The sequence below is a fragment of the Chiloscyllium punctatum genome, chromosome 44, assembly GCF_047496795.1.
Source record: "Chiloscyllium punctatum isolate Juve2018m chromosome 44, sChiPun1.3, whole genome shotgun sequence".
NCBI lineage: Eukaryota > Metazoa > Chordata > Chondrichthyes > Orectolobiformes > Hemiscylliidae > Chiloscyllium > Chiloscyllium punctatum.
The window spans coordinates 1609415-1743928 of record NC_092782.1 but is presented as its reverse complement, the minus strand read 5'-3'; positions in this window follow the sequence as shown (position 1 = coordinate 1743928).

Here is a 134514-nt window from a genome sequence, read left to right as displayed (position 1 = left end):
TCATTTCTCTTTTCTCATTTCTCTTCATTTATCTTTTGTTTTCTCTTCTTTTCTCTTTTCACTTCTATTCTCTTTTCTCTTCTTTTCTCTTTTCACTGCTTTTCTCTTATCTCTTCTTTTCTCTTTTCTCTTCTTTTCTCAATTCTCTTTCCTCTTCTTTTCTCTTTTCACATTTGTCATTTCTCTGTTCTCTTTTGTCTTGTTTTCTCACTTCTCATTTCTCTTCTTTTATCTTTTCTGTTTTTTCTTCTTTTCTCTTTTCTTTTCTTCTTCTTTTCTCTTTTCTCTTCTTTTCTCTTTCCTCTTTTCTCTTGTATTCTGTTTTCTCTTTTTTTCTCTTTCTCTTATATTCTACTTTCTCTTTTCTCTTTTCTCTTCTTTTCTCTTTTCTCTCGTTTTCTCTCTTCTAATCTTTTTCTCTTGTCTCATTTCTCATTTTCTCTTTTCTCTTCACTTTTCTCTTTTTTCTTTCTTCTTTTCTCTTGTTTTCTCTTTCTCTTCTTTGTTTTTTTCCCTTCTTTGCTCTTTTTTCTAATTTGCTCTTCATTTCTCTTTTCTCTTTTCTCTTCTTTTCTCTTTTCTCTTCTTTTCTCAATGCTCCTTCCTCTTCTTTTCTCATTTCACTTTTGTCATTACTCTTTTCTCTTTTGTTTGTTTTCTCATTTCTCTTTTCTCTTTTCTCTTCTTTTCTCTTTTATTTCTTTCTTCTTTTCCCTTTTCTCTCCATTTCGCTTTCCTCTTTTCTCTTCTATTCTGTTTTCTCTTTTCTCTTTCTCTTATATTCTACTTTCTCTTTTCTCTTCTTTTCTCTTTTCTCTTCTTTTTTCTCTTGTAATCTTTTACTCTTATTTCATTTCTCGTTTGCTCTTTTCTCTTCTCTTTTCTCTTTTCTCTTTCCTCTTTTCTCTTGTTTTCTCTTTTCTCTTTTCTCTTCTTTGCTCCTTTCCCTTCTTTGCTCTTTTTTCTAATTTGCTCTTCATTTCTCTTTTCTGTTTTCTCTTCTTTTCTCCTTTCTCTTCTTTTATCTTTTCTCTCCTTTTATCTTTTCTCCTCCTTTCTCTTTCCCTCTTCTCTTTTCTCTTCTTTTCTCTTCTCTCTTCATTTCTCTTTCCTCTTTTCTCATCTTTTCTCATTCCTCTTTTCTCTTCTTTCTCTTTTCTCTTCTTTTCTCTTTACTCTTCTTTTCTCAATTCTCTTTCCTCTTCTTTTCTCTTTTCACTTTTGTCATTGTTATTTCTCTTTTCTCTTTTGTCTTGTTTTCTCATTTCTCATTTCTCTTCTTTTATCTTTTCTCATTTCTCTTCTCTTATCTTTTCTCTTATTGTTTCTTTTCTCTTTTCTCTTCCTTCTCTTTTCTTTTTTCTTCTTTTCTCTTTTCTCTTCTTTTCTCTTTCCTCTTTTCTCTTCTATTCTGTTTTCTCTTCTTTTCTCTTTCTCTTATATTCTACTTTCTCTTTTCTCTTCTTTTCTCCTTTCTCTTCTTTTATCTTTTCTCTCCTTTTATCTTTTCTCCTGCTATCTCTTTCCCTCTTCTCTTTTCTCTTCTTTTCTCTTCTCTCTTCATTTCTCTTTTCCCTTTTCTCATCTTTTCTCATTCCTCTTTTCTCTTCTTTCTCTTTTCTCTTCTTTTCGCTTTTCTCTACATTTCTCTTTTATCTTTTCTCGGCTTTTCCCCCTTCTCTTCCTTTCTCCATTGCATTTTCCCTTCTTTGCACTTTTCGCTTCTTTTCTCTGTTCTCCTATTTGCTCTTTTCTCTTCTTTTCTCTTTTCTCTTCTTTTCTCAATTCTCTTTCCTCTTCTTTTCTCTTTTCAATTTTGTCATTGTCATTTCTCTTTTCTCTTTTGTCTTGTTTTCTCATTTCTCATTTCTCTTCTTTTATCTTTTCTCATTTCTCTTCTCTTATCTTTTCTCTTATTGTTTCTTTTCTCTTTTCTCTTCCTTCTCTTTTCTTTTTTCTTCTTTTCTCTTTTCTCTTCTTTTCTCTTTCCTCTTTTCTCTTCAATTCTGTTTTCTCTTCTTTTCTCTTTCTCTTCTATTCTAATTTCTCTTTTCTCTTCTTTTCTCCTTTCTCTTCTTTTATCTTTTCTCTCCTTTTATCTTTTCTCCTGCTATCTCTTTCCCTCTTCTCTTTTCTCTTCTCTCTTCATTTCTCTTTTCCCTTTTCTCATCTTTTCTCATTCCTCTTTTCTCTTCTTTCTCTTTTCTCTTCTTTTCGCTTTTCTCTTCATTTCTCTTTTCTCTTTTCTCTGCTTTTCCCCCTTCTCTTCCTTTCTCCATTGCATTTTCCCTTCTTTGCTCTTTTCGCTTCTTTTCTCTGTTCTCCTATTTGCTCTTTTCTCTTCTTTTCTCTTTTCTCTTCTTATCTCTTTTCCCTTCTTATCTCTTTTCACTTCTTTTCTCTTCTTTTTTCTTTTCTCTTTTCTCTTCTTTACTCTTTTTTGTTTTCTCCTTTCTCTTCTTTTATCTTTTCTCTCCTTTTATCTTTTCTCCTCCTTTCTCTTTCCCTCTTCTCTTTTCTCTTCTTTTCTCTTCTCTCTTCATTTCTCTTTCCTCTTTTCTCATCTTTTCTCATTCCTCTTTTCTCTTCTTTCTCTTTTCTCTTCTTTTCTCTTTTCTCTTCTTTTCTCAATTCTCTTTCCTCTTCTTTTCTCTTTTCACTTTTGTCATTTCTCTTTTCTCTTTTGTCTTGTTTTCTCATTTCTCATTTCTCTTCTTTTATCTTTTCTCATTTCTCTTCTCTTATCTTTTCTTTTATTGTTTCTTTTCTCTTTTCTCTTCCTTCTCTTTTCTTTTTTCTTCTTTTCTCTTTTCTCTTCTTTTCTCTTTCCTCTTTTCTCTTCTATTCTGTTTTCTCTTCTTTTCTCTTTCTCTTATATTCTACTTTCTCTTTTCTCTTCTTTTCTCCTTTCTCTTCTTTTATCTTTTCTCTCCTTTTATCTTTTCTCCTGCTATCTCTTTCCCTCTTCTCTTTTCTCTTCTTTTCTCTTCTCTCTTCATTTCTCTTTTCCCTTTTCTCATCTTTTCTCATTCCTCTTTTCTCTTCTTTCTCTTTTCTCTTCTTTTCGCTTTTCTCTTCATTTCTCTTTTCTCTTTTCTCTGCTTTCCCCCCTTCTCTTCCTTTCTCCATTGCATTTTCCCTTCTTTGCTCTTTTCGCTTCTTTTCTCTGTTCTCCTATTTGCTCTTTTCTCTACTTTTCTCTTTTCTCTTCTTATCTCTTTTCCCTTCTTATCTCTTTTCACTTCTTTTCTCTACTTTTTTCTTTTCTCTTTTCTCTTCTTTACTCTTTTTCTTTTCTCTTGTTTTTTCTTTTGTCTTGTTTTCTCTATTCTCTTTCCTCTTCTTTTCTCTTTTCAATTTGTCATTTCTCTTTTCTCATTTCTCTTCATTTATCTTTTGTTTTCTCTTCTTTTCTCTTTTCACTTCTATTCTCTTTTCTCTTCTTTTCACTTTTCACTGCTTTTCTCTTATCTCTTCTTTTCTCTTTTCTCTTCTTTTCTCAATTCTCTTTCCTCTTCTTTTCTCTTTTTACATTTGTCATTTCTCTGTTCTCTTTTGTCTTGTTTTCTCACTTCTCATTTCTCTTCTTTTATCTTTTCTGTTTTCTCTTCTTTTCTCTTTTCTTTTCTTCTTCTTTTCTCTTTTCTCTTCTTTTCTCTTTCCTCTTTTCTCTTGTATTCTGTTTTCTCTTTTTTTCTCTTTCTCTTATATTCTACTTTCTCTTTTCTCTTTTCTCTTCTTTTCTCTTTCTCTTATATAATACTTTCTCTTTTCTCTTCTTTTCTCTTTTCTCTCGTTTTCTCTCTTCTAATCTTTTTCTCTTGTCTCATTTCTCATTTTCTCTTTTCTCTTCACTTTTCTCTTTTTTCTTTCCTCTTTTCTCTTGTTTTCTCTTTCTCTTCTTTGTTTTTTTCCCTTCTTTGCTCTTTTTTCTAATTTGCTCTTCATTTCTCTTTTCTCTTTTCTCTTCTTTTCTCTTTTCTCTTCTTTTCTCAATGCTCCTTCCTCTTCTTTTCTCATTTCACTTTTGTCATTACTCTTTTCTCTTTTGTTTGTTTTCTCATTTCTCTTTTCTCTTTTCTCTTCTTTTCTCTTTTATTTCTTTCTTCTTTTCCCTTTTCTCTCCATTTCGCTTTCCTCTTTTCTCTTCTATTCTGTTTTCTCTTTTCTCTTTCTCTTATATTCTACTTTCTCTTTTCTCTTCTTTTCTCTTTTCTCTTCTTTTTTCTCTTGTAATCTTTTACTCTTATTTCATTTCTCGTTTGCTCTTTTCTCTTCTCTTTTCTCTTTTCTCTTTCCTCTTTTCTCTTGTTTTCTCTTTTCTCTTTTCTCTTCTTTGCTCCTTTCCCTTCTTTGCTCTTTTTTCTAATTTGCTCTTCATTTCTCTTTTCTGTTTTCTCTTCTTTTCTCCTTTCTCTTCTTTTATCTTTTCTCTCCTTTTATCTTTTCTCCTCCTTTCTCTTTCCCTCTTCTCTTTTCTCTTCTTTTCTCTTCTCTCTTCATTTCTCTTTCCTCTTTTCTCATCTTTTCTCATTCCTCTTTTCTCTTCTTTCTCTTTTCTCTTCTTTTCTCTTTTCTCTTCTTTTCTCAATTCTCTTTCCTCTTCTTTTCTCTTTTCACTTTTGTCATTGTCATTTCTCTTTTCTCTTTTGTCTTGTTTTCTCATTTCTCATTTCTCTTCTTTTATCTTTTCTCATTTCTCTTCTCTTATCTTTTCTCTTATTGTTTCTTTTCTCTTTTCTCTTCCTTCTCTTTTCTTTTTTCTTCTTTTCTCTTTTCTCTTCTTTTCTCTTTCCTCTTTTCTCTTCTATTCTGTTTTCTCTTCTTTTCTCTTTCTCTTCTATTCTACTTTCTCTTTTCTCTTCTTTTCTCCTTTCTCTTCTTTTATCTTTTCTCTCCTTTTATCTTTTCTCCTGCTATCTCTTTCCCTCTTCTCTTTTCTCTTCTCTCTTCATTTCTCTTTTCCCATTTCTCATCTTTTCTCATTCCTCTTTTCTCTTCTTTCTCTTTTCTCTTCTTTTCGCTTTTCTCTTCATTTCTCTTTTATCTTTTCTCTGCTTTTCCCCCTTCTCTTCCTTTCTCCATTGCATTTTCCCTTCTTTGCTCTTTTCGCTTCTTTTCTCTGTTCTCCTATTTGCTCTTTTCTCTTCTTTTCTCTTTTCTCTTCTTATCTCTTTTCCCTTCTTATCTCTTTTCACTTCTTTTCTCTTCTTTTTTCTTTTCTCTTTTCTCTTCTTTACTCTTTTTCTTTTCTCTTGTTTTTTCTTTTGTCTTGTTTTCTCTATTCTCTTTCCTCTTCTTTTCTCTTTTCAATTTGTCATTTCTCTTTTCTCATTTCTCTTCATTTATCTTTTGTTTTCTCTTCTTTTCTCTTTTCTCTTCTATTCTCTTTTCTCTTCTTTTCTCTTTTCACTGCTTTTCTCTTATCTCTTCTTTTCTCTTTTCTCTTCTTTTCTCAATTCTCTTTCCTCTTCTTTTCTCTTTTCACATTTGTCATTTCTCTGTTCTCTTTTGTCTTGTTTTCTCACTTCTCATTTCTCTTCTTTTATCTTTTCTGTTTTTTCTTCTTTTCTCTTTTCTTTTCTTCTTCTTTTCTCTTTTCTCTTCTTTTCTCTTTCCTCTTTTCTCTTGTATTCTGTTTTCTCTTTTTTTCTCTTTCTCTTATATTCTACTTTCTCTTTTCTCTTTTCTCTTCTTTTCTCTTTTCTCTCGTTTTCTCTCTTCTAATCTTTTTCTCTTGTCTCATTTCTCATTTTCTCTTTTCTCTTCACTTTTCTCTTTTTTCTTTCTTCTTTTCTCTTGTTTTCTCTTTCTCTTCTTTGTTTTTTCCCCTTCTTTGCTCTTTTTTCTAATTTGCTCTTCATTTCTCTTTTCTCTTTTCTCTTCTTTTCTCTTTTCTCTTCTTTTCTCAATGCTCCTTCCTCTTCTTTTCTCATTTCACTTTTGTCATTACTCTTTTCTCTTTTGTTTGTTTTCTCATTTCTCTTTTCTCTTTTCTCTTCTTTTCTCTTTTATTTCTTTCTTCTTTTCCCTTTTCTCTCCATTTCGCTTTCCTCTTTTCTCTTCTATTCTGTTTTCTCTTTTCTCTTTCTCTTATATTCTACTTTCTCTTTTCTCTTCTTTTCTCTTTTCTCTTCTTTTTTCTCTTGTAATCTTTTACTCTTATTTCATTTCTCGTTTGCTCTTTTCTCTTCTCTTTTCTCTTTTCTCTTTCCTCTTTTCTCTTGTTTTCTCTTTTCTCTTTTCTCTTCTTTGCTCCTTTCCCTTCTTTGCTCTTTTTTCTAATTTGCTCTTCATTTCTCTTTTCTGTTTTCTCTTCTTTTCTCCTTTCTCTTCTTTTATCTTTTCTCTCCTTTTATCTTTTCTCCTCCTTTCTCTTTCCCTCTTCTCTTTTCTCTTCTTTTCTCTTCTCTCTTCATTTCTCTTTCCTCTTTTCTCATCTTTTCTCATTCCTCTTTTCTCTTCTTTCTCTTTTCTCTTCTTTTCTCTTTACTCTTCTTTTCTCAATTCTCTTTCCTCTTCTTTTCTCTTTTCACTTTTGTCATTGTTATTTCTCTTTTCTCTTTTGTCTTGTTTTCTCATTTCTCATTTCTCTTCTTTTATCTTTTCTCATTTCTCTTCTCTTATCTTTTCTCTTATTGTTTCTTTTCTCTTTTCTCTTCCTTCTCTTTTCTTTTTTCTTCTTTTCTCTTTTCTCTTCTTTTCTCTTTCCTCTTTTCTCTTCTATTCTGTTTTCTCTTCTTTTCTCTTTCTCTTATATTCTACTTTCTCTTTTCTCTTCTTTTCTCCTTTCTCTTCTTTTATCTTTTCTCTCCTTTTATCTTTTCTCCTGCTATCTCTTTCCCTCTTCTCTTTTCTCTTCTTTTCTCTTCTCTCTTCATTTCTCTTTTCCCTTTTCTCATCTTTTCTCATTCCTCTTTTCTCTTCTTTCTCTTTTCTCTTCTTTTCGCTTTTCTCTACATTTCTCTTTTATCTTTTCTCGGCTTTTCCCCCTTCTCTTCCTTTCTCCATTGCATTTTCCCTTCTTTGCACTTTTCGCTTCTTTTCTCTGTTCTCCTATTTGCTCTTTTCTCTTCTTTTCTCTTTTCTCTTCTTTTCTCAATTCTCTTTCCTCTTCTTTTCTCTTTTCAATTTTGTCATTGTCATTTCTCTTTTCTCTTTTGTCTTGTTTTCTCATTTCTCATTTCTCTTCTTTTATCTTTTCTCATTTCTCTTCTCTTATCTTTTCTCTTATTGTTTCTTTTCTCTTTTCTCTTCCTTCTCTTTTCTTTTTTCTTCTTTTCTCTTTTCTCTTCTTTTCTCTTTCCTCTTTTCTCTTCTATTCTGTTTTCTCTTCTTTTCTCTTTCTCTTCTATTCTAATTTCTCTTTTCTCTTCTTTTCTCCTTTCTCTTCTTTTATCTTTTCTCTCCTTTTATCTTTTCTCCTGCTATCTCTTTCCCTCTTCTCTTTTCTCTTCTCTCTTCATTTCTCTTTTCCCTTTTCTCATCTTTTCTCATTCCTCTTTTCTCTTCTTTCTCTTTTCTCTTCTTTTCGCTTTTCTCTTCATTTCTCTTTTCTCTTTTCTCTGCTTTTCCCCCTTCTCTTCCTTTCTCCATTGCATTTTCCCTTCTTTGCTCTTTTCGCTTCTTTTCTCTGTTCTCCTATTTGCTCTTTTCTCTTCTTTTCTCTTTTCTCTTCTTATCTCTTTTCCCTTCTTATCTCTTTTCACTTCTTTTCTCTTCTTTTTTCTTTTCTCTTTTCTCTTCTTTACTCTTTTTTGTTTTCTCCTTTCTCTTCTTTTATCTTTTCTCTCCTTTTATCTTTTCTCCTCCTTTCTCTTTCCCTCTTCTCTTTTCTCTTCTTTTCTCTTCTCTCTTCATTTCTCTTTCCTCTTTTCTCATCTTTTCTCATTCCTCTTTTCTCTTCTTTCTCTTTTCTCTTCTTTTCTCTTTTCTCTTCTTTTCTCAATTCTCTTTCCTCTTCTTTTCTCTTTTCACTTTTGTCATTTCTCTTTTCTCTTTTGTCTTGTTTTCTCATTTCTCATTTCTCTTCTTTTATCTTTTCTCATTTCTCTTCTCTTATCTTTTCTTTTATTGTTTCTTTTCTCTTTTCTCTTCCTTCTCTTTTCTTTTTTCTTCTTTTCTCTTTTCTCTTCTTTTCTCTTTCCTCTTTTCTCTTCTATTCTGTTTTCTCTTCTTTTCTCTTTCTCTTATATTCTACTTTCTCTTTTCTCTTCTTTTCTCCTTTCTCTTCTTTTATCTTTTCTCTCCTTTTATCTTTTCTCCTGCTATCTCTTTCCCTCTTCTCTTTTCTCTTCTTTTCTCTTCTCTCTTCATTTCTCTTTTCCCTTTTCTCATCTTTTCTCATTCCTCTTTTCTCTTCTTTCTCTTTTCTCTTCTTTTCGCTTTTCTCTTCATTTCTCTTTTCTCTTTTCTCTGCTTTCCCCCCTTCTCTTCCTTTCTCCATTGCATTTTCCCTTCTTTGCTCTTTTCGCTTCTTTTCTCTGTTCTCCTATTTGCTCTTTTCTCTACTTTTCTCTTTTCTCTTCTTATCTCTTTTCCCTTCTTATCTCTTTTCACTTCTTTTCTCTTCTTTTTTCTTTTCTCTTTTCTCTTCTTTACTCTTTTTCTTTTCTCTTGTTTTTTCTTTTGTCTTGTTTTCTCTATTCTCTTTCCTCTTCTTTTCTCTTTTCAATTTGTCATTTCTCTTTTCTCATTTCTCTTCATTTATCTTTTGTTTTCTCTTCTTTTCTCTTTTCACTTCTATTCTCTTTTCTCTTCTTTTCTCTTTTCACTGCTTTTCTCTTATCTCTTCTTTTCTCTTTTCTCTTCTTTTCTCAATTCTCTTTCCTCTTCTTTTCTCTTTTTACATTTGTCATTTCTCTGTTCTCTTTTGTCTTGTTTTCTCACTTCTCATTTCTCTTCTTTTATCTTTTCTGTTTTCTCTTCTTTTCTCTTTTCTTTTCTTCTTCTTTTCTCTTTTCTCTTCTTTTCTCTTTCCTCTTTTCTCTTGTATTCTGTTTTCTCTTTTTTTCTCTTTCTCTTATATTCTACTTTCTCTTTTCTCTTTTCTCTTCTTTTCTCTTTCTCTTATATAATACTTTCTCTTTTCTCTTCTTTTCTCTTTTCTCTCGTTTTCTCTCTTCTAATCTTTTTCTCTTGTCTCATTTCTCATTTTCTCTTTTCTCTTCACTTTTCTCTTTTTTCTTTCCTCTTTTCTCTTGTTTTCTCTTTCTCTTCTTTGTTTTTTTCCCTTCTTTGCTCTTTTTTCTAATTTGCTCTTCATTTCTCTTTTCTCTTTTCTCTTCTTTTCTCTTTTCTCTTCTTTTCTCAATGCTCCTTCCTCTTCTTTTCTCATTTCACTTTTGTCATTACTCTTTTCTCTTTTGTTTGTTTTCTCATTTCTCTTTTCTCTTTTCTCTTCTTTTCTCTTTTATTTCTTTCTTCTTTTCCCTTTTCTCTCCATTTCGCTTTCCTCTTTTCTCTTCTATTCTGTTTTCTCTTTTCTCTTTCTCTTATATTCTACTTTCTCTTTTCTCTTCTTTTCTCTTTTCTCTTCTTTTTTCTCTTGTAATCTTTTACTCTTATTTCATTTCTCGTTTGCTCTTTTCTCTTCTCTTTTCTCTTTTCTCTTTCCTCTTTTCTCTTGTTTTCTCTTTTCTCTTTTCTCTTCTTTGCTCCTTTCCCTTCTTTGCTCTTTTTTCTAATTTGCTCTTCATTTCTCTTTTCTGTTTTCTCTTCTTTTCTCCTTTCTCTTCTTTTATCTTTTCTCTCCTTTTATCTTTTCTCCTCCTTTCTCTTTCCCTCTTCTCTTTTCTCTTCTTTTCTCTTCTCTCTTCATTTCTCTTTCCTCTTTTCTCATCTTTTCTCATTCCTCTTTTCTCTTCTTTCTCTTTTCTCTTCTTTTCTCTTTTCTCTTCTTTTCTCAATTCTCTTTCCTCTTCTTTTCTCTTTTCACTTTTGTCATTGTCATTTCTCTTTTCTCTTTTGTCTTGTTTTCTCATTTCTCATTTCTCTTCTTTTATCTTTTCTCATTTCTCTTCTCTTATCTTTTCTCTTATTGTTTCTTTTCTCTTTTCTCTTCCTTCTCTTTTCTTTTTTCTTCTTTTCTCTTTTCTCTTCTTTTCTCTTTCCTCTTTTCTCTTCTATTCTGTTTTCTCTTCTTTTCTCTTTCTCTTCTATTCTACTTTCTCTTTTCTCTTCTTTTCTCCTTTCTCTTCTTTTATCTTTTCTCTCCTTTTATCTTTTCTCCTGCTATCTCTTTCCCTCTTCTCTTTTCTCTTCTCTCTTCATTTCTCTTTTCCCATTTCTCATCTTTTCTCATTCCTCTTTTCTCTTCTTTCTCTTTTCTCTTCTTTTCGCTTTTCTCTTCATTTCTCTTTTATCTTTTCTCTGCTTTTCCCCCTTCTCTTCCTTTCTCCATTGCATTTTCCCTTCTTTGCTCTTTTCGCTTCTTTTCTCTGTTCTCCTATTTGCTCTTTTCTCTTCTTTTCTCTTTTCTCTTCTTATCTCTTTTCCCTTCTTATCTCTTTTCACTTCTTTTCTCTTCTTTTTTCTTTTCTCTTTTCTCTTCTTTACTCTTTTTCTTTTCTCTTGTTTTTTCTTTTGTCTTGTTTTCTCTATTCTCTTTCCTCTTCTTTTCTCTTTTCAATTTGTCATTTCTCTTTTCTCATTTCTCTTCATTTATCTTTTGTTTTCTCTTCTTTTCTCTTTTCTCTTCTATTCTCTTTTCTCTTCTTTTCTCTTTTCACTGCTTTTCTCTTATCTCTTCTTTTCTCTTTTCTCTTCTTTTCTCAATTCTCTTTCCTCTTCTTTTCTCTTTTCACATTTGTCATTTCTCTGTTCTCTTTTGTCTTGTTTTCTCACTTCTCATTTCTCTTCTTTTATCTTTTCTGTTTTTTCTTCTTTTCTCTTTTCTTTTCTTCTTCTTTTCTCTTTTCTCTTCTTTTCTCTTTCCTCTTTTCTCTTGTATTCTGTTTTCTCTTTTTTTCTCTTTCTCTTATATTCTACTTTCTCTTTTCTCTTTTCTCTTCTTTTCTCTTTTCTCTCGTTTTCTCTCTTCTAATCTTTTTCTCTTGTCTCATTTCTCATTTTCTCTTTTCTCTTCACTTTTCTCTTTTTTCTTTCTTCTTTTCTCTTGTTTTCTCTTTCTCTTCTTTGTTTTTTCCCCTTCTTTGCTCTTTTTTCTAATTTGCTCTTCATTTCTCTTTTCTCTTTTCTCTTCTTTTCTCTTTTCTCTTCTTTTCTCAATGCTCCTTCCTCTTCTTTTCTCATTTCACTTTTGTCATTACTCTTTTCTCTTTTGTTTGTTTTCTCATTTCTCTTTTCTCTTTTCTCTTCTTTTCTCTTTTATTTCTTTCTTCTTTTCCCTTTTCTCTCCATTTCGCTTTCCTCTTTTCTCTTCTATTCTGTTTTCTCTTTTCTCTTTCTCTTATATTCTACTTTCTCTTTTCTCTTCTTTTCTCTTTTCTCTTCTTTTTTCTCTTGTAATCTTTTACTCTTATTTCATTTCTCGTTTGCTCTTTTCTCTTCTCTTTTCTCTTTTCTCTTTCCTCTTTTCTCTTGTTTTCTCTTTTCTCTTTTCTCTTCTTTGCTCCTTTCCCTTCTTTGCTCTTTTTTCTAATTTGCTCTTCATTTCTCTTTTCTGTTTTCTCTTCTTTTCTCCTTTCTCTTCTTTTATCTTTTCTCTCCTTTTATCTTTTCTCCTCCTTTCTCTTTCCCTCTTCTCTTTTCTCTTCTTTTCTCTTCTCTCTTCATTTCTCTTTCCTCTTTTCTCATCTTTTCTCATTCCTCTTTTCTCTTCTTTCTCTTTTCTCTTCTTTTCTCTTTACTCTTCTTTTCTCAATTCTCTTTCCTCTTCTTTTCTCTTTTCACTTTTGTCATTGTTATTTCTCTTTTCTCTTTTGTCTTGTTTTCTCATTTCTCATTTCTCTTCTTTTATCTTTTCTCATTTCTCTTCTCTTATCTTTTCTCTTATTGTTTCTTTTCTCTTTTCTCTTCCTTCTCTTTTCTTTTTTCTTCTTTTCTCTTTTCTCTTCTTTTCTCTTTCCTCTTTTCTCTTCTATTCTGTTTTCTCTTCTTTTCTCTTTCTCTTATATTCTACTTTCTCTTTTCTCTTCTTTTCTCCTTTCTCTTCTTTTATCTTTTCTCTCCTTTTATCTTTTCTCCTGCTATCTCTTTCCCTCTTCTCTTTTCTCTTCTTTTCTCTTCTCTCTTCATTTCTCTTTTCCCTTTTCTCATCTTTTCTCATTCCTCTTTTCTCTTCTTTCTCTTTTCTCTTCTTTTCGCTTTTCTCTACATTTCTCTTTTATCTTTTCTCGGCTTTTCCCCCTTCTCTTCCTTTCTCCATTGCATTTTCCCTTCTTTGCACTTTTCGCTTCTTTTCTCTGTTCTCCTATTTGCTCTTTTCTCTTCTTTTCTCTTTTCTCTTCTTTTCTCAATTCTCTTTCCTCTTCTTTTCTCTTTTCAATTTTGTCATTGTCATTTCTCTTTTCTCTTTTGTCTTGTTTTCTCATTTCTCATTTCTCTTCTTTTATCTTTTCTCATTTCTCTTCTCTTATCTTTTCTCTTATTGTTTCTTTTCTCTTTTCTCTTCCTTCTCTTTTCTTTTTTCTTCTTTTCTCTTTTCTCTTCTTTTCTCTTTCCTCTTTTCTCTTCTATTCTGTTTTCTCTTCTTTTCTCTTTCTCTTCTATTCTAATTTCTCTTTTCTCTTCTTTTCTCCTTTCTCTTCTTTTATCTTTTCTCTCCTTTTATCTTTTCTCCTGCTATCTCTTTCCCTCTTCTCTTTTCTCTTCTCTCTTCATTTCTCTTTTCCCTTTTCTCATCTTTTCTCATTCCTCTTTTCTCTTCTTTCTCTTTTCTCTTCTTTTCGCTTTTCTCTTCATTTCTCTTTTCTCTTTTCTCTGCTTTTCCCCCTTCTCTTCCTTTCTCCATTGCATTTTCCCTTCTTTGCTCTTTTCGCTTCTTTTCTCTGTTCTCCTATTTGCTCTTTTCTCTTCTTTTCTCTTTTCTCTTCTTATCTCTTTTCCCTTCTTATCTCTTTTCACTTCTTTTCTCTTCTTTTTTCTTTTCTCTTTTCTCTTCTTTACTCTTTTTTGTTTTCTCCTTTCTCTTCTTTTATCTTTTCTCTCCTTTTATCTTTTCTCCTCCTTTCTCTTTCCCTCTTCTCTTTTCTCTTCTTTTCTCTTCTCTCTTCATTTCTCTTTCCTCTTTTCTCATCTTTTCTCATTCCTCTTTTCTCTTCTTTCTCTTTTCTCTTCTTTTCTCTTTTCTCTTCTTTTCTCAATTCTCTTTCCTCTTCTTTTCTCTTTTCACTTTTGTCATTTCTCTTTTCTCTTTTGTCTTGTTTTCTCATTTCTCATTTCTCTTCTTTTATCTTTTCTCATTTCTCTTCTCTTATCTTTTCTTTTATTGTTTCTTTTCTCTTTTCTCTTCCTTCTCTTTTCTTTTTTCTTCTTTTCTCTTTTCTCTTCTTTTCTCTTTCCTCTTTTCTCTTCTATTCTGTTTTCTCTTCTTTTCTCTTTCTCTTATATTCTACTTTCTCTTTTCTCTTCTTTTCTCCTTTCTCTTCTTTTATCTTTTCTCTCCTTTTATCTTTTCTCCTGCTATCTCTTTCCCTCTTCTCTTTTCTCTTCTTTTCTCTTCTCTCTTCATTTCTCTTTTCCCTTTTCTCATCTTTTCTCATTCCTCTTTTCTCTTCTTTCTCTTTTCTCTTCTTTTCGCTTTTCTCTTCATTTCTCTTTTCTCTTTTCTCTGCTTTCCCCCCTTCTCTTCCTTTCTCCATTGCATTTTCCCTTCTTTGCTCTTTTCGCTTCTTTTCTCTGTTCTCCTATTTGCTCTTTTCTCTACTTTTCTCTTTTCTCTTCTTATCTCTTTTCCCTTCTTATCTCTTTTCACTTCTTTTCTCTTCTTTTTTCTTTTCTCTTTTCTCTTCTTTACTCTTTTTCTTTTCTCTTGTTTTTTCTTTTGTCTTGTTTTCTCTATTCTCTTTCCTCTTCTTTTCTCTTTTCAATTTGTCATTTCTCTTTTCTCATTTCTCTTCATTTATCTTTTGTTTTCTCTTCTTTTCTCTTTTCACTTCTATTCTCTTTTCTCTTCTTTTCTCTTTTCACTGCTTTTCTCTTATCTCTTCTTTTCTCTTTTCTCTTCTTTTCTCAATTCTCTTTCCTCTTCTTTTCTCTTTTTACATTTGTCATTTCTCTGTTCTCTTTTGTCTTGTTTTCTCACTTCTCATTTCTCTTCTTTTATCTTTTCTGTTTTCTCTTCTTTTCTCTTTTCTTTTCTTCTTCTTTTCTCTTTTCTCTTCTTTTCTCTTTCCTCTTTTCTCTTGTATTCTGTTTTCTCTTTTTTTCTCTTTCTCTTATATTCTACTTTCTCTTTTCTCTTTTCTCTTCTTTTCTCTTTCTCTTATATAATACTTTCTCTTTTCTCTTCTTTTCTCTTTTCTCTCGTTTTCTCTCTTCTAATCTTTTTCTCTTGTCTCATTTCTCATTTTCTCTTTTCTCTTCACTTTTCTCTTTTTTCTTTCCTCTTTTCTCTTGTTTTCTCTTTCTCTTCTTTGTTTTTTTCCCTTCTTTGCTCTTTTTTCTAATTTGCTCTTCATTTCTCTTTTCTCTTTTCTCTTCTTTTCTCTTTTCTCTTCTTTTCTCAATGCTCCTTCCTCTTCTTTTCTCATTTCACTTTTGTCATTACTCTTTTCTCTTTTGTTTGTTTTCTCATTTCTCTTTTCTCTTTTCTCTTCTTTTCTCTTTTATTTCTTTCTTCTTTTCCCTTTTCTCTCCATTTCGCTTTCCTCTTTTCTCTTCTATTCTGTTTTCTCTTTTCTCTTTCTCTTATATTCTACTTTCTCTTTTCTCTTCTTTTCTCTTTTCTCTTCTTTTTTCTCTTGTAATCTTTTACTCTTATTTCATTTCTCGTTTGCTCTTTTCTCTTCTCTTTTCTCTTTTCTCTTTCCTCTTTTCTCTTGTTTTCTCTTTTCTCTTTTCTCTTCTTTGCTCCTTTCCCTTCTTTGCTCTTTTTTCTAATTTGCTCTTCATTTCTCTTTTCTGTTTTCTCTTCTTTTCTCCTTTCTCTTCTTTTATCTTTTCTCTCCTTTTATCTTTTCTCCTCCTTTCTCTTTCCCTCTTCTCTTTTCTCTTCTTTTCTCTTCTCTCTTCATTTCTCTTTCCTCTTTTCTCATCTTTTCTCATTCCTCTTTTCTCTTCTTTCTCTTTTCTCTTCTTTTCTCTTTTCTCTTCTTTTCTCAATTCTCTTTCCTCTTCTTTTCTCTTTTCACTTTTGTCATTGTCATTTCTCTTTTCTCTTTTGTCTTGTTTTCTCATTTCTCATTTCTCTTCTTTTATCTTTTCTCATTTCTCTTCTCTTATCTTTTCTCTTATTGTTTCTTTTCTCTTTTCTCTTCCTTCTCTTTTCTTTTTTCTTCTTTTCTCTTTTCTCTTCTTTTCTCTTTCCTCTTTTCTCTTCTATTCTGTTTTCTCTTCTTTTCTCTTTCTCTTCTATTCTACTTTCTCTTTTCTCTTCTTTTCTCCTTTCTCTTCTTTTATCTTTTCTCTCCTTTTATCTTTTCTCCTGCTATCTCTTTCCCTCTTCTCTTTTCTCTTCTCTCTTCATTTCTCTTTTCCCATTTCTCATCTTTTCTCATTCCTCTTTTCTCTTCTTTCTCTTTTCTCTTCTTTTCGCTTTTCTCTTCATTTCTCTTTTATCTTTTCTCTGCTTTTCCCCCTTCTCTTCCTTTCTCCATTGCATTTTCCCTTCTTTGCTCTTTTCGCTTCTTTTCTCTGTTCTCCTATTTGCTCTTTTCTCTTCTTTTCTCTTTTCTCTTCTTATCTCTTTTCCCTTCTTATCTCTTTTCACTTCTTTTCTCTTCTTTTTTCTTTTCTCTTTTCTCTTCTTTACTCTTTTTTCTTTTCTCCTTTCTCTTCTTTTATCTTTTCTCTCCTTTTATCTTTTCTCCTCCTTTCTCTTTCCCTCTTCTCTTTTCTCTTCTTTTCTCTTCTCTCTTCATTTCTCTTTCCTCTTTTCTCATCTTTTCTCATTCCTCTTTTCTCTTCTTTCTCTTTTCTCTTCTTTTCTCTTTTCTCTTCTTTTCTCAATTCTCTTTCCTCTTCTTTTCTCTTTTCACTTTTGTCATTTCTCTTTTCTCTTTTGTCTTGTTTTCTCATTTCTCATTTCTCTTCTTTTATCTTTTCTCATTTCTCTTCTCTTATCTTTTCTCTTATTGTTTCTTTTCTCTTTTCTCTTCCTTCTCTTTTCTTTTTTCTTCTTTTCTCTTTTCTCTTCTTTTCTCTTTCCTCTTTTCTCTTCTATTCTGTTTTCTCTTCTTTTCTCTTTCTCTTATATTCTACTTTCTCTTTTCTCTTCTTTTCTCCTTTCTCTTCTTTTATCTTTTCTCTCCTTTTATCTTTTCTCCTGCTATCTCTTTCCCTCTTCTCTTTTCTCTTCTCTCTTCATTTCACTTTTCCCTTTTCTCATCTTTTCTCATTCCTCTTTTCTCTTCTTTCTCTTTTCTCTTCTTTTCGCTTTTCTCTTCATTTCTCTTTTCTCTTTTCTCTGCTTTTCCCCCTTCTCTTCCTTTCTCCATTGCATTTTCCCTTCTTTGCTCTTTTCGCTTCTTTTCTCTGTTCTCCTATTTGCTCTTTTCTCTACTTTTCTCTTTTCTCTTCTTATCTCTTTTCCCTTCTTATCTCTTTTCACTTCTTTTCTCTTCTTTTTTCTTTTCTCTTTTCTCTTCTTTACTCTTTTTCTTTTCTCTTGTTTTTTCTTTTGTCTTGTTTTCTCTATTCTCTTTCCTCTTCTTTTCTCTTTTCAATTAGTCATTTCTCTTTTCTCATTTCTCTTCATTTATCTTTTGTTTTCTCTTCTTTTCTCTTTTCTCTTCTATTCTCTTTTCTCTTCTTTTCTCTTTTCACTGCTTTTCTCTTATCTCTTCTTTTCTCTTTTCTCTTCTTTTCTCAATTCTCTTTCCTCTTCTTTTCTCTTTTCACATTTGTCATTTCTCTGTTCTCTTTTGTCTTGTTTTCTCACTTCTCATTTCTCTTCTTTTATCTTTTCTGTTTTTTCTTCTTTTCTCTTTTCTTTTCTTCTTCTTTTCTCTTTTCTCTTCTTTTCTCTTTCCTCTTTTCTCTTGTATTCTGTTTTCTCTTTTTTTCTCTTTCTCTTGTATTCTACTTTCTCTTTTCTCTTTTCTCTTCTTTTCTCTTTTCTCTCGTTTTCTCTCTTCTAATCTTTTTCTCTTGTCTCATTTCTCATTTTCTCTTTTCTCTTCACTTTTCTCTTTTTTCTTTCTTCTTTTCTCTTGTTTTCTCTTTCTCTTCTTTGTTTTTTTCCCTTCTTTGCTCTTTTTTCTAATTTGCTCTTCATTTCTCTTTTCTCTTTTCTCTTCTTTTCTCTTTTCTCTTCTTTTCTCAATGCTCCTTCCTCTTCTTTTCTCATTTCACTTTTGTCATTACTCTTTTCTCTTTTGTTTGTTTTCTCATTTCTCTTTTCTCTTTTCTCTTCTTTTCTCTTTTATTTCTTTCTTCTTTTCCCTTTTCTCTCCATTTCGCTTTCCTCTTTTCTCTTCTATTCTGTTTTCTCTTTTCTCTTTCTCTTATATTCTACTTTCTCTTTTCTCTTCTTTTCTCTTTTCTCTTCTTTTTTCTCTTGTAATCTTTTACACTTATTTCATTTCTCGTTTGCTCTTTTCTCTTCTCTTTTCTCTTTTCTCTTTCCTCTTTTCTCTTGTTTTCTCTTTTCTCTTTTCTCTTCTTTGCTCCTTTCCCTTCTTTGCTCTTTTTTCTAATTTGCTCTTCATTTCTCTTTTCTGTTTTCTCTTCTTTTCTCCTTTCTCTTCTTTTATCTTTTCTCTCCTTTTATCTTTTCTCCTCCTTTCTCTTTCCCTCTTCTCTTTTCTCTTCTTTTCTCTTCTCTCTTCATTTCTCTTTCCTCTTTTCTCATCTTTTCTCATTCCTCTTTTCTCTTCTTTCTCTTTTCTCTTCTTTTCTCTTTACTCTTCTTTTCTCAATTCTCTTTCCTCTTCTTTTCTCTTTTCACTTTTGTCATTGTTATTTCTCTTTTCTCTTTTGTCTTGTTTTCTCATTTCTCATTTCTCTTCTTTTATCTTTTCTCATTTCTCTTCTCTTATCTTTTCTCTTATTGTTTCTTTTCTCTTTTCTCTTCCTTCTCTTTTCTTTTTTCTTCTTTTCTCTTTTCTCTTCTTTTCTCTTTCCTCTTTTCTCTTCTATTCTGTTTTCTCTTCTTTTCTCTTTCTCTTATATTCTACTTTCTCTTTTCTCTTCTTTTCTCCTTTCTCTTCTTTTATCTTTTCTCTCCTTTTATCTTTTCTCCTGCTATCTCTTTCCCTCTTCTCTTTTCTCTTCTTTTCTCTTCTCTCTTCATTTCTCTTTTCCCTTTTCTCATCTTTTCTCATTCCTCTTTTCTCTTCTTTCTCTTTTCTCTTCTTTTCGCTTTTCTCTACATTTCTCTTTTATCTTTTCTCGGCTTTTCCCCCTTCTCTTCCTTTCTCCATTGCATTTTCCCTTCTTTGCACTTTTCGCTTCTTTTCTCTGTTCTCCTATTTGCTCTTTTCTCTTCTTTTCTCTTTTCTCTTCTTTTCTCAATTCTCTTTCCTCTTCTTTTCTCTTTTCAATTTTGTCATTGTCATTTCTCTTTTCTCTTTTGTCTTGTTTTCTCATTTCTCATTTCTCTTCTTTTATCTTTTCTCATTTCTCTTCTCTTATCTTTTCTCTTATTGTTTCTTTTCTCTTTTCTCTTCCTTCTCTTTTCTTTTTTCTTCTTTTCTCTTTTCTCTTCTTTTCTCTTTCCTCTTTTCTCTTCTATTCTGTTTTCTCTTCTTTTCTCTTTCTCTTCTATTCTAATTTCTCTTTTCTCTTCTTTTCTCCTTTCTCTTCTTTTATCTTTTCTCTCCTTTTATCTTTTCTCCTGCTATCTCTTTCCCTCTTCTCTTTTCTCTTCTCTCTTCATTTCTCTTTTCCCTTTTCTCATCTTTTCTCATTCCTCTTTTCTCTTCTTTCTCTTTTCTCTTCTTTTCGCTTTTCTCTTCATTTCTCTTTTCTCTTTTCTCTGCTTTTCCCCCTTCTCTTCCTTTCTCCATTGCATTTTCCCTTCTTTGCTCTTTTCGCTTCTTTTCTCTGTTCTCCTATTTGCTCTTTTCTCTTCTTTTCTCTTTTCTCTTCTTATCTCTTTTCCCTTCTTATCTCTTTTCACTTCTTTTCTCTTCTTTTTTCTTTTCTCTTTTCTCTTCTTTACTCTTTTTTGTTTTCTCCTTTCTCTTCTTTTATCTTTTCTCTCCTTTTATCTTTTCTCCTCCTTTCTCTTTCCCTCTTCTCTTTTCTCTTCTTTTCTCTTCTCTCTTCATTTCTCTTTCCTCTTTTCTCATCTTTTCTCATTCCTCTTTTCTCTTCTTTCTCTTTTCTCTTCTTTTCTCTTTTCTCTTCTTTTCTCAATTGTCTTTCCTCTTCTTTTCTCTTTTCACTTTTGTCATTTCTCTTTTCTCTTTTGTCTTGTTTTCTCATTTCTCATTTCTCTTCTTTTATCTTTTCTCATTTCTCTTCTCTTATCTTTTCTTTTATTGTTTCTTTTCTCTTTTCTCTTCCTTCTCTTTTCTTTTTTCTTCTTTTCTCTTTTCTCTTCTTTTCTCTTTCCTCTTTTCTCTTCTATTCTGTTTTCTCTTCTTTTCTCTTTCTCTTATATTCTACTTTCTCTTTTCTCTTCTTTTCTCCTTTCTCTTCTTTTATCTTTTCTCTCCTTTTATCTTTTCTCCTGCTATCTCTTTCCCTCTTCTCTTTTCTCTTCTTTTCTCTTCTCTCTTCATTTCTCTTTTCCCTTTTCTCATCTTTTCTCATTCCTCTTTTCTCTTCTTTCTCTTTTCTCTTCTTTTCGCTTTTCTCTTCATTTCTCTTTTCTCTTTTCTCTGCTTTCCCCCCTTCTCTTCCTTTCTCCATTGCATTTTCCCTTCTTTGCTCTTTTCGCTTCTTTTCTCTGTTCTCCTATTTGCTCTTTTCTCTACTTTTCTCTTTTCTCTTCTTATCTCTTTTCCCTTCTTATCTCTTTTCACTTCTTTTCTCTTCTTTTTTCTTTTCTCTTTTCTCTTCTTTACTCTTTTTCTTTTCTCTTGTTTTTTCTTTTGTCTTGTTTTCTCTATTCTCTTTCCTCTTCTTTTCTCTTTTCAATTTGTCATTTCTCTTTTCTCATTTCTCTTCATTTATCTTTTGTTTTCTCTTCTTTTCTCTTTTCACTTCTATTCTCTTTTCTCTTCTTTTCTCTTTTCACTGCTTTTCTCTTATCTCTTCTTTTCTCTTTTCTCTTCTTTTCTCAATTCTCTTTCCTCTTCTTTTCTCTTTTTACATTTGTCATTTCTCTGTTCTCTTTTGTCTTGTTTTCTCACTTCTCATTTCTCTTCTTTTATCTTTTCTGTTTTCTCTTCTTTTCTCTTTTCTTTTCTTCTTCTTTTCTCTTTTCTCTTCTTTTCTCTTTCCTCTTTTCTCTTGTATTCTGTTTTCTCTTTTTTTCTCTTTCTCTTATATTCTACTTTCTCTTTTCTCTTTTCTCTTCTTTTCTCTTTCTCTTATATACTACTTTCTCTTTTCTCTTCTTTTCTGTTTTCTCTCGTTTTCTCTCTTCTAATCTTTTTCTCTTGTCTCATTTCTCATTTTCTCTTTTCTCTTCACTTTTCTCTTTTTTCTTTCCTCTTTTCTCTTGTTTTCTCTTTCTCTTCTTTGTTTTTTTCCCTTCTTTGCTCTTTTTTCTAATTTGCTCTTCATTTCTCTTTTCTCTTTTCTCTTCTTTTCTCTTTTCTCTTCTTTTCTCAATGCTCCTTCCTCTTCTTTTCTCATTTCACTTTTGTCATTACTCTTTTCTCTTTTGTTTGTTTTCTCATTTCTCTTTTCTCTTTTCTCTTCTTTTCTCTTTTATTTCTTTCTTCTTTTCTCTCCATTTCGCTTTCCTCTTTTCTCTTCTATTCTGTTTTCTCTTTTCTCTTTCTCTTATATTCTACTTTCTCTTTTCTCTTCTTTTCTCTTTTCTCTTCTTTTTTCTCTTGTAATCTTTTACTCTTATTTCATTTCTCGTTTGCTCTTTTCTCTTCTCTTTTCTCTTTTCTCTTTCCTCTTTTCTCTTGTTTTCTCTTTTCTCTTTTCTCTTCTTTGCTCCTTTCCCTTCTTTGCTCTTTTTTCTAATTTGCTCTTCATTTCTCTTTTCTGTTTTCTCTTCTTTTCTCCTTTCTCTTCTTTTATCTTTTCTCTCCTTTTATCTTTTCTCCTCCTTTCTCTTTCCCTCTTCTCTTTTCTCTTCTTTTCTCTTCTCTCTTCATTTCTCTTTCCTCTTTTCTCATCTTTTCTCATTCCTCTTTTCTCTTCTTTCTCTTTTCTCTTCTTTTCTCTTTTCTCTTCTTTTCTCAATTCTCTTTCCTCTTCTTTTCTCTTTTCACTTTTGTCATTGTCATTTGTCTTTTCTCTTTTGTCTTGTTTTCTCATTTCTCATTTCTCTTCTTTTATCTTTTCTCATTTCTCTTCTCTTATCTTTTCTCTTATTGTTTCTTTTCTCTTTTCTCTTCCTTCTCTTTTCTTTTTTCTTCTTTTCTCTTTTCTCTTCTTTTCTCTTTCCTCTTTTCTCTTCTATTCTGTTTTCTCTTCTTTTCTCTTTCTCTTCTATTCTAATTTCTCTTTTCTCTTCTTTTCTCCTTTCTCTTCTTTTATCTTTTCTCTCCTTTTATCTTTTCTCCTGCTATCTCTTTCCCTCTTCTCTTTTCTCTTCTCTCTTCATTTCTCTTTTCCCTTTTCTCATCTTTTCTCATTCCTCTTTTCTCTTCTTTCTCTTTTCTCTTCTTTTCGCTTTTCTCTTCATTTCTCTTTTATCTTTTCTCTGCTTTTCCCCCTTCTCTTCCTTTCTCCATTGCATTTTCCCTTCTTTGCTCTTTTCGCTTCTTTTCTCTGTTCTCCTATTTGCTCTTTTCTCTTCTTTTCTCTTTTCTCTTCTTATCTCTTTTCCCTTCTTATCTCTTTTCACTTCTTTTCTCTTCTTTTTTCTTTTCTCTTTTCTCTTCTTTACTCTTTTTTGTTTTCTCCTTTCTCTTCTTTTATCTTTTCTCTCCTTTTATCTTTTCTCCTCCTCTCTTTTCGTTTCTTCTTCGTTTCTCTTTCCTCTCCTTTTCTCTTTCCCCTTTTCTCTTCTATTCTGTTTTCTCTTCTTTTCTCTTTCTCTTATATTCTACTTTCTCTTTTCTCTTCTTTTCTCTTTTCTCTTCTTTTCTCTTTCTCTTATCTACTACTTTCTCTTTTCTCTTCTTTTCTCTTTTCTCTCCTTTTCTCTCTTCTAATCTTTTTCTCTTGTCTCATTTCTCATTTTCTCTTTTCTCTTCACTTTTCTCTTTTTTCTTTCCTCTTTTCTCTTGTTTTCTCTTTCTCTTCTTTGCTCTTTTCCCTTCTTTGCTCTTTTTTCTAATTTGCTCTTCATTTCTCTTTCCTCTTTTCTCTTCTATTCTGTTTTCTCTTCTTTTCTCTCTCTCTTATATTCTACTTTCTCTTTTCTCTTCTTTTCTCCTTTCTCTTTTTTTCCCTTTTCTGTCCTTTTATCTTTTCTCCTGCTTTCTCTTTCCCTCTTCTCTTTTCTCTTCCTTTCTCTTCTCTCTTCATTTCTCTTTTCCCTTTTCTCATCTTTCTCAATCCTCTTTTCTCTTCTCTCTCTTTTCTCTTCTTTTCTCTTTTCTCTTCATTTCTCTTTTATCTTTTCTCCTCCTTTCTCTTTCCCTCTTCTCTTTTCTCTTCTTTTCTCTTCTCTCTTCTTTTCTCATTTCTCTTCAATTCTCTTTTCTCTTCCATTCTCTTTGCTCTTCTTTGCTCGTTTCTCTTTTCTCTTCTTTTCTCTTTTCACTGCTTTTCTCTTTTCTCTTTTCTCTTCTTTTCTCAATTCTCTTTCCTCTTCTTTTCTCTTTTCACTTTTGTCATTTCTCTTTTGTCTTGTTTTCTCACTTTTCATTTCTCTTCTTTTATCTTTTCTCTTTTCTCTTCTTATCTCTTTTCGTTTCTTCTTCGTTTCTCTTTTCTCTCCTTTTCTCTTTCCTCTTTTCTCTTCTATTCTGTTTTCTCTTCTTTTCTCTTTCTCTTATATACTAAATTCTCTTTTTTCTTCTTTTCTCTTTTCTCTCCTTTTCTCTCTTCTAATCTTTTTCTCTTGTCTCATTTCTCATTTTCTCTTTTCTCTTCACTTTTCTCTTTTTTCTTTCCTCTTTTCTCTTCTTTTCTCAATGCTCTTTCCTCTTCTTTTCTCATTTCACTTTTGTCATTACTCTTTTCTCTTTTGTTTGCTTTCTCATTTCTCTTCTTTTTTCTTTTATTTCTTTCTTCTTTTCCCTTTTCTCTCCATTTCGCTTTCCTCTTTTCTCTTCTATTCTGTTTTCTCCTCTCTCTTTCTCTTATATTCTACTTTCTCTTTTCTCTTCTTTTCTCTTTTCTCTTCTTTTCTCTCTTGTAATCTTTTTCTCTTATTTCATTTCTCGTTTGCTCTTTTCTCTTCTCTTTTCTCTTTCCTCTTTTCTCTTGTTTTCTCTTTTCTCTTTTCTCATCTTTTCTCTTTTCTCTTCTTTTCTCATTTCTCTTCACTTCTCTTTTCTCTTCTATTCTCTTTGCTCTTCTTTTCTCTTTTCTCTTTTCTCTTCTTTTCTCTTTTCACTGCTTTTCTCTTATCTCTTCTTTTCTCTTTTCTCTTCTTTTCTCAATTCTCTATCCTCTTCTTTTCTCTTTTCATTTTTGTCATTTCTCTTTTCTCTTTTGTCTTGTTTTCTCATTTCTCATTTCTCTTCTTTTATCTTTTCTCTTTTCTCTTCTTTTCTCTTTTCTCTCCTTTACTCTTTTCTCTACGTTTCCCTTTTCTGTTGTATTCTGTTTTCTCTTCTTTTCTCTTTCTCTTATATTCTACTTTCTCTTTTCTCTTCTTTTCTCTTTTCTCTTCTTTTCTCTTTCTCTTATATTCTACTTTCTCTTTTCTCTTCTTTTCTCTCTTGTAATCATTTTCTCTTGTCTCATTTCTCGTTATCTCTTTTCTCTTCACTTTTCTCTTTTCTCTTTCCTCTTTTCTCTTCTTTTCTCTTCTCTTTTCATTTCTCTTTTCCCTTTTCTCATCTTTTCTCATTCCTATTTTCTCTTCTTTCTCTTTTCTCTTATTTTCTCTTTTCTCTTCATTTCTCTTTTATCTTTTCACCTCCTTTCTCTTTCCCTCTTCTCTTTTCTCTTCTTTTCTCTTTTCTCTTCATTTCTCTTTTCTCTTTTCTCATCTTTTCTCATTCCTCTTTTCTTTTCTTTCTCTTTTCTCTTCTTTTCTCTTTTCTCTTCATTTCTCTTTTCTGTTTCTCTTCTTTTCCCGCTTCTCTTCCTTTCTCGATTGCATTTTCTCTTCTTTGCTCTTTTCGCTTCTTTTCTCTTTTCTCTTCTTTTCTCTTTTGACTTCTTTTCTCTTTTCTCTCCTTTACTCTTTTCTCTTCGTTTCTCTTTTCACTTCTTTTCTCGTTTCTCTTCTTTTCTCTTTTTTCTTTTCTCTTGTTTTCTCGTTTGTTTTGTTTTCTCTATTCTCTTTCCTCTTCTTTTCTCGTTCCTCTTCTTTTCTCTTTTCACTTCTTTTCTCTTTTCTCTTCTTTTCTCTTTTCACTTCTTTTCTCTTTTCTCTTCTTGTTTTCTTTTATCTTTTCGCTTCTTTACTCTTTTCTCTACGTTTCTCTTTTCTCTTCTATTCCCTATTCTCTTCTTTTCTCTTTGTTCTTTTCTCTTGTTTTCTCTTTTCTCTTGTTTTCTCTAGTCGCTTTCCTCTTCTTTTCTCTTTTTACTTTTGTCATTTCTCTTTTCTCGTCTTTCATCTTTTCTCTTATCTCTTCTTTTCTCCTTTCTCTTCTTTTATCTTTTCTCTCCTTTTATCTTATCTCCTCCTTTCTCTTCTCTCTTCATTTCTCTTTTCTCTTTTCTCATCTTTTCTCATTCCTCTTTTCTCTTCTTTCTCTTATCTCTTTTCTCTTTTCTCTTCATTTCTCTTTTCTCTTTTCTCTTCTTTTCTCTATTCACTTCATATCTCTTTTCCCTTCTTTTCTCATTTCACTTCTTTTCTCTTCTTTTTTCTTTTCTCTTTTATCTTGTTTACTCTTTTCTCTACGTTTCTCTTTTCACATCTTTTCTCTTCTTTTTCCTTTTCTTTTTTCTGTTCTTTACTCTTTTCTCTACGTTTCTCTTTTCACTTCTTTTCTCTTTTCTCTCCTTTTCTCTTTTTTCTTTTCTCTTGTTTTCTCTTTTGTCTTGTTTTTCTATTCTCTTTCCTCTTCTTTTCTCTTTTCACTTTTGTCATTTCTCTTTTCTCTTCATTTATCGTTTCTCTTTTCTCTTCTTTTCCCTTTTCACTTCTTTTCTCTTTTCTCTTCTTTTCTCTTTTCTCTTCTTGTTTTCTTTTCTCTTTTCTCTTCTTTACTCTTTTCTCTACTTTTCTCTTTTCTCTTCTTTTCACTTTTCTCTTCTTTTTCCTTTATTCTTTTCTCTTGTTTTCTCTTTTGTCTTGTTTTCTCTATTCTCTTTCCTCTTCATTTCTCTTTTCACTGCTTTTCTCTTATCTCTTCTTTTCTCTTTTCTCTTCTTTTCTCAATTCTCTTTCCTCTTCTTTTCTCTTTTCACTTTTGTCATTTCTCTTTTCTCTTTTGTCTTGTTTTCTCATTTCTCATTTCCTTCTTTTATCTTTTCTCCTTTCTCTTCTTTTCTCTTTTCTATTTTTCTTCTTTTCTCTTTTCTCTGCTTTTCTCTTTCCTCTTTTCTCTTCTATTCTGTTTTCTCTTCTTTTCTCTTTCTCTTATATTCTACTTTCTCTTTTCTCTTCTTTTCTCTTTTGACTTCTTTTCTCTTTCTCTTATATTCTACTTTCTCTTTTCTCTTCTTTTCTCTTTTCTCTTCTTTTCTCTCTTCTAATCTTTTTCTCTTGTCTCATTTCTCGTTATCTCTTTTCTCTTCACTTTTCTCTTTCCTCTTTTCTCTTCTTTTATCTTCTCTCTTCATTTCTCTTTTCCCTTTTCTGATCTTTTCTCATTCCTCTTTTCTCTTCTTTCTCTTTTCTCTTCTTTTCTCTTTTCTCTTCATTTCTCTTTTATCTTTTCTCCTCCTTTCTCTTTCCCTCTTCTCTTTTCTCTTCTTTTCTCTTCTCTCTTCATTTCTCTTTTCTCTTTTCTCATCTTTTCTCATTCCTCTTTTCTTTTCTCTCTCTTTTCTCTTTTCTCTTCATTTCTCTTTTCTGTTTTCTCTTTTTCCCCCTTCTCTTCCTTTCCTCTTCTTTGCTCTTTTCGCTTCTTTTCTCTTTTCTCTTCTTTTCTCTTTTGACTTCTTTTCTCTTTTCTCTCCTTTACTCTTTTCTCTACGTTTCTCTTTTCACTTATTTTCTCTTTTCTCTTCTTTTCTCTTTTTTCTTTTCTCTTGTTTACTCTTTTCTCTTGTTTTCTCTATTCTCTTTCCTCTTCTTTTCTCTTTCCTCTTCTTTTCTCTTTCTCTTATATTCTACTTTCTCTTTTCTCTTATTTTCTCTTTTCTCTTCTTTTCTCTCTTGTTATCTTTTTCTCTTGTCTCATTTCTCGTTATCTCTTTTCTCTTCACTTTTCTCTTTTCTCTTTCCTCTTTTCTCTTCTTTTCTCTTCTCTCTTCATTTCTCTTTTCCCTTTTCTCATCTTTTCTCATTCCTCTTTTCTCTTCTTTCTCTTTTCTCTTCATTTATCGTTTCTCTTTTCTCTTCTTTTCTCTTTTCACTTCTTTTCTCTTTTCTCTTCTTTTCTCTTTTCTCTTCTTGTTTTCTTTTCTCTTTTCTCTTCTTTACTCTTTTCTCTACTTTTCTCTTTTCTCTTCTTTTCACTTTTCTCTTCTTTTTCCTTTATTCTTTTCTCTTGTTTTCTCTTTTGTCTTGTTTTCTCTATTCTCTTTCCTCTTCATTTCTCTTTTCACTGCTTTTCTCTTATCTCTTCTTTTCTCTTTTCTCATCTTTTCTCAATTCTCTTTCCTCTTCTTTTCTCTTTTCACTTTTGTCATTTCTCTTTTCTCTTTTGTCTTGTTTTCTCATTTCTCATTTTCTTCTTTTATCTTTTCTCCTTCTCTTCTTTTCTCTTTTCTATTTTTCTTCTTTTCTGTTTTCTCTTCTTTTCTCTTTCTCTTATATTCTACTTTCTCTTTTCTCTTCTTTACTCTTTTCTCTTCTTTTCTCTCTTGTAATCTTTTTCTCTTGTCTCATTTCTCGTTATCTTTTTTCTCTTCACTTTTCTCTTTTCTCTTTCCTCTTTTCTCTTCTTTTCTCTTCTCTCTTCATTTCTCTTTTCCCTTTTCTCTTCTTTTCTCATTCCTCTTTTCTCTTCTTTCTCTTTTCTCTTCTTTTCTCTTTTCTCTTCATTTCTCTTTTATCTTTTCTCCTCCTTTCTCTTTCCCTCTTCTCTTTTCTCTTCTTTTCTCTTTTCTCTTCATTTCTCTTTTATCTTTTCTCCTCCTTTCTCTTTCCCTCTTCTCTTTTCTCTTCTTTTCTCTTTTCACTTCTTTTCTCTTTTCTCTTCATTTCTCTTTTCTGTTTTCTCTTCTTTTCCGCCTTCTCTTCCTTTCTCGATTGCATTTTCTCTTCTTTGCTCTTTTCGCTTCTTTTCTCTTTTCTCTTCTTTTCTCTTTTGACTTCTTTTCTGTTTTCTCTTCTTTTCTCTTTCTCTTATATTCTACTTTCTCTTTTCTCTTCTTTACTCTTTTCTCTTCTTTTCTCTCTTGAATTCTTTTTCTCTTGTCTCATTTCTCGTTATCTCTTTTCTCTTCACTTTTCTCTTTTCTCTTTCCTCTTTTCTCTTCTTTTCTCTTCTCTCTTCATTTCTCTTTTCCCTTTTCTCATCTTTTCTCATTCCTCTTTTCTCTTCTTTCTCTTTTCTCTTCTTTTCTCTTTTCTCTTCATTTCTGTTTTATCTTTTCTCCTCCTTTCTCTTTCCCTCTTCTCTTTTCTCTTCTTTTCTCTTCTCTCTTCATTTCTCTTTTCTCTTTTCTCATCTTTTCTCATTCCTCTTTTCTCTTCTTTCTCTTTTCTCTTCTTTTCTCTTTTCTCTTCATTTCTCTTTCATCTTTTCTCTTCTTTTCCCCCTTCTCTTCCTTTCACGATTGCATTTTCTCTTCTTTGCTCTTTTCCCTTCTTTTCTCTTCTTTTCTCTTTTCTCTTCTTTTCTCTTTTGACCTCTTTTCTCTTTTCTCTCCTTTACTCTTTTCTCTACATTTCTCTTTTCACTTCTTTTATCTTTTCTCTTCTTTTCTCTTTTTTCTTTTCTCTTGTTTTCTCTTTTGTCTTGTTTTCTGTATTCTCTTTCCTCTTCTTTTCTCTTTTCACTTTTGTCATTTTTCTTTTCTCTTCATTTATCGTTTCTCTTTTCTCTTCTTTTCTCTTTTCTCTTCTTTTCTCTTTTCACTCCTTTTCTCTTTTCTCTCCTTTACTCTTTTCTCTACGTTTCTCTTTTCACTTCTTTTCTCTTTTCTCTTCTTTTCTCTACTGTCTTGTTTTCTCTATTCTCTTTCCTTTTGACATTTGTCGTTTCTCTTTTCTCTTCATTTATCATTTCTCTTTTCTCTTCTTTTCTCTTTTCTCTTTTTTCTCCTTTTCTCTTTTCTCTTCTTTTCTCTTTCCTCTTTTCGCTTCAATTCTCTTTTTTCTTTTCACTTTTCTCTTCTTTTTTCTTTTCTCTCCTTTTCTCTTTCCTCTTCTCTTCTATTCTCTTTTCTCTTCTTTTACCTTTTTTTCTTTTCTCTTGTTTTCTCTTTTCTCTTGTTTTCTGTATTCTCTTTCCTCTTCTTTTCTCTTTTCAATTTGTCATTTCTCTTTTCTCATTTCTCTTCATTTATCTTTTCTGTTTTCTCTTCTTTTCTCTTTTCTCTTCTTTTCTCTTTCATCTTCTTTTCTCATTTCTCTTCACTTCTCTTTTCTCATCTATTCTATTTGCACTTCTTTTCTCTTTTCTGTTTTCTCTTCTTTTCTCTTTTCTCTTTTCTCTTCTTTTCTCATTTCTCTTCACTTCTCGTTTCTCTTCTATTCACTTTGCTCTCCTTTTCTCTTTTCTCTTTTCTCTTCTTTTCTCTTTTTCAATTTGTCATTTCTCTTTTCTCATTTCTCTTCATTTATCTTTTCTGTTTTCTCTTCTTTTCTCTTTTCTCTTCTTTTCTCATTTCTCTTCATTTCTCTTTTCTCTTCTATTCTCTTTGCTCTCCTTTTCTCTTTTCTCTTCTTTTCTCTTTTTCAATTTGTCATTTCTCTTTTCTCATTTCTCTTCACTTCTCTTTTCTCTTCTATTCTCTTTGCTCTTCTTTTCTCTTTCCTCTTCTTTTCTCAATTCTCTATCCTCTTCTTCTCTCTTTTCATTTTTGTCATTTCTATTTTCTCTTTCGTCTTGTTTTCTCATTTCTCATTTCTCTTCTTTTATCTTTTCTCTTTTCTCTTCGTTTCTCTTTTCTCTCCTTTACTCTTTTCTCTACGTTTCTCTTTTCTCTTCTTTTCTCTTTTATCCTTTCTCTTCTTTTCTCTTTTGTCTTGTTTTCTCTATTCTCTTTCCTCTTCTTTTCTCTTTTCACTTTTGTCATTTCTCTTTTCTCTTCATTTATCATTTCTCTTTTCTCTTCTTTTCTATTTTCTCTTTTTTCTCCTTTTCTCTTTTCTCTTCTTTTCTCTTTCCTCTTTTCGCTTCATTTCTTTTTTCTTTTCTCTTTTCTCTTCTTTTTTCTTTTCTATCCTTTTCTCTTTCCTCTTCTCTTCTATTCTCTTTTCTCTTCTTTTACCTTTTTTTCTTTTCTCTTGTTTTCTCTTTTCTCTTGTTTTCTCTATTCTCTTTCCTCTTCTTTTCTCTTTTCAATTTGTCATTTCTCTTTTCTCATTTCTCTTCATTTATCTTTTCTGTTTTCTCTTCTTTTCTGTTTTCTCTTCTTTTCTCTTTTCTCTTCTTTTCTCATTTCTCTTCACTTCTCTTTTCTCTTCTATTCTCTTTGCTCTTCTTATCTCTTTTCTCTTTTCTCTTCTTTTCTCTTTTCACTGCTTTTCTCTTATCTCTTCTTTTCTCTTTTCTCTTCTTTTCTCAATTGTCTTTCCTCTTCTTTTCTCTTTTCACTTTTGTTATTTCTCTTTTGTCTTTTGTCTTGTTTTCTCATTTCTCATTTCTCTTCTTTTATCTTTTCTCTTTTCTCTTCTTTTCTCTTTTCTATTTTTCTTCTTTTCTCTCCTTTTCTCTTTCCTCTTTTCTCTTCTATTCTGTTTTCTCTTCTTTTCTCTTTCTCTTATATTCTACTTTCTCTTCTCTCTTCTTTTCTCTTCTTTTCTCTCTTGTAATCTTTTTCTCTTGTCTCATTTCTCGTTATCTCTTTTCTCTTCACTTTTCTCTTTTCTCTTTCCTCTTTTCTCTTCTTTTCTCTTCTCTCTTCATTTCTCTTTTCCCTTTTCTCATCTTTTCTCATTCCTCTTTTCTCTTCTTTCTCTTTTCTCTTCTTTTCTCTTTTCTCTTCATTTCTCTTTTATCTTTTCTCCTCCTTTCTCTTTCCCTCTTCTCTTTTCTCTTCTTTTCTCTTCTCTCTTCATTTCTCTTTTCTCTTTTCTCATCTTTTCTCATTCCTCTTTTCTCTTCTTTCTCTTTTCTCTTCTTTTCTCTTTTCTCTTCATTTCTCTTTCATCTTTTCTCTTCTTTTCCCCCTTCTCTTCCTTTCATGATTGCATTTTCTCTTCTTTGCTCTTTTCGCTTCTTTTCTCTTCTTTTCTCTTTTCTCTTCTTTTATCTTTTGACCTCTTTTCTCTTTTCTCTCCTTTACTCTTTTCTCTACGTTTATGTTTTCGCTTATTTTCATTTTTCTCTTCTTTTCTCTTTTTTCTTTTCTCTTGTTTTCTCTTTTGTCTTGTTTTCTCTATTCTCTTTCCTCTTCTTTTCTCTTTTCACTATTGTCATTTTTCTTTTCTCTTCATTTATCGTTTCTCTTTTCTCTTCTTTTCTCTTTTGTCTTCTTTTCTCTTTTCACTCCTTTTCTCTTTTCTCTCCTTTACTCTTTTCTCTACGTTTCTCTTTTCACTTCTTTTCTCTTTTCTCTTCTTTTCTCTATGGTCTTGTTTTCTCTATTCTCTTTCCTATTGACATTTGTCATTTCTCTTTTCTCTTCATTTATCATTTCTCTTTCCTCTTCTTTTCTCTTTTCTCTTTTTTCTCCTTTTCTCTTTTCTCTTCTTTTCTGTTTCCTCTTTTCGCTTCAATTCTCTTTTTTTCTTTTCGCTTTTCTCTTCTTTTTTCTTTTCTCGCCTTTTCTCTTTCCTCTTCTCTTCTATTCTCTTTTCTCTTCCTTTACCTTTTTTTCTTTTCTCTTGTATTCTCTTTTCTCTTGTTTTCTCTATTCTCTTTCCTCTTCTTTTCTCTTTTCAATTTGTCATTTCTCTTTTCTCATTTCTCTTCATTTATCTTTTCTGTTTTCTCTTCTTTCCTCTTTTCTCTTCTTTTCTAATTTCTCTTCACTTCTCTTTTCTCTTCTATTCACTTTGCTCTCCTTTTCTCTTTTCTCTTCTTTTCTCTTTTCACTGCTTTTCTCTTATCTCTTCTTGTCTCTTCTTTTCTCAATTCTCTTTCCTCTTCTTTTCTCTTTTCACTTTTGACATTTCTCTTTTCTCTTTTGTCTTGTTTTCTCATTTCTCATTTCTCTTCTTTTATCTTTTCGCTTTTCTCTTCTTTTCTCTTTTCACTGCTTTTCTCTTATCTCTTCTTTTCTCTTTTCTCTTCTTTTCTCAATTCTCTTTCCTCTTCTTCTCTCTTTTCATTTTTGTCATTTCTCTTTTCTCTTTTGTCTTGTTTTCTCATTTCTCATTTCTCTTCTTTTATCTTTTCCCTTTTCTTTTCTTTTCTCTTTTCTCTCCTTTACTCATTTCTCTACGTTTCTCTTTTCACTTCATTTCTCTTTTCTCTTCTTTCCTCTTTTTTCCTTTCTCTTCTTTTCTCTTTTCTCTTCTTTTCTCAATTCTCTTTCCTCTTCTTTTCTCTTTTCACTTTTGTCATTTCTCTTTTCTCTTTTGTCTTGTTTTCTCTATTCTCTTTCCTCTTCTTTTCTCTTTTCACTTTTGTCATTTCTCTTTTCTCTTCTTTTACCGTTCCCCTTTTCTCTTCAGTTCTCTTTTCTCTTCTTTTCTCTTTTCACTTCTTTTCTCTTTTCTCTTCTTGTTTTCTTTTATCTTTTCTCTTCTTTACTCTTTTCTCTACGTTTCTCTTTTCTCTTCTATTCTCATTTCTCTTCACTTCTCTTTTTTCTTTTCTCTTGTTTTCTCTTTTCTCTTGTATTCTCTAGTCACTTTCCTCTTCATTTCTCTTTTTACTTTTGTCATTTCTCTTTTTTCTTCTGTCATGCTTTCTCATTTCTCTTTTCTTGTCTTTGGTCTTTTCTCTTTTCTCTTCTTTTGTCTTTTCTCCTCATTTCTGTTTTCTCTTCTTTTCCCCCTTCTCTTCTTTGCTCTTTTCGCTTCTTTTCTTTTTTCTCTTCTTTTCTCATTTCTGTTCACTTCTCTTTTCTCTTCTATTCTCTTTGCTCTTCTTTTCTCTTTTCTCTTTTCTCTTCTTTTCTTTTATCACTGCTTTTCTCTTATCTCTTCTTTTCTCTTTTCTCTTCTTTTCTCAATTCTCTTTCCTCTTCTTCTCTCTTTTCATTTTTGTCATTTCTCTTTTCTCTTTTGTCTTGTTTTCTCATTTCTCATTTCTCTTCTTTTATCTTTTCCCTTTCCTCTTCTTTTCTCTTTTCTCTCCTTTACTCATTTCTCTACGTTTCCCTTTTGACTTCATTTCTCTTTTCTCTTCTTTTACCTTTTTTTCTTTTCTCTTGTTTTCTCTTTTCTCTTGTTTTCTCTATTCTCTTTCCTCTTCTTTTCTCTTTTCAATTTGTCATTTCTCTTTTCTCATTTCTCTTCATTTATCTTTTCTGTTTTCTCGTCTTTTCTCTTTTCTCTTCTTTTCTCTTTTCTCTTCTTTTCTCATTCCTCTTCACTTCTCTTTTCTCTTCTATTCTCTTTGCTCTTGTTTTCTCTTTTCTCTTTTCACTGCTTTTCTCTTATCTCTTCTTTTCTCTTTTCTCTTCTTTTCTCAATTCTCTTCTTCTCTCTTTTCACTTTTGTCATTTCTCTTTTCTCTTTTGTCTTGTTTTCTCATTTCTCATTTCTCTTCTTTTATCTTTTCTCTTTTCTCTTCTTTTCTCTTTTCTATTTTTCTTCTTTTCTCTTTTCTCTCCTTTTCTCTTTCCTCTTTTCTCTTCTATTCTGTTTTCTCTTCTTTTCTCTTTCTCTTATATTCTACTTTCTCTTTTCTCTTCTTTTCTCTTTTCTCTTCTTTTCTCTTTCTCTTATATTCTACTTTCTCTTTTCACTTCTTTCCTCTTTTCTCTTCTTTTCTCTCTTGTGTTCTTTTTCTCTTGTCTCATTTCTCGTTATCTATTTTCTCTTCACTTTTCTCTTTTCTCTTTCCTCTTTTCTCTTCTTTACTCTCCTCTCTTCATTTCTCTTTTCCCTTTTCTCATCTTTTCTCATTCCTCTTTTCTCTTCTTTCTCTTTTCTCTTCTTTTCTCTTTTCTCTTCATTTCTCTTTTATCTTTTCTCCTCCTTTCTCTTTCCCTCTTCTCTTGTCTCTTCTTTTCTCTTCTCTCTTCATTTCTCTTTTCTCATCTTTTCTCATTCCTCTTTTCCTTTCTTTCTCTTTTCTCTTCTTTTCTCTTTTCTCTTCATTTCTGTTTTCTGTTTTCTCTTCTTTTCCCCCTTCTCTTCCTTTCTCGATTGCATTTTCTCTTCTTTGCTCTTTTCGCTTCTTTTCTCTTTTCTCTTCTTTTCTCATTTGACTTCTTTTCTCTTTTCTCTCCTTTACTCTTTTCTCTACGTTTCTCTTTTCACTTCCTTTCCCGTTTCTCTTCTTTTCTCTTTTTTCTTTTCTCTTGTTTTCTCTTTTGTCTTGTTTTCTCTATTCTCTTTCCTCTTCTTTTCTCTTTTCACTTTTGTCATTTCTCTTTTCTCTTCTTTTACCGTTTCCCTTTTCTCTTCTTTTCTCTTTTCTCTTCTTTTCTCTTTTCACTTCTTTTCTCTTTTCTCTTCTTGTTTTCTTTTATCTTTTCTCTTCTTTACTCTTTTCTCTACGTTTCTCTTTTCTCTTCTATTCTCTATTCTCATCTTTTCTCTTTTTTCTTTTCTCTTGTTTTCTCTTTTCTCTTGTTTTCTCTAGTCACTTTTCTCTTCATTTCTCTTTTTACTTTTGTCATTTGTCTTTTTTCTTCTGTCTTGTTTTCTCATTTCTCTTTTCTTGTCTTTGATCTTTTCTCTTTTCTCTACTTTTCTCTTTTCTCTTTTTTCTCCTTTTCTCTTATCTCTTCTTTTGTCTTTTCTCCTCATTTGTTTTCTCTTCTTTTCCCCCTTCTCTTCCTTTCTCGATTGCATTTTCTCTTCTTTGCTCTTTTCGCTTCTTTTCTTTTTTCTCTTCTTTTCTCATTTCTGTTCACTTCTCTTTTCTCTTCTATTCTCTTTGCTCTTCTTTTCTCTTTTGTCTTTTCTCTTCTTTTCTCTTATCACTGCTTTTCTCTTATATCTTCTTTTCCCTTTTCTCTTCTTTTCTCAATTCTCTTTCCTCTTCTTCTCTCTTTTCATTTTTGTCATTTCTCTTTTCTCTTTTGTCTTGTTTTCTCATTTCTCATTTCTCTTCTTTTATCTTTTCCCTTTCCTCTTCTTTTCTCTTTTCTCTCCTTTACTCATTTCTCTACGTTTCCCTTTTGACTTCATTTCTCTTTTCTCTTCTTTTACCTTTTTTTCTTTTCTCTTGTTTTCTCTTTTCTCTTGTTTTCTCTATTCTCTTTCCTCTTCTTTTCTCTTTTCAATTTGTCATTTCTCTTTTCTCATTTCTCTTCATTTATCTTTTCTGTTTTCTCGTCTTTTCTCTTTTCTCTTCTTTTCTCTTTTCTCTTCTTTTCTCATTTCTCTTCACTTCTCTTTTCTCTTCTCTTCTCTTTGCTCTTCTTTTCTCTTTTCTCTTTTCTCTTCTATTCTCTTTTCAATGCTTTTCTCTTATCTCTTCTTTTCTCTTTTCACTTTTGTCATTTCTCTTTTCTCTTTTGTCTTGTTTTCTCATTTCTCATTTCTCTTCTTTTATCTTTTCTCTTTTCTCTTCTTTTCCCTTTTCTATTTTTCTTCTTTTCTCTTTTCTCTCCTTTTCTCTTTCCTCTTTTCTCTTCTATTCTGTTTTCTCTTCTTTTCTCTTTCTCTTATATTCTACTTTCTCTTTTCTCTTCTTTTCTCTTTTCTCTTCTTTTCTCTTTCTCTTATATTCTACTTTCTCTTTTCACTTCTTTTCTCTTTTCTCTTCTTGTTTTCTTTTATCTTTTCTCTTCTTTACTCTTTTCTCTACGTTTCTCTTTTCTCTTCTATTCTCATTTCTCTTCACTTCTCTTTTCTCTTCTATTCTCTTTGCTCTTCTTTTCTCTTTTCACTTCTTTTCTCTTTTCACTGTTTTTCTCTTATCTCTTCTTTTCTCTTTTCTCTTCTTTTCTCTTATCACTGCTTTTCTCTTATCTCTTCTTTTCTCTTTTCTCTTCTTTTCTCAATTCTCTTTCCTCTTCTTCTCTCTTTTCATTTTTGTCATTTCTCTTTTCTCTTTTGTCTTGTTTTCTCATTTCTCATTTCTCTTCTTTTATCTTTTCCCTTTCCTCTTCTTTTCTCTTTTCTCTCCTTTACTCATTTCTCTACGTTTCCCTTTTGACTTCATTTCTCTTTTCTCTTCTTTTACCTTTTTTTCTTTTCTCTTGTTTTCTCTTTTCTCTTGTTTTCTCTATTCTCTTTCCTCTTCTTTTCTCTTTTCAATTTGTCATTTCTCTTTTCTCATTTCTCTTCATTTATCTTGTCTCTTTTCTCTTCTTTTCTCATTTCTCTTCACTTCTCTTTTCTCTTCTCTTCTCTTTGCTCTTCTTTTCTCTTTTCTCTTTTCTCTTCTATTCTCTTTTTACTGCTTTTCTCTTATCTCTTCTTTTCTCTTTTCACTTTTGTCATTTCTCTTTTCTCTTTTGTCTTGTTTTCTCATTTCTCATTTCTCTTCATTTATCTTTTCTCTTTTCTCTTCTTTTCTCATTTCTCTTCACTTCTCTTTTCTCTTCTCTTCTCTTTGCTCTTCTTTTCTCTTTTCTCTTTTCTCTTCTATTCTCTTTTTACTGCTTTTCTCTTATCTCTTCTTTTCTCTTTTCACTTTTGTCATTTCTCTTTTCTCTTTTGTCTTGTTTTCTCATTTCTCATTTCTCTTCTTTTATCTTTTCTCTTTTCTCTTCTTTTCCCTTTTCTATTTTTCTTCTTTTCTCTTTTCTCTCCTTTTCTCTTTCCTCTTTTCTCTTCTATTCTGTTTTCTCTTCTTTTCTCTTTCTCTTATATTCTACTTTCTCTTTTCTCTTCTTTTCTCTTTTCTCTTCTTTTCTCTTTCTCTTATATTCTACTTTCTCTTTTCACTTCTTTTCTCTTTTCTCTTCTTGTTTTCTTTTATCTTTTCTCTTCTTTACTCTTTTCTCTACGTTTCTCTTTTCTCTTCTATTCTCATTTCTCTTCACTTCTCTTTTCTCTTCTATTCTCTTTGCTCTTCTTTTCTCTTTTCACTTCTTTTCTCTTTTCACTGTTTTTCTCTTATCTCTTCTTTTCTCTTTTCTCTTCTTTTCTCTTATCACTGCTTTTCTCTTATCTCTTCTTTTCTCTTTTCTCTTCTTTTCTCAATTCTCTTTCCTCTTCTTCTCTCTTTTCATTTTTGTCATTTCTCTTTTCTCTTTTGTCTTGTTTTCTCATTTCTCATTTCTCTTCTTTTATCTTTTCCCTTTCCTCTTCTTTTCTCTTTTCTCTCCTTTACTCATTTCTCTACGTTTCCCTTTTGACTTCATTTCTCTTTTCTCTTCTTTTACCTTTTTTTCTTTTCTCTTGTTTTCTCTTTTCTCTTGTTTTCTCTATTCTCTTTCCTCTTCTTTTCTCTTTTCAATTTGTCATTTCTCTTTTCTCATTTCTCTTCATTTATCTTTTCTCTTTTCTCTTCTTTTCTCATTTCTCTTCACTTCTCTTTTCTCTTCTCTTCTCTTTGCTCTTCTTTTCTCTTTTCTCTTTTCTCTTCTATTCTCTTTTTACTGCTTTTCTCTTATCTCTTCTTTTCTCTTTTCACTTTTGTCATTTCTCTTTTCTCTTTTGTCTTGTTTTCTCATTTCTCATTTCTCTTCATTTATCTTTTCTCTTTTCTCTTCTTTTCTCATTTCTCTTCACTTCTCTTTTCTCTTCTCTTCTCTTTGCTCTTCTTTTCTCTTTTCTCTTTTCTCTTCTATTCTCTTTTTACTGCTTTTCTCTTATCTCTTCTTTTCTCTTTTCACTTTTGTCATTTCTCTTTTCTCTTTTGTCTTGTTTTCTCATTTCTCATTTCTCTTCTTTTATCTTTTCTCTTTTCTCTTCTTTTCCCTTTTCTATTTTTCTTCTTTTCTCTTTTCTCTCCTTTTCTCTTTCCTCTTTTCTCTTCTATTCTGTTTTCTCTTCTTTTCTCTTTCTCTTATATTCTACTTTCTCTTTTCTCTTCTTTTCTCTTTTCTCTTCTTTTCTCTTTCTCTTATATTCTACTTTCTCTTTTCTCTTCTTTTCTCTTTTCTCTTCTTTTCTCTCTTGTAATTTTTTTCTCTTGTCTCATTTCTCGTTATCTATTTTCTCTTCACTTTTCTCTTTTCTCTTCCCTCATTTCTCTTCTTTTCTCTCCTCTCTTCATTTCTCTTTTCCCTTTTCTCATCTTTTCTCATTCCTCTTTTCTCTTCTTTCTCTTTTCTCTTCTTTTCTCTTTTCTCTTCATTTATCTTTTATCTTTTCTCCTCCTTTCTCTTTCCCTCTTCTCTTTTCTCTTCTTTTCTCTTCTCTCTTCATTTCTCTTTTCTCTTTTCTCATCTTTTCTCATTCCTCTTTTCTTTTCTTTCTCTTTTCTCTTCTTTTCTCTTTTCTCTTCATTTCTCTTTTCTGTTTTCTCTTCTTTTCCCCCTTCTCTTCCTTTCTCGATTGCATTTTCTCTTCTTTGCTCTTTTCGCTTCTTTTCTCTTTTCTCTTCTTTTCTCATTTGACTTCTTTTCTCTTTTCTCTCCTTTACTCTTTTCTCTACGTTTCTCTTTTCACTTCTTTTCTCATTTCTCTTCTTTTCTCTTTTTTTTCCTCTTGTTTTCTCTTTTGTCTTGTTTTCTCTATTCTCTTTCCTCTTCTTTTCTCTTTTCACTTTTGTCATTTCTCTTTTCTCTTCTTTTACCGTTTCCCTTTTCTCTTCTTTTCTCTTTTCTCTTCTTGTTTTCTTTTATCTTTTCTCTTCTTTACTCTTACTCTACGTTTCTCTTTTCTCTTCTATTCTCATTTCTCTTCACTTCTCTTTTCTCTTCTATTCTCTTTGCTCTTCTTTTCTCTTTTCACTTCTTTTCTCAATTCTCTTTCCTCTTCTTCTCTCTTTACATTTTTGTCATTTCTCTTTTCTCTTTTGTCTTGTTTTCTCATTTCTCATTTCTCTTCTTTTATCTTTTCTCTTTTCTCTCCTTTTCTCTTTTTTCCTTTCTCTTCTTTTCTCTTTTGTCTAGTTTTCTCTATTCTCTTTCCTCTTCTATTCTCTTTTCACTTTTGTCATTTTTCTTTTCTCTTCATTTATCGTTTCTCTTTTCTCTTCTTTTCTCTTTTCTCTTCTTTTCTCTTTTCACTTCTTTTCTCTTTTCTCTCCTTTACTCTTTTCTCTACGTTTCTCTTTTCACTTCTTTTCTCGTTTCTCTTCTTTTCTCTTTTTTCTTTTCTCTTGTTTTCTCTTTTGTCTTGTTTTCTCTATTCTCTTTCCTCTTCTTTTCTCTTTTCACTTTTGCCATTTCTCTTTTCTCTTCTTTTACCGTTTCCCTTTTCTCTTCTTTTCTCTTTTCTCTTCTTTTCTCTTTTCACTTCTTTTCTCTTTTCTCTTCTTGTTTTCTTTTATCTTTTCTCTTCTTTACTCTTTTCTCTACGTTTCTCTTTTCTCTTCTATTCTCTATTCTCATCTTTTCTCTTTTTTCTTTTCTCTTGTTTTCTCTTTTCTCTTGTTTTCTCGAGTCACTTTCCTCTTCATTTCTCTTTTTTACTTTTGTCATTTCTCTTTTTTCTTCTGTCTTGTTTTCTCATTTCTCTTTTCTTGTCTTTGATCTTTTCTCTTTTCTCTACTTTTCTCTTTTCTCTTTTTTCTCCTTTTCTCTTTTCTCTTCTTTTCTCTTTCGTCTTTTCGCTTCTTATCTCTTTTCTCTTTTCACTTTTCTCTTTTTTTTTCTTTTCTCTCCTTTTCTCTTTCCTCTTCTCTTCTATTCTCTTTTCTCTTCTTTTACCTTTTTTTCTTTTCTCTTGTTTTCTTTTTTCTCTTGTTTTCTCTTTTCAATTTGTCATTTCTCTTTTCGCATTTCTCTTCATTTATCTTTTCTGTTCTCTCTTCTTTTCTCTTTTCTCTTCTATTCTCTTTGCTCTTCTTTTCTCTTTTCTCTTTTCTCTTCTTTTCTCTTCTCACTGCTTTTCTCTTATCTCTTCTTTTCTCTTTTCTCTTCTTTTCTCAATTCTCTTTCCTCTTCTTCTCTCTTTTCACTTTTGTCATTTCTCTTTTCTCTTTTGTCTTGTTTTCTCATTTCTCATTTCTCTTCTTTTATCTTTTCTCTTCTTTTCTCTTTTCTATTTTTCTTCTTTTCACTTTTCTCTCCTTTTCTCTTTCCTCTTTTCTCTTCTATTCTGTTTTCTCTTCTTTTCTCTTTCTCTTATATTCTACTTTCTCTTTTCTCTTTCATTCTGTTTTCTCTTCTTTTCTCTTTCTCTTATATTCTACTTTCTCTATTCTCTTCTTTTCTCTTTCCTCTTCTTTTCTCTTTCTCTTATATTCTACTTTCTCTTTTCTCTTCTTTTCTCTTTTCTCTTCATTTCTCTTTTCCCTTTTCTGATCTTTTCTCATTCCTCTTTTCTGTTCTTTCTCTTTTCTCTTCTTCTCTCTTTTCTCTTTATTTCTCGTTTATCTTTTCTCCTCCTTTCTCTTTCCCCCTTCTCTTTTCTCTTCTTTTCTCTTCTCTCTTCATTTCTCTTTTCTCTTTTCTCATTCCTCTTTTCTTTTCTTTCTCTTTTCTCTTCTTTTCTCTTTTCTCTTCATTTCTCTTTTCTGTTTTCTCTTCTTTTCCCCTTCTCTTCCTTTCTCGATTGCATTTTCTCTTCTTTCCTCTTTTCGCTTCTTTTCTCTTTTCTCTTCTTTTCTCATTTGACTTCTTTTCTCTTTTCTCTCCTTTACTCTTTTTTTATCTACGTTTCTCTTTTCACTTCTTTTCTCATTTCTCTTCTTTTCTCTTTTTTCTTTTCTCTTGTTTTCTCTTTTGTCTTGTTTTCTCTATTCTCTTTCCTCTTCTTTTCTCTTTTCACTTTTGTCATTTCTCTTTTCTCTTCTTTTACCGCTTCCCTTTTCTCTTCTTTTCTCTTTTCTCTTCTTTTCTCTTTTCACTTCTTTTCTCTTTTCTCTTCTTGTTTTCTTTTATCTTTTCTCTTCTTTACTCTTTTCTCTACGTTTCTCTTTTCTCTTCTATTCTCTATTCTCATCTTTTCTCTGTTTTCTTTTCTCTTGTTTTCTCTTTTCTCTTGTTTTCTCTAGTCACTTTCCTCTTCATTTCTCTTTTTACTTTTGTCATTTCTCTTTTTTCTTCTGTCTTGTTTTCTCATTTCTCTTTTCTTGTCTTTGATCTTTTCTCTTTTCTCTACTTTTCTCTTTTCTCTTTTTTCTCCTTTTCTCTTTTCTCTTCTTTTCTCTTTCCTCTTTTCGCTTCTTATCTCTTTTCTCTTTTCACTTTTCTCTTCTTTTTTCTTTTCTCTCCTTTTCTCTTTCCTCTTCTCTTCTATTCTCTTTTCTCTTCTTTTACCTTTTTTTCTTTTCTCTTGTTTTCTTTTTTCTCTTGTTTTCTCTATTCTCTTTCCTCTTCTTTTCTCTTTTCAATTTGTCATTTCTCTTTTCTCATTTCTCTTCAATTATCTTTTCTGTTTTCTCTTCTTTTCTCTTTTCTCTTCTTTTCTCTTTTCTCTTCACTTCTCTTTTCTCTTCTCTTCTCTTTGCTCTTCTTTTCTCTATTCTTTTCTTTTCTCTTTTCACTGCTTTTCTCTTATCTCTTCTTTTCTCTTCTTTTCTCTTTTCACTTTTGTCATTTCTCTTTTCTCTTTTGTCTTGTTTTCTCATTTCTCATTTCTCTTCTTTTATCTTTTCTCTTTTCTCTTCTTTTCTCTTTTCTATTTTTCTTCTTTTCTCTTTTCTCTTCTTTTCTGTTTCCTCTTTTCGCTTCAATTCTCTTTTTTTCTTTTCGCTTTTCTCTTCTTTTTTCTTTTCTCGCCTTTTCTCTTTCCTCTTCTCTTCTATTCTCTTTTCTCTTCCTTTACCTTTTTTTCTTTTCTCTTGTATTCTCTTTTCTCTTGTTTTCTCTATTCTCTTTCCTCTTCTTTTCTCTTTTCAATTTGTCATTTCTCTTTTCTCATTTCTCTTCATTTATCTTTTCTGTTTTCTCTTCTTTTCTCTTTTCTCTTCTTTTCTAATTTCTCTTCACTTCTCTTTTCTCTTCTATTCACTTTGCTCTCCTTTTCTCTTTTCTCTTCTTTTCTCTTTTCACTGCTTTTCTCTTATCTCTTCTTGACTCTTCTTTTCTCAATTCTCTTTCCTCTTCTTTTCTCTTTTCACTTTTGACATTTCTGTTTTCTCTTTTGTCTTGTTTTCTCATTTCTCATTTCTCTTCTTTTATCTTTTCGCTTTTCTCTTCTTTTCTCTTTTCACTGCTTTTCTCTTATCTCTTCTTTTCTCTTTTCTCTTCTTTTCTCAATTCTCTTTCCTCTTCTTCTCTCTTTTCATTTTTGTCATTTCTCTTTTCTCTTTTGTCTTGTTTTCTCATTTCTCATTTCTCTTCTTTTATCTTTTCCCTTTTCTCTTCTTTTCTCTTTTCTCTCCTTTACTCATTTCTCTACGTTTCTCTTTTCACTTCATTTCTCTTTTCTCTTCTTTCCTCTTTTTTCCTTTCTCTTCTTTTCTCTTTTCTCTTCTTTTCTCAATTCTCTTTCCTCTTCTTTTCTCTTTTCACTTTTGTCATTTCTCTTTTCTCTTTTGTCTTGTTTTCTCTATTCTCTTTCCTCTTCTTTTCTCTTTTCACTTTTGTCATTTCTCTTTTCTCTTCTTTTACCGTTCCCCTTTTCTCTTCAGTTCTCTTTTCTCTTCTTTTCTCTTTTCACTTCTTTTCTCTTTTCTCTTCTTGTTTTCTTTTATCTTTTCTCTTCTTTACTCTTTTCTCTACGTTTCTCTTTTCTCTTCTATTCTCATTTCTCTTCACTTCTCTTTTTTCTTTTCTCTTGTTTTCTCTTTTCTCTTGTTTTCTCTAGTCACTTTCCTCTTCATTTCTCTTTTTACTTTTGTCATTTCTCTTTTTTCTTCTGTCTTGCTTTCTCATTTCTCTTTTCTTGTCTTTGGTCTTTTCTCTTTTCTCTTCTTTTGTCTTTTCTCCTCATTTCTGTTTTCTCTTCTTTTCCCCCTTCTCTTCTTTGCTCTTTTCGCTTCTTTTCTTTTTTCTCTTCTTTTCTCATTTCTGTTCACTTCTCTTTTCTCTTCTATTCTCTTTGCTCTTCTTTTCTCTTTTCTCTTTTCTCTTCTTTTCTTTTATCACTGCTTTTCTCTTATCTCTTCTTTTCTCTTTTCTCTTCTTTTCTCAATTCTCTTTCCTCTTCTTCTCTCTTTTCATTTTTGTCATTTCTCTTTTCTCTTTTGTCTTGTTTTCTCATTTCTCATTTCTCTTCTTTTATCTTTTCCCTTTCCTCTTCTTTTCTCTTTTCTCTCCTTTACTCATTTCTCTACGTTTCCCTTTTGACTTCATTTCTCTTTTCTCTTCTTTTACCTTTTTTTCTTTTCTCTTGTTTTCTCTTTTCTCTTGTTTTCTCTATTCTCTTTCCTCTTCTTTTCTCTTTTCAATTTGTCATTTCTCTTTTCTCATTTCTCTTCATTTATCTTTTCTGTTTTCTCGTCTTTTCTCTTTTCTCTACTTTTCTCTTTTCTCTTTTTTCTCCTTTTCTCTTATCTCTTCTTTTGTCTTTTCTCCTCATTTGTTTTCTCTTCTTTTCCCCCTTCTCTTCCTTTCTCGATTGCATTTTCTCTTCTTTGCTCTTTTCGCTTCTTTTCTTTTTTCTCTTCTTTTCTCATTTCTGTTCACTTCTCTTTTCTCTTCTATTCTCTTTGCTCTTCTTTTCTCTTTTGTCTTTTCTCTTCTTTTCTCTTATCACTGCTTTTCTCTTATCTCTTCTTTTCTCTTTTCTCTTCTTTTCTCAATTCTCTTTCCTCTTCTTCTCTCTTTTCATTTTTGTCATTTCTCTTTTCTCTTTTGTCTTGTTTTCTCATTTCTCATTTCTCTTCTTTTATCTTTTCCCTTTCCTCTTCTTTTCTCTTTTCTCTCCTTTACTCATTTCTCTACGTTTCCCTTTTGACTTCATTTCTCTTTTCTCTTCTTTTACCTTTTTTTCTTTTCTCTTGTTTTCTCTTTTCTCTTGTTTTCTCTATTCTCTTTCCTCTTCTTTTCTCTTTTCAATTTGTCATTTCTCTTTTCTCATTTCTCTTCATTTATCTTTTCTGTTTTCTCGTCTTTTCTCTTTTCTCTTCTTTTCTCTTTTCTCTTCTTTTCTCATTTCTCTTCACTTCTCTTTTCTCTTCTCTTCTCTTTGCTCTTCTTTTCTCTTTTCTCTTTTCTCTTCTATTCTCTTTTCAATGCTTTTCTCTTATCTCTTCTTTTCTCTTTTCACTTTTGTCATTTCTCTTTTCTCTTTTGTCTTGTTTTCTCATTTCTCATTTCTCTTCTTTTATCTTTTCTCTTTTCTCTTCTTTTCCCTTTTCTATTTTTCTTCTTTTCTCTTTTCTCTCCTTTTCTCTTTCCTCTTTTCTCTTCTATTCTGTTTTCTCTTCTTTTCTCTTTCTCTTATATTCTACTTTCTCTTTTCTCTTCTTTTCTCTTTTCTCTTCTTTTCTCTTTCTCTTATATTCTACTTTCTCTTTTCTCTTCTTTTCTCTTTTCTCTTCTTTTCTCTCTTGTAATCTTTTTCTCTTGTCTCATTTCTCGTTATCTATTTTCTCTTCACTTTTCTCTTTTCTCTTCCCTCTTTTCTCTTCTTTTCTCTCCTCTCTTCATTTCTCTTTTCCCTTTTCTCATCTTTTCTCATTCCTCTTTTCTCTTCTTTCTCTTTTCTCTTCTTTTCTCTTTTCTCTTCATTTTTCTTTTATCTTTTCTCCTCCTTTCTCTTTCCCTCTTCTCTTTTCTCTTCTTTTCTCTTCTCTCTTCATTTCTCTTTTCTCTTTTCTCATCTTTTCTCATTCGTCTTTTCTTTTCTTTCTCTTTTCTCTTCTTTTCTCTTTCTCTTCATTTCTCTTTTCTGTTTTCTCTTCTTTTCCCCCTTCTCTTCCTTTCTCGATTGCATTTTCTCTTCTTTGCTCCTTTCGCTTCTTTTCTCTTTTCACTTCTTTTCTCATTTCTCTTCTTTTCTCTTTTTTTTTCTCTTGTTTTCTCTTTTGTCTTGTTTTCTCTATTCTCTTTCCTCTTCTTTTCTCTTTTCACTTTTGTCATTTCTCTTTTCTCTTCTTTTACCGTTTCCCTTTTCTCTTCTTTTGTCTTTTCTCTTCTTTTCTCTTTTCACTTCTTTTCTCTTTTCTCTTCTTGTTTTCTTTTATCTTTTCTCTTCTTTACTCTTTTCTCTACGTTTCTTTTTTCTCTTCTATTCTCATTTCTCTTCACTTCTCTTTTCTCTTCTATTCTCTTTGCTCTTCTTTTCTCTTTTCACTTCTTTTCTCTTTTCACTGTTTTTCTCTTATCTCTTATTTTCTCTTTTCTCTTCTTTTCTCTTATCACTGCTTTTCTCTTATCTCTTCTTTTCTCTTTTCTCTTCTTTTCTCAATTCTCTTTCCTCTTCTTCTCTCTTTTCATTTTTGTCATTTCTCTTTTCTCTTTTGTCTTGTTTTCTCATTTCTCATTTCTCTTCTTTTATCTTTTCCCTTTCCTCTTCTTTTCTCTTTTCTCTCCTTTACTCATTTCTCTACGTTTCCCTTTTGACTTCATTTCTCTTTTCTCTTCTTTTACCTTTTTTTCTTTTCTCTTGTTTTCTCTTTTCTCTTGTTTTCTCTATTCTCTTTCCTCTTCTTTTCTCTTTTCAATTTGTCATTTCTCTTTTCTCATTTCTCTTCATTTATCTTTTCTGTTTTCTCGTCTTTTCTCTTTGCTCTTCTTTTCTCTTTTCTCTTTTCTCTTCTATTCTCTTTTTACTGCTTTTCTCTTATCTCTTCTTTTCTCTTTTCACTTTTGTCATTTCTCTTTTCTCTTTTGCCTTGTTTTCTCATTTCTCATTTCTCTTCTTTTATCTTTTCTCTTTTCTCTTCTTTTCCCTTTTCTATTTTTCTTCTTTTCTCTTTTCTCTCCTTTTCTCTTTCCTCTTTTCTCTTCTATTCTGTTTTCTCTTCTTTTCTCTTTCTCTTATATTCTACTTTCTCTTTTCTCTTCTTTTCTCTTTTCTCTTCTTTTCTCTTTCTCTTATATTCTACTTTCTCTTTTCTCTTCTTTTCTCTTTTCTCTTCTTTTCTCTCTTGTAATTTTTTTCTCTTGTCTCATTTCTCGTTATCTATTTTCTCTTCGCTTTTCTCTTTTCTCTTCCCTCATTTCTCTTCCTTTCTCTCCTTTCTTCATTTCTCTTTTCCCTTTTCTCATCTTTTCTCATTCCTCTTTTCTCTTCTTTCTCTTTTCTCTCCTTTTCTCTTTTCTCTTCATTTATCTTTTATCTTTTCTCCTCCTTTCTCTTTCCCTCTTCTCTTGTCTCTTCTTTTCTCTTCTCTCTTCATTTCTCTTTTCTCTTTTCTCATCTTTTCTCATTCGTCTTTTCTTTTCTTTCTCTTTTCTCTTCTTTTCTCTTTTCTCTTCATTTCTCTTTTCTGTTTTCTCTTCTTTTCCCCCTTCTCTTCCTTTCTCGATTGCATTTTCTCTTCTTTGCTCTTTTCGCTTCTTTTCTCTTTTCTCTTCTTTTCTCATTTGACTTCTTTTCTCTTTTCTCTCCTTTACTCTTTTCTCTACGTTTCTCTTTTCACTTCTTTTCTCATTTCTCTTCTTTTCTCTTTTTTTTCTCTTGTTTTCTCTTTTGTCTTGTTTTCTCTATTCTCTTTCCTCTTCTTTTCTCTTTTCACTTTTGTCATTTCTCTTTTCTCTTATTTTACCGTTTCCCTTTTCTCTTCTTTTCTCTTTTCTCTTCTTTTCTCTTTTCACTTCTTTTCTCTTTTCTCTTCTTGTTTTCTTTTATCTTTTCTCTTCTTTACTCTTTTCTCTACGTTTCTCTTTTCTCTTCTATTCTCATTTCTCTTCACTTCTCTTTTCTCTTCTATTCTCTTTGCTCTTCTTTTCTCTTTTCACTTCTTTTCTCTTTTCACTGTTTTTCTCTTATCTCTTCTTTTCTCTTTTCTCTTCTTTTCTCAATTCTCTTTCCTCTTCTTCTCTCTTTACATTTTTGTCATTTCTCTTTTCTCTTTTGTCTTGTTTTCTCATTTCTCATTTCTCTTCTTTTATCTTTTCTCTTTTCTCTCCTTTTCTCTTTTTTCCTTTCTCTTCTTTTCTCTTTTGTCTAGTTTTCTCTATTCTCTTTCCTCTTCTATTCTCTTTTCACTTTTGTCATTTTTCTTTTCTCTTCATTTATCGTTTCTCTTTTCTCTTCTTTTCTCTTTTCTCTTCTTTTCTCTTTTCACTTCTTTTCTCTTTTCTCTCCTTTACTCTTTTCTCTACGTTTCTCTTTTCACTTCTTTTCTCTTTTATCTTCTTTTCTCTTTTTTCCTTTCTCTTCTTTTCTCTTTTGTCTTGTTTTCTGTATTCTCTTTCCTTTTGACATTTATCATTTCTCTTTTCTCTTCATTTATCATTTCTCTTTTCTCTTCTTTTCTCTTTTCTCTTTTCGCTTCAATTCTCTTTTTTCTTTTCACTTTTCTCTTCTTTTTTCTTTTCTCTTCTTTTTTCTTTTCTCTCCTTTTCTCTTTCCTCTTCTCTTCTAGTCTCTTTTCTCTTTCTCTTATGTTCTAGTTACTCTTTTCACTGCTTTTCTCTTCTTTTCTCTTTTCTCTCCTTTACTCATTTCTCTACGTTTCCCTTTTGACTTCATTTCTCTTTTCTCTTCTTTTACCTTTTTTTCTTTTCTCTTGTTTTCTCTTTTCTCTTGTTTTCTCTATTCTCTTTCCTCTTCTTTTCTCTTTTCAATTTGTCATTTCTCTTTTCTCATTTCTCTTCATTTATCTTTTCTGTTTTCTCGTCTTTTCTCTTTTCTCTTCTTTTCTCTTTTCTCTTCTTTTCTCATTTCTCTTCACTTCTCTTTTCTCTTCTCTTCTCTTTGCTCTTCTTTTCTCTTTTCTCTTTTCTCTTCTATTCTCTTTTCACTGCTTTTCTCTTATCTCTTCTTTTCTCTTTTCACTTTTGTCATTTCTCTTTTCTCTTTTGTCTTGTTTTCTCATTTCTCATTTCTCTTCTTTTATCTTTTCTCTTTTCTCTTCTTTTCCCTTTTCTATTTTTCTTCTTTTCTCTTTTCTCTCCTTTTCTCTTTCCTCTTTTCTCTTCTATTCTGTTTTCTCTTCTTTTCTCTTTCTCTTATATTCTACTTTCTCTTTTCTCTTCTTTTCTCTTTTCTCTTCATTTCTCTTTCTCTTATATTCTACTTTCTCTTTTCTCTTCTTTTCTCTTTTCTCTTCTTTTCTCTCTTGTAATCATTTTCTCTTGTCTCATTTCTCGTTATCTATTTTCTCTTCACTTTTCTCTTTTCTCTTTCCTCTTTTCTCTTCTTTTCTCTCCTCTCTTCATTTCTCTTTTCCCTTTTCTCATCTTTTCTCATTCCTCTTTTCTCTTCTTTCTCTTTTCTCTTCTTTTCTCTTTTCTCTTCATTTCTCTTTTATCTTTTCTCCTCCTTTCTCTTTCCCTCTTCTCTTGTCTCTTCTTTTCTCTTCTCTCTTCATTTCTCTTTTCTCATCTTTTCTCATTCCTCTTTTCCTTTCTTTCTCTTTTCTCTTCTTTTCTCTTTTCTCTTCATTTCTCTTTTCTGTTTTCTCTTCTTTTCCCCCTTCTCTTCCTTTCTCGATTGCATTTTCTCTTCTTTGCTCTTTTCGCTTCTTTTCTCTTTTCTCTTCTTTTCTCATTTGACTTCTTTTCTCTTTTCTCTCCTTTACTCTTTTCTTTACGTTTCTCTTTTCACTTCTTTTCCCGTTTCTCTTCTTTTCTCTTTTTTCTTTTCTCTTGTTTTCTCTTTTGTCTTGTTTTCTCTATTCTCTTTCCTCTTCTTTTCTCTTTTCACTTTTGTCATTTCTCTTTTCTCTTCTTTTACCGTTTCCCTTTTCTCTTCTTTTCTCTTTTCTCTTCTTTTCTCTTTTCACTTCTTTTCTCTTTTCTCTTCTTGTTTTCTTTTATCTTTTCTCTTCTTTACTCTTTTCTCTACGTTTCTCTTTTCTCTTCTATTCTCTATTCTCATCTTTTCTCTTTTTTCTTTTCTCTTGTTTTCTCTTTTCTCTTGTTTTCTCTAGTCACTTTTCTCTTCATTTCTCTTTTTACTTTTGTCATTTGTCTTTTTTCTTCTGTCTTGTTTTCTCATTTCTCTTTTCTTGTCTTTGATCTTTTCTCTTTTCTCTACTTTTCTCTTTTCTCTTTTTTCTCCTTTTCTCTTATCTCTTCTTTTGTCTTTTCTCCTCATTTGTTTTCTCTTCTTTTCCCCCTTCTCTTCCTTTCTCGATTGCATTTTCTCTTCTTTGCTCTTTTCGCTTCTTTTCTTTTTTCTCTTCTTTTCTCATTTCTGTTCACTTCTCTTTTCTCTTCTATTCTCTTTGCTCTTCTTTTCTCTTTTGTCTTTTCTCTTCTTTTCTCTTATCACTGCTTTTCTCTTATCTCTTCTTTTCTCTTTTCTCTTCTTTTCTCAATTCTCTTTCCTCTTCTTCTCTCTTTTCATTTTTGTCATTTCTCTTTTCTCTTTTGTCTTGTTTTCTCATTTCTCATTTCTCTTCTTTTATCTTTTCCCTTTCCTCTTCTTTTCTCTTTTCTCTCCTTTACTCATTTCTCTACGTTTCCCTTTTGACTTCATTTCTCTTTTCTCTTCTTTTACCTTTTTTTCTTTTCTCTTGTTTTCTCTTTTCTCTTGTTTTCTCTATTCTCTTTCCTCTTCTTTTCTCTTTTCAATTTGTCATTTCTCTTTTCTCATTTCTCTTCATTTATCTTTTCTGTTTTCTCGTCTTTTCTCTTTTCTCTTCTTTTCTCTTTTCTCTTCTTTTCTCATTTCTCTTCACTTCTCTTTTCTCTTCTCTTCTCTTTGCTCTTCTTTTCTCTTTTCTCTTCTATTCTCTTTTTACTGCTTTTCTCTTATCTCTTCTTTTCTCTTTTCACTTTTGTCATTTCTCTTTTCTCTTTTGTCTTGTTTTCTCATTTCTCATTTCTCTTCTTTTATCTTTTCTCTTTTCTCTTCTTTTCCCTTTTCTATTTTTCTTCTTTTCTCTTTTCTCTCCTTTTCTCTTTCCTCTTTTCTCTTCTATTCTGTTTTCTCTTCTTTTCTCTTTCTCTTATATTCTACTATCTCTTTTCTCTTCTTTTCTCTTTTCTCTTCTTTTCTCTTTCTCTTATATTCTACTTTCTCTTTTCTCTTCTTTTCTCTTTTCTCTTCTTTTCTCTCTTGTAATTTTTTTCTCTTGTCTCATTTCTCGTTATCTATTTTCTCTTCACTTTTCTCTTTTCTCTTCCCTCATTTCTCTTCTTTTCTCTCCTCTCTTCATTTCTCTTTTCTCTTTTCTCATCTTTTCTCATTCCTCTTTTCTCTTCTTTCTCTTTTCTCTTCTTTTCTCTTTTCTCTTCATTTATCTTTTATCTTTTCTCCTCCTTTCTCTTTCCCTCTTCTCTTGTCTCTTCTTTTCTCTTCTCTCTTCATTTCTCTTTTCTCTTTTCTCATCTTTTCTCATTCGTCTTTTCTTTTCTTTCTCTTTTCTCTTCTTTTCTCTTTTCTCTTCATTTCTCTTTTCTGTTTTCTCTTCTTTTCCCCCTTCTCTTCCTTTCTCGATTGCATTTTCTCTTCTTTGCTCTTTTCGCTTCTTTTCTCTTTTCTCTTCTTTTCTCATTTGACTTCTTTTCTCTTTTCTCTCCTTTACTCTTTTCTCTACGTTTCTCTTTTCACTTCTTTTCTCATTTCTCTTCTTTTCTCTTTTTTTTTCTCTTGTTTTCTCTTTTGTCTTGTTTTCTCTATTCTCTTTCCTCTTCTTTTCTCTTTTCACTTTTGTCATTTCTCTTTTCTCTTCTTTTACCGTTTCCCTTTTCTCTTCTTTTCTCTTTTCTCTTCTTTTCTCTTTTCACTTCTTTTCTCTTTTCTCTTCTTGTTTTCTTTTATCTTTTCTCTTCTTTACTCTTTTCTCTACGTTTCTCTTTTCTCTTCTATTCTCATTTCTCTTCACTTCTCTTTTCTCTTCTATTCTCTTTACTTTTCTTTTCTCTTTTCACTTCTTTTCTCTTTTCACTGTTTTTCTCTTATCTCTTCTTTTCTCTTTTCTCTTCTTTTCTCAATTCTCTTTCCTCTTCTTCTCTCTTTACATTTTTGTCATTTCTCTTTTCTCTTTTGTCTTGTTTTCTCATTTCTCATTTCTCTTCTTTTATCTTTTCTCTTTTCTCTCCTTTTCTCTTTTTTTCCTTTCTCTTCTTTTCTCTTTTGTCTAGTTTTCTCTATTCTCTTTCCTCTTCTATTCTCTTTTCACTTTTGTCATTTTTCTTTTCTCTTCATTTATCGTTTCTCTTTTCTCTTCTTTTCTCTTTTCTCTTCTTTTCTCTTTTCACTTCTTTTCTCTTTTCTCTCCTTTACTCTTTTCTCTACGTTTCTCTTTTCACTTCTTTTCTCTTTTCTCTTCTTTTCTCTTTTTTCCTTTCTCTTCTTTTCTCTTTTGTCTTGTTTTCTGTATTCTCTTTCCTTTTGACATTTATCATTTCTTCTTTTCTCTTCATTTATCATTTCTCTTTTCTCTTCTTTTCTCTTTTCTCTTTTCGCTTCAATTCTCTTTTTTCTTTTCACTTTTCTCTTCTTTTTTCTTTTCTCTTCTTTTTTCTTTTCTCTCCTTTTCTCTTTCCTCTTCTCTTCTATTCTCTTTTCTCTTTCTCTTATATTCTAGTTACTCTTTTCACTGCTTTTCTCTTCTTTTCTCTTTTCTCTCCTTTACTCATTTCTCTACGTTTCCCTTTTGACTTCATTTCTCTTTTCTCTTCTTTTACCTTTTTTTCTTTTCTCTTGTTTTCTCTTTTCTCTTGTTTTCTCTATTCTCTTTCCTCTTCTTTTCTCTTTTCAATTTGTCATTTCTCTTTTCTCATTTCTCTTCATTTATCTTTTCTGTTTTCTCGTCTTTTCTCTTTTCTCTTCTTTTCTCTTTTCTCTTCTTTTCTCATTTCTCTTCACTTCTCTTTTCTCTTCTCTTCTCTTTGCTCTTCTTTTCTCTTTTCTCTTTTCTCTTCTATTCTCTTTTCACTGCTTTTCTCTTATCTCTTCTTTTCTCTTTTCACTTTTGTCATTTCTCTTTTCTCTTTTGTCTTGTTTTCTCATTTCTCATTTCTCTTCTTTTATCTTTTCTCTTTTCTCTTCTTTTCCCTTTTCTATTTTTCTTCTTTTCTCTTTTCTCTCCTTTTCTCTTTCCTCTTTTCTCTTCTATTCTGTTTTCTCTTCTTTTCTCTTTCTCTTATATTCTACTTTCTCTTTTCTCTTCTTTTCTCTTTTCTCTTCATTTCTCTTTCTCTTATATTCTACTTTCTCTTTTCTCTTCTTTTCTCTTTTCTCTTCTTTTCTCTCTTGTAATCATTTTCTCTTGTCTCATTTCTCGTTATCTATTTTCTCTTCACTTTTCTCTTTTCTCTTTCCTCTTTTCTCTTCTTTTCTCTCCTCTCTTCATTTCTCTTTTCCCTTTTCTCATCTTTTCTCATTCCTCTTTTCTCTTCTTTCTCTTTTCTCTTCTTTTCTCTTTTCTCTTCATTTCTCTTTTATCTTTTCTGCTCCTTTCTCTTTCCCTCTTCTCTTTTCTCTTCTTTTCTCTTCTCTCTTCATTTCTCTTTTCTCTTTTCTCATCTTTTCTCATTCCTCTTTTCTTTTCTTTCTCTTTTCTCTTCTTTTCTCTTTTCTCTTCATTTCTCTTTTCTGTTTTCTCTTCTTTTCCCCCTTCTCTTCCTTTCTCGATTGCATTTTCTCTTCTTTGCTCTTTTCGCTTCTTTTCTCTTTTCTCTTCTTTTCTGATTTGACTTCTTTTCTCTTTTCTCTCCTTTACTCTTTTCTCTACGTTTCTCTTTTCACTTCTTTTCTCATTTCTTTTCTTTTCTCTTTTTTTTCTCTTGTTTTCTCTTTTGTCTTGTTTTCTCTATTCTCTTTCCTCTTCTTTTCTCTTTTCACTTTTGTCATTTCTCTTTTCTCTTCTTTTACCGTTTCCCTTTTCTCTTCTTTTCTCTTTTCTCTTCTTTTCTCTTTTCACTTCTTTTCTCTTTTCTCTTCTTGTTTTCTTTTATCTTTTCTCTTCTTTACTCTTTTCTCTACGTTTCTCTTTTCTCTTCTATTCTCATTTCTCTTCACTTCTCTTTTCTCTTCTATTCTCTTTGCTTTTCTTTTCTCTTTTCACTTCTTTTCTCTTTTCACTGTTTTTCTCTTATCTCTTCTTTTCTCTTTTCTCTTCTTTTCTCAATTCTCTTTCCTCTTCTTCTCTCTTTACATTTTTGTCATTTCTCTTTTCTCTTTTGTCTTGTTTTCTCATTTCTCATTTCTCTTCTTTTATCTTTTCTCTTTTCTCTCCTTTTCTCTTTTTTCCTTTCTCTTCTTTTCTCTTTTGTCTAGTTTTCTCTATTCTCTTTCCTCTTCTATTCTCTTTTCACTTTTGTCATTTTTCTTTTCTCTTCATTTATCGTTTCTCTTTTCTCTTCTTTTCTCTTTTCTCTTCTTTTCTCTTTTCACTTCTTTTCTCTTTTCTCTCCTTTACTCTTTTCTCTACGTTTCTCTTTTCACTTCTTTTCTCATTTCTCTTCTTTTCTCTTTTTTCCTTTCTCTTCTTTTCTCTTTTGTCTTGTTTTCTGTATTCTCTTTCCTTTTGACATTAATCATTTCTCTTTTCTCTTCATTTATCATTTCTCTTTTCTCTTCTTTTCTCTTTTCTCTTCTTTTCTCTTTTCACTTCTTTTCTCTTTCCACTTTTCGCTTCAATTCTCTTTTTTCTTTTCACTTTTCGCTTCTTTTTTCTTTTCTCTCCTTTTCTCTTTCCTCTTCTCTTCTATTCTCTTTTCTCTTTCTCTTATATTCTACTTTCTCTTTTCACTGCTTTTCTCTTATCTCTTCTTTTCTCTTTTCTCTTCTTTTCTCAATTCTCTTTCCTCTTCTTTTCTCTTTTCACTTTTGTCATTTCTCTTTTCTCTTTTGTCTTGTTTTCTCATTTCTCATTTCACTTCTTTTATCTTTTCTCTTTTCTCTTCTTTTCTCTTTTCTATTTTTCTTCTTTTCTCTTTTCTCTTCTTTTCTCTTTCCTCTTTTCTCTTCTTTTCTCTTTTCTCTTCATTTCTCTTTCTCTTATATTCTACTTTCTCTTTTCTCTTCTTTTCTCTTTTCTCTTCTTTTCTCTCTTGTAATCTTTTTCTCTTGACTCATTTCTCGTTATCTCTTTTCTCTTCACTTTTCTCTTTTCTCTTTCCACTTTTCTCTTCTTTTCTCTTCTCTCTTCATTTCTCTTTTCCCTTTTCTCATCTTTTCTCATTCCTCTTTTCTCTTCTTTCTCTTTTCTCTTCTTTTCTCTTTTCTCTTCATTTCTCTTTTATCTTTTCTCCTCCTTTCTCTTTCCCTCTTCTCTTTTCTCTTCTTTTCTCTTCTCTCTCCTTTCCTCTTTTCTCTACGTTTCTCTTTTCACTTCTTTTCTCGTTTCTCTTCTTTTCTCTTTTTTCTTTTCTCTTGTTTTCTCTTTTGTCTTGTTTTCTCTATTCTCTTTCCTCTTCTTTTCTCTTTTCACTTTTGCCATTTCTCTTTTCTCTTCTTTTACCGTTTCCCTTTTCTCTTCTTTTCTCTTTTCTCTTCTTTTCTCTTTTCACTTCTTTTCTCTTTTCTCTTCTTGTTTTCTTTTATCTTTTCTCTTCTTTACTCTTTTCTCTACGTTTCTCTTTTCTCTTCTATTCTCTATTCTCATCTTTTCTCTTTTTTTTTTCTCTTGTTTTCTCTTTTCTCTTGTTTTCTCGAGTCACTTTCCTCTTCATTTCTCTTTTTTACTTTTGTCATTTCTCTTTTTTCTTCTGTCTTGTTTTCTCATTTCTCTTTTCTTGTCTTTGATCTTTTCTCTTTTCTCTACTTTTCTCTTTTCTCTTTTTTCTCCTTTTCTCTGTTCTCTTCTTTTCTCTTTCCTCTTTTCGCTTCTTATCTCTTTTCTCTTTTCACTTTTCTCTTTTTTTTTCTTTTCTCTCCTTTTCTCTTTCCTCTTCTCTTCTATTCTCTTTTCTCTTCTTTTACCCTTTTTTCTTTTCTCTTGTTTTCTTTTTTCTCTTGTTTTCTCTTTTCAATTTGTCATTTCTCTTTTCGCATTTCTCTTCATTTATCTTTTCTGTTCTCTCTTCTTTTCTCTTTTCTCTTCTATTCTCTTTGCTCTTCTTTTCTCTTTTCTCTTTTCTCTTCTTTTCTCTTCTCACTGCTTTTCTCTTATCTCTTCTTTTCTCTTTTCTCTTCTTTTCTCAATTCTCTTTCCTCTTCTTCTCTCTTTTCACTTTTGTCATTTCTCTTTTCTCTTTTGTCTTGTTTTCTCATTTCTCATTTCTCTTCTTTTATCTTTTCTCTTCTTTTCTCTTTTCTATTTTTCTTCTTTTCACTTTTCTCTCCTTTTCTCTTTCCTCTTTTCTCTTCTATTCTGTTTTCTCTTCTTTTCTCTTTCTCTTATATTCTACTTTCTCTTTTCTCTTTCATTCTGTTTTCTCTTCTTTTCTCTTTCTCTTACATTCTACTTTCTCTATTCTCTTCTTTTCTCTTTCCTCTTCTTTTCTCTTTCTCTTATATTCTACTTTCTCTTTTCTCTTCTTTTCTCTTTTCTCTTCATTTCTCTTTTCCCTTTTCTGATCTTTTCTCATTCCTCTTTTCTGTTCTTTCTCTTTTCTCTTCTTCTCTCTTTTCTCTTTATTTCTCGTTTATCTTTTCTCCTCCTTTCTCTTTCCCCCTTCTCTTTTCTCTTCTTTTCTCTTCTCTCTTCATTTCTCTTTTCTCTTTTCTCATCTTTTCTCATTCCTCTTTTCTTTTCTTTCTCTTTTCTCTTCTTTTCTCTTTTCTCTTCATTTCTCTTTTCTGTTTTCTCTTCTTTTCCCCTTCTCTTCCTTTCACGATTGCATTTTCTCTTCTTTCCTCTTTTCGCTTCTTTTCTCTTTTCTCTTCTTTTCTCATTTGACTTCTTTTCTCTTTTCTCTCCTTTATTCTTTTTTTATCTACGTTTCTCTTTTCACTTCTTTTCTCATTTCTCTTCTTTTCTCTTTTTTCTTTTCTCTTGTTTTCTCTTTTGTCTTGTTTTCTCTATTCTCTTTCCTCTTCTTTTCTCTTTTCCCTTTTGTCATTTCTCTTTTCTCTTCTTTTACCGCTTCCCTTTTCTCTTCTTTTCTCTTTTCTCTTCTTTTCTCTTTTCACTTCTTTTCTCTTTTCTCTTCTTGTTTTCTTTTATCTTTTCTCTTCTTTACTCTTTTCTCTACGTTTCTCTTTTCTCTTCTATTCTCTATTCTCATCTTTTCTCTGTTTTCTTTTCTCTTGTTTTCTCTTTTCTCTTGTTTTCTCTAGTCACTTTCCTCTTCATTTCTCTTTTTACTTTTGTCATTTCTCTTTTTTCTTCTGTCTTGTTTTCTCATTTCTCTTTTCTTGTCTTTGATCTTTTCTCTTTTCTCTACTTTTCTCTTTTCTCTTTTTTCTCCTTTTCTCTTTTCTCTTCTTTTCTCTTTCCTCTTTTCGCTTCTTATCTCTTTTCTCTTTTCACTTTTCTCTTCTTTTTTCTTTTCTCTCCTTTTCTCTTTCCTCTTCTCTTCTATTCTCTTTTCTCTTCTTTTACCTTTTTTTCTTTTCTCTTGTTTTCTTTTTTCTCTTGTTTTCTGTATTCTCTTTCCTCTTCTTTTCTCTTTTCAATTTGTCATTTCTCTTTTCTCATTTCTCTTCATTTATCTTTTCTGTTTTCTCTTCTTTTCTCTTTTCTCTTCTTTTCTCTTTTCTCTTCACTTCTCTTTTCTCTTCTCTTCTCTTTGCTCTTCTTTTCTCTTTTCTTTTCTTTTCTCTTTTCACTGCTTTTCTCTTATCTCTTCTTTTCTCTTCTTTTCTCTTTTCACTTTTGTCATTTCTCTTTTCTCTTTTGTCTTGTTTTCTCATTTCTCATTTCTCTTCTTTTATCTTTTCTCTTTTCTCTTCTTTTCTCTTTTCTATTTTTCTTCTTTTCTCTTTTCTCTCCTTTTCTCTTTCCTCTTTTCTCTTCTATTCTGTATTCTCTTCTTTTCTCTTTCTTTATATTCTACTTTCTCTTTTCTCTTCCTTTCTCTTTTCTCTTCTTTTCTCTTTCTCTTATATTCTACTTTCTCTTTTCTCTTCTTTTCTCTTTTCTCTTCTTTTCTCTCTTGTAATCTTTTTCTCTTGTCTCATTTCTCGTTATCTATTTTCTCTTCACTTTTCTCTTTTCTCTTTCCTCTTTTCTCTTCTTTTCTCTCCTCTCTTCATTTCTCTTTTCCCTTTTCTCATCTTTTCTCATTCGTCTTTTCTCTTCTTTCTCTTTTCTCTTCTTTTCTCTTTTCTCTTCATTTATCTTTTATCTTTTCTCCTCCTTTCTCTTTCCCTCTTCTCTTTTCTCTTCTTTTCTCTTCTCTCTTCATTTCTCTTTTCTCATCTTTTCTCATTCATCTTTTCTTTTCTTTCTCTTTTCTCTTCTTTTCTCTTTTCTCTTCATTTCTCTTTTCTGTTTTCTCTTCTTTTCCCCCTTCTCTTCCTTTCTCGATTGCATTTTCTCTTCTTTGCTCTTTTCGCTTCTTTTCTCTTTTCTCTTCTTTTCTCATTTGACTTCTTTTCTCTTTTCTCTCCTTTACTCTTTTCTCTACATTTCTCTTTTCACTTCTTTTCTCGTTTCTCTTCTTTTCTCTTTTTTCTTTTCTCTTGTTTTCTCTTTCGTCTTGTTTTCTCTATTCTCTTTCCTCTTCTTTTCTCTTTTCACTTTTGTCATTTCTCTTTTCTCTTCTTTTACCGCTTCCCTTTTCTCTTCTTTTCTCTTTTCTCTTCTTTTCTCTTTTCACTTCTTTTCTCTTTTCTCTTCTTGTTTTCTTTTATCTTTTCTCTTCTTTACTCTTTTCTCTACGTTTCTCTTTTCTCTTCTATTCTCTATTCTCATCTTTTCTCTTTTTTCTTTTCTCTTGTTTTCTCTTTTCTCTTGTTTTCTCTAGTCACTTTCCTCTTCATTTCTCTTTTTACTTTTGTCATTTCTCTTTTTTCTTCTGTCTTGTTTTCTCATTTCTCTTTTCTTGTCGTGGATCTTTTCTCTTTTCTCTACTTTTCTCTTTTCTCTTTTTTCTCCTTTTCTCTTTTCTCTTCTTTTCTCTTTCCTCTTTTCGCTTCTTATCTCTTTTCTCTTTTCACTTTTCTCTTCTTTTTTCTTTTCTCTCCTTTTCTCTTTCCTCTTCTCTTCTATTCTCTTTTACCTTTTTTTCTTTTCTCTTGTTTTCTTTTTTCTCTTGTTTTCTCTATTCTCTTTCCTCTTCTTTTCTCTTTTCAATTTGTCATTTCTCTTTTCTCATTACTCTTCATTTATCTTTTCTGTTTTCTCTTCTTTTCTCTTTTCTCTTCTTTTCTCATTTCTCTTCACTTCTCTTTTCTCTTCTATTCTCTTTGCTCTTCTTTTCTCTTTTCTCTTTTCTCTTCTTTTCTCTTTTCACTGCTTTTCTCTTATCTCTTCTTTTCTCTTTTCTCTTCTTTTCTCAATTCTCTTTCCTCTTCTTCTCTCTTTTCACTTTTGTCATTTCTCTTTTCTCTTTTGTCTTGTTTTCTCATTTCTCATTTCTCTTCTTTTATCTTTTCTCTTTTCTCTTCTTTTCTCTTTTCTATTTTTCTTCTTTTCTCTTTTCTCTCCTTTTCTCTTTCCACTTTTCTCTTCTATTCTGTTTTCTCTTCTTTTCTCTTTCTCTTATATTCTACTTTCTCTTTTCTCTTCTTTTCTCTTTTCTCTTCTTTTCTGTTTCTCTTATATTCTACTTTCTCTTTTCTCTTCTTTCCTCTTTTCTCTTCTTTTCTCTCTTGTAATCTTTTTCTCTTGTCTCATTTCTCGTTATCTATTTTCTCTTCACTTTTCTCTTTTCTCTTTCCTCTTTTCTCTTCTTTTCTGTCCTCTCTTCATTTCTCTTTTCACTTTACTCATCTTTTCTCATTCCTCTTTTCTCTTCTTTCTCTTTTCTCTTCTTTTCTCTTTTCTCTACATTTCTCTTTTATCTTTTCTCCTCCTTTCTCTTTCCCTCTTCTCTTTTCTCTTCTTTTCTCTTCTCTCTTCATTTCTCTTTTCTCTTTTCTCATCTTTTTCATTCCTCTTTTCTCTTCTTTCTCTTTTCTCTTCATTTCTCTTTCCTCTTTTCGCTTCATTTCTTTTTTCTTTTCACTTTTCTCTTCTTTTTTCTTTTCTATCCTTTTCTCTTTCCTCTTCTCTTCTATTCTCTATTCTCTTCTTTTACCTTTTTTCTTTTCTCTTGTTTTCTCTTTTCTCTTGTTTTCTCTAATCTCTTTCCTCTTCTTTCCTCTTTTCAATTTGTCATTTCTCTTTTCTCATTTCTCTTCATTTATCTTTTCAGTTTTCTCTTCTTTTCTCTTTTCTCTTCTTTTCTCTTTTCTCTTCATTTCTCATTTCTCTTCACTTCTCTTTTCTCTTCTATTCTCTTTGCTCTTCATTTCTCTTTTCTGTCCTTTGCTCTTTTCACTGCTTTTCTCTTATCTCTTCTTTTCTCAATTCTCTTTCCTCTTCTTTTCTCTTTTCACTTTTGTCATTTCTCTTTTCTCTTTTGTCTTGTTTTCTCATTTCTCATTTCTCTTCTTTTATCTTTTCTCTTTTCTCTTCTTTTCTCTTTTCACTTCTTTTCTCTTTTTCTTACATTCTACTTTCTCTTTTCTCTTCTTTTCTCTTTCTCTTATATTCTACTTTCTCTTTTCTCTTCTTTTCTCTTTTCTCTTCTTTTCTCTTTGTCTTATATTCTACTTTCTCTTTTCTGTTCTTTTCTCTTTTCTCTTCTTTTCTCTTTCTCTTATATTCTACTTTCTCTTTTCTCTTCACTTTTCTCTTTTCTCTCCTTTTCTCTTTCCTCTGTTCTCTTCTATTCTGTTTTCTCTTCTTTTCTCTTTCTCTTACATTCTACTTTCTCTTTTCTCTTCTTTTCTCTTTTCTCTTCTTTTCTCTTTCTCTTATATTCTACTTTCTGTTTTCTCTTCTTTTCTCTTTTCTCTTCTTTTCTCTACTCTCTTTATTTCTCTTTCACCCTATTCTCATCTTTTCTCATTCCTCTTTTCTCTTTTTTCTCTTCTCTCTTCTTTTCTCTTTTCTCTTCATTTCTCTTTTATCTTTTCTCCTCCTTTCTCTTTCCCTCTTCTATTTTCTCTTTTTTCTTCTTTTCTCTTTCCTCTTTTCGCTTCATTTCTTTTTTCTTTTCACTTTTCTCTTCTTTTTTCTTTTCTATCCTTTTCTCTTTCCTCTTCTCTTCTATTCTCTATTCTCTTGTTTTACCTTTTTTCTTTTCTCTTGTTTTCTCTTTTCTCTTGTTTTCTCTAATCTCTTTCCTCTTCTTTCCTCTTTTCAATTTGTCATTTCTCTTCATTTATCTTTTCAGTTTTCTCGTCTGTTCTCTTTTCTCTTCATTTCTCATTTCACTTCACTTCTCTTTTCTCTTCTATTCTCTTTGCTCTTCTTTTCTCAATTCTCTTTCCTCTTCTTTTCTCTTTTCACTTTTGTCATTTCTCTTTTCTCTTTTGTCTTCTTTTCTCATTTCTCATTTCTCTTCTTTTATCGTTTCTCTTTTCTCTTCTTTTCTCTTTTCTATCCTTTTCTCTTTCCTCTTCTCTTCTATTCTCTATTCTCTTCTTTTACCTTTTTTCTTTTCTCTTGTTTTCTCTTTTCTCTTGTTTTCTCTTTCCTCTTCTTTTCTCTTTTCAATTTGTCATTTCTCTTTTCTCATTTCTCTTCATTTATCTTTTGTGTTATCTCTTCTTTTCTCTTTTATCTTCTTGTCTCTTCTTTTCTCATTTCTCTTCACTTCTCTTTTCTCTTCTATTCTCTTTGCTCTTCTTTTCTCTTCTTTTCTCTTTTCACTGCTTTTCTCTTATCTCTTCTTTTCTCTTTTCTCTTCTTTTCTCAATTCTCTTTCCTCTTCTTTTCTCTTTTCACTTTTGTCATTTCTATTTTCTCTTCATTTATCAGTTCTCTTTTCTCTTCTTTTCTCTTTTCTCTTCTTTTCTCTTTTCGCTTCTTTTCTCTTTTCTCTTCTTGTTTTCTTTTCCCTTTTCTCTTCTTTACTCTTTTCTCTACGTTTCTCTTTTCTCTTCTCTTTTCTCTTCTTTTCTCTTTGTTCTTTTCTCGTGTTTTCTCTTTTCTCTTGTTTTCTCTAGTCTCATTCCTCTTCTTTTGTCTTTTTACTTTTGTCATATCTCTTTTTTCTTCTGTCTTCTTTTCACATTTCTCTTTTCACGTCTTTTATCTTTTCACTTTTCTCTTCTTTTCTCAATTCTCTTCCTCTTCGTTTCTCTTTTCACTTCTTTTCTCTGTCCTCTTTTCGCTTCTTTTCTCTTTTCTCTTTTCGCTTCTTTTCTCTTTTCTCTTTTCACTTTTCTCTTCTTTTTTCTTTTCTCTCCTTTTCTCTTTCCTCTTCTCTTCTATTCTCTTTTCTCTTCTTTTTCCTTTTTTCTTTTCTCTTGTTTTCTCTTTTCTCTTGTTTTCTCTATTCTTTTTCCTCTTCTTTTCTCTTTTCAATTTGTCATTTCTCTTTTCTCATTTCTCTTCATTTATCTTTTCTCTTTTCTCTTCTTTTCTCTTTTCAATTTGTCATTTCTCTTTTCTCATTTCTCTTCATTTATCTTTTCTCTTTTCTCTTCTTTTCTCAATTCTCTTTTCTCTTCAATTATCTTTTCTCTTTTCTCTTATTTTCCCCCTTCTCTGCGTTTCTCCACTTCATTTTCTCTTCTTTTCTCTTTTCTCATCTTTCCCTTTCTCTTATATTCTACTTTCTCTTTTCTCTTCATTTCTTTTTCTCTTATTTTCTCTCTTGTAATCTTTTTCTCTTGTCTCATTTCTCCTTTTCTCTCTTCTCTTCACTTTTCTCTTTTCTCTTTCCTCTTTTCTCTTGATTTCTCTTTTCTCTTCTTTGCTCTTTTCTCTTCTTTTCTCAATGCTCTTTCCTCTTCTTTTCTCTTTTCACTTTTGTCATTCCTCTTTTCTCTCTTGTTTGTTTTCTCATTTCACTTTTCTCTTCTTTTCTCTTTTCTCTTCTTTTCTCTTTTGATTTTTTCTTCTTTTCTCTTTTCTCTCCTTTTCTCTTTCCTCTTTTCTCTTCTATTCTGCTTTCTCTCCTTTTCTCTTTCCTCTTTTCTCTTGTATTCTGCTTTCTCTTATTTTCTCTTTCTCTTATATTCTACTTTCTCTTTTCTCTTCTTTTCTCTTTTCTCTTCTTTTATCATCTTTTCTCTTTCTCTTATAATCTACTTTTTCTTTTCTCTAATTTTCTCTTTTCTCTTCTTTTCTCTCTTGTAATCTTTTTCTCTTGTCGCATTTCTCGTTTTCTATTTTCGCTTCACTTTTCTCTTTTCTCTTTCCTCTTTTCTCTTGTTTTCTCTTTTCTCTTCTTTTCTCTGTTCTCTTCTTTTCTCTTTTCACTGCTGTTCTCTTTTCTCTTCTTGTTTTCTTTTCTCTTTTCTCTTCTTTACTCTTTTCTCTACATTTCTCTATTCTCTTCTCTTCTCTTTTCTCTTCTTTTCTCTTTTTTCTTTTCTCTTGTTTTCTCTTTTCTCTTGTTTTCTCTAGTCACTTTCCTCTTCTTTTCTCTTTTTACTTTTGTCATTTCTCTGTTTTCTTCTGTCTTGTTTTCTCACTTCTCTTTTCTCATCTTTTATCTTTTATCTTTTCTCTTCTTTTCTCAATTCTCTTTCCACTTCTTTTCTCTTTTCTCTTCTTTTCTCTTTTCACTTCTTTTCTCTTTTCTCTTCTTGTGTTCTTTTCTCTTTTCTCTTCTTTACTCTTTTCTCTACGTTTCTCTTTTCTCTTCTCTTCTCTTTTCTCTTCTTTTCTCGGGTTTTCTCTTTTCTCTTGTTTTCTCTCGTCACTTTTCTCTTCTTTTCTCTTTTTACTGTTGTCATATCTCCTCTTTCTTCTGTCTTGTTTTCTCATTTCTCTTTTCTTGTCTTCTTTCTTTTCTCTTTTCTCTTTTTTTCTCAATTCTCTTTCCTCTTCTTTTCTCTTTTCACTTCTTTTCTCTTTCCTGTTTTCGCTTCTTTTCTCTTTTCTCTTTTCACTTTTCTCTTCTATTTTCTTTTCTCTCCTTTTCTCTTTCCTCTTCTCTTCTATTCTCTTTTCTCTTCTTTTTCCTTTTTTCTTTTCTCGGGTTTTCTCTTTTCTCTTGTTTTCTCTATTCTCTTTTCTCTTCTTTTCTCTTTTTACTGTTGTCATATCTCCTCTTTCTTCTGTCTTGTTTTCTCATTTCTCTTTTCTTGTCTTCTTTCTTTTCTCTTTTCTCTTTTTTTCTCAATTCTCTTTCCTCTTCTTTTCTCTTTTCACTTCTTTTCTCTTTCCTGTTTTCGCTTCTTTTCTCTTTTCTCTTTTCACTTTTCTCTTCTATTTTCTTTTCTCTCCTTTTCTCTTTCCTCTTCTCTTCTATTCTCTTTTCTCTTCTTTTTCCTTTTTTCTTTTCTCTTGTTTTCTCTTTTCTCTTGTTTTCTCTATTCTCTTTCCTCTTCTTTTCTCTTTTCAATTTGTCATTCCTCGTTTCTCATTTCTCTTCATTTATCTTTTATCTTTTCTCTTCTTTTCTCAATTCTCTTTCCACTTCTTTTCTCTTTTCTCTTCTTTTCTCTTTTCACTTCTTTTCTCTTTTCTCTTCTTGTGTTCTTTTCTCTTTTCTCTTCTTTACTCTTTTCTCTACGTTTCTCTTTTCTCTTCTGTTCTCTTTTCTCTTCTTTTCTCGGGTTTTCTCTTTTCTCTTGTTTTCTCTCGTCACTTTTCTCTTCTTTTCTCTTTTTACTGTTGTCATATCTCCTTTTTCTTCTGTCTTGTTTTCTCATTTCTCTTTTCTCGTCTTTTATCTTTTCTCTTTTCTCTTTTTTTCTCAATTCTCTTTCCTCTTCTTTTCTCTTTTCACTTCTTTTCTCTTTCCTCTTTTCGCTTCTTTTCTCTTTTCTCTTTTCACTTTTCTCTTCTATTTTCTTTTCTCTCCTTTTCTCTTTCCTCTTCTCTTCTATTCTCTTTTCTCTTCTTTTTCCTTTTTTCTTTTCTCTTGTTTTCTCTTTTCTCTTGTTTTCTGTATTCTCTTTCCTCTTCTTTTCTCTTTTCAATTTGTCATTTCCCTTTTCTCATTTCTCTTCATTTATCTTTTCTCTTTTCTCTTCTTTTCTCTTTTCTCTTCGTTCTCTTTTCTCTTCTTTTCTCAATTCTCTTTTCTCTTCAATTCTCTTTTCTCTTTTCTCTTATTTTCCCCCTTCTCTTCCTTTCTCCACTGCATTTTCTCTTCTTTGCTCTTTTCTCATCTTTCCCTTTCTCTTATATTCTACTTTCTCTTTTCTCTTCATTTCTTTTTTCTCTTATTTTCTCTCTTGTAATCTTTTTCTCTTGTCTCATTTCTCCTTTTCACTCTTCTCTTCACTTTTCTCTTTCCTCTTTCCTCTTTTCTCTTGTTTTCTCTTTTCTCTTCTTTGCTCTTTTCTCATCTTTTCTCAATGCTCGTTCCTCTTCTTTTCTCTTTACACTTTTGTCATTCCTCTTTTCTCTTTTGTTTGTTTTCTCATTGCTCTTTTCTCTTCTTTTCTCTTTTTTCTTTTCTCGTGTTTTCTCTTTTCTCTTGTTTTCTCTAGTCTCATTCCTCTTCTTCTCTCTTTTTACTTTTGTCATATCTCTTTTTTCTTCTATCTTGTTTTCTCTTTTCTCCTTTCTCGTCTTTTATCTTTTCTCTTTCCTCTTCTTTCCTCTTTTCGCTTCTTTTCTCTTTTCTCTTTTCACTTTTCTCTTCTTTTTTCTTTTCTTTCCTTTTCTCTTTCCTCTTCTCTTCTATTCTCTTTTCTCTTCTTTTTCCTTTTTTCTTTTCTCTTATTTTCTCTTTTCTCTTGTTTTCTCAATTCTCTTTCCTCTTCTTTTCTCTTTTCAATTTGTCATTTCTCTTTTCTCACTTCTCTTCATTTATCTCTTCTCATTTCTCTTCTTTTCTCTTTTCTCTTCTTTTCTCATTTCTCTTCTATCTCTTTTCTCTTCTTTTCTCTTTTCTCATCTTTTCTCTTTCTCTTATATTCTACTTTCTCTTTTCTCTTCTTTTCTTTTTTCTCTTCTTTTCTCTCTTGTAATCTTTTTCTCTTGTCTCATTTCTCGTTTTCTATTTTCTCTTCACTTTTCTCTTTTCTCTTTCCTCTTTTCTCTTGTTTTCTCTTTTCTCTTCTATTCTCTTTTCTCTTCTTTTCTCTTTTCACTGCTTTTCTCTTCTTTACTCTTTTCTCTTCTTATCTCTTTTCACTTCTTTTATCTTTTCACTTCTTTTCTCTTCTTTTTTCTTTTCTCTTCTTTACTCTTTTCTCTGCGTTTCTCTTTTCACTTCTTTTCACCTTTCTCTTCTTTTCTCTTTTTTCTTTTCTCTTGTTTTCACTTTTGTCTTGTTTTCTCTATTCTCTTTCCTCTTAGTTTCTCTTGTCACTTTTGTCATTTCTCTTTTCTCTTCATTTATCGGTTCTCTTTTCTCTTCATTTATCGGTTCTCTTTTCTCTTCTCTTCTCTTTTCCCTTCTATTCTCTTTTCTCTTGTTTTCTCTTTTCACTGCTTTTCTCTTCTTTTCTCTTTTCTCTTCTTATCTCTTTTCCCTTCTTTTCTCTTTTCACTTCTTTTCTCTACTTTTTTCTTTTTTCTTTTCTCTTCTTTACTCTTTTCTCTGCGTTTCTCTTTTCACTTCTTTTCTCTTTTCTCTTCTTTTCTCTTTTTTCTTTTCTCTTGTTTTCTCTTTTGTCTTGTTTTCTCCATTCTCTTTCCTCTTAGTTTCTCTTTTCACTTTTGTCATTTCTCTTTTCTCTTCATTTATCGGTTCTCTTTTCTCTTCTTTTCTCTTTTCTCTTCTTGTTTTCTTTTCTCTTTTCTCTTCTTTACTCATTTCTCTACGTTTCTCTTTTCTCTTCTCTTCTCTTTTCTCTTATTTTCTCTTTTTTCTTTTCTCGTGTTTTCTCTTTTCTCTTGTTTTCTCAGGTCTCATTCCTCTTCTTTTCTCTTTTTACTTTTGTCATATCTGTTTTTTCTTCTGTCTTGTTTTCTCATTTCTCTTTTCTCGTCTTTTATCTTTTCTCTTTTCTCTTCTTTTCTCATTTCTCTTCTTTTCTCTTTTCTCATGTTTTCTCTTTCTCTTATATTCTACTTTCTCTTTTCTCGTCTTTTCTTTTTTCTCTTCTTTTCTCTCTTGTAATCTTTTTCTCTTGTCTCATTTCTTGTTTTCTATTTTCACTTCACTTTTCTCTTTTCTCTTTCCTCTTTTCTCTTGTTTTCTCTTTTCTCTTCTTTTCTCTTTTCACTTCTTTTCTCTTTTCTCTTCTTGCTTTCTTTTCTCTGTTCTCTTCTTTACTCTTTTCTCTACATTTCTCTTTTCTCCTCTCTTCTCTTTTCTCTTCCTTTCTCTTTTTACTTTTCTCTTGTTTTCTCTTTTCTCTTGTTTTCTCTAGTCACTTTCCTCTTCTTTTCTCTTTTTACTTTTGTCATTTCTCTTTTTTTTCTGTCTTGTTTTCTCATTTCTCTTTTCTCGTCTTTTATCTTTTCTCTTTTCTCTTCTTTTCTCAATTCTCTTTCCTCTTCTTTTCTCTTTTCTCTTCTTTTCTCTTTCCTCTTTTCGCTTCTTTTCTCTTTTCTCTTTTCACTTTTCTCTTCTTTTTTCTTTTCTCTCCTTTTCTCTTTCCTCTTCTCTTCTATTCTCTTTTCTCTCCTTTTTCCTTTTTTCTTTTCTCTTGTTTTCTCTTTTCTCTTGTTTTCTCTATTCTCTTTCCTCTTCTTTTCTCTTTTCAATTTGTCATTCCTCTTTTCTCATTTCTCTTCGTTTATCTTTTATCTTTTCTCTTCTTTTCTCAATTCTCTTTCCACTTCTTTTCTCTTTTCTCTTCTTTTCTCTTTTCACTTCTTTTCTCTTTTCTCTTCTTGTGTTCTTTTCTCTTTTCTCTTTTTGCTTCTTTTCTCTTTTCTCTTTTCACTTTTCTCTTTTTTTCTTTTCTCTCCTTTTCTCTTTCCTCTTCTCTTCTATTCTCTTTTCTCTTCTTTTTCCTTTTTTCTTTTCTCTTGTTTTCTCTTTTCTCTTGTTTTCTCTACTCTCTTTCCTCTTCTTTTCTCTTTTCAATTTGTCATTTCTCTTTTCTCATTTCTCTTCATTTATCTTTTCTCTTTTCTCTTCTTTTCTCAATTCTCTTTCCTCTTCTTTTGTCTTTTTACTTTTGTCATATCTCTTTTTTCTTCTGACTTCATTTCACATTTCTCTTTTCACGTCTTTTATCTTTTCACTTTTCTCTTCTTTTCTCAATTCTCTTTCCTCTTCGTTTCTCTTTTCACTTCTTTTCTCTGTCCTCTTTTCGCTTCTTTTCTCTTTTCTCTTTTCGCTTCTTTTCTCTTTTCTCTTTTCACTTTTCTCTTCTTTTTTCTTTTCTCTCATTTTCTCTGTCCTCTTCTCTTCTATTCTCTTTTCTCTTCTTTTTCCTTTTTTCTTTTCTCTTGTTTTCTCTTTTCTCTTGTTTTCTCAATTCTCTTTCCTCTTCTTTTCTCTTTTCACTTTTGTCATTTCTCTTTTCTCTTTTGTCTTGTTTTCTCATTTCTCATTTCACTTCTTTTATCTTTTCTCTTTTCTCTTCTTTTCTCTTTTCTATTTTTCTTCTTTTCTCTTTTCTCTTCTTTTCTCTTTCCTCTTTTCTCTTGTATTCTGTTTTCTCTTTTTTTCTCTTTCTCTTATATTCTACTTTCTCTTTTCTCTTTCATTCTCTTTCCTCTTCTTTTCTCTTTTCACTTTTGTCATTTCTCTTTTCTCTTTTGTCTTCTTTTCTCATTTCTCATTTCTCTTCTTTTATCGTTTCTCTTTTCTCTTCTTTTCTCTTTTCTATCCTTTTCTCTTTCCTCTTCTCTTCTATTCTCTATTCTCTTCTTTTACCTTTTTTCTTTTCTCTTGTTTTCTCTTTTCTCTTGTTTTCTCTTTCCTCTTCTTTTCTCTTTTCAATTTGTCATTTCTCTTTTCTCATTTCTCTTCATTTATCTTTTGTGTTATCTCTTCTTTTCTCTTTTATCTTCTTGTCTCTTCTTTTCTCATTTCTCTTCACTTCTCTTTTCTCTTCTATTCTCTTTGCTCTTCTTTTCTCTTCTTTTCTCTTTTCACTGCTTTTCTCTTATCTCTTCTTTTCTCTTTTCTCTTCTTTTCTCAATTCTCTTTCCTCTTCTTTTCTCTTTTCACTTTTGTCATTTCTATTTTCTCTTCATTTATCAGTTCTCTTTTCTCTTCTTTTCTCTTTTCTCTTCTTTTCTCTTTTCGCTTCTTTTCTCTTTTCTCTTCTTGTTTTCTTTTCCCTTTTCTCTTCTTTACTCTTTTCTCTACGTTTCTCTTTTCTCTTCTCTTTTCTCTTCTTTTCTCTTTGTTCTTTTCTCGTGTTTTCTCTTTTCTCTTGTTTTCTCTAGTCTCATTCCTCTTCTTTTGTCTTTTTACTTTTGTCATATCTCTTTTTTCTTCTGTCTTCTTTTCACATTTCTCTTTTCACGTCTTTTATCTTTTCACTTTTCTCTTCTTTTCTCAATTCTCTTCCTCTTCGTTTCTCTTTTCACTTCTTTTCTCTGTCCTCTTTTCGCTTCTTTTCTCTTTTCTCTTTTCGCTTCTTTTCTCTTTTCTCTTTTCACTTTTCTCTTCTTTTTTCTTTTCTCTCCTTTTCTCTTTCCTCTTCTCTTCTATTCTCTTTTCTCTTCTTTTTCCTTTTTTCTTTTCTCTTGTTTTCTCTTTTCTCTTGTTTTCTCTATTCTTTTTCCTCTTCTTTTCTCTTTTCAATTTGTCATTTCTCTTTTCTCATTTCTCTTCATTTATCTTTTCTCTTTTCTTTTCTTTTCTCTTTTCAATTTGTCATTTCTCTTTTCTCATTTCTCTTCAATTATCTTTTCTCTTTTCTCTTCTTTTCTCAATTCTCTTTTCTCTTCAATTATCTTTTCTCTTTTCTCTTATTTTCCCCCTTCTCTGCGTTTCTCCACTTCATTTTCTCTTCTTTTCTCTTTTCTCATCTTTCCCTTTCTCTTATATTCTACTTTCTCTTTTCTCTTCATTTCTTTTTCTCTTATTTTCTCTCTTGTAATCTTTTTCTCTTGTCTCATTTCTCCTTTTCTCTCTTCTCTTCACTTTTCTCTTTTCTCTTTCCTCTTTTCTCTTGATTTCTCTTTTCTCTTCTTTGCTCTTTTCTCTTCTTTTCTCAATGCTCTTTCCTCTTCTTTTCTCTTTTCACTTTTGTCATTCCTCTTTTCTCTCTTGTTTGTTTTCTCATTTCACTTTTCTCTTCTTTTCTCTTTTCTCTTCTTTTCTCTTTTGATTTTTTCTTCTTTTCTCTTTTCTCTCCTTTTCTCTTTCCTCTTTTCTCTTCTATTCTGCTTTCTCTCCTTTTCTCTTTCCTCTTTTCTCTTGTATTCTGCTTTCTCTTATTTTCTCTTCCTCTTATATTCTACTTTCTCTTTTCTCTTCTTTTCTCTTTTCTCTTCTTTTATCATCTTTTCTCTTTCTCTTATAATCTACTTTTTCTTTTCTCTAATTTTCTCTTTTCTCTTCTTTTCTCTCTTGTAATCTTTTTCTCTTGTCGCATTTCTCGTTTTCTATTTTCGCTTCACTTTTCTCTTTTCTCTTTCCTCTTTTCTCTTGTTTTCTCTTTTCTCTTCTTTTCTCTGTTCTCTTCTTTTCTCTTTTCACTGCTGTTCTCTTTTCTCTTCTTGTTTTCTTTTCTCTTTTCTCTTCTTTACTCTTTTCTCTACATTTCTCTATTCTCTTCTCTTCTCTTTTCTCTTCTTTTCTCTTTTTTCTTTTCTCTTGTTTTCTCTTTTCTCTTGTTTTCTCTAGTCACTTTCCTCTTCTTTTCTCTTTTTACTTTTGTCATTTCTCTGTTTTCTTCTGTCTTGTTTTCTCACTTCTCTTTTCTCATCTTTTATCTTTTATCTTTTCTCTTCTTTTCTCAATTCTCTTTCCACTTCTTTTCTCTTTTCTCTTCTTTTCTCTTTTCACTTCTTTTCTCTTTTCTCTTCTTGTGTTCTTTTCTCTTTTCTCTTCTTTACTCTTTTCTCTACGTTTCTCTTTTCTCTTCTCTTCTCTTTTCTCTTCTTTTCTCGGGTTTTCTCTTTTCTCTTGTTTTCTCTCGTCACTTTTCTCTTCTTTTCTCTTTTTACTGTTGTCATATCTCCTCTTTCTTCTGTCTTGTTTTCTCATTTCTCTTTTCTTGTCTTCTTTCTTTTCTCTTTTCTCTTTTTTTCTCAATTCTCTTTCCTCTTCTTTTCTCTTTTCACTTCTTTTCTCTTTCCTGTTTTCGCTTCTTTTCTCTTTTCTCTTTTCACTTTTCTCTTCTATTTTCTTTTCTCTCCTTTTCTCTTTCCTCTTCTCTTCTATTCTCTTTTCTCTTCTTTTTCCTTTTTTCTTTTCTCTTGTTTTCTCTTTTCTCTTGTTTTCTCTATTCTCTTTCCTCTTCTTTTCTCTTTTCAATTTGTCATTCCTCGTTTCTCATTTCTCTTCATTTATCTTTTATCTTTTCTCTTCTTTTCTCAATTCTCTTTCCACTTCTTTTCTCTTTTCTCTTCTTTTCTCTTTTCACTTCTTTTCTCTTTTCTCTTCTTGTGTTCTTTTCTCTTTTCTCTTCTTTACTCTTTTCTCTACGTTTCTCTTTTCTCTTCTGTTCTCTTTTCTCTTCTTTTCTCGGGTTTTCTCTTTTCTCTTGTTTTCTCTCGTCACTTTTCTCTTCTTTTCTCTTTTTACTGTTGTCATATCTCCTTTTTCTTCTGTCTTGTTTTCTCATTTCTCTTTTCTCGTCTTTTATCTTTTCTCTTTTCTCTTTTTTTCTCAATTCTCTTTCCTCTTCTTTTCTCTTTTCACTTCTTTTCTCTTTCCTCTTTTCGCTTCTTTTCTCTTTTCTCTTTTCACTTTTCTCTTCTATTTTCTTTTCTCTCCTTTTCTCTTTCCTCTTCTCTTCTATTCTCTTTTCTCTTCTTTTTCCTTTTTTCTTTTCTCTTGTTTTCTCTTTTCTCTTGTTTTCTGTATTCTCTTTCCTCTTCTTTTCTCTTTTCAATTTGTCATTTCCCTTTTCTCATTTCTCTTCATTTATCTTTTCTCTTTTCTCTTCTTTTCTCTTTTCTCTTCGTTCTCTTTTCTCTTCTTTTCTCAATTCTCTTTTCTCTTCAATTCTCTTTTCTCTTTTCTCTTATTTTCCCCCTTCTCTTCCTTTCTCCACTGCATTTTCTCTTCTTTGCTCTTTTCTCATCTTTCCCTTTCTCTTATATTCTACTTTCTCTTTTCTCTTCATTTCTTTTTTCTCTTATTTTCTCTCTTGTAATCTTTTTCTCTTGTCTCATTTCTCCTTTTCACTCTTCTCTTCACTTTTCTCTTTCCTCTTTCCTCTTTTCTCTTGTTTTCTCTTTTCTCTTCTTTGCTCTTTTCTCATCTTTTCTCAATGCTCGTTCCTCTTCTTTTCTCTTTACACTTTTGTCATTCCTCTTTTCTCTTTTGTTTGTTTTCTCATTGCTCTTTTCTCTTCTTTTCTCTTTTTTCTTTTCTCGTGTTTTCTCTTTTCTCTTGTTTTCTCTAGTCTCATTCCTCTTCTTCTCTCTTTTTACTTTTGTCATATCTCTTTTTTCTTCTATCTTGTTTTCTCTTTTCTCCTTTCTCGTCTTTTATCTTTTCTCTTTCCTCTTCTTTCCTCTTTTCGCTTCTTTTCTCTTTTCTCTTTTCACTTTTCTCTTCTTTTTTCTTTTCTTTCCTTTTCTCTTTCCTCTTCTCTTCTATTCTCTTTTCTCTTCTTTTTCCTTTTTTCTTTTCTCTTATTTTCTCTTTTCTCTTGTTTTCTCAATTCTCTTTCCTCTTCTTTTCTCTTTTCAATTTGTCATTTCTCTTTTCTCACTTCTCTTCATTTATCTCTTCTCATTTCTCTTCTTTTCTCTTTTCTCTTCTTTTCTCATTTCTCTTCTATCTCTTTTCTCTTCTTTTCTCTTTTCTCATCTTTTCTCTTTCTCTTATATTCTACTTTCTCTTTTCTCTTCTTTTCTTTTTTCTCTTCTTTTCTCTCTTGTAATCTTTTTCTCTTGTCTCATTTCTCGTTTTCTATTTTCTCTTCACTTTTCTCTTTTCTCTTTCCTCTTTTCTCTTGTTTTCTCTTTTCTCTTCTATTCTCTTTTCTCTTCTTTTCTCTTTTCACTGCTTTTCTCTTCTTTACTCTTTTCTCTTCTTATCTCTTTTCACTTCTTTTATCTTTTCACTTCTTTTCTCTTCTTTTTTCTTTTCTCTTCTTTACTCTTTTCTCTGCGTTTCTCTTTTCACTTCTTTTCACCTTTCTCTTCTTTTCTCTTTTTTCTTTTCTCTAGTTTTCTCTTTTGTCTTGTTTTCTCTATTCTCTTTCCTCTTAGTTTCTCTTGTCACTTTTGTCATTTCTCTTTTCTCTTCATTTATCGGTTCTCTTTTCTCTTCATTTATCGGTTCTCTTTTCTCTTCTCTTCTCTTTTCCCTTCTATTCTCTTTTCTCTTGTTTTCTCTTTTCACTGCTTTTCTCTTCTTTTCTCTTTTCTCTTCTTATCTCTTTTCCCTTCTTTTCTCTTTTCACTTCTTTTCTCTACTTTTTTCTTTTTTCTTTTCTCTTCTTTACTCTTTTCTCTGCGTTTCTCTTTTCACTTCTTTTCTCTTTTCTCTTCTTTTCTCTTTTTTCTTTTCTCTTGTTTTCTCTTTTGTCTTGTTTTCTCCATTCTCTTTCCTCTTAGTTTCTCTTTTCACTTTTGTCATTTCTCTTTTCTCTTCATTTATCGGTTCTCTTTTCTCTTCTTTTCTCTTTTCTCTTCTTGTTTTCTTTTCTCTTTTCTCTTCTTTACTCATTTCTCTACGTTTCTCTTTTCTCTTCTCTTCTCTTTTCTCTTATTTTCTCTTTTTTCTTTTCTCGTGTTTTCTCTTTTCTCTTGTTTTCTCAGGTCTCATTCCTCTTCTTTTCTCTTTTTACTTTTGTCATATCTGTTTTTTCTTCTGTCTTGTTTTCTCATTTCTCTTTTCTCGTCTTTTATCTTTTCTCTTTTCTCTTCTTTTCTCATTTCTCTTCTTTTCTCTTTTCTCATGTTTTCTCTTTCTCTTATATTCTACTTTCTCTTTTCTCGTCTTTTCTTTTTTCTCTTCTTTTCTCTCTTGTAATCTTTTTCTCTTGTCTCATTTCTTGTTTTCTATTTTCACTTCACTTTTCTCTTTTCTCTTTCCTCTTTTCTCTTGTTTTCTCTTTTCTCTTCTTTTCTCTTTTCACTTCTTTTCTCTTTTCTCTTCTTGCTTTCTTTTCTCTGTTCTCTTCTTTACTCTTTTCTCTACATTTCTCTTTTCTCCTCTCTTCTCTTTTCTCTTCCTTTCTCTTTTTACTTTTCTCTTGTTTTCTCTTTTCTCTTGTTTTCTCTAGTCACTTTCCTCTTCTTTTCTCTTTTTACTTTTGTCATTTCTCTTTTTTTTCTGTCTTGTTTTCTCATTTCTCTTTTCTCGTCTTTTATCTTTTCTCTTTTCTCTTCTTTTCTCAATTCTCTTTCCTCTTCTTTTCTCTTTTCTCTTCTTTTCTCTTTCCTCTTTTCGCTTCTTTTCTCTTTTCTCTTTTCACTTTTCTCTTCTTTTTTCTTTTCTCTCCTTTTCTCTTTCCTCTTCTCTTCTATTCTCTTTTCTCTCCTTTTTCCTTTTTTCTTTTCTCTTGTTTTCTCTTTTCTCTTGTTTTCTCTATTCTCTTTCCTCTTCTTTTCTCTTTTCAATTTGTCATTCCTCTTTTCTCATTTCTCTTCGTTTATCTTTTATCTTTTCTCTTCTTTTCTCAATTCTCTTTCCACTTCTTTTCTCTTTTCTCTTCTTTTCTCTTTTCACTTCTTTTCTCTTTTCTCTTCTTGTGTTCTTTTCTCTTTTCTCTTTTTGCTTCTTTTCTCTTTTCTCTTTTCACTTTTCTCTTTTTTTTCTTTTCTCTCCTTTTCTCTTTCCTCTTCTCTTCTATTCTCTTTTCTCTTCTTTTTCCTTTTTTCTTTTCTCTTGTTTTCTCTTTTCTCTTGTTTTCTCTACTCTCTTTCCTCTTCTTTTCTCTTTTCAATTTGTCATTTCTCTTTTCTCATTTCTCTTCATTTATCTTTTCTCTTTTCTCTTCTTTTCTCAATTCTCTTTCCTCTTCTTTTGTCTTTTTACTTTTGTCATATCTCTTTTTTCTTCTGACTTCATTTCACATTTCTCTTTTCACGTCTTTTATCTTTTCACTTTTCTCTTCTTTTCTCAATTCTCTTTCCTCTTCGTTTCTCTTTTCACTTCTTTTCTCTGTCCTCTTTTCGCTTCTTTTCTCTTTTCGCTTCTTTTCTCTTTTCTCTTTTCACTTTTCTCTTCTTTTTTCTTTTCTCTCATTTTCTCTGTCCTCTTCTCTTCTATTCTCTTTTCTCTTCTTTTTCCTTTTTTCTTTTCTCTTGTTTTCTCTTTTCTCTTGTTTTCTCTATTCTCTTTCCTCTTCTTTTCTCTTTTCAATTTGTCATTTCTCTTTTCTCATTTCTCTTCATTTATCTTTTCTCTTTTATCTTCTTTTCTCTTTTCTCTTTCCTCTTCTTTTGTCTTTTTACTTTTGTCATATCTCTTTTTTCTTCTGTCTTCATTTCACATTTCTCTTTTCACGTCTTTTATCTTTTCACTTTTCTCTTCTTTTCTCAATTCTCTTTCCTCTTCGTTTCTCTTTTCACTTCTTTTCTCTGTCCTCTTTTCGCTTCTTTTCTCTTTTCTCTTTTCGCTTCTTTTCTCTTTTCTCTTTTCACTTTTCTGTTCTTTTTTCTTTTCTCTCCTTTTCTCTTTCCTCTTCTCTTCTATTCTCTTTTCTCTTCTTTTTCCTTTTTTCTTTTCTCTTGTTTTCTCTTTTCTCTTGTTTTCTCTATTCTCTTTCCTCTTCTTTTCTCTTTTCAATTTGTCATTTCTCTTTTCTCATTTCTCTTCCTTTATCTCTTCTCATTTCTCTTCTTTTCTCTTTTCTCTTCTTTTCTCATTTCTCTTCTATCTCTTTTCTCTTCTTTTCTCTTTTCTCATCTTTTCTCTTTCTCTTATATTATGCTTTCTCTTTTCTCTTCTTTTCTTTTTTCTCTTATTTTCTCTCTTGTAATCTTTTTCTCTTGTCTCATTTCTCGTTTTCTATTTTCTCTTTTCTATTCTCTTTTCTCTTTCCTCTTTTCTCTTGTTTTCTCTTTTCTCTTTTCACTGCTTTTGTCTTCTTTTCTCTTTTCTCTTCTTATCTCTTTTCACTTCTTTTATCTTTTCACTTCTTTTCTCTTCTTTTTTCTTTTCTCTTCTTTACTCTTTTCTCTGTGTTTCTCTTTTCACTTCTTTTCTCCTTTCTCTTCTTGTCTCTTTTTTCTTTTCTCTTGTTTTCTCTTTTGTCTTGTTTTCTCTATTCTCTTTCCTCTTAGTTTCTCTTGTCACTTTTGTCATTTCTCTTTTCTCTTCATTTATCGGTTCTCTTTTCTCTTCATTTATCGGTTCTCTTTTCTCTTCTCTTTTCTTTTCTCTTTTCACTTCTTTTCTCTTTTCTCTTCTTGCTTTCTTTTCTCTGTTCTCTTCTTTACTCTTTTCTCTACATTTCTCTTTTCTCCTCTCTTCTCTTTTCTCTTCTTTTCTCTTTTTACTTTTCTCTTGTTTTCTCTTTTCTCTTGTTTTCTCTAGTCACTTTCCTCTTCTTTTCTCTTTTTACTTTTGTCATTTCTCTTTTTTTTCTGTCTTGTTTTCTCATTTCTCTTTTCTCGTCTTTTATCTTTTCTCTTTTCTCGTCTTTTCTCAATTCTCTTTCCTCTTCTTTTCTCTTTTCTCTTCTTTTCTCTTTCCTCTTTTCGCTTCTTTTCTCTTTTCTCTTTTCACTTTTCTGTTCTTTTTTCTTTTCTCTCCTTTTCTCTTTCCTCTTCTCTTCTATTCTCTTTTCTCTTCTTTTTCCTTTTTTCTTTTCTCTTGTTTTCTCTTTTCTCTTGTTTTCTCTAATCTCTTTCCTCTTCTTTTCTCTTTTCAATTTGTCATTTCTCTTTTCTCACTTCTCTTCATTTATCTCTTCTCATTTCTCTTCTTTTCTCTTTTCTCTTCTTTTCTCATTTCTCTTCTATCTCTTTTCTCTTCTTTTCTCTTTTCTCATCTTTTCTCTTTCTCTTTTCTACTTTCTTTTTCTCTTCTTTTCTTTTTTCTCTTCTTTTCACTCTTGTAATCTTTTTCTCTTGTCTCATTTCTCGTTTTCTATTTTCTCTTCACTTTTCTCTTTTCTCTTTCCTCTTTTCTCTTGTTTTCTCTTTACTCTTCTATTCTCTTTTCTCTTCTTTTCTCTTTTCACTGCTTTTGTCTTCTTTTCTCTTTTCTCTTCTTATCTCTTTTCACTTCTTTTATCTTTTCACTTCTTTTCTCTTCTTTTTTCTTTTCTCTTCTTTACTCTTTTCTCTGCGTTTCACTTTTCACTTCTTTTCTCCTTTCTCTTCCTTTCTCTTTTTTCTTTTCTCGTGTTTTCTCTTTTCTCTTGTTTTCTCAGGTCTCATTCCTCTTCTTTTCTCTTTTTACTTTTGTCATATCTGTTTTTTCTTCTGTCTTGTTTTCTCATTTCTCTTTTCTCGTCTTTTATCTTTTCTCTTTTCTCTTCTTTTCTCATTTCTCTTCTTTTCTCTTTTCTCATGTTTTCTCTTTCTCTTATATTCTACTTTCTCTTTTCTCGTCTTTTCTTTTTTCTCTTCTTTTCTCTCTTGTAATCTTTTTCTCTTGTCTCATTTCTTGTTTTCTATTTTCACTTCACTTTTCTCTTTTCTCTTTCCTCTTTTCTCTTGTTTTCTCTTTTCTCTTCTTTTCTCTTTTCACTTCTTTTCTCTTTTCTCTTCTTGCTTTCTTTTCTCTGTTCTCTTCTTTACTCTTTTCTCTACATTTCTCTTTTCTCCTCTCTTCTCTTTTCTCTTCCTTTCTCTTTTTACTTTTCTCTTGTTTTCTCTTTTCTCTTGTTTTCTCTAGTCACTTTCCTCTTCTTTTCTCTTTTTACTTTTGTCATTTCTCTTTTTTTTCTGTCTTGTTTTCTCATTTCTCTTTTCTCGTCTTTTATCTTTTCTCTTTTCTCTTCTTTTCTCAATTCTCTTTCCTCTTCTTTTCTCTTTTCTCTTCTTTTCTCTTTCCTCTTTTCGCTTCTTTTCTCTTTTCTCTTTTCACTTTTCTCTTCTTTTTTCTTTTCTCTCCTTTTCTCTTTCCTCTTCTCTTCTATTCTCTTTTCTCTCCTTTTTCCTTTTTTCTTTTCTCTTGTTTTCTCTTTTCTCTTGTTTTCTCTATTCTCTTTCCTCTTCTTTTCTCTTTTCAATTTGTCATTCCTCTTTTCTCATTTCTCTTCGTTTATCTTTTATCTTTTCTCTTCTTTTCTCAATTCTCTTTCCACTTCTTTTCTCTTTTCTCTTCTTTTCTCTTTTCACTTCTTTTCTCTTTTCTCTTCTTGTGTTCTTTTCTCTTTTCTCTTTTTGCTTCTTTTCTCTTTTCTCTTTTCACTTTTCTCTTTTTTTTCTTTTCTCTCCTTTTCTCTTTCCTCTTCTCTTCTATTCTCTTTTCTCTTCTTTTTCCTTTTTTCTTTTCTCTTGTTTTCTCTTTTCTCTTGTTTTCTCTACTCTCTTTCCTCTTCTTTTCTCTTTTCAATTTGTCATTTCTCTTTTCTCATTTCTCTTCATTTATCTTTTCTCTTTTCTCTTCTTTTCTCAATTCTCTTTCCTCTTCTTTTGTCTTTTTACTTTTGTCATATCTCTTTTTTCTTCTGACTTCATTTCACATTTCTCTTTTCACGTCTTTTATCTTTTCACTTTTCTCTTCTTTTCTCAATTCTCTTTCCTCTTCGTTTCTCTTTTCACTTCTTTTCTCTGTCCTCTTTTCGCTTCTTTTCTCTTTTCGCTTCTTTTCTCTTTTCTCTTTTCACTTTTCTCTTCTTTTTTCTTTTCTCTCATTTTCTCTGTCCTCTTCTCTTCTATTCTCTTTTCTCTTCTTTTTCCTTTTTTCTTTTCTCTTGTTTTCTCTTTTCTCTTGTTTTCTCTATTCTCTTTCCTCTTCTTTTCTCTTTTCAATTTGTCATTTCTCTTTTCTCATTTCTCTTCATTTATCTTTTCTCTTTTATCTTCTTTTCTCATTTCTCTTTCCTCTTCTTTTGTCTTTTTACTTTTGTCATATCTCTTTTTTCTTCTGTCTTCATTTCACATTTCTCTTTTCACGTCTTTTATCTTTTCACTTTTCTCTTCTTTTCTCAATTCTCTTTCCTCTTCGTTTCTCTTTTCACTTCTTTTCTCTGTCCTCTTTTCGCTTCTTTTCTCTTTTCTCTTTTCGCTTCTTTTCTCTTTTCTCTTTTCACTTTTCTGTTCTTTTTTCTTTTCTCTCCTTTTCTCTTTCCTCTTCTCTTCTATTCTCTTTTCTCTTCTTTTTCCTTTTTTCTTTTCTCTTGTTTTCTCTTTTCTCTTGTTTTCTCTATTCTCTTTCCTCTTCTTTTCTCTTTTCAATTTGTCATTTCTCTTTTCTCATTTCTCTTCCTTTATCTCTTCTCATTTCTCTTCTTTTCTCTTTTCTCTTCTTTTCTCATTTCTCTTCTATCTCTTTTCTCTTCTTTTCTCTTTTCTCATCTTTTCTCTTTCTCTTATATTATGCTTTCTCTTTTCTCTTCTTTTCTTTTTTCTCTTATTTTCTCTCTTGTAATCTTTTTCTCTTGTCTCATTTCTCGTTTTCTATTTTCTCTTTTCTATTCTCTTTTCTCTTTCCTCTTTTCTCTTGTTTTCTCTTTTCTCTTTTCACTGCTTTTGTCTTCTTTTCTCTTTTCTCTTCTTATCTCTTTTCACTTCTTTTATCTTTTCACTTCTTTTCTCTTCTTTTTTCTTTTCTCTTCTTTACTCTTTTCTCTGTGTTTCTCTTTTCACTTCTTTTCTCCTTTCTCTTCTTGTCTCTTTTTTCTTTTCTCTTGTTTTCTCTTTTGTCTTGTTTTCTCTATTCTCTTTCCTCTTAGTTTCTCTTGTCACTTTTGTCATTTCTCTTTTCTCTTCATTTATCGGTTCTCTTTTCTCTTCATTTATCGGTTCTCTTTTCTCTTCTCTTTTCTTTTCTCTTTTCACTTCTTTTCTCTTTTCTCTTCTTGCTTTCTTTTCTCTGTTCTCTTCTTTACTCTTTTCTCTACATTTCTCTTTTCTCCTCTCTTCTCTTTTCTCTTCTTTTCTCTTTTTACTTTTCTCTTGTTTTCTCTTTTCTCTTGTTTTCTCTAGTCACTTTCCTCTTCTTTTCTCTTTTTACTTTTGTCATTTCTCTTTTTTTTCTGTCTTGTTTTCTCATTTCTCTTTTCTCGTCTTTTATCTTTTCTCTTTTCTCGTCTTTTCTCAATTCTCTTTCCTCTTCTTTTCTCTTTTCTCTTCTTTTCTCTTTCCTCTTTTCGCTTCTTTTCTCTTTTCTCTTTTCACTTTTCTGTTCTTTTTTCTTTTCTCTCCTTTTCTCTTTCCTCTTCTCTTCTATTCTCTTTTCTCTTCTTTTTCCTTTTTTCTTTTCTCTTGTTTTCTCTTTTCTCTTGTTTTCTCTAATCTCTTTCCTCTTCTTTTCTCTTTTCAATTTGTCATTTCTCTTTTCTCACTTCTCTTCATTTATCTCTTCTCATTTCTCTTCTTTTCTCTTTTCTCTTCTTTTCTCATTTCTCTTCTATCTCTTTTCTCTTCTTTTCTCTTTTCTCATCTTTTCTCTTTCTCTTTTCTACTTTCTTTTTCTCTTCTTTTCTTTTTTCTCTTCTTTTCACTCTTGTAATCTTTTTCTCTTGTCTCATTTCTCGTTTTCTATTTTCTCTTCACTTTTCTCTTTTCTCTTTCCTCTTTTCTCTTGTTTTCTCTTTACTCTTCTATTCTCTTTTCTCTTCTTTTCTCTTTTCACTGCTTTTGTCTTCTTTTCTCTTTTCTCTTCTTATCTCTTTTCACTTCTTTTATCTTTTCACTTCTTTTCTCTTCTTTTTTCTTTTCTCTTCTTTACTCTTTTCTCTGCGTTTCACTTTTCACTTCTTTTCTCCTTTCTCTTCCTTTCTCTTTTTTCTTTTCTCTTGTTTTCTCTTTTGTCTTGTTTTCTCTATTCTCTTTCCTCTTAGTTTCTCTTGTCACTTTTGTCATTTCTCTTTTCTCTTCATTTATCGGTTCTCTTTTCTCTTCATTTATCGGTTCTCTTTTCTCTTCTCTTCTCTTTTCCCTTCTATTCTCTTTTCTCTTGTTTTCTCTTTTCACTGCTTTTCTCTTCTTTTCTCTTTTCTCTTCTTATCTCTTTTCCCTTCTTTTCTCTTTTTACTTCTTTTCTCTTCTTTTTTCTTTTTTCTTTTCTCTTCTTTACTCTTTTCTCTGCGTTTCTCTTTTCACTTCTTTTCTCTTTTCTCTTCTTTTCTCTTTTTTCTTTTCTCTTGTTTTCTCTTTTGTCTTGTTTTCTCCATTCTCTTTCCTCTTAGTTTCTCTTTTCACTTTTGTCATTTCTCTTTTCTCTTCATTTATCGGTTCTCTTTTCTCTTCTTTTCTCTTTTCTCTTCTTGATTTCTTTTCTCTTTTCTCTTCTTTACTCATTTCTCTACGTTTCTCTTTTCTCTTCTCTTCTCTTTTCTCTTATTTTCTCTTTTTTCTTTTCTCGTGTTTTCTCTTTTCTCTTGTTTTCTCAGGTCTCATTCCTCTTCTTTTCTCTTTTTACTTTTGTCATATCTGTTTTTTCTTCTGTCTTGTTTTCTCATTTCTCTTTTCTCGTCTTTTATCTTTTCTCTTTTCTCTTCTTTTCTCATTTCTCTTCTTTTCTCTTTTCTCATGTTTTCTCTTTCTCTTATATTCTACTTTCTCTTTTCTCTTCTTTTCTTTTTTCTCTTCTTTTCTCTCTTGTAATCTTTTTCTCTTGTCTCATTTCTTGTTTTCTATTTTCTCTTCACTTTTCTCTTTTCTCTTTCCTCTTTTCTCTTGTTTTCTCTTTTCTCTTTTCACTGCTTTTGTCTTCTTTTCTCTTTTCTCTTCTTATCTCTTTTCACTTCTTTTATCTTTTCACTTCTTTTCTCTTCTTTTTTCTTTTCTCTTCTTTACTCTTTTCTCTGCGTTTCTCTTTTCACTTCTTTTCTCCTTTCTCTTCTTGTCTCTTTTTTCTTTTCTCTTGTTTTCTCTTTTGTCTTGTTTTCTCTATTCTCTTTCCTCTTAGTTTCTCTTGTCACTTTTGTCATTTCTCTTTTCTCTTCATTTATCGGTTCTCTTTTCTCTTCATTTATCGGTTCTCTTTTCTCTTCTCTTTTCTTTTCTCTTTTCACTTCTTTTCTCTTTTCTCTTCTTGCTTTCTTTTCTCTGTTCTCTTCTTTACTCTTTTCTCTACATTTCTCTTTTCTCCTCTCTTCTCTTTTCTCTTCTTTTCTCTTTTTACTTTTCTCTTGTTTTCTCTTTTCTCTTGTTTTCTCTAGTCACTTTCCTCTTCTTTTCTCTTTTTACTTTTGTCATTTCTCTTTTTTTTCTGTCTTGTTTTCTCATTTCTCTTTTCTCGTCTTTTATCTTTTCTCTTTTCTCGTCTTTTCTCAATTCTCTTTCCTCTTCTTTTCTCTTTTCTCTTCTTTTCTCTTTCCTCTTTTCGCTTCTTTTCTCTTTTCTCTTTTCACTTTTCTGTTCTTTTTTCTTTTCTCTCCTTTTCTCTTTCCTCTTCTCTTCTATTCTCTTTTCTCTTCTTTTTCCTTTTTTCTTTTCTCTTGTTTTCTCTTTTCTCTTGTTTTCTCTAATCTCTTTCCTCTTCTTTTCTCTTTTCAATTTGTCATTTCTCTTTTCTCACTTCTCTTCATTTATCTCTTCTCATTTCTCTTCTTTTCTCTTTTCTCTTCTTTTCTCATTTCTCTTCTATCTCTTTTCTCTTCTTTTCTCTTTTCTCATCTTTTCTCTTTCTCTTTTCTACTTTCTTTTTCTCTTCTTTTCTTTTTTCTCTTCTTTTCACTCTTGTAATCTTTTTCTCTTGTCTCATTTCTCGTTTTCTATTTTCTCTTCACTTTTCTCTTTTCTCTTTCCTCTTTTCTCTTGTTTTCTCTTTACTCTTCTATTCTCTTTTCTCTTCTTTTCTCTTTTCACTGCTTTTGTCTTCTTTTCTCTTTTCTCTTCTTATCTCTTTTCACTTCTTTTATCTTTTCACTTCTTTTCTCTTCTTTTTTCTTTTCTCTTCTTTACTCTTTTCTCTGCGTTTCACTTTTCACTTCTTTTCTCCTTTCTCTTCCTTTCTCTTTTTTCTTTTCTCTTGTTTTCTCTTTTGTCTTGTTTTCTCTATTCTCTTTCCTCTTAGTTTCTCTTGTCACTTTTGTCATTTCTCTTTTCTCTTCATTTATCGGTTCTCTTTTCTCTTCATTTATCGGTTCTCTTTTCTCTTCTCTTCTCTTTTCCCTTCTATTCTCTTTTCTCTTGTTTTCTCTTTTCACTGCTTTTCTCTTCTTTTCTCTTTTCTCTTCTTATCTCTTTTCCCTTCTTTTCTCTTTTTACTTCTTTTCTCTTCTTTTTTCTTTTTTCTTTTCTCTTCTTTACTCTTTTCTCTGCGTTTCTCTTTTCACTTCTTTTCTCTTTTCTCTTCTTTTCTCTTTTTTCTTTTCTCTTGTTTTCTCTTTTGTCTTGTTTTCTCCATTCTCTTTCCTCTTAGTTTCTCTTTTCACTTTTGTCATTTCTCTTTTCTCTTCATTTATCGGTTCTCTTTTCTCTTCTTTTCTCTTTTCTCTTCTTGATTTCTTTTCTCTTTTCTCTTCTTTACTCATTTCTCTACGTTTCTCTTTTCTCTTCTCTTCTCTTTTCTCTTATTTTCTCTTTTTTCTTTTCTCGTGTTTTCTCTTTTCTCTTGTTTTCTCAGGTCTCATTCCTCTTCTTTTCTCTTTTTACTTTTGTCATATCTGTTTTTTCTTCTGTCTTGTTTTCTCATTTCTCTTTTCTCGTCTTTTATCTTTTCTCTTTTCTCTTCTTTTCTCATTTCTCTTCTTTTCTCTTTTCTCATGTTTTCTCTTTCTCTTATATTCTACTTTCTCTTTTCTCTTCTTTTCTTTTTTCTCTTCTTTTCTCTCTTGTAATCTTTTTCTCTTGTCTCATTTCTTGTTTTCTATTTTCTCTTCACTTTTCTCTTTTCTCTTTCCTCTTTTCTCTTGTTTTCTCTTTTCTCTTTTCACTGCTTTTGTCTTCTTTTCTCTTTTCTCTTCTTATCTCTTTTCACTTCTTTTATCTTTTCACTTCTTTTCTCTTCTTTTTTCTTTTCTCTTCTTTACTCTTTTCTCTGCGTTTCTCTTTTCACTTCTTTTCTCCTTTCTCTTCTTGTCTCTTTTTTCTTTTCTCTTGTTTTCTCTTTTGTCTTGTTTTCTCTATTCTCTTTCCTCTTAGTTTCTCTTGTCACTTTTGTCATTTCTCTTTTCTCTTCATTTATCGGTTCTCTTTTCTCTTCATTTATCGGTTCTCTTTTCTCTTCTCTTTTCTTTTCTCTTTTCACTTCTTTTCTTTTTTCTCTTCTTGCTTTCTTTTCTCTGTTCTCTTCTTTACTCTTTTCTCTACATTTCTCTTTTCTCCTCTCTTCTCTTTTCTCTTCTTTTCTCTTTTTACTTTTCTCTTGTTTTCTCTTTTCTCTTGTTTTCTCTAGTCACTTTCCTCTTCTTTTCTCTTTTTACTTTTGTCATTTCTCTTTTTTTTCTGTCTTGTTTTCTCATTTTTCTTTTCTCGTCTTTTATCTTTTCTCTTTTCTCGTCTTTTCTCAATTCTCTTTCCTCTTCTTTTCTCTTTTCTCTTCTTTTCTCTTTCCTCTTTTCGCTTCTTTTCTCTTTTCTCTTTTCACTTTTCTCTTCTTTTTTCTTTTCTCTCCTTTTCTCTTTCCTCTTCTCTTCTATTCTCTTTTCTCTTCTTTTTCCTTTTTTCTTTTCTCTTGTTTTCTCTTTTCTCTTGTTTTCTCTAATCTCTTTCCTCTTCTTTTCTCTTTTCAATTTGTCATTTCTCTTTTCTCACTTCTCTTCATTTATCTCTTCTCATTTCTCTTCTTTTCTCTTTTCTCTTCTTTTCTCATTTCTCTTCTATCTCTTTTCTCTTCTTTTCTCTTTTCTCATCTTTTCTCTTTCTCTTTTCTACTTTCTTTTTCTCTTCTTTTCTTTTTTCTCTTCTTTTCACTCTTGTAATCTTTTTCTCTTGTCTCATTTCTCGTTTTCTATTTTCTCTTCACTTTTCTCTTTTCTCTTTCCTCTTTTCTCTTGTTTTCTCTTTTCTCTTCTATTCTCTTTTCTCTTCTTTTCTCTTTTCACTGCTTTTGTCTTCTTTTCTCTTTTCTCTTCTTATCTCTTTTCACTTCTTTTATCTTTTCACTTCTTTTCTCTTCTTTTTTCTTTTCTCTTCTTTACTCCTTTCTCTGCGTTTCACTTTTCTCTTCTTTTCTCCTTTCTCTTCCTTTCTCTTTTTTCTTTTCTCTTGTTTTCTCTTTTGTCTTGTTTTCTCTATTCTCTTTCCTCTTAGTTTCTCTTGTCACTTTTGTCATTTCTCTTTTCTCTTCATTTATCGGTTCTCTTTTCTCTTCTCTTCTCTTTTCCCTTCTATTCTCTTTTCTCTTGTTTTCTCTTTTCACTGCTTTTCTCTTCTTTTCTCTTTTCTCTTCTTATCTCTTTTCCCTTCTTTTCTCTTTTCACTTCTTTTCTCTACTTTTTTCTTTTTTCTTTTCTCTTCTTTACTCTTTTCTCTGCGTTTCTCTTTTCTCCTCTCTTCTCTTTTCTCTTCCTTTCTCTTTTTACTTTTCTCTTGTTTTCTCTTTTCTCTTGTTTTCTCTCGTCACTTTCCTCTTCTTTTCTCTTTTTACTTTTGTCATTTCTCTTTTTTTTCTGTCTTGTTTTCTCATTTCTCTTTTCTCGTCTTTTATCTTTTCTCTTTTCTCTTCTTTTCTCAATTCTCTTTCCTCTTCTTTTCTCTTTTCTCTTCTTTTCTCTTTCCTCATTTCGCATCTTTTCTCTTTTCTCTTTTCACTTTTCTCTTCTTTTTTCTTTTCTCTCCTTTTCTCTTTCCTCTTCTCTTCTATTCTCTTTTCTCTTCTTTTTCCTTTTTTCTTTTCTCTTGTTTTCTCTTTTCTCTTGTTTTCTCTATTCTCTTTCCTCTTCTTTTCTCTTTTCTCTTCTTTTCTCTTTTTTCTTTTCTCTTGTTTTCTCTTTTGTCTTGTTTTCTCCATTCTCTTTCCTCTTAGTTTCTCTTTTCACTTTTGTCATTTCTCTTTTCTCTTCATTTATCGGTTCTCTTTTCTCTTCTTTTCTATTTTCTCTTCTTGTTTTCTTTTCTCTTTTCTCTTCTTTACTCATTTCTCTACGTTTCTCTTTTCTCTTCTCTTCTCTTCTCTCTTATTTTCTCTTTTTTCTTTTCTCGTGTTTTCTCTTTTCTCTTGTTTTCTCAGGTCTCATTCCTCTTCTTTTCTCTTTGTACTTTTGTCATATCTGTTTTTTCTTCTGTCTTGTTTTCTCATTTCTCTTTTCTCGTCTTTTATCTTTTCTCTTTTCTCTTCTTTTCTCATTTCTCTTCTTTTCTCTTTTCTCATGTTTTCTCTTTCTCTTATATTCTACTTTCTCTTTTCTCTTCTTTTCTTTTTTCTCTTCTTTTCTCTCTTGTAATCTTTTTCTCTTGTCTCATTTCTTGTTTTCTATTTTCACTTCACTTTTCTCTTTTCTCTTTCCTCTTTTCTCTTGTTTTCTCTTTTCTCTTCTTTTCTCTTTTCACTTCTTTTCTCTTTTCTCTTCTTGCTTTCTTTTCTCTGTTCTCTTCTTTACTCTTTTCTCTAGATTTCTCTTTTCTCCTCTCTTCTCTTTTCTCTTCCTTTCTCTTTTTACTTTTCTCTTGTTTTCTCTTTTCTCTTGTTTTCTCTAGTCACTTTCCTCTTCTTTTCTCTTTTTACTTTTGTCATTTCTCTTTTTTTTCTGTCTTGTTTTCTCATTTCTCTTTTCTCGTCTTTTATCTTTTCTCTTTTCTCTTCTTTTCTCAATTCTCTTTCCTCTTCTTTTCTCTTTTCTCTTCTTTTCTCTTTCCTCTTTTCGCTTCTTTTCTCTTTTCTCTTTTCACTTTTCTCTTCTTTTTTCTTTTCTCTCCTTTTCTCTTTCCTCTTCTCTTCTATTCTCTTTTCTCTTCTTTTTCCTTTTTTCTTTTCTCTTGTTTTCTCTTTTCTCTTGTTTTCTCTATTCTCTTTCCTCTTCTTTTCTCTTTTCAATTTGTCATTCCTCTTTTCTCATTTCTCTTCATTTATCTTTTATCTTTTCTCTTCTTTTCTCAATTCTCTTTCCACTTCTTTTCTCTTTTCTCTTCTTTTCTCTTTTCACTTCTTTTCTCTTTTCTCTTCTTGTGTTCTTTTCTCTGTTCTCTTTTTGCTTCTTTTCTCTTTTCTCTTTTCACTTTTCTGTTCTTTTTTCTTTTCTCTCCTTTTCTCTTTCCTCTTCTCTTCTATTCTCTTTTCTCTTCTTTTTCCTTTTTTCTTTTCTCTTGTTTTCTATTTTCTCTTGTTTTCTCTATTCTCTTTCCTCTTCTTTTCTCTTTTCAATTTGTCATTTCTCTTTTCTCATTTCTCTTCATTTATCTTTTCTCTTTTCTCTTCTTTTCTCAATTCTCTTTTCTCTTCAATTATCTTTTCTCTTTTCTCTTATTTTCCCCCTTCTCTGCGTTTCTCCACTTCATTTTCTCTTCTTTTCTCTTTTCTCATCTTTCCCTTTCTCTTATATTCTACTTTCTCTTTTCTCTTCATTTCTTTTTTCTCTTATTTTCTCTCTTGTAGTCTTTTTCTCTTGTCTCATTTCTCGTTTTCTATTTTCTCTTTACTTTTCTCTTTTCTCTTTCCTCTTTTCTCTTGTTTTCTCTTTTCTCTTTTCACTGCTTTTGTCTTCTTTTCTCTTTTCTCTTCTTATCTCTTTTCACTTCTTTTATCTTTTCACTTCTTTTCTCTTCTTTTTTCTTTTCTCTTCTTTACTCTTTTCTCTGCGTTTCTCTTTTCACTTCTTTTCTCCTTTCTCTTCTTTTCTCTTTTTTCTTTTCTCTTGTTTTCTCTTTTGTCTTGTTTTCTCTATTCTCTTTCCTCTTAGTTTCTCTTGTCACTTTTGTCATTTCTCTTTTCTCTTCATTTATCGGTTCTCTTTTCTCTTCATTTATCGGTTCTCTTTTCTCTTCTCTTTTCTTTTCTCTTTTCACTTCTTTTCTCTTTTCTCTTCTTGCTTTCTTTTCTCTGTTCTCTTCTTTACTCTTTTCTCTACATTTCTCTTTTCTCCTCTCTTCTCTTTTCTCTTCTTTTCTCTTTTTACTTTTCTCTTGTTTTCTCTTTTCTCTTGTTTTCTCTAGTCACTTTCCTCTTCTTTTCTCTTTTTACTTTTGTCATTTCTCTTTTTTTTCTGTCTTGTTTTCTCATTTCTCTTTTCTCGTCTTTTATCTTTTCTCTTTTCTCTTCTTTTCTCAATTCTCTTTCCTCTTCTTTTCTCTTTTCTCTTCTTTTCTCTTTCCTCTTTTCGCTTCTTTTCTCTTTTCTCTTTTCACTTTTCTCTTCTTTTTTCTTTTCTCTCCTTTTCTCTTTCCTCTTCTCTTCTATTCTCTTTTCTCTTCTTTTTCCTTTTTCCTTTTCTCTTGTTTTCTCTTTTCTCTTGTTTTCTCTATTCTCTTTCCTCTTCTTTTCTCTTTTCAATTTGTCATTCCTCTTTTCTCATTTCTCTTCATTTATCTTTTATCTTTTCTCTTCTTTTCTCAATTCTCTTTCCACTTCTTTTCTCTTTTCTCTTCTTTTCTCTTTTCACTTCTTTTCTCTTTTCTCTTCTTGTGTTCTTTTCTTCTTTCTCTTTTTGCTTCTTTTCTCTTTTCTCTTTTCACTTTTCTCTTTTTTTTTCTTTTCTCTCCTTTTCTCTTTCCTCTTCTCTTGTAATCTCTTTTCTCTTCTTTTCCCTTTTTTCTTTTCTCTTGTTTTCTCTTTTCTCTTGTTTTCTCTACTCTCTTTCCTCTTCTTTTCTCATTTCAATTTGTCATTTCTCTTTTCTCATTTCTCTTCATTTATCTTTTCTCTTTTATCTTCTTTTCTCTTTTCTCTTTCCTCTTCTTTGTCTTTTTACTTTTGTCATATTTCTTTTTTCTTCTGACTTCATTTCACATTTCTCTTTTCACGTCTTTTATCTTTTCACTTTTCTCTTCTTTTCTCAATTCTCTTTCCTCTTCGTTTCTCTTTTCACTTCTTTTCTCTGTCCTCTTTTCGCTTCATTTCTCTTTTCTCTTTTCGCTTCTTTTCTCTTTTCTCTTTTCACTTTTCTCTTCTTTTTTCTTTTCTCTCATTTTCTCTGTCCTCTTCTCTTCTATTCTCTTTTCTCTTCTTTTTCCTTTTTTCTTTTCTCTTGTTTTCTCTTTTCTCTTGTTTTCTCTATTCTCTTTCCTCTTCTTTTCTCTTTTCAATTTGTCATTTCTCTTTTCTCTTTTCTCTTCATTTATCTTTTCTCTTTTATCTTCTTTTCTCTTTTCTCTTTCCTCTTCTTTTGTCTTTTTACTTTTGTCATATCTCTTTTTTCTTCTGTCTTCATTTCACATTTCTCTTTTCACGTCTTTTATCTTTTCACTTTTCTCTTCTTTTCTCAATTCTCTTTCCTCTTCGTTTCTCTTTTCACTTCTTTTCTCTGTCCTCTTTTCGCTTCTTTTCTCTTTTCTCTTTTCGCTTCTTTTCTCTTTTCTCTTTTCACTTTTCTGTTCTTTTTTCTTTTCTCTCCTTTTCTCTTTCCTCTTCTCTTCTATTCTCTTTTCTCTTCTTTTTCCTTTTTTCTTTTCTCTTGTTTTCTATTTTCTCTTGTTTTCTCTATTCTCTTTCCTCTTCTTTTCTCTTTTCAATTTGTCATTTCTCTTTTCTCATTTCTCTTCATTTATCTTTTCTCTTTTCTCTTCTTTTCTCAATTCTCTTTTCTCTTCAATTATCTTTTCTCTTTTCTCTTATTTTCCCCCGTCTCTGCGTTTCTCCACTTCATTTTCTCTTCTTTTCTCTTTTCTCATCTTTCCCATTCTCTTATATTCTACTTTCTCTTTTCTCTTCATTTCTTTTTTCTCTTATTTTCTCTCTTGTAATCTTTTTCTCTTGTCTCATTTCTCGTTTTCTATTTTCTCTTCACTTTTCTCTTTTCTCTTTCCTCTTTTCTCTTGTTTTCTCTTTTGTCTTCTTTTCTCTTTTCTCTTCTTATCTCTTTTCACTTCTTTTATCTTTTCACTTCTTTTCTCTTCTTTTTTCTTTTCTCTTCTTTACTCTTTTCTCTGCGTTTCTCTTTTCACTTCTTTTCTCCTGTCTCTTCTTTTCTCTTGTTTTCTCTTTTGTCTTGTTTTCTCTATTCTCTTTCCTCTTAGTTTCTCTTGTCACTTTTGTCATTTCTCTTTTCTCTTCATTTATCGGTTCTCTTTTCTCTTCATTTATCGGTTCTCTTTTCTCTTCTCTTCTCTTTTCCCTTCTATTCTCTTTTCTCTTGTTTTCTCTTTTCACTGCTTTTCTCTTCTTTTCTCTTTTCTCTTCTTATCTCTTTTCCCTTCTTTTCTCTTTTCACTTCTTTTCTCTACTTTTTTCTTTTTTGTTTTCTCTTCTTTACTCTTTTCTCTGCGTTTCTCTTTTCACTTCTTTTCTCTTTTCTCTTCTTTTCTCTTTTTTCTTTTCTCTTGTTTTCTCTTTTGTCTTGTTTTCTCCATTCTCTTTCCTCTTAGTTTCTCTTTTCACTTTTGTCATTTCTCTTTTCTCATCATTTATCGGTTCTCTTTTCTCTTCTCTTCTCTTTTCCCTTCTATTCTCTTTTCTCTTGTTTTCTCTTTTCACTGCTTTTCTCTTCTTTTCTCTTTTCTCTTCTTATCTCTTTTCACTTCTTTTATCTTTTCACTTCTTTTCTCTTCTTTTTTCTTTTCTCTTCTTTACTCTTTTCTCTGCGTTTCTCTTTTCACTTTTTTTCTCCTTTCTCTTCTTGTCTCTTTTTTCTTTTCTCTTGTTTTCTCTTTTGTCTTGTTTTCTCTATTCTCTTTCCTCTTAGTTTCTCTTGTCACTTTTGTCATTTCTCTTTTCTCTTCATTTATCGGTTCTCTTTTCTCTTCATTTATCGGTTCTCTTTTCTCTTCTCTTTTCTTTTCTCTTTTCACTTCTTTTCTCTTTTCTCTTCTTGCTTTCTTTTCTCTGTTCTCTTCTTTACTCTTTTCTCTACATTTCTCTTTTCTCCTCTCTTCTCTTTTCTCTTCTTTTCTCTTTTTACTTTTCTCTTGTTTTCTCTTTTCTCTTGTTTTCTCTAGTCACTTTCCTCTTCTTTTCTCTTTTTACTTTTGTCATTTCTCTTTTTTTTCTGTCTTGTTTTCTCATTTTTCTTTTCTCGTCTTTTATCTTTTCTCTTTTCTCGTCTTTTCTCAATTCTCTTTCCTCTTCTTTTCTCTTTTCTCTTCTTTTCTCTTTCCTCTTTTCGCTTCTTTTCTCTTTTCTCTTTTCACTTTTCTCTTCTTTTTTCTTTTCTCTCCTTTTCTCTTTCCTCTTCTCTTCTATTCTCTTTTCTCTTCTTTTTCCTTTTTTCTTTTCTCTTGTTTTCTCTTTTCTCTTGTTTTCTCTAATCTCTTTCCTCTTCTTTTCTCTTTTCAATTTGTCATTTATCTTTTCTCACTTCTCTTCATTTATCTCTTCTCATTTCTCTTCTTTTCTCTTTTCTCTTCTTTTCTCATTTCTCTTCTATCTCTTTTCTCTTCTTTTCTCTTTTCTCATCTTTTCTCTTTCTCTTTTCTACTTTCTTTTTCTCTTCTTTTCTTTTTTCTCTTCTTTTCACTCTTGTAATCTTTTTCTCTTGTCTCATTTCTCGTTTTCTATTTTCTCTTCACTTTTCTCTTTTCTCTTTCCTCTTTTCTCTTGTTTTCTCTTTTCTCTTCTATTCTCTTTTCTCTTCTTTTCTCTTTTCACTGCTTTTGTCTTCTTTTCTCTTTTCTCTTCTTATCTCTTTTCACTTCTTTTATCTTTTCACTTCTTTTCTCTTCTTTTTTCTTTTCTCTTCTTTACTCTTTTCTCTGCGTTTCACTTTTCACTTCTTTTCTCCTTTCTCTTCCTTTCTCTTTTTTCTTTTCTCTTGTTTTCTCTTTTGTCTTGTTTTCTCTATTCTCTTTCCTCTTAGTTTCTCTTGTCACTTTTGTCATTTCTCTTTTCTCTTCATTTATCGGTTCTCTTTTCTCTTCTCTTCTCTTTTCCCTTCTATTCTCTTTTCTCTTGTTTTCTCTTTTCACTGCTTTTCTCTTCTTTTCTCTTTTCTCTTATCTCTTTTCCCTTCTTTTCTCTTTTCACTTCTTTTCTCTTCTTTTTTCTTTTTTCTTTTCTCTTCTTTACTCTTTTCTCTGCGTTTCTCTTTTCTCCTCTCTTCTCTTTTCTCTTCCTTTCTCTTTTTACTTTTCTCTTGTTTTCTCTTTTCTCTTGTTTTCTCTCGTCACTTTCCTCTTCTTTTCTCTTTTTACTTTTGTCATTTCTCTTTTTTTTCTGTCTTGTTTTCTCATTTCTCTTTTCTCGTCTTTTATCTTTTCTCTTTTCTCTTCTTTTCTCAATTCTCTTTCCTCTTCTTTTCTCTTTTCTCTTCTTTTCTCTTTCCTCATTTCGCTTCTTTTCTCTTTTCTCTTTTCACTTTGCTCTTCTTTTTTCTTTTCTCTCCTTTTCTCTTTCCTCTTCTCTTCTATTCTCTTTTCTCTTCTTTTTCCATTTTTCTTTTCTCTTGTTTTCTCTTTTCTCTTGTTTTCTCTATTCTCTTTCCTCTTCTTTTCTCTTTTCTCTTCTTTTCTCTTTTTTCTTTTCTCTTGTTTTCTCTTTTGTCTTGTTTTCTCCATTCTCTTTCCTCTTAGTTTCTCTTTTCACTTTTGTCATTTCTCTTTTCTCTTCATTTATCGGTTCTCTTTTCTCTTCTTTTCTCTTTTCTCTTCTTGTTTTCTTTTCTCTTTTCTCTTCTTTACTCATTTCTCTACGTTTCTCTTTTCTCTTCTCTTCTCTTCTCTCTTATTTTCTCTTTTTTCTTTTCTCGTGTTTTCTCTTTTCTCTTGTTTTCTCAGGTCTCATTCCTCTTCTTTTCTCTTTGTACTTTTGTCATATCTGTTGTTTCTTCTGTCTTGTTTTCTCATTTCTCTTTTCTCGTCTTTTATCTTTCTCTTTTCTCTTCTTTTCTCATTTCTCTTCTTTTCTCTTTTCTCATGTTTTCTCTTTCTCTTATATTCTACTTTCTCTTTTCTCTTCTTTTCTTTTTTCTCTTCTTTTCTCTCTTGTAATCTTTTTCTCTTGTCTCATTTCTTGTTTTCTATTTTCACTTCACTTTTCTCTTTTCTCTTTCCTCTTTTCTCTTGTTTTCTCTTTTCTCTTCTTTTCTCTTTTCACTTCTTTTCTCTTTTCTCTTCTTGCTTTCTTTTCTCTGTTCTCTTCTTTACTCTTTTCTCTAGATTTCTCTTTTCTCCTCTCTTCTCTTTTCTCTTCCTTTCTCTTTTTACTTTTCTCTTGTTTTCTCTTTTCTCTTGTTTTCTCTAGTCACTTTCCTCTTCTTTTCTCTTTTTACTTTTGTCATTTCTCTTTTTTTTCTGTCTTGTTTTCTCATTTCTCTTTTCTCGTCTTTTATCTTTTCTCTTTTCTCTTCTTTTCTCAATTCTCTTTCCTCTTCTTTTCTCTTTTCTCTTCTTTTCTCTTTCCTCTTTTCGCTTCTTTTCTCTTTTCTCTTTTCACTTTTCTCTTCTTTTTTCTTTTCTCTCCTTTTCTCTTTCCTCTTCTCTTCTATTCTCTTTTCTCTTCTTTTTCCTTTTTTCTTTTCTCTTGTTTTCTCTTTTCTCTTGTTTTCTCTATTCTCTTTCCTCTTCTTTTCTCTTTTCAATTTGTCATTCCTCTTTTCTCATTTCTCTTCATTTATCTTTTATCTTTTCTCTTCTTTTCTCAATTCTCTTTCGACTTCTTTTCTCTTTTCTCTTCTTTTCTCTTTTCACTTCTTTTCTCTTTTCTCTTCTTGTGTTCTTTTCTCTTTTCTCTTTTTGCTTCTTTTCTCTTTTCCTTTTTCACTTTTCTGTTCTTTTTTCTTTTCTCTCCTTTTCTCTTTCCTCTTCTCTTCTATTCTCTTTTCTCTTCTTTTTCCTTTTTTCTTTTCTCTTGTTTTCTATTTTCTCTTGTTTTCTCTATTCTCTTTCCTCTTCTTTTCTCTTTTCAATTTGTCATTTCTCTTTTCTCATTTCTCTTCATTTATCTTTTCTCTTTTCTCTTCTTTTCTCAATTCTCTTTTCTCTTCAATTATCTTTTCTCTTTTCTCTTATTTTCCCCCTTCTCTGCGTTTCTCCACTTCATTTTCTCTTCTTTTCTCTTTTCTCATCTTTCCCTTTCTCTTATATTCTACTTTCTCTTTTCTCTTCATTTCTTTTTTCTCTTATTTTCTCTCTTGTAGTCTTTTTCTCTTGTCTCATTTCTCGTTTTCTATTTTCTCTTTACTTTTCTCTTTTCTCTTTCCTCTTTTCTCTTGTTTTCTCTTTTCTCTTTTCACTGCTTTTGTCTTCTTTTCTCTTTTCTCTTCTTATCTCTTTTCACTTCTTTTATCTTTTCACTTCTTTTCTCTTCTTTTTTCTTTTCTCTTCTTTACTCTTTTCTCTGCGTTTCTCTTTTCACTTCTTTTCTCCTTTCTCTTCTTTTCTCTTTTTTCTTTTCTCTTGTTTTCTCTTTTGTCTTGTTTTCTCTATTCTCTTTCCTCTTAGTTTCTCTTGTCACTTTTGTCATTTCTCTTTTCTCTTCATTTATCGGTTCTCTTTTCTCTTCATTTATCGGTTCTCTTTTCTCTTCTCTTTTCTTTTCTCTTTTCACTTCTTTTCTCTTTTCTCTTCTTGCTTTCTTTTCTCTGTTCTCTTCTTTACTCTTTTCTCTACATTTCTCTTTTCTCCTCTCTTCTCTTTTCTCTTCCTTTCTCTTTTTACTTTTCTCTTGTTTTCTCTTTTCTCTTGTTTTCTCTAGTCACTTTCCTCTTCTTTTCTCTTTTTACTTTTGTCATTTCTCTTTTTTTTCTGTCTTGTTTTCTCATTTCTCTTTTCTCGTCTTTTATCTTTTCTCTTTTCTCTTCTTTTCTCAATTCTCTTTCCTCTTCTTTTCTCTTTTCTCTTCTTTTCTCTTTCCTCTTTTCGCTTCTTTTCTCTTTTCTCTTTTCACTTTTCTCTTCTTTTTTCTTTTCTCTCCTTTTCTCTTTCCTCTTCTCTTCTATTCTCTTTTCTCTTCTTTTTCCTTTTTCCTTTTCTCTTGTTTTCTCTTTTCTCTTGTTTTCTCTATTCTCTTTCCTCTTCTTTTCTCTTTTCAATTTGTCATTCCTCTTTTCTCATTTCTCTTCATTTATCTTTTATCTTTTCTCTTCTTTTCTCAATTCTCTTTCCACTTCTTTTCTCTTTTCTCTTCTTTTCTCTTTTCACTTCTTTTCTCTTTTCTCTTCTTGTGTTCTTTTCTTCTTTCTCTTTTTGCTTCTTTTCTCTTTTCTCTTTTCACTTTTCTCTTTTTTTTTCTTTTCTCTCCTTTTCTCTTTCCTCTTCTCTTGTAATCTCTTTTCTCTTCTTTTCCCTTTTTTCTTTTCTCTTGTTTTCTCTTTTCTCTTGTTTTCTCTACTCTCTTTCCTCTTCTTTTCTCATTTCAATTTGTCATTTCTCTTTTCTCATTTCTCTTCATTTATCTTTTCTCTTTTATCTTCTTTTCTCTTTTCTCTTTCCTCTTCTTTGTCTTTTTACTTTTGTCATATTTCTTTTTTCTTCTGACTTCATTTCACATTTCTCTTTTCACGTCTTTTATCTTTTCACTTTTCTCTTCTTTTCTCAATTCTCTTTCCTCTTCGTTTCTCTTTTCACTTCTTTTCTCTGTCCTCTTTTCGCTTCATTTCTCTTTTCTCTTTTCGCTTCTTTTCTCTTTTCTCTTTTCACTTTTCTCTTCTTTTTTCTTTTCTCTCCTTTTCTCTGTCCTCTTCTCTTCTATTCTCTTTTCTCTTCTTTTTCCTTTTTTCTTTTCTCTTGTTTTCTCTTTTCTCTTGTTTTCTCTATTCTCTTTCCTCTTCTTTTCTCTTTTCAATTTGTCATTTCTCTTTTCTCTTTTCTCTTCATTTATCTTTTCTCTTTTATCTTCTTTTCTCTTTTCTCTTTCCTCTTCTTTTGTCTTTTTACTTTTGTCATATCTCTTTTTTCTTCTGTCTTCATTTCACATTTCTCTTTTCACGTCTTTTATCTTTTCACTTTTCTCTTCTTTTCTCAATTCTCTTTCCTCTTCGTTTCTCTTTTCACTTCTTTTCTCTGTCCTCTTTTCGCTTCTTTTCTCTTTTCTCTTTTCGCTTCTTTTCTCTTTTCTCTTTTCACTTTTCTGTTCTTTTTTCTTTTCTCTCCTTTTCTCTTTCCTCTTCTCTTCTATTCTCTTTTCTCTTCTTTTTCCTTTTTTCTTTTCTCTTGTTTTCTATTTTCTCTTGTTTTCTCTATTCTCTTTCCTCTTCTTTTCTCTTTTCAATTTGTCATTTCTCTTTTCTCATTTCTCTTCATTTATCTTTTCTCTTTTCTCTTCTTTTCTCAATTCTCTTTCTCTTCAATTATCTTTTCTCTTTTCTCTTATTTTCCCCCGTCTCTGCGTTTCTCCACTTCATTTTCTCTTCTTTTCTCTTTTCTCATCTTTCCCATTCTCTTATATTCTACTTTCTCTTTTCTCTTCATTTCTTTTTTCTCTTATTTTCTCTCTTGTAATCTTTTTCTCTTGTCTCATTTCTCGTTTTCTATTTTCTCTTCACTTTTCTCTTTTCTCTTTCCTCTTTTCTCTTGTTTTCTCTTTTCTCTTTTCACTGCTTTTGTCTTCTTTTCTCTTTTCTCTTCTTATCTCTTTTCACTTCTTTTATCTTTTCACTTCTTTTCTCTTCTTTTTTCTTTTCTCTTCTTTACTCTTTTCTCTGCGTTTCTCTTTTCACTTCTTTTCTCCTGTCTCTTCTTTTCTCTTTTTTCTTTTCTCTTGTTTTCTCTTTTGTCTTGTTTTCTCTATTCTCTTTCCTCTTAGTTTCTCTTGTCACTTTTGTCATTTCTCTTTTCTCTTCATTTATCGGTTCTCTTTTCTCTTCATTTATCGGTTCTCTTTTCTCTTCTCTTCTCTTTTCCCTTCTATTCTCTTTTCTCTTGTTTTCTCTTTTCACTGCTTTTCTCTTCTTTTCTCTTTTCTCTTCTTATCTCTTTTCCCTTCTTTTCTCTTTTCACTTCTTTTCTCTACTTTTTTCTTTTTTGTTTTCTCTTCTTTACTCTTTTCTCTGCGTTTCTCTTTTCACTTCTTTTCTCTTTTCTCTTCTTTTCTCTTTTTTCTTTTCTCTTGTTTTCTCTTTTGTCTTGTTTTCTCCATTCTCTTTCCTCTTAGTTTCTCTTTTCACTTTTGTCATTTCTCTTTTCTCTTCATTTATCGGTTCTCTTTTCTCTTCTTTTCTCTTTTCTCTTCTTGTTTTCTTTTCTCTTTTCTCTTCTTTACTCATTTCTCTACGTTTCTCTTTTCTCTTCTCTTCTCTTTTCTCTTATTTTCTGTTTTTTCTTTTCTCGTGTTTTCTCTTTTCTCTTGTTTTCTCAGGTCTCATTCCTCTTCTTTTCTCTTTTTACTTTTGTCATATCTGTTTTTTCTTCTGTCTTGTTTTCTCATTTCTCTTTTCTCGTCTTTTATCTTTTCTCTTTTCTCTTCTTTTCTCATTTCTCTTCTTTTCTCTTTTCTCATGTTTTCTCTTTCTCTTATATTCTACTTTCTCTTTTCTCTTCTTTTCTTTTTTCTCTTCTTTTCTCTCTTGTAATCTTTTTCTCTTGTCTCATTTCTTGTTTTCTATTTTCACTTCACTTTTCTCTTTTCTCTTTCCTCTTTTCTCTTGTTTTCTCTTTTCTCTTCTTTTCTCTTTTCACTTCTTTTCTCTTTTCTCTTCTTGCTTTCTTTTCTCTGTTCTCTTCTTTACTCTTTTCTCTACATTTCTCTTTTCTCCTCTCTTCTCTTTTCTCTTCCTTTCTCTTTTTACTTTTCTCTTGTTTTCTCTTTTCTCTTGTTTTCTCTCGTCACTTTCCTCTTCTTTTCTCTTTTTACTTTTGTCATTTCTCTTTTTTTTCTGTCTTGTTTTCTCATTTCTCTTTTCTCGTCTTTTATCTTTTCTCTTTTCTCTTCTTTTCTCAATTCTCTTTCCTCTTCTTTTCTCTTTTCTCTTCTTTTCTCTTTCCTCTTTTCGCTTCTTTTCTCTTTTCTCTTTTCACTTTTCTCTTCTTTTTTCTTTTCTCTCCTTTTCTCTTTCCTCTTCTCTTCTATTCTCTTTTCTCTTCTTTTTCCTTTTTTCTTTTCTCTTGTTTTCTCTTTTGTCTTGTTTTCTCCATTCTCTTTCCTCTTAGTTTCTCTTTTCACTTTTGTCATTTCTCTTTTCTCTTCATTTATCGGTTCTCTTTTCTCTTCTTTTCTCTTTTCTCTTCTTGTTTTCTTTTCTCTTTTCTCTTCTTTACTCATTTCTCTACGTTTCTCTTTTCTCTTCTCTTCTCTTCTCTCTTATTTTCTCTTTTTTCTTTTCTCGTGTTTTCTCTTTTCTCTTGTTTTCTCAGGTCTCATTCCTCTTCTTTTCTCTTTGTACTTTTGTCATATCTGTTTTTTCTTCTGTCTTGTTTTCTCATTTCTCTTTTCTCGTCTTTTATCTTTTCTCTTTTCTCTTCTTTTCTCATTTCTCTTCTTTTCTCTTTTCTCATGTTTTCTCTTTCTCTTATATTCTACTTTCTCTTTTCTCTTCTTTTCTTTTTTCACTTCTTTTCTCTCTTGTAATCTTTTTCTCTTGTCTCATTTCTTGTTTTCTATTTTCGCTTCACTTTTCTCTTTTCTCTTTCCTCTTTTCTATTGTTTTCTCTTTTCTCTTCTTTTCTCTTTTCACTTCTTTTCTCTTTTCTCTTCTTGCTTTCTTTTCTCTGTTCTCTTCTTTACTCTTTTCTCTACATTTCTCTTTTCTCCTCTCTTCTCTTTTCTCTTCTTTTCTCTTTTTACTTTTCTCTTGTTTTCTCTTTTCTCTTGTTTTCTCTAGTCACTTTCCTCTTCTTTTCTCTTTTTACTTTTGTCATTTCTCTTTTTTTTCTGTCTTGTTTTCTCATTTCTCTTTTCTCGTCTTTTATCTTTTCTCTTTTCTCTTCTTTTCTCAATTCTCTTTCCTCTTCTTTTCTCTTTTCTCTTCTTTTCTCTTTCCTCTTTTCGCTTCTTTTCTCTTTTCTCTTTTCACTTTTCTCTTCTTTTTTCTTTTCTCTCCTTTTCTCTTTCCTCTTCTCTTCTATTCTCTTTTCTCTTCTTTTTCCTTTTTTCTTTTCTCTTATTTTCTCTTTTCTCTTGTTTTCTCAATTCTCTTTCCTCTTCTTTTCTCTTTTCAATTTGTCATTTCTCTTTTCTCACTTCTCTTCATTTATCTCTTCTCATTTCTCTTCTTTTCTCTTTTCTCTTCTTTTCTGATTTCTCTTCTATCTCTTTTCTCTTCTTTTCTCTTTTCTCATCTTTTCTCTTTCTCTTTTCTACTTTCTCTTTTCTCTTCTTTTCTTTTTTCTCTTCTTTTCACTCTTGTAATCTTTTTCTCTTGTCTCATTTCTCGTTTTCTATTTTCTCTTCACTTTTCTCTTTTCTCTTTCCTCTTTTCTCTTGTTTTCTCTTTTGTCTTCTTTTCTCTTTTCTCTTCTTATCTCTTTTCACTTCTTTTCTCTTTTCACTTCTTTTCTCAATTCTCTTTTCTCTTCAATTATCTTTTCTCTTTTCTCTTATTTTCCCCTTCTCTGCGTTTCTCCACTTCATTTTCTCTTCTTTTCTCTTTTCTCATCTTTCCCTTTCTCTTATATTCTACTTTCTCTTTTCTCTTCATTTCTTTTTTCTCTTATTTTCTCTCTTGTAGTCTTTTTCTCTTGTCTCATTTCTCGTTTTCTATTTTCTCTTCACTTTTCTCTTTTCTCTTTCCTCTTTTCTCTTGTTTTCTCTTTTCTCTTTTCACTGCTTTTGTCTTCTTTTCTCTTTTCTCTTCTTATCTCTTTTCACTTCTTTTATCTTTTCACTTCTTTTCTCTTCTTTTTTCTTTTCTCTTCTTTACTCTTTTCTCTGCGTTTCTCTTTTCACTTCTTTTCTCCTGTCTCTTCTTTTCTCTTGTTTTCTCTTTTGTCTTGTTTTCTCTATTCTCTTTCCTCTTAGTTTCTCTTGTCACTTTTGTCATTTCTCTTTTCTCTTCATTTATCGGTTCTCTTTTCTCTTCATTTATCGGTTCTCTTTTCTCTTCTCTTCTCTTTTCCCTTCTATTCTCTTTTCTCTTGTTTTCTCTTTTCACTGCTTTTCTCTTCTTATCTCTTTTCTCTTCTTATCTCTTTTCCCTTCTTTTCTCTTCACTTCTTTTCTCTACTTTTTTCTTTTTTGTTTTCTCTTCTTTACTCTTTTCTCTGCGTTTCTCTTTTCACTTCTTTTCTCTTTTCTCTTCTTTTCTCTTTTTTCTTTTCTCTTGTTTTCTCTTTTGTCTTGTTTTCTCCATTCTCTTTCCTCTTAGTTTCTCTTTTCACTTTTGTCATTTCTCTTTTCTCTTCATTTATCGGTTCTCTTTTCTCTTCTTTTCTCTTGTCTCTTCTTGTTTTCTTTTCTCTTTTCTCTTCTTTACTCATTTCTCTACGTTTCTCTTTTCTCCTCTCTTCTCTTTTCTCTTATTTTCTCTTTTTTCTTTTCTCGTGTTTTCTCTTTTCTCTTGTTTTCTCAGGTCTCATTCCTCTTCTTTTCTCTTTTTACTTTTGTCATATCTGTTTTTTCTTCTGTCTTGTTTTCTCATTTCTCTTTTCTCGTCTTTTATCTTTTCTCTTTTCTCTTCTTTTCTCATTTCTCTTCTTTTCTCTTTTCTCATGTTTTCTCTTTCTCTTATATTCTACTTTCTCTTTTCTCTTCTTTTCTTTTTTCACTTCTTTTCTCTCTTGTAATCTTTTTCTCTTGTCTCATTTCTTGTTTTCTATTTTCGCTTCACTTTTCTCTTTTCTCTTTCCTCTTTTCTCTTGTTTTCTCTTTTCTCTTCTTTTCTCTTTTCACTTCTTTTCTCTTTTCTCTTCTTGCTTTCTTTTCTCTGTTCTCTTCTTTACTCTTTTCTCTACATTTCTCTTTTCTCCTCTCTTCTCTTTTCTCTTCTTTTCTCTTTTTACTTTTCTCTTGTTTTCTCTTTTCTCTTGTTTTCTCTAGTCACTTTCCTCTTCTTTTCTCTTTTTACTTTTGTCATTTCTCTTTTTTTTCTGTCTTGTTTTCTCATTTCTCTTTTCTCGTCTTTTATCTTTCCTCTTTTCACTTCTTTTCTCTTTTCTCTTTTCACTTTTCTCTTCTTTTTTCTTTTCTCTCCTTTTCTCTTTCCTCTTCTCTTCTATTCTCTTTTCTCTTCTTTTTCCTTTTTTCTTTTCTCTTATTTTCTCTTTTCTCTTGTTTTCTCAATTCTCTTTCCTCTTCTTTTCTCTTTTCAATTTGTCATTTCTCTTTTCTCACTTCTCTTCATTTATCTCTTCTCATTTGTCTTCTTTTCTCTTTTCTCTTCTTTTCTCATTTCTCTTCTATCTCTTTTCTCTTCTTTTCTCTTTTCTCATCTTTTCTCTTTCTCTTTTCTACTTTCTCTTTTCTCTTCTTTTCTTTTTTCTCTTCTTTTCACTCTTGTAATCTTTTTCTCTTGTCTCATTTCTCGTTTTCTATTTTCTCTTCACTTTTCTCTTTTCTCTTTCTTCTTTTCTCTTGTTTTCTTTTCTCTTGTTTTCTCTTTTGTCTTGTTTTCTCCATTCTCTTTCCTCTTAGTTTCTCTTTTCACTTTTGTCATTTCTCTTTTCTCTTCATTTATCGGTTCTCTTTTCTCTTCTTTTCTCTTTTCTCTTCTTGTTTTCTTTTCTCTTTTCTCTTCTTTACTCATTTCTCTACGTTTCTCTTTTCTCCTCTCTTCTCTTTTCTCTTCCTTTCTCTTTTTACTTTTCTCTTGTTTTCTCTTTTCTCTTGTTTTCTCTAGTCACTTTCCTCTTCTTTTCTCTTTTTACTTTTGTCATTTCTCTTTTTTTTCTGTCTTGTTTTCTCATTTCTCTTTTCTCGTCTTTTATCTTTTCTCTTTTCTCTTCTTTTCTCAATTCTCTTTCCCCTTCTTTTCTCTTTTCTCTTCTTTTCTCTTTCCTCTTTTCGCTTCTTTTCTCTTTTCTCTTCTTTTTTCTTCTCTCTCCTTTTCTCTTTCCTCTTCTCTTCTATTCTCTTTTCTCTTCTTTTTCCTTTTTTCTTTTCTCTTGTTTTCTCTATTCTCTTTCCTCTTCTTTTCTCGTTTCAATTTGTCATTCCTCTTTTCTCATTTCTCTTCATTTATCTTTTATCTTTTCTCTTCTTTTCTCAATTCTCTTTCCACTTCTTTTCTCTTTTCTCTTCTTTTCTCTTTTCACTTCTTTTCTCTTTTCTCTTCTTGTGTTCTTTTCTCTTTTCTCTTTTTGCTTCTTTTCTCTTTTCTCTTTTCACTTTTCTGTTCTTTTTTCTTTTCTCTCCTTTTCTCTTTCCTCTTCTCTTCTATTCTCTTTTCTCTTCTTTTTCCTTTTTTCTTTTCTCTTGTTTTCTATTTTCTCTTGTTTTCTCTTTTCTCTTGTTTTCTCTAGTCACTTTCCTCTTCTTTTCTCTTTTTACTTTTGTCATTTCTCTTTTTTTTCTGTCTTGTTTTCTCATTTCTCTTTTCTCATCTTTTATCTTTTCTCTTTTCTCTTCTTTTCTCAATTCTCTTTCCTCTTCTTTTCTCTTTTCTCTTCTTTTCTCTTTCCTCTTTTCGCTTCTTTTCTCTTTTCTCTTTTCACTTTTCTCTTCTTTTTTCTTTTCTCTTTCCTCTTCTCTTCTATTCTCTTTTCTCTTCTTTTTCCTTTTTTCTTTTCTCTTATTTTCTCTTTTCTCTTGTTTTCTCAATTCTCTTTCCTCTTCTTTTCTCTTTTCAATTTGTCATTTCTCTTTTCTCACTTCTCTTCATTTATCTCTTCTCATGTGTCTTCTTTTCTCTTTTCTCTTCTTTTCTCATTTCTCTTCTATCTCTTTTCTCTTCTTTTCTCTTTTCTCATCTTTTCTCTTTCTCTTTTCTACTTTCTCTTTTCTCTTCTTTTCTTTTTTCTCTTCTTTTCACTCTTGTAATCTTTTTCTCTTGTCTCATTTCTCGTTTTCTATTTTCTCTTCACTTTTCCGTTTTCTCTTTCCTCTTTTCTCTTGTTTTCTCTTTTCTCTTCTATTCTCTTTTCTCTTCTTTTCTCTTTTCACTGCTTTTGTCTTCTTTTCTCTTTTCTCTTCTTATCTCTTTTCACTTCTTTTATCTTTTCACTTCTTTTCTCTTCTTTTTTCTTTTCTCTTCTTTACTCTTTTCTCTGCGTTTCTCTTTTCACTTCTTTTCTCCTTTCTCTTCTTTTCTCTTTTTTCTTTTCTCTTGTTTTCTCTTTTGTCTTGTTTTCTCTATTCTCTTTCCTCTTAGTTTCTCTTGTCACTTTTGTCATTTCTCTTTTCTCTTCATTTATCGGTTCTCTTTTCTCTTCATTTATCCGTTCTCTTTTCTCTTCTCTTCTCTTTTCCCTTCTATTCTCTTTTCTCTTGTTTTCTCTTTTCACTGCTTTTCTCTTCTTTTCTCTTTTCTCTTCTTATCTCTTTTCCCTTCTTTTCTCTTTTCACTTCTTTTCTCTTCTTTTTTCTTTTTTCTTTTCTCTTCTTTACTCTTTTCTCTGCGTTTCTCTTATCACTTCTTTTCTCTTTTCTCTTCTTTTCTCTTTTTTCTTTTCTCTTGTTTTCTCTTTTGTCTTGTTTTCTCCATTCTCTTTCCTCTTAGTTTCTCTTTTCACTTTTGTCATTTCTCTTTTCTCTTCATTTATCGGTTCTCTTTTCTCTTCTTTTCTCTTTTCTCTTCTTGTTTTCTTTTCTCTTTTCTCTTCTTTACTCATTTCTCTACGTTTCTCTTTTCTCCTCTCTTCTCTTTCCTCTTCTTTTCTCTTTTTACTTTTGTCATTTCTCTTTTTTTTCTGTCTTGTTTTCTCATTTCTCTTTTCTCGTCTTTTATCTTTTCTCTTTTCTCTTCTTTTCTCAATTCTCTTTCCTCTTCTTTTCTCTTTTCTCTTCTTTTCTCTTTCCTCTTTTCGCTTCTTTTCTCTTTTCTCTTTTCACTTTTCTCTTCTTTTTTCTTTTCTCTCCTTTTCTCTTTCCTCTTCTCTTCTATTCTCTTTTCTCTTCTTTTTCCTTTTTTCTTTTCTCTTGTTTTCTCTTTTCTCTTGTTTTCTCTATTCTCTTTCCTCTTCTTTTCTCTTTTCAATTTGTCATTCCTCTTTTCTCATTTCTCTTCATTTATCTTTTATCTTTTCTCTTCTTTTCTCAATTCTCTTTCCACTTCTTTTCTCTTTTCTCTTCTTTTCTCTTTTCACTTCTTTTCTCTTTTCTCTTCTTGTGTTCTTTTCTCTTTTCTCTTTTTGCTTCTTTTCTCTTTTCTCTTTTCACTTTTCTGTTCTTTTTTCTTTTCTCTCCTTTTCTCTTTCCTCTTCTCTTCTATTCTCTTTTCTCTTCTTTTTCCTTTTTTCTTTTCTCTTGTTTTCTATTTTCTCTTGTTTTCTCTATTCTCTTTCCTCTTCTTTTCTCTTTTCAATTTGTCATTTCTCTTTTCTCATTTCTCTTCATTTATCTTTTCTCTTTTCTCTTCTTTTCTCAATTCTCTTTTCTCTTCAATTATCTTTTCTCTTTTCTCTTATTTTCCCCCTTCTCTGCGTTTCTCCACTTCATTTTCTCTTCTTTTCTCTTTTCTCATCTTTCCCTTTCTCTTATATTCTACTTTCTCTTTTCTCTTCATTTCTTTTTTCTCTTATTTTCTCTTTTGTAATCTTTTTCTCTTGTCTCATTTCTCGTTTTCTATTTTCTCTTCACTTTTCTCTTTTCTCTTTCCTCTTTTCTCTTGTTTTCTCTTTTCTCTTTTCACTGCTTTTGTCTTCTTTTCTCTTTTCTCTTCTTATCTCTTTTCACTTCTTTTATCTTTTCACTTCTTTTCTCTTCTTTTTTCTTTTCTCTTCTTTACTCTTTTCTCTGCGTTTCTCTTTTCATTTCTTTTCTCCTTTCTCTTCTTTTCTCTTTTTTCTTTTCTCTTGTTTTCTCTTTTGTCTTGTTTTCTCTATTCTCTTTCCTCTTAGTTTCTCTTGTCACTTTTGTCATTTCTCTTTTCTCTTCGTTTATCGGTTCTCTTTTCTCTTCATTTATCGGTTCTCTTTTCTCTTCTCTTCTCTTTTCCCTTCTATTCTCTTTTCTCTTGTTTTCTCTTTTCACTGCTTTTCTCTTCTTTTCTCTTTTCTCTTCTTATCTCTTTTCCCTTCTTTTCTCTTTTCACTTCTTTTCTCTACTTTTTTCTTTTTTCTTTTCTCTTCTTTACTCTTTTCTCTGCGTTTCTCTTTTCACTTCTTTTCTCTTTTCTCTTCTTTTCTCTTTTTTCTTTCCTCTTGTTTTCTCTTTTGTCTTGTTTTCTCCATTCTCTTTCCTCTTAGTTTCTCTTTTCACTTTTGTCATTTCTCTTTTCTCTTCATTTATCGGTTCTCTTTTCTCTTCTTTTCTCTTTTCTCTTCTTGTTTTCTTTTCTCTTTTCTCTTCTTTACTCATTTCTCTACGTTTCTCTTTTCTCTTCTCTTCTCTTTTCTCTTATTTTCTCTTTTTTCTTTTCTCGTGTTTTCTCTTTTCTCTTGTTTTCTCAGGTCTCATTCCTCTTCTTTTCTCTTTTTACTTTTGTCATATCTGTTTTTTCTTCTGTCTTGTTTTCTCATTTCTCTTTTCTCGTCTTTTATCTTTTCTCTTTTCTCTTCTTTTCTCATTTCTCTTCTTTTCTCTTTTCTCATGTTTTCTCTTTCTCTTATATTCTACTTTCTCTTTTCTCTTCTTTTCTTTTTTCACTTCTTTTCTCTCTTGTAATCTTTTTCTCTTGTCTCATTTCTTGTTTTCTATTTTCGCTTCACTTTTCTCTTTTCTCTTTCCTCTTTTCTCTTGTTTTCTCTTTTCTCTTCTTTTCTCTTTTCACTTCTTTTCTCTTTTCTCTTCTTGCTTTCTTTTCTCTGTTCTCTTCTTTACTCTTTTCTCTACATTTCTCTTTTCTCCTCTCTTCTCTTTTCTCTTCTTTTCTCTTTTTACTTTTCTCTTGTTTTCTCTTTTCTCTTGTTTTCTCTAGTCACTTTCCTCTTCTTTTCTCTTTTTACTTTTGTCATTTCTCTTTTTTTTTCTGTCTTGTTTTCTCATTTCTCTTTTCTCGTCTTTTATCTTTTCTCTTTTCTCTTCTTTTCTCAATTCTCTTTCCTCTTCTTTTCTCTTTTCTCTTCTTTTCTCTTTCCTCTTTTCGCTTCTTTTCTCTTTTCTCTTTTCACTTTTCTCTTCTTTTTTCTTTTCTCTCCTTTTCTATTTCCTCTTCTCTTCTATTCTCTTTTCTCTTCTATTTCCTTTTTTCTTTTCTCTTATTTTCTCTTTTCTCTTGTTTTCTCAATTCTCTTTCCTCTTCTTTTCTCTTTTCAATTTGTCATTTCTCTTTTCTCACTTCTCTTCATTTATCTCTTCTCATTTGTCTTCTTTTCTCTTTTCTCTTCTTTTCTCATTTCTCTTCTATCTCTTTTCTCTTCTTTTGTCTTTTCTCATCTTTTCTCTTTCTCTTTTCTACTTTCTCTTTTCTCTTCTTTTCTTTTTTCTCTTCTTTTCACTCTTGTAATCTTTTTCTCTTGTCTCATTTCTCGTTTTCTATTTTCTCTTCACTTTTCTCTTTTCTCTATCTTCTTTTCTCTTGTTTTCTTTTCTCTTGTTTTCTCTTTTGTCTTGTTTTCTCCATTCTCTTTCCTCTTAGTTTCTCTTTTCACTTTTGTCATTTCTCTTTTCTCTTCATTTATCGGTTCTCTTTTCTCTTCTTTTCTCTTTTCTCTTCTTGTTTTCTTTTCTCTTTTCTCTTCTTTACTCATTTCTCTACGTTTCTCTTTTCTCTTCTCTTCTCTTTTCTCTTATTTTCTCTTTTTTCTTTTCTCGTGTTTTCTCTTTTCTCTTGTTTTCTCAGGTCTCATTCCTCTTCTTTTCTCTTTTTACTTTTGTCATATCTGTTTTTTCTTCTGTCTTGTTTTCTCATTTCTCTTTTCTCGTCTTTTATCTTTTCTCTTTTCTCATTTCTCTTCTTTTCTCTTTTCTCATGTTTTCTCTTTCTCTTATATTCTACTTTCTCTTTTCTCTTCTTTTCTTTTTTCACTTCTTTTCTCTCTTGTAATCTTTTTCTCTTGTCTCATTTCTTGTTTTCTATTTTCGCTTCACTTTTCTCTTTTCTCTTTCCTCTTTTCTCTTGTTTTCTCTTTTCTCTTCTTTTCTCTTTTCACTTCTTTTCTCTTTTCTCTTCTTGCTTTCTTTTCTCTGTTCTCTTCTTTACTCTTTTCTCTACATTTCTCTTTTCTCCTCTCTTCTCTTTTCTCTTCTTTTCTCTTTTTACTTTTCTCTTGTTTTCTCTTTTCTCTTGTTTTCTCTAGTCACTTTCCTCTTCTTTTCTCTTTTTACTTTTGTCATTTCTCTTTTTTTTCTGTCTTGTTTTCTCATTTCTCTTTTCTCGTCTTTTATCTTTTCTCTTTTCTCTTCTTTTCTCAATTCTCTTTCCTCTTCTTTTCTCTTTTCTCTTCTTTTCTCTTTCCTCTTTTCGCTTCTTTTCTCTTTTCTCTTCTATTCTCTTTTCTCTTCTTTTCTCTTTTCACTGCTTTTGTCTTCTTTTCTCTTTTCTCTTCTTATCTCTTTTCACTTCTTTTATCTTTTCACTTCTTTTCTCTTCTTTTTTTCTTTTCTCTTCTTTACTCTTTTCTCTGCGTTTCTCTTTTCACTTCTTTTCTCCTTTCTCTTCTTTTCTCTTTTTTCTTTTCTCTTGTTTTCTCTTTTGTCTTGTTTTCTCTATTCTCTTTCCTCTTAGTTTCTCTTGTCACTTTTGTCATTTCTCTTTTCTCTTCATTTATCGGTTCTCTTTTCTCTTCATTTATCCGTTCTCTTTTCTCTTCTCTTCTCTTTTCCCTTCTATTCTCTTTTCTCTTGTTTTCTCTTTTCACTGCTTTTCTCTTCTTTTCTCTTTTCTCTTCTTATCTCTTTTCCCTTCTTTTCTCTTTTCACTTCTTTTCTCTTCTTTTTTCTTTTTTCTTTTCTCTACTTTACTCTTTTCTCTGCGTTTCTCTTTTCATTTCTTTTCTCCTTTCTCTTCTTTTCTCTTTTTTCTTTTCTCTTGTTTTCTCTTTTGTCTTCTTTTCTCTAGTCTCTTTCCTCTTAGTTTCTCTTGTCACTTTTGTCATTTCTCTTTTCTCTTCATTTATCGGTTCTCTTTTCTCTTCATTTATCGGTTCTCTTTTCTCTTCTCTTCTCTTTTCCCTTCTATTCTCTTTTCTCTTGTTTTCTCTTTTCACTGCTTTTCTCTTCTTTTCTCTTTTCTCTTCTTATCTCTTTTCCCTTCTTTTCTCTTTTCACTTCTTTTCTCTACTTTTTTCTTTTTTCTTTTCTCTTCTTTACTCTTTTCTCTGCGTTTCTCTTTTCACTTCTTTTCTCTTTTCTCTTCTTTTCTCTTTTTTCTTTTCTCTTGTTTTCTCTTTTGTCTTGTTTTCTCCATTCTCTTTCCTCTTAGTTTCTCTTTTCACTTTTGTCATTTCTCTTTTCTCTTCATTTATCGGTTCTCTTTTCTCTTCTTTTCTCTTTTCTCTTCTTGTTTTCTTTTCTCTTTTCTCTTCTTTACTCATTTCTCTACGTTTCTCTTTTCTCTTCTCTTCTCTTTTCTCTTATTTTCTCTTTTTTCTTTTCTCGTGTTTTCTCTTTTCTCTTGTTTTCTCAGGTCTCATTCCTCTTCTTTTCTCTTTTTACTTTTGTCATATCTGTTTTTTCTTCTGTCTTGTTTTCTCATTTCTCTTTTCTCGTCTTTTATCTTTTCTCTTTTCTCTTCTTTTCTCATTTCTCTTCTTTTCTCTTTTCTCATGTTTTCTCTTTCTCTTATATTCTACTTTCTCTTTTCTCTTCTTTTCTTTTTTCACTTCTTTTCTCTCTTGTAATCTTTTTCTCTTGTCTCATTTCTTGTTTTCTACTTTCGCTTCACTTTTCTCTTTTCTCATTCCTCTTTTCTCTTGTTTTCTCTTTTCTCTTCTTTTCTCTTTTCACTTCTTTTCTCTTTTCTCTTCTTGCTTTCTTTTCTCTGTTCTCTTCTTTACTCTTTTCTCTACATTTCTCTTTTCTCCTCTCTTCTCTTTTCTCTTCTTTTCTCTTTTTACCTTTCTCTTGTTTTCTCTTTTCTCTTGTTTTCTCTAGTCACTTTCCTCTTCTTTTCTCTTTTTACTTTTGTCATTTCTCTTTTTTTTCTGTCTTGTTTTCTCATTTCTCTTTTCTCGTCTTTTATCTTTTCTCTTTTCTCTTCTTTTCTCAATTCTCTTTCCTCTTCTTTTCTCTTTTCTCTTCTTTTCTCTTTCCTCTTTTCTCTTGTTTTCTCTTTTCTCTTCTATTCTCTTTTCTCTTCTTTTCTCTTTTCTCTTCTTATCTCTTTTCACTTCTTTTATCTTTTCACTTCTTTTCTCTTCTTTTTTTCTTTTCTCTTCTTTACTCTTTTCTCTGCGTTTCTCTTTTCACTTCTTTTCTCCTTTCTCTTCTTTTCTCTTTTTTCTTTTCTCTTGTTTTCTCTTTTGTCTTGTTTTCTCCATTCTCTTTCCTCTTAGTTTCTCTTTTCACTTTTGTCATTTCTCTTTTCTCTTCATTTATCGGTTCTCTTTTCTCTTCTTTTCTCTTTTCTCTTCTTGTTTTCTTTTCTCTTTTCTCTTCTTTACTCATTTCTCTACGTTACTCTTTTCTCTTCTCTTCTCTTTTCTCTTATTTTCTCTATTTTCTTTTCTCGTGTTTTCTCTTTTCTCTTGTTTTCTCAGGTCTCATTCCTCTTCTTTTCTCTTTTTACTTTTGTCATAATTGTTTTTTCTTCTGTCTTGTTCTCTCATTTCTCTTTTCTCGTCTTTTATCTTTTCTCTTTTCTCTTCTTTTCTCATTTCTCTTCTTTTCTCTTTTCTCATGTTTTCTCTTTCTCTTATATTCTACTTTCTCTTTTCTCTTCTTTTCTTTTTTCTCTTCTTTTCTCTCTTGTAATCTTTTTCTCTTGTCTCATTTCTTGTTTTCTATTTTCACTTCACTTTTCTCTTTTCTCTTTCCTCTTTTCTCTTGTTTTCTCTTTTCTCTTCTTTTCTCTTTTCACTTCTTTTCTCTTTTCTCTTCTTGCTTTCTTTTCTCTGTTCTCTTCTTTACTCTTTTCTCTAGATTTCTCTTTTCTCCTCTCTTCTCTTTTCTCTTCTTTTCTCTTTTTACTTTTCTCTTGTTTTCTCTTTTCTCTTGTTTTCTCTAGTCACTTTCCTCTTCTTTTCTCTTTTTACTTTTGTCATTTCTCTTTTTTTTCTGTCTTGTTTTCTCATTTCTCTTTTCTCGTCTTTTATCTTTTCTCTTTTCTCTTCTTTTCTCAATTCTCTTTCCTCTTCTTTTCTCTTTTCTCTTCTTTTCTCTTTCCTCTTTTCGCTTCTTTTCTCTTTTCTCTTCTATTCTCTTTTCTCTTCTTTTCTCTTTTCACTGCTTTTGTCTTCTTTTCTCTTTTCTCTTCTTATCTCTTTTCACTTCTTTTATCTTTTCACTTTTTTTTCTCTTCTTTTTTTCTTTTCTCTTCTTTACTCTTTTCTCTGCGTTTCTCTTTTCACTTCTTTTCTCCTTTCTCTTCTTTTCTCTTTTTTCTTTTCTCTTGTTTTCTCTTTTGTCTTGTTTTCTCTATTCTCTTTCCTCTTAGTTTCTCTTGTCACTTTTGTCATTTCTCTTTTCTCTTCATTTATCGGTTCTCTTTTCTCTTCATTTATCCGTTCTCTTTTCTCTTCTCTTCTCTTTTCCCTTCTATTCTCTTTTCTCTTGTTTTCTCTTTTCACTGCTTTTCTCTTCTTTTCTCTTTTCTCTTCTTATCTCTTTTCCCTTCTTTTCTCTTTTCACTTCTTTTCTCTTCTTTTTTCTTTTTTCTTTTCTCTACTTTACTCTTTTCTCTGCGTTTCTCTTTTCATTTCTTTTCTCCTTTCTCTTCTTTTCTCTTTTTTCTTTTCTCTTGTTTTCTCTTTTGTCTTCTTTTCTCTATTCTCTTTCCTCTTAGTTTCTCTTGTCACTTTTGTCATTTCTCTTTTCTCTTCATTTATCGGTTCTCTTTTCTCTTCATTTATCGGTTCTCTTTTCTCTTCTCTTCTCTTTTCCCTTCTATTCTCTTTTCTCTTGTTTTCTCTTTTCACTGCTTTTCTCTTCTTTTCTCTTTTCTCTTCTTATCTCTTTTCCCTTCTTTTCTCTTTTCACTTCTTTTCTCTACTTTTTTCTTTTTTCTTTTCTCTTCTTTACTCTTTTCTCTGCGTTTCTCTTTTCACTTCTTTTCTCTTTTCTCTTCTTTTCTCTTTTTTCTTTTCTCTTGTTTTCTCTTTTGTCTTGTTTTCTCCATTCTCTTTCCTCTTAGTTTCTCTTTTCACTTTTGTCATTTCTCTTTTCTCTTCATTTATCGGTTCTCTTTTCTCTTCTTTTCTCTTTTCTCTTCTTGTTTTCTTTTCTCTTTTCTCTTCTTTACTCATTTCTCTACGTTACTCTTTTCTCTTCTCTTCTCTTTTCTCTTATTTTCTCTATTTTCTTTTCTCGTGTTTTCTCTTTTCTCTTGTTTTCTCAGGTCTCATTCCTCTTCTTTTCTCTTTTTACTTTTGTCATAATTGTTTTTTCTTCTGTCTTGTTCTCTCATTTCTCTTTTCTCGTCTTTTATCTTTTCTCTTTTCTCTTCTTTTCTCATTTCTCTTCTTTTCTCTTTTCGCATGTTTTCTCTTTCTCTTATATTCTACTTTCTCTTTTCTCTTCTTTTCTTTTTTCTCTTCTTTTCTCTCTTGTAATCTTTTTCTCTTGTCTCATTTCTTGTTTTCTATTTTCACTTCACTTTTCTCTTTTCTCTTTCCTCTTTTCTCTTGTTTTCTCTTTTCTCTTCTTTTCTCTTTTCACTTCTTTTCTCTTTTCTCTTCTTGCTTTCTTTTCTCTGTTCTCTTCTTTACTCTTTTCTCTAGATTTCTCTTTTCTCCTCTCTTCTCTTTTCTCTTCTTTTCTCTTTTTACTTTTCTCTTGTTTTCTCTTTTCTCTTGTTTTCTCTAGTCACTTTCCTCTTCTTTTCTCTTTTTACTTTTGTCATTTCTCTTTTTTTTCTGTCTTGTTTTCTCATTTCTCTTTTCTCGTCTTTTATCTTTTCTCTTTTCTCTTCTTTTCTCAATTCTCTTTCCTCTTCTTTTCTCTTTTCTCTTCTTTTCTCTTTCCTCTTTTCGCTTCTTTTCTCTTTTCTCTTCTATTCTCTTTTCTCTTCTTTTCTCTTTTCACTGCTTTTGTCTTCTTTTCTCTTTTCTCTTCTTATCTCTTTTCACTTCTTTTATCTTTTCACTTTTTTTTCTCTTCTTTTTTTCTTTTCTCTTCTTTACTCTTTTCTCTGCGTTTCTCTTTTCACTTCTTTTCTCCTTTCTCTTCTTTTCTCTTTTTTCTTTTCTCTTGTTTTCTCTTTTGTCTTGTTTTCTCTATTCTCTTTCCTCTTAGTTTCTCTTGTCACTTTTGTCATTTCTCTTTTCTCTTCATTTATCGGTTCTCTTTTCTCTTCATTTATCCGTTCTCTTTTCTCTTCTCTTCTCTTTTCCCTTCTATTCTCTTTTCTCTTGTTTTCTCTTTTCACTGCTTTTCTCTTCTTTTCTCTTTTCTCTTCTTATCTCTTTTCCCTTCTTTTCTCTTTTCACTTCTTTTCTCTTCTTTTTTCTTTTTTCTTTTCTCTACTTTACTCTTTTCTCTGCGTTTCTCTTTTCATTTCTTTTCTCCTTTCTCTTCTTTTCTCTTTTTTCTTTTCTCTTGTTTTCTCTTTTGTCTTCTTTTCTCTATTCTCTTTCCTCTTAGTTTCTCTTGTCACTTTTGTCATTTCTCTTTTCTCTTCATTTATCGGTTCTCTTTTCTCTTCATTTATCGGTTCTCTTTTCTCTTCTCTTCTCTTTTCCCTTCTATTCTCTTTTCTCTTGTTTTCTCTTTTCACTGCTTTTCTCTTCTTTTCTCTTTTCTCTTCTTATCTCTTTTCCCTTCTTTTCTCATTTCACTTCTTTTCTCTACTTTTTTCTTTTTTCTTTTCTCTTCTTTACTCTTTTCTCTGCGTTTCTCTTTTCACTTCTTTTCTCTTTTCTCTTCTTTTCTCTTTTTTCTTTTCTCTTGTTTTCTCTTTTGTCTTGTTTTCTCCATTCTCTTTCCTCTTAGTTTCTCTTTTCACTTTTGTCATTTCTCTTTTCTCTTCATTTATCGGTTCTCTTTTCTCTTCTTTTCTCTTTTCTCTTCTTGTTTTCTTTTCTCTTTTCTCTTCTTTACTCATTTCTCTATGTTTCTCTTTTCTCCTCTCTTCTCTTTTCTCTTCCTTTCTCTTTTTACTTTTCTCTTGTTTTCTCTTTTCTCTTGTTTTCTCTAGTCACTTTCCTCTTCTTTTCTCTTTTTACTTTTGTCATTTCTCTTTTTTTTCTGTCTTGTTTTCTCATTTCTCTTTTCTCGTCTTTTATCTTTTCTCTTTTCTCTTCTTTTCCTAATTCTCTTTCCTCTTCTTTTCTCTTTTCTCTTCTTTTCTCTTTCCTCTTTTCGCTTCTTTTCTCTTTTCTCTTCTTTTTTCTTCTCTCTCCTTTTCTCTTTCCTCTTCTCTTCTATTCTCTTTTCTCTTCTTTTTCCTTTTTTCTTTTCTCTTGTTTTCTCTATTCTCTTTCCTCTTCTTTTCTCTTTTCAATTTGTCATTCCTCTTTTCTCATTTCTCTTCATTTATCTTTTATCTTTTCTCTTCTTTTCTCAATTCTCTTTCCACTTCTTTTCTCTTTTCTCTTCTTTTCTCTTTTCACTTCTTTTCTCTTTTCTCTTCTTGTGTTCTTTTCTCTTTTCTCTTTTTGCTTCTTTTCTCTTTTCTCTTTTCACTTTTCTGTTCTTTTTTCTTTTCTCTCCTTTTGTCTTTCCTCTTCTCTTCTATTCTCTTTTCTCTTCTTTTTCCTTTTTTCTTTTCTCTTGTTTTCTATTTTCTCTTGTTTTCTCTTTTCTCTTGTTTTCTCTAGTCACTTTCCTCTTCTTTTCTCTTTTTACTTTTGTCATTTCTCTTTTTTTTCTGTCTTGTTTTCTCATTTCTCTTTTCTCGTCTTTTATCTTTTCTCTTTTCTCTTCTTTTCTCAATTCTCTTTCCTCTTCTTTTCTCTTTTCTCTTCTTTTCTCTTTCCTCTTTTCGCTTCTTTTCTCTTTTCTCTTTTCACTTTTCTCTTCTTTTTTCTTTTCTCTCCTTTTCTCTTTCCTCTTCTCTTCTATTCTCTTTTCTCTTCTTTTTCCTTTTTTCTTTTCTCTTATTTTCTCTTTTCTCTTGTTTTCTCAATTCTCTTTCCTCTTCTTTTCTCTTTTCAATTTGTCATTTCTCTTTTCTCACTTCTCTTCATTTATCTCTTCTCATGTGTCTTCTTTTCTCTTTTCTCTTCTTTTCTCATTTCTCTTCTATCTCTTTTCTCTTCTTTTCTCTTTTCTCATCTTTTCTCTTTCTCTTTTCTACTTTCTCTTTTCTCTTCTTTTCTTTTTTCTCTTCTTTTCACTCTTGTAATCTTTTTCTCTTGTCTCATTTCTCGTTTTCTATTTTCTCTTCACTTTTCCGTTTTCTCTTTCCTCTTTTCTCTTGTTTTCTCTTTTCTCTTCTATTCTCTTTTCTCTTCTTTTCTCTTTTCACTGCTTTTGTCTTCTTTTCTCTTTTCTCTTCTTATCTCTTTTCACTTCTTTTATCTTTTCACTTCTTTTCTCTTCTTTTTTCTTTTCTCTTCTTTACTCTTTTCTCTGCGTTTCTCTTTTCACTTCTTTTCTCCTTTCTCTTCTTTTCTCTTTTTTCTTTTCTCTTGTTTTCTCTTTTGTCTTGTTTTCTCTATTCTCTTTCCTCTTAGTTTCTCTTGTCACTTTTGTCATTTCTCTTTTCTCTTCATTTATCGGTTCTCTTTTCTCTTCATTTATCCGTTCTCTTTTCTCTTCTCTTCTCTTTTCCCTTCTATTCTCTTTTCTCTTGTTTTCTCTTTTCACTGCTTTTCTCTTCTTTTCTCTTTTCTCTTCTTATCTCTTTTCCCTTCTTTTCTCTTTTCACTTCTTTTCTCTTCTTTTTTCTTTTTTCTTTTCTCTTCTTTACTCTTTTCTCTGCGTTTCTCTTATCACTTCTTTTCTCTTTTCTCTTCTTTTCTCTTTTTTCTTTTCTCTTGTTTTCTCTTTTGTCTTGTTTTCTCCATTCTCTTTCCTCTTAGTTTCTCTTTTCACTTTTGTCATTTCTCTTTTCTCTTCATTTATCGGTTCTCTTTTCTCTTCTTTTCTCTTTTCTCTTCTTGTTTTCTTTTCTCTTTTCTCTTCTTTACTCATTTCTCTACGTTTCTCTTTTCTCCTCTCTTCTCTTTCCTCTTCTTTTCTCTTTTTACTTTTGTCATTTCTCTTTTTTTTCTGTCTTGTTTTCTCATTTCTCTTTTCTCGTCTTTTATCTTTTCTCTTTTCTCTTCTTTTCTCAATTCTCTTTCCTCTTCTTTTCTCTTTTCTCTTCTTTTCTCTTTCCTCTTTTCGCTTCTTTTCTCTTTTCTCTTTTCACTTTTCTCTTCTTTTTTCTTTTCTCTCCTTTTCTCTTTCCTCTTCTCTTCTATTCTCTTTTCTCTTCTTTTTCCTTTTTTCTTTTCTCTTGTTTTCTCTTTTCTCTTGTTTTCTCTATTCTCTTTCCTCTTCTTTTCTCTTTTCAATTTGTCATTCCTCTTTTCTCATTTCTCTTCATTTATCTTTTATCTTTTCTCTTCTTTTCTCAATTCTCTTTCCACTTCTTTTCTCTTTTCTCTTCTTTTCTCTTTTCACTTCTTTTCTCTTTTCTCTTCTTGTGTTCTTTTCTCTTTTCTCTTTTTGCTTCTTTTCTCTTTTCTCTTTTCACTTTTCTGTTCTTTTTTCTTTTCTCTCCTTTTCTCTTTCCTCTTCTCTTCTATTCTCTTTTCTCTTCTTTTTCCTTTTTTCTTTTCTCTTGTTTTCTATTTTCTCTTGTTTTCTCTATTCTCTTTCCTCTTCTTTTCTCTTTTCAATTTGTCATTTCTCTTTTCTCATTTCTCTTCATTTATCTTTTCTCTTTTCTCTTCTTTTCTCAATTCTCTTTTCTCTTCAATTATCTTTTCTCTTTTCTCTTATTTTCCCCCTTCTCTGCGTTTCTCCACTTCATTTTCTCTTCTTTTCTCTTTTCTCATCTTTCCCTTTCTCTTATATTCTACTATCTCTTTTCTCTTCATTTCTTTTTTCTCTTATTTTCTCTTTTGTAATCTTTTTCTCTTGTCTCATTTCTTGTTTTCTATTTTCTCTTCACTTTTCTCTTTTCTCTTTCCTCTTTTCTCTTGTTTTCTCTTTTCTCTTTTCACTGCTTTTGTCTTCTTTTCTCTTTTCTCTTCTTATCTCTTTTCACTTCTTTTATCTTTTCACTTCTTTTCTCTTCTTTTTTCTTTTCTCTTCTTTACTCTTTTCTCTGCGTTTCTCTTTTCATTTCTTTTCTCCTTTCTCTTCTTTTCTCTTTTTTCTTTTCTCTTGTTTTCTCTTTTGTCTTGTTTTCTCTATTCTCTTTCCTCTTAGTTTCTCTTGTCACTTTTGTCATTTCTCTTTTCTCTTCGTTTATCGGTTCTCTTTTCTCTTCATTTATCGGTTCTCTTTTCTCTTCTCTTCTCTTTTCCCTTCTATTCTCTTTTCTCTTGTTTTCTCTTTTCACTGCTTTTCTCTTCTTTTCTCTTTTCTCTTCTTATCTCTTTTCCCTTCTTTTCTCTTTTCACTTCTTTTCTCTACTTTTTTCTTTTTTCTTTTCTCTTCTTTACTCTTTTCTCTGCGTTTCTCTTTTCACTTCTTTTCTCTTTTCTCTTCTTTTCTCTTTTTTCTTTTCTCTTGTTTTCTCTTTTGTCTTGTTTTCTCCATTCTCTTTCCTCTTAGTTTCTCTTTTCACTTTTGTCATTTCTCTTTTCTCTTCATTTATCGGTTCTCTTTTCTCTTCTTTTCTCTTTTCTCTTCTTGTTTTCTTTTCTCTTTTCTCTTCTTTACTCATTTCTCTACGTTTCTCTTTTCTCTTCTCTTCTCTTTTCTCTTATTTTCTCTTTTTTCTTTTCTCGTGTTTTCTCTTTTCTCTTGTTTTCTCAGGTCTCATTCCTCTTCTTTTCTCTTTTTACTTTTGTCATATCTGTTTTTTCTTCTGTCTTGTTTTCTCATTTCTCTTTTCTCGTCTTTTATCTTTTCTCTTTTCTCTTCTTTTCTCATTTCTCTTCTTTTCTCTTTTCTCATGTTTTCTCTTTCTCTTATATTCTACTTTCTCTTTTCTCTTCTTTTCTTTTTTCACTTCTTTTCTCTCTTGTAATCTTTTTCTCTTGTCTCATTTCTTGTTTTCTACTTTCGCTTCACTTTTCTCTTTTCTCTTTCCTCTTTTCTCTTGTTTTCTCTTTTCTCTTCTTTTCTCTTTTCACTTCTTTTCTCTTTTCTCTTCTTGCTTTCTTTTCTCTGTTCTCTTCTTTACTCTTTTCTCTACATTTCTCTTTTCTCCTCTCTTCTCTTTTCTCTTCTTTTCTCTTTTTACCTTTCTCTTGTTTTCTCTTTTCTCTTGTTTTCTCTAGTCACTTTCCTCTTCTTTTCTCTTTTTACTTTTGTCATTTCTCTTTTTTTTCTGTCTTGTTTTCTCATTTCTCTTTTCTCGTCTTTTATCTTTTCTCTTTTCTCTTCTTTTCTCAATTCTCTTTCCTCTTCTTTTCTCTTTTCTCTTCTTTTCTCTTTCCTCTTTTCTCTTGTTTTCTCTTTTCTCTTCTATTCTCTTTTCTCTTCTTTTCTCTTTTCTCTTCTTATCTCTTTTCACTTCTTTTATCTTTTCACTTCTTTTCTCTTCTTTTTTTCTTTTCTCTTCTTTACTCTTTTCTCTGCGTTTCTCTTTTCACTTCTTTTCTCCTTTCTCTTCTTTTCTCTTTTTTCTTTTCTCTTGTTTTCTCTTTTGTCTTGTTTTCTCCATTCTCTTTCCTCTTAGTTTCTCTTTTCACTTTTGTCATTTCTCTTTTCTCTTCATTTATCGGTTCTCTTTTCTCTTCTTTTCTCTTTTCTCTTCTTGTTTTCTTTTCTCTTTTCTCTTCTTTACTCATTTCTCTACGTTACTCTTTTCTCTTCTCTTCTCTTTTCTCTTATTTTCTCTATTTTCTTTTCTCGTGTTTTCTCTTTTCTCTTGTTTTCTCAGGTCTCATTCCTCTTCTTTTCTCTTTTTACTTTTGTCATAATTGTTTTTTCTTCTGTCTTGTTCTCTCATTTCTCTTTTCTCGTCTTTTATCTTTTCTCTTTTCTCTTCTTTTCTCATTTCTCTTCTTTTCTCTTTTCTCATGTTTTCTCTTTCTCTTATATTCTACTTTCTCTTTTCTCTTCTTTTCTTTTTTCTCTTCTTTTCTCTCTTGTAATCTTTTTCTCTTGTCTCATTTCTTGTTTTCTATTTTCACTTCACTTTTCTCTTTTCTCTTTCCTCTTTTCTCTTGTTTTCTCTTTTCTCTTCTTTTCTCTTTTCACTTCTTTTCTCTTTTCTCTTCTTGCTTTCTTTTCTCTGTTCTCTTCTTTACTCTTTTCTCTAGATTTCTCTTTTCTCCTCTCTTCTCTTTTCTCTTCTTTTCTCTTTTTACTTTTCTCTTGTTTTCTCTTTTCTCTTGTTTTCTCTAGTCACTTTCCTCTTCTTTTCTCTTTTTACTTTTGTCATTTCTCTTTTTTTTCTGTCTTGTTTTCTCATTTCTCTTTTCTCGTCTTTTATCTTTTCTCTTTTCTCTTCTTTTCTCAATTCTCTTTCCTCTTCTTTTCTCTTTTCTCTTCTTTTCTCTTTCCTCTTTTCGCTTCTTTTCTCTTTTCTCTTCTATTCTCTTTTCTCTTCTTTTCTCTTTTCACTGCTTTTGTCTTCTTTTCTCTTTTCTCTTCTTATCTCTTTTCACTTCTTTTATCTTTTCACTTTTTTTTCTCTTCTTTTTTTCTTTTCTCTTCTTTACTCTTTTCTCTGCGTTTCTCTTTTCACTTCTTTTCTCCTTTCTCTTCTTTTCTCTTTTTTCTTTTCTCTTGTTTTCTCTTTTGTCTTGTTTTCTCTATTCTCTTTCCTCTTAGTTTCTCTTGTCACTTTTGTCATTTCTCTTTTCTCTTCATTTATCGGTTCTCTTTTCTCTTCATTTATCCGTTCTCTTTTCTCTTCTCTTCTCTTTTCCCTTCTATTCTCTTTTCTCTTGTTTTCTCTTTTCACTGCTTTTCTCTTCTTTTCTCTTTTCTCTTCTTATCTCTTTTCCCTTCTTTTCTCTTTTCACTTCTTTTCTCTTCTTTTTTCTTTTTTCTTTTCTCTACTTTACTCTTTTCTCTGCGTTTCTCTTTTCATTTCTTTTCTCCTTTCTCTTCTTTTCTCTTTTTTCTTTTCTCTTGTTTTCTCTTTTGTCTTCTTTTCTCTATTCTCTTTCCTCTTAGTTTCTCTTGTCACTTTTGTCATTTCTCTTTTCTCTTCATTTATCGGTTCTCTTTTCTCTTCATTTATCGGTTCTCTTTTCTCTTCTCTTCTCTTTTCCCTTCTATTCTCTTTTCTCTTGTTTTCTCTTTTCACTGCTTTTCTCTTCTTTTCTCTTTTCTCTTCTTATCTCTTTTCCCTTCTTTTCTCTTTTCACTTCTTTTCTCTACTTTTTTCTTTTTTCTTTTCTCTTCTTTACTCTTTTCTCTGCGTTTCTCTTTTCACTTCTTTTCTCTTTTCTCTTCTTTTCTCTTTTTTCTTTTCTCTTGTTTTCTCTTTTGTCTTGTTTTCTCCATTCTCTTTCCTCTTAGTTTCTCTTTTCACTTTTGTCATTTCTCTTTTCTCTTCATTTATCGGTTCTCTTTTCTCTTCTTTTCTCTTTTCTCTTCTTGTTTTCTTTTCTCTTTTCTCTTCTTTACTCATTTCTCTACGTTACTCTTTTCTCTTCTCTTCTCTTTTCTCTTATTTTCTCTATTTTCTTTTCTCGTGTTTTCTCTTTTCTCTTGTTTTCTCAGGTCTCATTCCTCTTCTTTTCTCTTTTTACTTTTGTCATAATTGTTTTTTCTTCTGTCTTGTTCTCTCATTTCTCTTTTCTCGTCTTTTATCTTTTCTCTTTTCTCTTCTTTTCTCATTTCTCTTCTTTTCTCTTTTCTCATGTTTTCTCTTTCTCTTATATTCTACTTTCTCTTTTCTCTTCTTTTCTTTTTTCTCTTCTTTTCTCTCTTGTAATCTTTTTCTCTTGTCTCATTTCTTGTTTTCTATTTTCACTTCACTTTTCTCTTTTCTCTTTCCTCTTTTCTCTTGTTTTCTCTTTTCTCTTCTTTTCTCTTTTCACTTCTTTTCTCTTTTCTCTTCTTGCTTTCTTTTCTCTGTTCTCTTCTTTACTCTTTTCTCTAGATTTCTCTTTTCTCCTCTCTTCTCTTTTCTCTTCTTTTCTCTTTTTACTTTTCTCTTGTTTTCTCTTTTCTCTTGTTTTCTCTAGTCACTTTCCTCTTCTTTTCTCTTTTTACTTTTGTCATTTCTCTTTTTTTTCTGTCTTGTTTTCTCATTTCTCTTTTCTCGTCTTTTATCTTTTCTCTTTTCTCTTCTTTTCTCAATTCTCTTTCCTCTTCTTTTCTCTTTTCTCTTCTTTTCTCTTTCCTCTTTTCGCTTCTTTTCTCTTTTCTCTTCTATTCTCTTTTCTCTTCTTTTCTCTTTTCACTGCTTTTGTCTTCTTTTCTCTTTTCTCTTCTTATCTCTTTTCACTTCTTTTATCTTTTCACTTTTTTTTCTCTTCTTTTTTTCTTTTCTCTTCTTTACTCTTTTCTCTGCGTTTCTCTTTTCACTTCTTTTCTCCTTTCTCTTCTTTTCTCTTTTTTCTTTTCTCTTGTTTTCTCTTTTGTCTTGTTTTCTCTATTCTCTTTCCTCTTAGTTTCTCTTGTCACTTTTGTCATTTCTCTTTTCTCTTCATTTATCGGTTCTCTTTTCTCTTCATTTATCCGTTCTCTTTTCTCTTCTCTTCTCTTTTCCCTTCTATTCTCTTTTCTCTTGTTTTCTCTTTTCACTGCTTTTCTCTTCTTTTCTCTTTTCTCTTCTTATCTCTTTTCCCTTCTTTTCTCTTTTCACTTCTTTTCTCTTCTTTTTTCTTTTTTCTTTTCTCTACTTTACTCTTTTCTCTGCGTTTCTCTTTTCATTTCTTTTCTCCTTTCTCTTCTTTTCTCTTTTTTCTTTTCTCTTGTTTTCTCTTTTGTCTTCTTTTCTCTATTCTCTTTCCTCTTAGTTTCTCTTGTCACTTTTGTCATTTCTCTTTTCTCTTCATTTATCGGTTCTCTTTTCTCTTCATTTATCGGTTCTCTTTTCTCTTCTCTTCTCTTTTCCCTTCTATTCTCTTTTCTCTTGTTTTCTCTTTTCACTGCTTTTCTCTTCTTTTCTCTTTTCTCTTCTTATCTCTTTTCCCTTCTTTTCTCTTTTCACTTCTTTTCTCTACTTTTTTCTTTTTTCTTTTCTCTTCTTTACTCTTTTCTCTGCGTTTCTCTTTTCACTTCTTTTCTCTTTTCTCTTCTTTTCTCTTTTTTCTTTTCTCTTGTTTTCTCTTTTGTCTTGTTTTCTCCATTCTCTTTCCTCTTAGTTTCTCTTTTCACTTTTGTCATTTCTCTTTTCTCTTCATTTATCGGTTCTCTTTTCTCTTCTTTTCTCTTTTCTCTTCTTGTTTTCTTTTCTCTTTTCTCTTCTTTACTCATTTCTCTATGTTTCTCTTTTCTCCTCTCTTCTCTTTTCTCTTCCTTTCTCTTTTTACTTTTCTCTTGTTTTCTCTTTTCTCTTGTTTTCTCTAGTCACTTTCCTCTTCTTTTCTCTTTTTACTTTTGTCATTTCTCTTTTTTTTCTGTCTTGTTTTCTCATTTCTCTTTTCTCGTCTTTTATCTTTTCTCTTTTCTCTTCTTTTCCTAATTCTCTTTCCTCTTCTTTTCTCTTTTCTCTTCTTTTCTCTTTCCTCTTTTCGCTTCTTTTCTCTTTTCTCTTCTTTTTTCTTCTCTCTCCTTTTCTCTTTCCTCTTCTCTTCTATTCTCTTTTCTCTTCTTTTTCCTTTTTTCTTTTCTCTTGTTTTCTCTATTCTCTTTCCTCTTCTTTTCTCTTTTCAATTTGTCATTCCTCTTTTCTCATTTCTCTTCATTTATCTTTTATCTTTTCTCTTCTTTTCTCAATTCTCTTTCCACTTCTTTTCTCTTTTCTCTTCTTTTCTCTTTTCACTTCTTTTCTCTTTTCTCTTCTTGTGTTCTTTTCTCTTTTCTCTTTTTGCTTCTTTTCTCTTTTCTCTTTTCACTTTTCTGTTCTTTTTTCTTTTCTCTCCTTTTGTCTTTCCTCTTCTCTTCTATTCTCTTTTCTCTTCTTTTTCCTTTTTTCTTTTCTCTTGTTTTCTATTTTCTCTTGTTTTCTCTTTTCTCTTGTTTTCTCTAGTCACTTTCCTCTTCTTTTCTCTTTTTACTTTTGTCATTTCTCTTTTTTTTCTGTCTTGTTTTCTCATTTGTCTTTTCTCGTCTTTTATCTTTTCTCTTTTCTCTTCTTTTCTCAATTCTCTTTCCTCTTCTTTTCTCTTTTCTCTTCTTTTCTCTTTCCTCTTTTCGCTTCTTTTCTCTTTTCTCTTTTCACTTTTCTCTTCTTTTTTCTTTTCTCTCCTTTTCTCTTTCCTCTTCTCTTCTATTCTCTTTTCTCTTCTTTTTCCTTTTTTCTTTTCTCTTATTTTCTCTTTTCTCTTGTTTTCTCAATTCTCTTTCCTCTTCTTTTCTCTTTTCAATTTGTCATTTCTCTTTTCTCACTTCTCTTCATTTATCTCTTCTCATGTGTCTTCTTTTCTCTTTTCTCTTCTTTTCTCATTTCTCTTCTATCTCTTTTCTCTTCTTTTCTCTTTTCTCATCTTTTCTCTTTCTCTTTTCTACTTTCTCTTTTCTCTTCTTTTCTTTTTTCTCTTCTTTTCACTCTTGTAATCTTTTTCTCTTGTCTCATTTCTCGTTTTCTATTTTCTCTTCACTTTTCCGTTTTCTCTTTCCTCTTTTCTCTTGTTTTCTCTTTTCTCTTCTATTCTCTTTTCTCTTCTTTTCTCTTTTCACTGCTTTTGTCTTCTTTTCTCTTTTCTCTTCTTATCTCTTTTCACTTCTTTTATCTTTTCACTTCTTTTCTCTTCTTTTTTCTTTTCTCTTCTTTACTCTTTTCTCTGCGTTTCTCTTTTCACTTCTTTTCTCCTTTCTCTTCTTTTCTCTTTTTTCTTTTCTCTTGTTTTCTCTTTTGTCTTGTTTTCTCTATTCTCTTTCCTCTTAGTTTCTCTTGTCACTTTTGTCATTTCTCTTTTCTCTTCATTTATCGGTTCTCTTTTCTCTTCATTTATCCGTTCTCTTTTCTCTTCTCTTCTCTTTTCCCTTCTATTCTCTTTTCTCTTGTTTTCTCTTTTCACTGCTTTTCTCTTCTTTTCTCTTTTCTCTTCTTATCTCTTTTCCCTTCTTTTCTCTTTTCACTTCTTTTCTCTTCTTTTTTCTTTTTTCTTTTCTCTTCTTTACTCTTTTCTCTGCGTTTCTCTTATCACTTCTTTTCTCTTTTCTCTTCTTTTCTCTTTTTTCTTTTCTCTTGTTTTCTCTTTTGTCTTGTTTTCTCCATTCTCTTTCCTCTTAGTTTCTCTTTTCACTTTTGTCATTTCTCTTTTCTCTTCATTTATCGGTTCTCTTTTCTCTTCTTTTCTCTTTTCTCTTCTTGTTTTCTTTTCTCTTTTCTCTTCTTTACTCATTTCTCTACGTTTCTCTTTTCTCCTCTCTTCTCTTTCCTCTTCTTTTCTCTTTTTACTTTTGTCATTTCTCTTTTTTTTCTGTCTTGTTTTCTCATTTCTCTTTTCTCGTCTTTTATCTTTTCTCTTTTCTCTTCTTTTCTCAATTCTCTTTCCTCTTCTTTTCTCTTTTCTCTTCTTTTCTCTTTCCTCTTTTCGCTTCTTTTCTCTTTTCTCTTTTCACTTTTCTCTTCTTTTTTCTTTTCTCTCCTTTTCTCTTTCCTCTTCTCTTCTATTCTCTTTTCTCTTCTTTTTCCTTTTTTCTTTTCTCTTGTTTTCTCTTTTCTCTTGTTTTCTCTATTCTCTTTCCTCTTCTTTTCTCTTTTCAATTTGTCATTCCTCTTTTCTCATTTCTCTTCATTTATCTTTTATCTTTTCTCTTCTTTTCTCAATTCTCTTTCCACTTCTTTTCTCTTTTCTCTTCTTTTCTCTTTTCACTTCTTTTCTCTTTTCTCTTCTTGTGTTCTTTTCTCTTTTCTCTTTTTGCTTCTTTTCTCTTTTCTCTTTTCACTTTTCTGTTCTTTTTTCTTTTCTCTCCTTTTCTCTTTCCTCTTCTCTTCTATTCTCTTTTCTCTTCTTTTTCCTTTTTTCTTTTCTCTTGTTTTCTATTTTCTCTTGTTTTCTCTATTCTCTTTCCTCTTCTTTTCTCTTTTCAATTTGTCATTTCTCTTTTCTCATTTCTCTTCATTTATCTTTTCTCTTTTCTCTTCTTTTCTCAATTCTCTTTTCTCTTCAATTATCTTTTCTCTTTTCTCTTATTTTCCCCCTTCTCTGCGTTTCTCCACTTCATTTTCTCTTCTTTTCTCTTTTCTCATCTTTCCCTTTCTCTTATATTCTACTTTCTCTTTTCTCTTCATTTCTTTTTTCTCTTATTTTCTCTTTTGTAATCTTTTTCTCTTGTCTCATTTCTCGTTTTCTATTTTCTCTTCACTTTTCTCTTTTCTCTTTCCTCTTTTCTCTTGTTTTCTCTTTTCTCTTTTCACTGCTTTTGTCTTCTTTTCTCTTTTCTCTTCTTATCTCTTTTCACTTCTTTTATCTTTTCACTTCTTTTCTCTTCTTTTTTCTTTTCTCTTCTTTACTCTTTTCTCTGCGTTTCTCTTTTCATTTCTTTTCTCCTTTCTCTTCTTTTCTCTTTTTTCTTTTCTCTTGTTTTCTCTTTTGTCTTGTTTTCTCTATTCTCTTTCCTCTTAGTTTCTCTTGTCACTTTTGTCATTTCTCTTTTCTCTTCGTTTATCGGTTCTCTTTTCTCTTCATTTATCGGTTCTCTTTTCTCTTCTCTTCTCTTTTCCCTTCTATTCTCTTTTCTCTTGTTTTCTCTTTTCACTGCTTTTCTCTTCTTTTCTCTTTTCTCTTCTTATCTCTTTTCCCTTCTTTTCTCTTCACTTCTTTTCTCTACTTTTTTCTTTTTTCTTTTCTCTTCTTTACTCTTTTCTCTGCGTTTCTCTTTTCACTTCTTTTCTCTTTTCTCTTCTTTTCTCTTTTTTCTTTCCTCTTGTTTTCTCTTTTGTCTTGTTTTCTCCATTCTCTTTCCTCTTAGTTTCTCTTTTCACTTTTGTCATTTCTCTTTTCTCTTCATTTATCGGTTCTCTTTTCTCTTCTTTTCTCTTTTCTCTTCTTGTTTTCTTTTCTCTTTTCTCTTCTTTACTCATTTCTCTACGTTTCTCTTTTCTCTTCTCTTCTCTTTTCTCTTATTTTCTCTTTTTTCTTTTCTCGTGTTTTCTCTTTTCTCTTGTTTTCTCAGGTCTCATTCCTCTTCTTTTCTCTTTTTACTTTTGTCATATCTGTTTTTTCTTCTGTCTTGTTTTCTCATTTCTCTTTTCTCGTCTTTTATCTTTTCTCTTTTCTCTTCTTTTCTCATTTCTCTTCTTTTCTCTTTTCTCATGTTTTCTCTTTCTCTTATATTCTACTTTCTCTTTTCTCTTCTTTTCTTTTTTCACTTCTTTTCTCTCTTGTAATCTTTTTCTCTTGTCTCATTTCTTGTTTTCTATTTTCGCTTCACTTTTCTCTTTTCTCTTTCCTCTTTTCTCTTGTTTTCTCTTTTCTCTTCTTTTCTCTTTTCACTTCTTTTCTCTTTTCTCTTCTTGCTTTCTTTTCTCTGTTCTCTTCTTTACTCTTTTCTCTACATTTCTCTTTTCTCCTCTCTTCTCTTTTCTCTTCTTTTCTCTTTTTACTTTTCTCTTGTTTTCTCTTTTCTCTTGTTTTCTCTAGTCACTTTCCTCTTCTTTTCTCTTTTTACTTTTGTCATTTCTCTTTTTTTTTCTGTCTTGTTTTCTCATTTCTCTTTTCTCGTCTTTTATCTTTTCTCTTTTCTCTTCTTTTCTCAATTCTCTTTCCTCTTCTTTTCTCTTTTCTCTTCTTTTCTCTTTCCTCTTTTCGCTTCTTTTCTCTTTTCTCTTTTCACTTTTCTCTTCTTTTTTCTTTTCTCTCCTTTTCTCTTTCCTCTTCTCTTCTATTCTCTTTTCTCTTCTTTTTCCTTTTTTCTTTTCTCTTATTTTCTCTTTTCTCTTGTTTTCTCAATTCTCTTTCCTCTTCTTTTCTCTTTTCAATTTGTCATTTCTCTTTTCTCACTTCTCTTCATTTATCTCTTCTCATTTGTCTTCTTTTCTCTTTTCTCTTCTTTTCTCATTTCTCTTCTATCTCTTTTCTCTTCTTTTGTCTTTTCTCATCTTTTCTCTTTCTCTTTTCTACTTTCTCTTTTCTCTTCTTTTCTTTTTTCTCTTCTTTTCACTCTTGTAATCTTTTTCTCTTGTCTCATTTCTCGTTTTCTATTTTCTCTTCACTTTTCTCTTTTCTCTTTCTTCTTTTCTCTTGTTTTCTTTTCTCTTGTTTTCTCTTTTGTCTTGTTTCCTCCATTCTCTTTCCTCTTAGTTTCTCTTTTCACTTTTGTCATTTCTCTTTTCTCTTCATTTATCGGTTCTCTTTTCTCTTCTTTTCTCTTTTCTCTTCTTGTTTTCTTTTCTCTTTTCTCTTCTTTACTCATTTCTCTACGTTTCTCTTTTCTCTTCTCTTCTCTTTTCTCTTATTTTCTCTTTTTTCTTTTCTCGTGTTTTCTCTTTTCTCTTGTTTTCTCAGGTCTCATTCCTCTTCTTTTCTCTTTTTACTTTTGTCATATCTGTTTTTTCTTCTGTCTTGTTTTCTCATTTCTCTTTTCTCGTCTTTTATCTTTTCTCTTTTCTCTTCTTTTCTCATTTCTCTTCTTTTCTCTTTTCTCATGTTTTCTCTTTCTCTTATATTCTACTTTCTCTTTTCTCTTCTTTTCTTTTTTCACTTCTTTTCTCTCTTGTAATCTTTTTCTCTTGTCTCATTTCTTGTTTTCTATTTTCGCTTCACTTTTCTCTTTTCTCTTTCCTCTTTTCTCTTGTTTTCTCTTTTCTCTTCTTTTCTCTTTTCACTTCTTTTCTCTTTTCTCTTCTTGCTTTCTTTTCTCTGTTCTCTTCTTTACTCTTTTCTCTACATTTCTCTTTTCTCCTCTCTTCTCTTTTCTCTTCTTTTCTCTTTTTACTTTTCTCTTGTTTTCTCTTTTCTCTTGTTTTCTCTAGTCACTTTCCTCTTCTTTTCTCTTTTTACTTTTGTCATTTCTCTTTTTTTTCTGTCTTGTTTTCTCATTTCTCTTTTCTCGTCTTTTATCTTTTCTCTTTTCTCTTCTTTTCTCAATTCTCTTTCCTCTTCTATTCTCTTTTCTCTTCTTTTCTCTTTCCTCTTTTCGCTTCTTTTCTCTTTTCTCTTCTATTCTCTTTTCTCTTCTTTTCTCTTTTCACTGCTTTTGTCTTCTTTTCTCTTTTCTCTTCTTATCTCTTTTCACTTCTTTTATCTTTTCACTTCTTTTCTCTTCTTTTTTTCTTTTCTCTTCTTTACTCTTTTCTCTGCGTTTCTCTTTTCACTTCTTTTCTCCTTTCTCTTCTTTTCTCTTTTTTCTTTTCTCTTGTTTTCTCTTTTGTCTTGTTTTCTCTATTCTCTTTCCTCTTAGTTTCTCTTGTCACTTTTGTCATTTCTCTTTTCTCTTCATTTATCGGTTCTCTTTTCTCTTCATTTATCCGTTCTCTTTTCTCTTCTCTTCTCTTTTCCCTTCTATTCTCTTTTCTCTTGTTTTCTCTTTTCACTGCTTTTCTCTTCTTTTCTCTTTTCTCTTCTTATCTCTTTTCCCTTCTTTTCTCTTTTCACTTCTTTTCTCTTCTTTTTTCTTTTTTCTTTTCTCTACTTTACTCTTTTCTCTGCGTTTCTCTTTTCATTTCTTTTCTCCTTTCTCTTCTTTTCTCTTTTTTCTTTTCTCTTGTTTTCTCTTTTGTCTTCTTTTCTCTATTCTCTTTCCTCTTAGTTTCTCTTGTCACTTTTGTCATTTCTCTTTTCTCTTCATTTATCGGTTCTCTTTTCTCTTCATTTATCGGTTCTCTTTTCTCTTCTCTTCTCTTTTCCCTTCTATTCTCTTTTCTCTTGTTTTCTCTTTTCACTGCTTTTCTCTTCTTTTCTCTTTTCTCTTCTTATCTCTTTTCCCTTCTTTTCTCTTTTCACTTCTTTTCTCTACTTTTTTCTTTTTTCTTTTCTCTTCTTTACTCTTTTCTCTGCGTTTCTCTTTTCACTTCTTTTCTCTTTTCTCTTCTTTTCTCTTTTTTCTTTTCTCTTGTTTTCTCTTTTGTCTTGTTTTCTCCATTCTCTTTCCTCTTAGTTTCTCTTTTCACTTTTGTCATTTCTCTTTTCTCTTCATTTATCGGTTCTCTTTTCTCTTCTTTTCTCTTTTCTCTTCTTGTTTTCTTTTCTCTTTTCTCTTCTTTACTCATTTCTCTACGTTTCTCTTTTCTCTTCTCTTCTCTTTTCTCTTATTTTCTCTTTTTTCTTTTCTCGTGTTTTCTCTTTTCTCTTGTTTTCTCAGGTCTCATTCCTCTTCTTTTCTCTTTTTACTTTTGTCATATCTGTTTTTTCTTCTGTCTTGTTTTCTCATTTCTCTTTTCTCGTCTTTTATCTTTTCTCTTTTCTCTTCTTTTCTCATTTCTCTTCTTTTCTCTTTTCTCATGTTTTCTCTTTCTCTTATATTCTACTTTCTCTTTTCTCTTCTTTTCTTTTTTCACTTCTTTTCTCTCTTGTAATCTTTTTCTCTTGTCTCATTTCTTGTTTTCTATTTTCGCTTCACTTTTCTCTTTTCTCTTTCCTCTTTTCTCTTGTTTTCTCTTTTCTCTTCTTTTCTCTTTTCACTTCTTTTCTCTTTTCTCTTCTTGCTTTCTTTTCTCTGTTCTCTTCTTTACTCTTTTCTCTACATTTCTCTTTTCTCCTCTCTTCTCTTTTCTCTTCTTTTCTCTTTTTACCTTTCTCTTGTTTTCTCTTTTCTCTTGTTTTCTCTAGTCACTTTCCTCTTCTTTTCTCTTTTTACTTTTGTCATTTCTCTTTTTTTTCTGTCTTGTTTTCTCATTTCTCTTTTCTCGTCTTTTATCTTTTCTCTTTTCTCTTCTTTTCTCAATTCTCTTTCCTCTTCTTTTCTCTTTTCTCTTCTTTTCTCTTTCCTCTTTTCTCTTGTTTTCTCTTTTCTCTTCTATTCTCTTTTCTCTTCTTTTCTCTTTTCTCTTCTTATCTCTTTTCACTTCTTTTCTCTTTTCACTTCTTTTCTCCTTTCTCTTCTTTTCTCTTTTTTCTTTTCTCTTGTTTTCTCTTTTGTCTTGTTTTCTCTATTCTCTTTCCTCTTAGTTTCTCTTGTCACTTTTGTCATTTCTCTTTTCTCTTCATTTATCGTTTCTCTTTTCTCTTCATTTATCCGTTCTCTTTTCTCTTCTCTTCTCTTTTCCCTTCTATTCTCTTTTCTCTTCTTTTCTCTTTTCACTGCTTTTCTCTTCTTTTCTCTTTTCTCTTCTTATCTCTTTTCCCTTCTTTTCTCTTTTCACTTCTTTTCTCTTCTTTTTTCTTTTTTCTTTTCTCTACTTTACTCTTTTCTCTGCGTTTCTCTTTTCATTTCTTTTCTCCTTTCTCTTCTTTTCTCTTTTTTCTTTTCTCTTGTTTTCTCTTTTGTCTTGTTTTCTCTATTCTCTTTCCTCTTAGTTTCTCTTGTCACTTTTGTCATTTCTCTTTTCTCTTCATTTATCGGTTCTCTTTTCTCTTCATTTATCGGTTCTCTTTTCTCTTCTCTTCTCTTTTCCCTTCTATTCTCTTTTCTCTTGTTTTCTCTTTTCACTGCTTTTCTCATCTTTTCTCTTTTCTATTCTTATCTCTTTTCACTTCTTTTCTCTTTTCTCTTCTTTTCTCTTTTTTCTTTTCTCTTGTTTTCTCTTTTGTCTTGTTTTCTCCATTCTCTTTCCTCTTAGTTTCTCTTTTCACTTTTGTCATTTCTCTTTTCTCTTCATTTATCGGTTCTCTTTTCTCTTCTTTTCTCTTTTCTCTTCTTGTTTTCTTTTCTCTTTTCTCTTCTTTACTCATTTCTCTACGTTTCTCTTTTCTCTTCTCTTCTCTTTTCTCTTATTTTCTCTTTTTTCTTTTCTCGTGTTTTCTCTTTTCTCTTGTTTTCTCAGGTCTCATTCCTCTTCTTTTCTCTTTTTACTTTTGTCATATCTGTTTTTTCTTCTGTCTTGTTTTCTCATTTCTCTTTTCTCGTCTTTTATCTTTTCTCTTTTCTCTTCTTTTCTCATTTCTCTTCTTTTCTCATGTTTTCTCTTTCTCTTATATTCTACTTTCTCTTTTCTCTTCTTTTCTTTTTTCACTTCTTTTCTCTCTTGTAATCTTTTTCTCTTGTCTCATTTCTTGTTTTTTATTTTCGCTTCACTTTTCTCTTTTCTCTTTCCTCTTTTCTCTTGTTTTCTCTTTTCTCTTCTTTTCTCTTTTCACTTCTTTTCTCTTTTCTCTTCTTGCTTTCTTTTCTCTGTTCTCTTCTTTACTCTTTTCTCTACATTTCTCTTTTCTCCTCTCTTCTCTTTTCTCTTCTTTTCTCTTTTTACCTTTCTCTTGTTTTCTCTTTTCTCTTGTTTTCTCTAGTCACTTTCCTCTTCTTTTCTCTTTTTACTTTTGTCATTTCTCTTTTTTTTCTGTCTTGTTTTCTCATTTCTCTTTTCTCGTCTTTTATCTTTTCTCTTTTCTCTTCTTTTCTCAATTCTCTTTCCTCTTCTTTTCTCTTTTCTCTTCTTTTCTCTTTCCTCTTTTCGCTTCTTTTCTCTTTTCTCTTCTATTCTCTTTTCTCTTCTTTTCTCTTTTCACTGCTTTTGTCTTCTTTTCTCTTTTCTCTTCTTATCTCTTTTCTCTTCTTTTTCCTTTTTTCTTTTCTCTTATTTTCACTTTTCTCTTGTTTTCTCAATTCTCTTTCCTCTTCTTTTCTCTTTTCAATTTGTCATTTCTCTTTTCTCACTTCTCTTCATTTATCTCTTCTCATTTCTCTTCTTTTCTCTTTTCTCTTCTTTTCTCATTTCTCTTCTATCTCTTTTCTCTTCTTTTCTCTTTTCTCATCTTTTCTCTTTCTCTTATATTCTACTTTCTCTTTTCTCTTCTTTTCTTTTTTCTCTTCTTTTCACTCTTGTAATCTTTTTCTCTTGTCTCATTTCTCGTTTTCTATTTTCTCTTCACTTTTCTCTTTTCTCTTTCCTCTTTTCTCTTGTTTTCTCTTTTCTCTTCTATTCTCTTTTCTCTTCTTTTCTCTTTTCACTGCTTTTGTCTTCTTTCCTCTTTTCTCTTCTTATCTCTTTTCACTTCTTTTAACTTTTCACTTCTTTTCTCTTCTTTTTTCTTTTCTCTTCTTTACTCTTTTCTCTGCGTTTCTCTTGTCACTTCTTTACTCCTTTCTCTTCTTTTCTCTTTTTTCTTTTCTCTTGTTTTCTCTTTTGTCTTGTTTTCTCTATTCTCTTTACTCTTAGTTTCTCTTGTCACTTTTGTCATTTCTCTTTTCTCTTCATTTATCGGTTCTCTTTTCTCTTCATTTATCGGTTCTCTTTTCTCTTCTCTTCTCTTTTCCCTTCTATTCTCTTTTCTCTTGTTTTCTCTTTTCACTGCTTTTCTCTTCTTTTCTCTTTTCTCTTCTTATCTCTTTTCCCTTCTTTTCTCTTTTCACTTCTTTTCTCTTCTTTTTTCTTTTTTCTTTTCTCTTCTTTACTCTTTTCTCTGCGTTTCTCTTTTCACTTCTTTTCTCTTTTCTCTTCTTTTCTCTTTTTTCTTTTCTCTTGTTTTCTCTTTTGTCTTGTTTTCTCCATTCTCTTTCCTCTTAGTTTCTCTTTTCACTTTTGTCATTTCTCTTTTCTCTTCATTTATCGGTTCTCTTTTCTCTTCTTTTCTCTTTTCTCTTCTTGTTTTCTTTTCTCTTTTCTCTTCTTTACTCATTTCTCTACGTTTCTCTTTTCTCTTCTCTTCTCTTTTCTCTTATTTTCTCTTTTTTCTTTTCTCGTGTTTTCTCTTTTCTCTTGTTTTCTCAGGTCTCATTCCTCTTCTTTTCTCTTTTTACTTTTGTCATATCTGTTTTTTCTTCTGTCTTGTTTTCTCATTTCTCTTTTCTCGTCTTTTATCTTTTCTCTTTTCTCTTCTTTTCTCATTTCTCTTCTTTTCTCTTTTCTCATGTTTTCTCTTTCTCTTATATTCTACTTTCTCTTTTCTCTTCTTTTCTTTTTTCTCTTCTTTTCTCTCTTGTAATCTTTTTCTCTTGTCTCATTTCTTGTTTTCTATTTTCGCTTCACTTTTCTCTTTTCTCTTTCCTCTTTTCTCTTGTTTTCTCTTTTCTCTTCTTTTCTCTTTTCACTTCTTTTCTCTTTTCTCTTCTTGCTTTCTTTTCTCTGTTCTCTTCTTTACTGTTTTCTCTACATTTCTCTTTTCTCCTCTCTTCTCTTTTCTCTTCTTTTCTCTTTTTTCGTTTCTCTTGTTTTCTATTTTCTCTTGTTTTCCTTAGTCACTTTCCTCTTCTTTTCTCTTTTTATTTTTGTCATTTCTCTTTTTTTTCTGTCTTGTTTTCTCATTTCTCTTTTCTCGTCTTTATCTTTTCTCTTTTCTCTTCTTTTCTCAATTCTCTTTCCTCTTCTTTTCTCTTTTCTCTTCTTTTCTCTTTCCTCTTTTCGCTTCTTTTCTCTTTTCTCTTTTCACTTTTCTCTTCTTTTTTCTTTTCTCTCCTTTTCTCTCTCCTCTTCCCTTCTATTCTCTTTTCTCTTCTTTTTCCTTTTTTCTTTTCTCTTGTTTTCTCTTTTCTCTTGTTTTCTCTATTCTCTTTCCTCTTCTTTTCTCTTTTCAATTTGTCATTTCTCTTTTCTCATTTCTCTTCATTTATCTTTTGTCTTTTCTCTTCTTTTCTCTTTTCTCTTCTTTCTCTTTTCTCGTCTTTTCTCAATTCTCTTTTCTCTTCAAATCTCTTTTCTCTTTTCTCTTATTTTCCCCCTTCTCTTCCTTTCTCCACTGCATTTTCTCTTCTTTGCTCTTTTCACTTCTTTTCTCTGTTCTCTTATTTTCTCTTTTCTCTTGTTTTCTCTTTTCTCATCATTTCTCTTTCTCTTATATTCTACTTTCTCTTTTCTCTTCATTTCTTTTTTCTCTTCTTTTCTCTCTTGTAATCTTTTTCTCTTGTCTCATTTCTCGTTTTCTCTCTTCTCTTCACTTTTCTCATTTCTCTTTACTCTTTTCTCTTGTTTTCTCTTTTCTCTTCTTTGCTCTTTTCCATTCTTTGCTCTTTTTTCTAATTTGCTCTTCATTTCACTTTTCTCTTTTCTCTTCTTTTCTCTTTTCTCTTCTTTTCTCAATGCTCGTTCCTCTTCTTTTCTCTTTTCACTTTTGTCATTTCTCATTTCTCATTTCTCTTCTTTTCTGTTTTCTCTTCTTTTCTCTTTCTCTTACATTCTATTTTGTCTTTTCTCTTCTTTTCTCTTTCTCTAATATTCCACTTTCTCTTTTCTCTTCTTTTCTCTTTTCTCTTCTTTTCTCTTTTCTCTTCTTTTTTCTCTTGTAATCTTTTTCTCTTGTCTTATTTCTCGTTATCTCTTTTCTCTTCACTTTTCTCTTTTCTCTTTCCTCATTTCTCTTCTTTTCTCTTCTCTCTTTATTTCTCTTTCACCCTTTTCTCATCTTTTTCATTCCTCTTTTCTCTTCTTTCTCTTTTCTCTTCTTTTCTCTTTCCTCTTTTCGCTTCATTTCTTTTTTCTTTTCACTTTTCTCTACTTTTTTCTTATCTTTCCTTTTCTCTTTCCTCTTCTCTTCTATTCTCTATTCTCTTCTTTTACCTTTTTTCTTTTCTCTTGTTTTCTCTTTTCTCTTGTTTTCTCTATTCTCTTTCCTCTTCTTTTCTCTTTTCAATTTGTCATTTCTCTTTTCTCATTTCTCTTCATTTATCTTTTCTGTTTTCTCTTCTTTTCTCTTTTCTCTTCTTTTCTCTTTTCTCTTCATTTCTCATTTCTCTTCACTTCTCTTTTCTCTTCTATTCTCTTTGCTCTTCATTTCTCTTTTCTCTTCACTTCTCTTTTCACTGCTTTTCGCTTATCTCTTCTTTTCTCTTTTCTCTCCTTTGCTCTTTTCACTGCTTTTCTCTTATCTCTTCTTTTCTCAATTCTCTTTCCTCTTCTTTTCTCTTTTCACTTTTGTCATTTCTCTTTTCTCTTTTGTCTTGTTTTCTCATTTCTCATTTCTCTTCTTTTATCTTTTCTCATTTCTCTTCTTTTCTCTTTTCACTTCTTTTCTCTTTTTCTTACATTCTACTTTCTCTTTTCTCTTCTTTTCTCTTTCTCTTATATTCTACTTTCTCTTTTCTCTTCTTTTCACTTTTCTCTTCTTTTCTCTTTCTCTTATATTCTACTTTCTCTTTTCTCTTCACTTTTCTCTTTTCTCTTTCCGCTTTTATCTCCTTTTCACTTTCCTCTTTTCTCTTCTATTCTGTTTTCTCTTCTTTTCTCTTTCTCTTACATTCTACTTTCTCTTGACTCTTCTTTTCTCCTTTCTCTTCTTTTCTCTTTCTCTTACATTCTACTTTCTCTTTTCTCTTCTTTTCTCTTTTCTCTTCTTTTCTCTTTCTCTTATATTCTACTTTCTCTTTTCTCTTCTTTTCTCTTTTGTCTTCTTTTCTCTTTTCTCTTCTTTTCTCTCTTGTAATCTTTTTCTCTTGTCTCATTTCTCGTTATCTATTTTCTCTTCACTTTTCTCTTTTCTCTCTCCTCTTTTCTCTTCTTTTCTCTTCTCTCTTTATTTCTCTTTCTCCCTATTCTCATCTTTTCTCATTCCTCTTTTCTCTTCTTTCTCTTTTCTCTTCTTTTATCTTTTCTCTTCATTTCTCTTTTATCTTTTCTCCTCCTTTCTCTTTCCCTCTTCTCTTTTCTCTTTTTTCTTCTTTTCTCTTTCCTCTTTTCGCTTCATTTCTTTTTTTTTTTCACTTTTCTCTTCTTTTTTCTTTTCTATCCCTTTCTCTTTCCTCTTCTCTTCTATTCTCTATTCTCTTCTTTTACCTTTTTTCTTTTCTCTTGTTTTCTCTTTTCTCTTGTTTTCTCTAATCTCTTTCCTCTTCTTTCCACTTTTCAATTTGTCATTTCTCTTTTCTCATTTCTCTTCATTTATCTTTTCAGTTTTCTCTTCTTTTCTCTTTTCTCTTCTTTTCTCTTTTCTCTTCATTTCTCATTTCTCTTCACTTCTCTTTTCTCTTCTATTCTCTTTGCTCTTCTTTTCTCTTCTTTTCTCTTTTCACTGCTTTTCTCTTATCTCTTCTTTTCTCTTTTCTCTTCTTTTCTCAATTCTCTTTCCTCTTCTTTTCTCTTTTCACTTTTGTCATTTCTCTTCTTTCTCTTTTCTCGTCTTTTCTCAATTCTCTTTTCTCTTCAATTCTCTTTTCTCTTTTGTCTTGTTTTCTCATTTCTCTTTTCTCTTCTTTTATCTTTTCTCTTATCTCTTCTTTTCTCTTTTCTCTTCTCTTTTTTTGTCTTTTCTATTTCTCTCCTTTTCTCTTTCCTCTTTTCTCTTCTATTCTGTTTTCTCTCCTTTTCTCTTTCCTCTTTTCTCTTGTATTCTGTTTTCTCTTATTTTCCCTTTCTCTTATATTCTACTTTCTCTTTTCTCTTCTTTTCTCTTTTCTCTTCTTTTCTCTTTCTCTTATATTCTACTTTCTCTTTTCTCTAATTTTCTCTTTTCTCTTCTTTTCTCTCTTGTAATCTTTTTCTCTTGTCGCATTTTTCGTTTTGTATTTTCGCTTCACTTTTCTCTTTTCTCTTTCTTCTTTTCTCTTGTTTTCTCTTTTCTCTTCTTTTCTCTATTCTCTTCTTTTCTCTTTTCACTGCTGTTCTCTTTTCTCTTCTTGTTTTCTTTTCTCTTTTCTCTTCTTTACTCATTTCTCTACGTTTCTCTTTTCTCTTCTCTTCTCTTTTCTCTTCTTTTCTCTTTT